Here is a 144,179-nt window from a genome sequence, read left to right as displayed (position 1 = left end):
CGTCACATACGTATAAATGGGCCCTATTGTAGCGCCTATCCTTCAGTCCTTTCAGTGCTCCGACTGTGTTATACTGGCAATAAATTTGCAAGGAAAAAAGATGATTCTCTAGAATGTGATTACTTTCTTTGCAAGGCAGAAGCGGATGGATAGGTCGGATCACTTGATGCTCGCTGGCAATTTTCAGAGCGCTTGTAGGCACGCGCTTCTCTCATTGGAGAAGAGGTTTTCAATTTAGTTGGGGTGATCTCGAGCTCCCAGGTGATTGTGCTGTCTTGAGAGACAACAGAAGCAAGGGACAGAAAAACACTATGTAGAAGGAGAACCTACCTAATCTATAAGTCATATGCTTCCGATATAACGGCAAATGCAAGTCTAGGAATAAGGAGCATATACATATGAAGAGGGGCAGGGTTCTAAGCTAAATGTGCCAGAATCCAGGATAGAGGGTTTTATTCATCCAATTTTGGGAGTGATTTTGTGTCTTCTTTATTCTTCACCTCACTTTCAGCTTTGCTGTGTAGACTAGATTGGGATCAGCAGAGTCATCCCATTATCAGTAGGGTGGGTAGGGAATGTAATGACTGTATGATGAGCTACTGGAGAGCAATGGGTCCATATATTGTACTCTTACAGGCACCCTCCTCGCTCTGGGCTGTCCCACACCTACAGGGGCAGCCCAGGAGGATGAGAGTGGTAGTTTTAAGCAAGCATGGTTGAACACACTGATCACAGTGGCAATCCTCACCCCGATACCCTTCTAAGTCCTGCACCGATAGAAGGGTGCGTCTTTTCTCCCCTTAGGGCGCACACTGGTGTTAAGGCTCCTGCCTGATGGTAGTTGGCGTGTCCTTGTTAAGTGTTTTGGCAGGCTGCAAGGCAGAATTGTAGATGCAGGTACGGTGTCCGGGGGATGTTGATGGAGGCAGTGACACGGTCAGTTGGTGCAAATAAATATGTCTCTCTTTACTAAAGTGCAGAATAGTAGGAGTAGTACATCCAACAGTATCAAGGCACAATTCCAACAGTTCACAGTGCAATTCTTTCCCGATAGCAATGTATGGATGGATAGCAGCAATGATGGGGGTTGTGGTACTCCTTCTTTCTGTCCTTCTAAAGTCTCTCTGTAGAACCTTAGGAATGCAAATGAGGTTCTTAGTAGATGTTTCTGTAGTTCCCAAGCTTAGGGGTTCAGATTTAAAATACGGCTGGCCAAACCGTCTCAAAGTATGGAAAGGCACATTATCAATGTCCCCCTTCACAGCAGCAAAGTTTGTCTCTGTCATAAACATGTACAATACGTTGCTATCTGACTCCAATGCAAAGCCTTGAAGATTCTGAACCTTCTAGTTTCTTTTCTCTCTGAAGCACTTTTGGTAGTAAAATAGCTTGCTTGAGTAGTTGTAGTCTCAGAGATAATGGTTCTCTGAAACTCCTGACTTGCTCTAAGAAGCTCACATAGCATAGGTCCTCTCTGTAGCATAGTCAGACTGGAACTCCCTCTAAGGGGTGGACTCAGGTCCATATCTTGGCAACCTAAAAGAATCTGAGTCATGGTTTTTAACCCTGACCCATCCATACAATACTACTGAGAAGGCAAATACAGCGCATAAAAACATTTCACTTAACCAGATAACAATATAACAATTAACCCTTTTGCGGTTTCCTGTTCTAAAGTACTGCGCATCTACATCTCTGATTTGCACCACTTTATTATGATATGAAGGGATTTCGTCTTGTTCGTCTCCTAATAAACTATTGTTGGCTGCTGTTTCTTTAAGATGCCATGCCCCTTTTTTTACTGACGGATCGGCACATCCTGCTCTACTTTTCTCCAAAATTTATTGTTTCAATTTTTTTCCTTTTATTCGTTAATGGAAACCCTGAACAAAAAAGAAGATAAAAGCCAATATTTACTACCCTGTGCCTTCTAATAAGACGGGCAGCATCTGGTTTCATAGTAAATTAGACACAAACAAGTGTGCAGAGAAGCGTGGCTGGTTTCCTTTTGTTAATTGTACTTTACTAGTCAATAACATCCACTCTCGCTGTCCGTGGTGCTGGACTGGAGACAGCACACTGCCCTGAGCTGCCGACTCTGGGGACTATGTTCCCCCCCCCCCCCTCCCTTCAGATGATTAAGGCTTTTTCCTTGTGTAGAGACGGACTTGTCTTCTCCATCAGACAGCCCTGTAGTTTGGGTAATTACTGAAAGGCATAGACCATCTGAAGGTAGAAATAGGAACATCTGGCTACGACGCTGCAGCAACAGACGGCTGAACAAAACTGCATCAACCCCCAACTTGTCTCCGGGTTCTGGATACAAAAATATTCACTGTTTACTCAAAATGAGCAGTGCAAATAAATTAACACTTGCATTCCTGATATTTAGTAGATCGCAATAAAAAAAAAAAAGGGTCAGTGGCTCTCTAATTATTCCAATAAACTACAGCTACCACCCACGATAGGCTGGGAGTTGCAGTTAGGCAATAGCTGGGGGCCATAAGTTGACCCACAATGTGTCCAGCTGATCAGGTCCATGTTCTCACATGCCTTATATATTTCATAAAATGCAATTTGGCACAACAGGAGAAAGATTGCAGATCATGGATGCAAAAGGTACAGGCACAGAGGTGAAACTCGAAGTTCCTGGGCCCCGATGCAAAAACCTGCGTCAGTGCACCCCACCTATCATGTGTCAATTATATTACCGGCGTCGTATCTCGGGGCCAGAAGGTATACATTTTTGGGCATTAAAAAAGAGCTTCAAGCTTATTTGAAACATCCGTAAGGAAAGATCTCAGAAGTGTCACAATGACTAGGTGTCGGTGATCGGTATGTGTACTGCTAGGATGGTCGACAAGAGTGTTGGCTATGAGATTGTGCCTGCCAGACAGCCGACAGGAGCCTAACCAGTGATCACAGGTTACAGTGATTGTTTTTTTTTTACTATGTATGTGTGTTGTCTGTCAATATACTTAATCACACTTAGTAAATATTTTATCACTTAGCCTGGTTAAGCCTATTGATTTTCAAATCTTTGAATTCACATTAAAACAACAGCCAATAGCTATGCCCCTGCACATGCACTCCGATTTCTGCTATCTTGACCTGGACTCACAATGAAAAACTGAAAATGTGCCAGACCAGTCCGTAGTGAAATACCTGGAAGTTGTACTGGTCTATAAGCGGATTTACACTGTGCCGATCACTTGTTAAGCATGAATATTCAAAAAGCTAATTTTTATCTTGAATATCGCCACTTTGAGAATTCACAAATATTTAGAATATAGTGCGATATATATGTTATATATCGAATATTCGTAATTTTTTCCATCTGAACACAGTATATTAAATATAGTGCTATATATTAATTTTTTTTAATATTCGTCATTTTTTTCCATCTGAAGTCATGATTCCTCCCTGCTTAAGTTGCTTGTGGGCCAATGACTCATTGGCCCACAAGCAAGAAGCAAGGAGGAATCATGTGTTCAGATGGAAAAAAGGCTGAATATTCTAAAAACGAATATATAGAACTATATTCTATAGTGCTATATATTCATTTTTGACCCACACCTGTATTGATCACGTAATAATTGCATATTACGCGATCATTACTTTGCCGATTTTCGAGTAAAAAAAAAAGAATTTAGAATATAACGAATATTCGAATTTACGAATATTCTACAAAATATTCGTGAAACATCACGAATTCGAATATGACCCCTGCCACTGATCACTACCAATCACCAACGCTCATTTACTGGGTAATCACATCTTTTATGCAGCCTTATACTGTAAATGTATGGGGATGAACAATCATATTAGCAATCATTCATCCCAATACTAAAGATACTTGCAGTGTAGAACAGTAACGAGCGCCAATCGACATGCTGTTAGAAATCTGCCCATGTTAAAGGACACTAACCATGGGTATACAATCTGCCAAGGATAGGAGGAGGGGGTTTTCTTCACAGTAATTGGATGGAGGAGGAATTAGGGGCATAACTGAAGGGTGCCCAATAACTTTGCTCCGACATAGGACAGGTCTTACAAATAGCATGCAATGTTTGGGGGGGGGGGGGGGGCACTGGTACATGCTTGGCATCAGGATCGAGAAGATTTGAGGCTGTGATCGATGTCATGGGGCTACTATGGTCAGTCTATGTGTGAACGTAAAACTTTTCCCATACAATATATATGATAGGAAGCAGCTTCCTCTTGGTCTAGAAACATCTTCCATCTCCTATGGGGACAGTGTTTCTGTGCCTGATGAGAAAACTCTAGTTCCTAGTGATTATAGCTCAAGTGCAATAATTATCATCAAAATATAATTGATGTTAATTGTGATAATTACTGTCTCAAGGTCAAACAGAGCCCATCATAGAATGTCTGCCAATGTAGCAGAGCCAAATGTGTCCTTTAAAGGGGTAATCCAATGATTAATGTAAAAAAGTTTAAATCAGACATCATATAGTACATGATAATCTCTTTCTAATAAAGCTAGAACCAGCCCTGTACCTCACATGGACCAAGAGATCTCCACATTCATTCCTCTGATAGATTCATTGCTCCAATTAATCTGCTAGACTTATTGCAAGCTGGCAGCTCACTGGGCACGTCTGTTCTCAGGGGGGCACGTCTGTTCTCAGGGGGGCACGTCTGTTCTCAGGGGGGCACCTCTGTTCTCAGGGGGGCACCTCTGTTCTCAGGGGGGCACGTCTGTTCTCAGGGGGGTACGTCTGTTCTCAGGGGGGCACGTCTATTCTCAGGGGGGCACGTCTGTTCTCAGGGGGGCACGTCTGTTCTCAGGGGGGCACGTCTGTTCTCAGGGGGGCACGTCTGTTCTCAGGGGGGCACCTCTGTTCTCAGGGGGGCACCTCTGTTCTCAGGGGGGTACGTCTGTTCTCAGGGGGGCACGTCTGTTCTCAGGGGGGCACGTCTGTTCTCAGGGGGACATGTCCTTTTTTTTGCTGCAGCTCGTGGCATGTGCGTCCATTTCTGTTAGGTGGACAGAAAAATAAGGAAAAGAACGAACAGCAGGAGGCGCTGTACAGATAGATTTCATTGAATAACTCGGTGGCTGTACAAAATGTTTTATTACATGGCGTTACAAAAGTATTCAGATCCAATATTTTTCATTGGACAACCCCTTTAACTGGAGACTAGGGCACTGGTTATTCGGGTAAGGCGGGGGGGACGGGACGCGGATGATGTTAACATGAAGGTAGTTGAACAGCACATCACAACAGCCAGAATGCCCCAAAAAATACTGCAATGCCCCCTGTGCCAACCACAATGCCGCTCATGCCAGCAACAAAGCCTTTCACTCCCCTTATATTAGTCACAGCGTGATTCATGTCTGCAACAATCCTACGCCGGCCACAATGCCTCCATGACATCCAAACCTCCCCCCCCCCCAATGGCAGCCATATTGCTCTGATGATTAACACAATATCCCTTATGCTCCAATGCCCTCCCGTCAGCCACGTTCTATCATTTCTCAAAACTCCTGAGATTATAAATACTGTACATAAATGATGCAAATAAATTAAATCTTGGAAGCTCTGATCACGTCACTAACAAAGAGCAAAAGTGACTACAGTAATATATACCGGAAACCGAATAGATAATCTTACCTAAACCCAGCTTGACATTAGAACGAGATGCCCCCTCCGGATATCGACACCCGATAACGTATGAAAACCACAAGGTCCGGCCGCAGCGAGAGAACATCTTGATAAGTAAGATAAGACCGAGACCTCTGTGCAATAACTTTTACAACCATATTCCTCCAAAGCAACAGTCTCTCCAGCTTTTGCATGACTACAACTCCCAGCATGCATTGACAAGCCTATGGCTGGGAGTTGCTGTTTTGTGACAGCTGGAGAGCTGCACAGGTTCAAGCTCACTGCTCTGTTGTATGATTCTAAGGACCTGTCTATTGACTCCTTCAAATGGGATTGTCTTCTGCTGGACCCATTGTTGAGTTCCTGAACCCATCGGAGGATCTGAGCGTGTGCGACCACCTCAGTGATGTTACCGAGGTGGACAGAGAAATAAGGAAAATAACAAACAGCAGGTGGCGCTTTACAGACAGATTTTACTAAATATTTAACTACATGCAGTTACAAAAGTGTTCAGATCCACCAGAGGACCCTCACATATTCTGGTGGGCCAACTGCCCAATGTAATATTGGTGGGCTAAGTATAGATTTCATCTAAGGAGCCATCAAGCGGTACGGCTGCTACACAGGGAGGAGGGAAAAGGCGCTCTCTATTATTGTACTAAATGGGGTGAAATCTATATTTTTTAGCATTGCGGCTGATGTCGTTGCTTTCCTCTTCTTCACATTTCTATTGGCGCCGTGCGTCTGCTCAGGCTTGTGATGTATAAGCTCCTGAGCGTCTTCTCATGTGCTCAGAAGAAAAATGACCTTTTTCACTTTTTGTTCTTGAACTACAGAAAATATGAGTCTTAATATAAAGATAGAATCCGCTCTGGTAAAAAGTTACCGAGCGCCCTTTAGAGATTCTGCTAACAAGACGGATGGCGACCCCCACATCTTCTAATATACTCTGGTCTCATCCTGCAATCAGTTTCCGGCAATGAATAAAGAAGAACCGCACTTGTGATCACAGATCCGCTTTTTAGCAATCCATTTCAAACAGTGGAGATAACGCTCTGCAGAGATGTGAGACATGCCTGGATTTTATATACAGTATATATATATATATATATATTTTAACCTGTCATCTTTTCATGGTCGTCAGAATAAGATTAAAGCATGAATTATCAAGAACTATAATACGGGCCCATAAACCGATTTCCAGTGTCAACCAATAGAAACCTATTGAACGGACATTTAATAGACTCAATATCAGAGTTCAGTTGTGGGGTAATAGTTCTGCTTAAAGGGGTTGTCCCAAGATTAATGTAAAACATGAAAATCAGGCATCATATAGTACATGACAAGCTCTTTCTAACAAAGCTAGAACCAGCCCTGCACCTCACATGGATCCAGAGATCTCCCCGTTCATTGCTCCGCTAGATTTATATCAAGATGGCAAATTAGGGGCGTGTCCTTTCTCAGGAGGTGTGTTCCTCCTGCCGCAGCTCTCTCTCCACCACAGCTCAGGGGCGTGTCCTTTCTCAGGAGGTGTGTTCCTCCTGCCGCAGCTCTCTCTCCACCACAGCTCAGGGGCGTGTCCTTTCTCAGGAGGTGTGTTCCTCCTGCCGCAGCTCTCTCCCCGCCACAGCTCAGGGGTGTGTCCTTTCTGCTGCAGCTCGCTCTCTATTAGAGATGAGCGACGCAAACTTCGGATGCTACATCTGAAGCCGTTTCGCTAAAAAAAATTGTTATAATACTGTACGCAGATTAGTCTCTGTACAGTATTAGAATGTATGGGCTCCGATGAGCCGCAGTAAGGCTACTTTCACACTAGCGTTTTTCTTTTCCGGCATAGAATTCCGTCACAGGGGCTCTATACCAAAAAAGAACTGATCAGGCATATCCCCATGCATTCTGAATGGAGAGTAATCCGTTCAGGATGCATCAGGATGTCTTCAGTTCAGTCATCTTGACTGATCAGGCAAAAGAGAAAACCGCAGCATGCTACGGTTTTATCTCCGGCGGAAAAAACTGAAGGCTTGCCTGAATGCCGGATCCGGAATTTTTTTACATAGGAATGTATTAGTGCCATTCAAAATACCGGAATGCCGGATCCGTCCTTCCGGTCTGCGCATGCGCAGACCTTTAAAAATGAGAAAAAAATAAATACCGGATCCGCTTTGCCTGATGACACTGGAAAAACGGATCCGGTATTGCAATGCATTTTTCTGACTGATCAGGCATTTTTCTGACTGATCAGGATCCTGATCAGTCAGAAAAAATGACATGCGTTTGCATACAGTTTGCCTGATCAGGCAGGCAGTTCAGGCAACGGAACTGCCTGCCGGAATCAAACAACGCAAGTGTGAAAGTACCCTAAGTTATTCACAAAGTCGCGTGCAACTTTGTTGAATAACTTCGGTAATTGATTATTACAGTGAAAAACCTTACAAAAAGGGGGGTATTAGACACAAGTATCCTTACCTCTAGAGCCCAGGTCCAACGCAGTCCCAGAGCCCATATTTGCCCTATTAACTAAAGTGGCCCATTATACCCTTAATATGTAATAGCGCCATGTCTGTGATCAGGGAAACTGCATTTCTTCATCAGTGCATGGGCGGGTTTGTGTTGTTTTCTTGCAATTACACAGAAAATTACTGTTCAAAATAATTAGATATGAAAGGCGGATATCAAAGAATAGATTTCTCAGCAGGTAACCTGCCAGGAGAGAAGGTGAGCGGAGGAAAGGGGGGGATGGGGGGTCTAATACGTAAGATTAATTTAAAAGAAGCCATCTTTTCACTCAGATAGATATCTGATCTAATTTTCTGTGACAGTCTTTCCACCCGCTACATACCTGGTACCTGGAAACACGCACTGTGTATGTATGGACTTATCATGGTCCTAAAGATGGGAACCATGATTTTTAACTGCTTTAGACTAGATATGGTGTGAGAAGGGTGGAATAGTGCCCAGAGCCCTTGTTTCCTAGAGGACGCTACCCCAGGAGCAAACTGAGGACTCATGCACACGACTGCATGTATTTTGCGGTCCGCAAAAAAATGGATGACATCCGTGTTACATCTGTATTGTATCCGGTTTTTTTTTGTGTGGATCCATTGTAATAATGCCTGTCCTTGTCCGCAGGATTTGCGGACATACGGATACGGTAAGCACACTGAGTCATTTCCGGTTTTTTTTCAGACCCATCGAAGTGAACAGTTCCGCATACGGGCTGCAAAAAAATTGAATGGACACGGAAAAAAATACGTTTGTGTGCATGAGCCCTGAAGGTGGAGATTAGAGATGAGCTAATCGAATCCCACGAAGTGGAATTCAATCCAAATTTCAGGATAAATTCGATTCGCCTAGAAGCCGAATTTGCTCGTGCTTCGGGTCAGCGAATTGATTTAACCGGAAATAGTATAAAAAACTAAAAAATTCAAACTTTTTTGCTGCAGCTCTCTCCCTATCACAGCTCAGGGGGTTGTTCTTTCTGCTGCAGCTCACTCTCTATCAGAGCTCAGGAGCATGTCCTTTCTCGTGGGGCGTGACCTTTCTGCTGTAAATCTCTCCCTATCACATTAGGATGATGAAGACTGCTCAGGGGATAAAACGTTGGTCTATGATAAATTTCCCCCCTTGTCTTCAAACAGCATTGATTCATCAATACCGAAGTGAAATATCCATTTCTGAAGAAATTCCTCAACCTTCAATCTATTTTATGTAAATCAAAATTAGCTCATGCCATGGAAAATAATTGACTATTGAGAACTTTGATGTGGCCGTTCTTTAGGGAAATGGGAAATAGATGACTTATATGCGACCTTAAGATTTTACATCGTTTCTGTTAAAACTCTATTTAGGCTTAAATTCCTCCCGGAGGACCAGACTGGTTTCGTATCCTATAATGTATTTTCCGTACCGACCCGATAATTATTCCAGAAAACCAGACTTTTAGCAAAAAATACATTTAGTACAGAGGAATTGAAAATCAGGAATGTTCATGATATGTGTATTTCCATCTTGGGAACATGTAATGGTGTGACGGGTTTTAAAGGGGTTGTCCAGAGATGAATTCTTTTAAAGCGTACCTAACCTTTAAAAAAAAAATCTTTATTAATCAGTACTACAGCGTGTGTACATGAGGAATAACACTATTTCTGGCCTGTCTCACGCATGCTGCTGCTCACTCCTCTCCCCACCCCTTTTCATAGACTAGTATTGACATGTGTAATATGATTCTCCTGTGGAGCTGTAGTACAGTGTGTGTACATGAGGAATAACACTATTTCTGGCCACTATATCACTTGACTTTTTTACCAGTTTTCCTCTGTACATGCTCAACATCTAGTTTGCAGATCTCTCAGACATGGTGGGTGGAGACTAGCTGTCATCCACTGCACACAGGAAGTAGAGGAGAATCTGCTTCTTAAGCTTCTCTTACTCAGAAGCAGCCCCAGGATCATGAAGGATTTTACAGAGCGGTTCTGACCTGTAACGGTTGTGAATGTAGCACTTGTGCTGAGATATAAATCTCCTGTGTAGCTGTGCAGTCTTTTTAGTATCTCTCTTTGAGTCCCGTCTCATGCATACTGCTGCTCACTCCTTCCCCCTACTCTCTCCATAGACTAGTATTGACATGTGTAATATGATCCTCCTGTGGAGCTGTAGTACAGTGTGTGTACATGAGGAATAACACTATTTCTGGCCACTATATCACTTGGCATTTTTTTTACCAGTTTTCCTCTGTACATGCTGAACATCTAGTTTGCAGATCTCTCCGACATGGTGGGTGGAGACTAGCTGCCATCCACTGCACACAGAATGTAGAGGAGAAGCTGCTTTCTAAGCTTCTGTTACTCACTCAGAAGCAGCCCCAGGATCACAAAGGATATTACAGAGCGGTTCTGACCTGTATCGGTTGTAAATTTAGTACTTGTGCTGAGATATAAATCTCCTTTGTAGCTGTGTAGTCTCTTTAATATCTCCCTTTGAGTCCCGTCTCACGCATGCTGCTGCTCACTCCTCTCCCCTCCTCTCTCCATAGACTAGTATTGACATTATGAGCCTCCTTTGGAGCTGCTCAAAGCATTTTTCTAAGTGAAAAGCAATAAGCAAGGGGGAAGGGTAAACAGTGATAAAATGAGAACTAGATATTTCTCACTGATAAAACATATTACAAAGTTTTTTGTGGTCGCTTATTGTAAAGGGAGAATATTAATTACCAATATTTATGCAAATATCAATAATTAATATTCATAAATAGGAGGAATCGTCTAGTGATGACTCCGCCTATTTATACCTTAAGTGAATAATAATACTTTCACCTTGCCTTACGCTAATTACTAAGCTAGCTGCATGCGCCTTACTGAACTAACTACCGCTAATAACCACACGTTACACAATAGATACAAATAACACACAATATTTATTAACACCTACAGTACACGACGCACGCAATGCACTAACAATACAGTACTAAACATACAGTACTAAACTACACTACACAATCCTGAATTCCACCCACAAACTCTAACTAATACACACACACATACACATTAGCAGCCCACCCAACCTGGCTCTAAATTATCCCTATGAATGAAGGGTAAACGGTGGCACTGCAAGGGTAAATGCAGGCCACAGACACAGGGTTACAGGGGTACAGTAGGGGTTTACACAGAATAGGGAGCAGGGATGCTCCTACATGGTTAGGGCAGGGGATTAGTAGTAGGAATTGTTGGGAATTGATGGGATAGGGTATAGGGGTAATAGGGCAAGTAGGGGTTCGTTGGTGGGGTAGGGGTATGGTTGGTGATACGATTGGTGGGGTGGCAGGGGAATGTGTAAGGGTTGGTATAGGGAGGGTTAATAGGAGTAGGTAGCGTTGGTGGGATAGGGCAAATAGGGGTTAATCAGAGGGGTACGTTGGTGGGATAGGGTAGGTAAGGGTTAATCTATATAATCGTTGGTGGGATAGCGGGGATGATACTCAGCCCTTCAGGGATGCTCGTTTCCAGGGGTCTTCTTTGGGGGGGCGGCTCGGCTCTTCTTCCCCTAGTTCAGGGGCCGCCGGATATTTATGTGCGGGTGCGCCACCATCAGGGACACGTGGGTCGGCGCAATGAGATGACATCACTGCGCCAGCCCGCGCGTCCCCTGCACGAGCGCGTCGGGGCCGCGCCACTTCCTGACAGGCGGGAGAAGCCTTTGATCTCCCGGCTGTAACACTTTGCATTCCGGGCAGCGTGATAGTAATCGCGCTGCCGGAATGCACATAATAGAAGGAGCGGAGGTTTCTCCCCTCTTCCTATTATGCATAATTATCTCCAGCGGCGCTGGAGATAATTAATACAAAGGACTCCGATTCTATTGAATTGGAGTTCTTTGAGGCATACAGGATGACCGGACACTTGTCCGGTCATTCTGATGCAATTAACCAGATGGCATCAGCGTGAATGCTTGGGGCACATTCACACTGATACCTCTGGTTTTAGGTGACATTTTCCCCATCAATGGGGCCTATGGATAAGGGGACATATATACTCTAAGGGGACACATATGGGGGCACATATATATAAAAGGGACATATAAGGAGGCACATATTCCCCTGTGGAATTCTAAGGACAGATGTGCGCAGATGTTGGGCATTTCTGCGCACATCATCCTATAATGTGCCTATTTATGTATGCATATATATTATACATGCACGCACGTGTTTGTGTGCATATATATATATATATATATATATATATGCATATATTTTAACCCTTCCTCAACACTTATACTATTTATTTACGATTTATGTAAAGTTGTGTGAAATTACGATGACTCTTTACGTAAAGGGGTCAGAGGGGGTTAAAAAATAAAAGTAGTGATACTCACCTTGAGACGCCTGCTCAGGTAATCAGGTGAGCAGGCGTCTCCTGGCGTTTTTTGTGTGTGCACATAAGGCTGGATAGCAGCAATAAGCAGAAACCCAAAATGTGAGGGGGATCGATAAGGTGAATATCAGTTTTATTTTTTCACCTGAGCTGATCCCTTACCAGAAAATGATTCCTTGCTGGACAAACCCTTTAACGGAATGCATCATGTATAACTCATGCGGTACATTGCATGATGCCTAATGTAGAGCCTAAGGTGGCGGAACATGACACAGGGATATAAAATACACCCAAGTGATTAGGGTTTGTTCACACTGTAATTAAAGGGTACGTTTATTGTATAAGCTGGAAAAGCTCCTGGCATATACGATAAACATATTCATATTCCGCCCTTCACCCGTCAAAAGTTCTCCATTGGGCCAGTACACAGTTACTTTTGTTGGATGAATAGCACAGTCAACGACACAAGTCTATCAAGAGTAATCCTGTAAATGAAGCATACCACATGGTAAGCCTTTGTAATATGGATGACGTATGCTACTGTATGCAGGGGCGGATTGGGAACTTAAAGCAGCCCTGGAAAAAAACACCTAAAAATGTTTCCATGTTGTAGGTGGGTCCAAATTGACAGAAGACGGGACAAAACAAGTAGGCAGAGACAAGAGACGTAGGCAGGGCCGGCAATACCATAGTGCAGTACAGAATATCCAGCAGAACCAAATACCACAGGGCAGTACAAAATACCGCCCAAGCAGAACCAAATACCACCCTAGCAGAACCAAATACCACAGGGCAGCACAGAATACCACCCTAGCAGAACCAAATACCACAGGGCAGCACAGAATACCACCCTAGCAGAACCAAATACCACAGGGTAGAACAAAATACCACCCTACCAGAACCAAATACCACAGAGTGGCACAGAATACCAGACCAGCAGAACCAAATACACCAGGGCACCACAAAATACTGCCCCAGCAGAACCAAATACCACAGTGCACCACAAAATACCGCCCTAGCAGAACCAAATACCACAGGGCAGTACAAAATACCACCCTAGCAGAACCAAATACCACAGAGTGGCACAGAATACCAGACCAGCAGAACCAAATACACCAGGGCACCACAAAATACTGCCCCAGCAGAACCATATACCACAGGGCGGCACAAAATACTACCCCAGCAGAACCAAATACCACAGGGCAGCACAGAATACCACCGCCCCAACCACAGTATTCAACTGACAACTGATAAAAATTAAGGTGGGCCCAGCATGCATGTGGAACCTACACTCCCTGAATTTTATGGTAGCCGTCATGGCACATAACAGGTAGAATTTAGTGTTAGGTTCCCGTCTTACAGAGATCGCCTTGACATGTGGCAGACGGGCCCAAATAATTTTGTACAAAATGTATTTGCCAAGAATCTCAAATTTACTTAATAAGCAGAGCATTAGCATTAAAATCCTTTTTTTTGTACTTTATTTGGTTTTCAGAGTGCTGTTGCATTGTGTTTTTTTTCTTTGTGTTTTCAGCCATAGCAACGTGCACCTGCGCATTGGGATGTGCTGAGTGACCCCTTTTTTTCTTTACAGTATTCAACTGTATCATCATCATGAGGATGGTAATAAAGTTGAGCTCAGGAGGGCACCTGCGGCCGTTGAGCATCAGATCATTATGTACCTGGCATACAGCCATCAAAAGGGCTCAAGTGGGCATCAGCCCACCGGGAAATTTCCCTGTAGGGTCAATGGCCAATGCTCCCCTGACCGTATGCCTATACACAGGCACTGTAAGAGGCGCCCACTGGAGTACATGGGAAAATCCATCCGAGTTCCAACCCATGCGTCTGGTGTCCACTACAAAATTATCCTTTTAAAATTTCTCCTACGAGGATCAGGGTTATCGCTTTGGTTGGAGACTGTGTTAATCACATAATAGGATTTTACATTACGTTCCCATCGTAGAAATGAGCGTTTCATTCCTATAATATCTCAGCAAACTACATCTCATATTGAATTATTGAGACGGGGGGGGATCTATGGGGTCAATGTTATTATAAAAATTCTGAATGGAAACGATACATAAGAGGATATCAATGGAGCAGACGTTACTGAAATGGCCTATAATGTAACAAATCACACAAATATATTGTATAAATAATGTAACGCAGCACATGACAGCATGGACCCCGGCATTTAACAGTATGGAGAATAAAAGGTTTCACGGACATGATGTGTAAGGCACTCCCTCTAATAAAAGGCACCCTGCATATAACGTAACAGGAGCGATGCACACATGACACAAAAGAGACTATTTTTTAAGACGCCTATTAACCTAAAACTGGTAATTCATACAGCAGAGCCTTGGCTTAAAATGCTCCAAATTTATTAAAGGGGTGTATGCCTCTTAATAAATTTGGCAGACCTCTGCCTTTCCCTGCAGCAGTAATTGCTATAAACAGACATAGATCTGAGCTATAATTTATGCCAAGTTATAATACATTTGTCAGACCGACATTTTGTAAAAAGTCGCAAATTTTTATGATGTTCACCAAAATTAGCAACTTTTATTTGAAAATTGTTTAATAAATTACCATCCATCATCAGTGCAGATTTCACCCATAGCAATGCAAATCTGTGTCTAAATCCGGAATTAACCCATGCAGATTTTGGTGCAGAAAAGCAGTTAAATCTGCAGAAAATCCCCATAAACCGCACTGCCGAGGGCATGTACCATTAGGGATGCTTTCTGGGATGTGTCAGGAGGATTCTGTGTCACCTAGGAAATTTGTCAACTGGGAGCCCACCAGACCTTCCAGGAGCATCGGGTAGAGACTCTAGATCAGGGATCAGCAACCTTCGGCACTCCAGCTGCTGTGAAACTACAACTCCCAGCATGCACACTTACTTGGCTGTACTTGTAACTCTCATCAAAGTGAAAAGAGGATTCTGGGAGTTGTAGTTTCAGAACAGCTAGAGTGCCGGAGGTTGCTGATCCCTGCTTTAGATATTGTATTGATACAATTCCCCTAAATTTCCTCAAAGGGGAACTTGCCCAACAATGCTGCTCCTACTGTGGTTCGTAATTACAAAAATGGCCGAATTACATTGCTTTTACTTTAAAATGCAGCCATAAAGGATTGACCGCGCCGCCTGTAAGTAATCGGCACCATTACTTAGGTCTATTAAATATTCATAGTTTCCTTTAAATAAATAGAGATAAGCAATAACCTTTGGCAATAAACGTCTCGCTGCCATTTACACACCTAACACAAATCATATGTTTTCTTTTATTAAAGCAAGTCTATTTTCTCTGATAATAGTTACTGGCATCGCACAGTTCATGCTGAAAACGGAACGCTGCCCGTCTTATGGGGGGGGGGGATGGGTCCTCCGGAGACGCATTTTTTAACCCTTTTACACTTTGATTGCAGAGGGTCTTGAATAGGGAAGGATTAGCCATAGACCTTACAGGGAGATTTCCCAGTGGGCTGATGCTCGAGGGGCCGCCTGAGCCCTCCTCACGGCCGGTCAGTGGAAGTTTTTGGGGGATGTACAGTATTTTGTGCTGCTGGCGGCAGTATTTTGTGATGGACTGTGGTATTTGGCTGTGTTGGGGTGGTATAATGTGCCACAATATGGTATTGCTTGCCCCAGCTACTTGTGTTGGCCCTGACTTTGGACTCAACCACAAAACGGGGCCACCTTTAGTATTTTTTCCAGTGCCACTTTAAGTTCCCAGTCCGCCCCTGGTTTTGAAAGGGAGACGCCTCTACTAAGTCAGAATTCTGTAGAATATTTGAAAATCGTTTTTCCTAACCAAACATACTATTAAAAAAATGTTTTTTTTTCAAGAATCTGATGTAGAGTAGAAGACGACAAGAAGAATGGTTTGATTAAAGGGGTTCTCCGGGTTGATGACCTATCCTGAGGACAGACAAAGGCTACTACGTAGCCGAAACGTTGCTGTTTTTGCACCTTTTGTACTGTCTCATGCACCACTTGTGAATAAACCGTGTTGGATTGGAGATGCTGCCATCATCTTTATTTTGAATATCCTCAGGACAGGTCATCAATATCAGATCGGCGAAGGACCGACACCCAGCACCCCCACCTATCAGCTGTACGGGGAGACGGCACGCACAGTGCGCACGTGCCGTCTCTCTTCCTGCTAATTGCTGATTTGCCATAGAGATAGCAGCAGCGAGCAGGAAGAGAGAAGGCAGACGGCACGTGCACACTACGTGCGCCTTCCCTTCATACAGCTGATCGGCGGGGGTGCCGGCTGTCAGACCGCCGCCAATCTGATATTGATGACCTATCCTGAGAATAGGTCATCAATATTAAAAGACAGGAGAACCCCTCTAAATTCATTCCTATCCTCTGCCTTCATCTATGCATCAATACTATTTTCAGATAAAGAACGGAGTAATTAGAGACAGACAGTCTGGGTTCTTAGGGCTGCAAGTTGCATGTAGACAGGCCATACACATTCAATAGCTGTTGGATGAACGATTGTTCTGCTAATAGCTCTCTCTCCCAACTGCCCTATATACATGCAGCGGACCGGACCGCATGGGGTGTAGTGAGTGCACGGTGAGAGTGGTGGTGTGCCGAATGGGTGAAGTAGTTGTACTCACTTTTCTGTAGCTCCCTGGGTTGGCGTGCAGTGGAAGGGAAGACAGCACTAAATCCTCCTAGGCACTCTCTATAGCAGGAAACACAAGCCAGATGGAAGTTGAGGTGCCCTTGATGGTAATGGGTATGCTTAGGGTGCTTTGGTGGCTGGGCCCCTGTGTTCGTGACGCCAGCACATTGAGGTGCAAATTACGAGATGAAGTAGAATGATGAGAGAGGCAATAGTTAAACCAAACAGGAACTTTACTTGTAAGTTGTAGTCTTGCAATAAGTAACATTCAATAGCAGTACTTTCTCTTACATGAAGTTGGTAAAAATGATAAAGCTGCAAATCCCAATTAGCAGTCTCTGTGAGGTGATGTGTGTAGGTTTCAATAACTTATGCAGGAGTGATGATGATGCTTTACTTGGTTCCTGATCTTGCTCTGGCTATTCAGTCTTGCAATAATATTGATCCTCTGGTACTAATAGTATACAACCCAAGGGAGGTCTCCCTCATGGCAGGCAAACTCTCTGCTCCATTCTTTGAAAAGGTTGTCTGAACTATAGTCCAAGTAGTGACTGGCCTTGACTCTACAATGTAGGATTACTAAATCCTGCTTCTAGATTCCAAAAGTTCAAGTAGCTTACCTCCTGTCTCCTCTCCTCCTAACTCCTCACTCCTAATCTTCATCCTAACTTCCTGTGGCTGACCTATATAAATGGTGTTATAGTGACCTCTAGTCTTGGTAGTGTGTAATGCATTTCACCAGCCTGTAATAGGAATTTAGCAGCATTGACAACGGAAAATACAGTGATTAGTGCAAGATGACATGAAAGGGCATATAGCAATTTGGAGTGGTCCATACACACATAAGTGGGACACTACATACATATGTGTTCAGTTCAGCGGGGGAGAGGGGAGAAAGCTGCTGCCAGACTCCTCTGAAGACCTCTTATCTCCTGGGGGAAGAAAAGGGTTGGGCAAAAATACTCACCAGATCTTTCTCACTCCTCCGTTCGTATGGGAATTGTGAAAATAGCCAAGCACTGGCCATTTCCAGCAGTCCCAGAGCGGTGAATGGAGAGGTGGCCTCGCTTGCATGGTGCTCTCTCCATTTACCTCTATGGAACTCCCATAGCAATGAATGGAGAGCATGCACAATGTCCCAGAGGTGGGACCCAAACTTATTTGACATTATTGGCATATCCTAGCAATATGCCATCAATGTCCCAGATGGGCCAACCCCTATTTTTTTCACTGAAGATGATGTGGTAAACACATTTCAACAGTAACAGTCTATAATGCTTGAACCTTATCTGCAACTTAGCGATCACTCTTCATTGAGCTGAGGATGACTTCAGATCAGTATTGTGCCTAGCCTCTGTATACACAGGTGCCCTTTTTTAAGATGTCTGTCCCTGGGATGTGATTTGCCTGCATTATCCAGCAGTGCTCTGGTTTGTAAACTCAAGGTGCACCGCGCCCTTTTCCCTGCTCACCAAGCACAGCGCCGTACATTGTATAGTGGCTGTGCTTGGTATTGCAGCTCAGCCCCATTCACTTCTATGGGGCTGAGCTGCGCCTAGGCCAAGTGACAGATTAATTTGTCATCACTGGCCTAGGAAAAGCAGGGTGTTGGACCCCCACCGATCAGATACTGATGACCTATCCAGAGGATAGGACATCACTTCAAAAATATCAGAAAACTCCTTTATCTTGTAAGATCTCCTGTGACTCCTAAGAGTTAATCATTAAACGACATCCCTTAGAAAGTCAATTACGAGTAGGAGGCGGCTGTTACCATGAATGCAGAGCGCCAGACATTTGTTGGAACTCACGATTAAGATAATTACTGTAAGTTAAAAGGTGATTCTAAAATATTTCTCGTGGATATAGAGGGATTATTTCCTGCTGATTTGCTTGAAAGAAGAGAATGGATTATGACATTCTTGCAGGGTTTACTCAAATACTTGGCTGGTACATTAACCGACCTATAAGTATCTGGATTTCTTTATTGCTGACTTATTGCTAGCTCTGACATGGACATCATGAACCTCTGTCCATGGTTAGTCTGGCCCACCAGAGTACCAGTGGACCCCATGGTGGGCCCACGCTCTGACACAAAGGCCATTTTCTGCTGCAGTTGGGCTAATCCGACCACATGCAATTGACTGCAACACCATTGGATCACCTTACCCTAATCTACCCCCATTTGGAGAGGACTTTGGAGACTTTTCACTGTTGGTTCACAAATTAGATTTTATTTAAGACTTGTCCCGGATATAATTGTATAGCAAGATATTTTTAGTGGTTCCTTCCCCTTTACTTCCTTGTAATGTAGTTGGTTAGTGGTGCTTGATGCCTGGCCGTGTTCCTGAAGTCTGAAGTAACTGTACATGAGTACTGCACACTGAAGACCTTTAAGTGGGGCGAGGATTGACCAGTAGACTAGAAAACATCTAGCTATGTAACAAAGAGCTTATCTCCACTAAAAACATCATCAGAGTAAGGCTAAGACTTACAGTATATATATATATATATATAGAATATATATTATATATATATATTAGAAGTGGACATTTTATACAGATGGAGGGAGAGCCTACAGAATCCTCCCCACTGCTGAGCCCAGGAAATGACAAGTTGACTGTCTACAGGACTTTATTGAAATGATGTACTATGGAATGTAGATGTTACTGCCGTATTGTGCCTTTCTGATACCCAACTAGTCTTCTTGAAGCTGGCAGAGACGTTCATGTTTGCATTAGTTGATCATATTACAGCAAAAGCATAAATTGCATATTCCCCATGTATACCTTACTTGGGTTCAAACTGCAGCTAGTCCACGTGTGGTTTCCAAATTTCCAAAGTGCCACTACTAATCTTTTGCTTGCTTGGCCTGGGAATCCTCTTATTAATTTGAGAGTGGATAATTATCTGACCCTTTTATCAGTGGAACTTATTAGGGTACGGCCACGCGGCAGGTTTCTGCATGCAGTTTTGGAAGCCAAAATCAGTAGTGGACTATAAAAAGGAGGGAAACAATAAAGGACCGACTCTTTTTTAAAATTCACTGCTGGATTTGACTTCCAAAACTTCATGCATAAACCTGGTCGTGTGGTCATACCCTTATAAATGTCAGAACCTGGAGGACTCCCGGGTGGGATAGTCCGACCATGGATACTCAGCTTGTTCAGGATGTGCAGCGTATCAGGGAAAAGGTCTTGGAGACAGCAGCATACAAAAAGGAGGTCTTCTGTACGTAGTGTAGAGTTATAGCTATGACAACTGGTGGAGCAAGTGGTGCCTGTTGTCAGCAGGAAGGGAGAATTGATTTAGAACTAGGGCAGGGAACTCAATCATTGCCTCATTCAAGGAAAGCCTAGCTGCAACTCTGCTTCGTGTCCATCATGGTAATCATAGAGCTAAGTACAGGAACATCCACCCCATTCACTGTAAACCCTACTAAGTTTTGTTGCATATACCCCTTTAGGGAATAAGTACTTGTAAAAATATTTTCAATTTAATTGAACTCAGGGGTAATCGGATCCAGTAGATTGGCTGATATTGTTCTTGTACTTTTATGGTTACTTGTGTTGCTGCTATTATTGATTTGGTAAATGTTGATTTGATTACATGCTCTCTTGTATTGTAATTATATTTTCTCAAGGGGAATCATTCTATGAGATGATAACTTTGTTTTCGCAATGTGGCAGTAATTTCACATCCAGCGCTATACTCCATCTCCTGGTATAGAGCACTTGGGACCCATAGTTTACATCCTCTTTTACAGATGAGGTACTTGATTGCATTTTTTTTACTTTTTTGGTTGCATGGACAGCTACTTTATCACAGGTGGAGGTCACTTGGCAGAATTGTTGCAATGGTAATAAGTTTGTGATCTAATCTGGAGTGTTACAATCGTCAGCGCCGAGGTTGCACTTTGGAACATGTGTCTGTCCAAAACATCTCCCTGCCCCATTTGCAAGGACCAGTACTCCACTTTGACAAATGGAGCTTCTGATTCTAATGGATAAATGCAGGTTCTTATTAAATGAATGTTCGGATGTATAATTACAGAGGATGGCAGAATACTTGCTAATAGTTCTGTATTTTATTATAGTATCCCATGAACTAGATCAGAAAAGTGCAGGAAGACTGTAACATGGTGTCACTATGAAGGGAAATAAGCAAAGTGATGTCACAGTACAGGGATAATAAACACAGTGATGTCCCAGTACAGGGATAATAAACACAGTGATGTCACAGTACAGGGATAATAATTACTGTGATGTCACAGTACAGAGATAATGGACACAGTGATGTCACAGTACAGAGATAATAAACACAGTGATGTCACAGAACAGAGATAATAAACACTGAGATGTCACAGTACAGGGATAATAAACACAGTGATGTCACAGTACAGGGATAATAAACACAGTGATGTCACAGTACAGGGATAATAAACACAGTGATGTCACACTACAGAGATAATAAACACAGTGATGTCACAGTACAGGGATAATAAACACAGTGATGTCACAGTACAGGGATAATAAACACTGTGATGTCACAGTACAGAGATAATACACACAGTGATGTCACAGAACAGGGATAATAAACACAGTGATGTCACAGTACAGGGATAATAAACAGAGTGATGTCACAGTACAGGGATAATAAACACAGTGATGTCACAGTACAGGGATAATAAACACAGTGATGTCACAGTACAGGGATAATAAACACAGTGATGTCACAGTACAGGGATAATAAACACTGATGTCACAGTACAGGGATAATAAACACTGATGTCACAGTACAGGGATAATAAACACAGATATCACAGTACAGGGATAATAAACACAGATATCACAGTACAGGGATAATAAACACAGATATCACAGTACAGGGATAATAAACACAGTGATGTCACAGTACAGGGATAATAAACACAGTGATGTCACAGTACAGGGATAATAAACACAGATGTCACAGTACAGAGATAATAAACACAGTGATGTCACAGTACAGAGATAATAAACACAGATGTCACAGTACAGAGATAATAAACACAGTGATGTCACAGTACAGGGATAATAAACACAGATGTCACAGTACAGGGATAATAAACACAGATGTCACAGTACAGGGATAATAAACACAGATGTCACAGTACAGGGATAATAAACACAGATGTCACAGTACAGGGATAATAAACACAGATATCACAGTACAGGGATAATAAACACAGTGATGTCACAGTACAGGGATAATAAACACAGTGATGTCACAGTACAGGGATAATAAACACAGATGTCACAGTACAGAGATAATAAACACAGTGATGTCACAGTACAGAGATAATAAACACAGATGTCACAGTACAGAGATAATAAACACAGTGATGTCACAGTACAGGGATAATAAACACAGATGTCACAGTACAGGGATAATAAACACAGATGTCACAGTACAGAGATAATAAACACAGTGATGTCACAGTACAGGGATAATAAACACAGATGTCACAGTACAGGGATAATAAACACAGTGATGTCACAGTACAGGGATAATAAGCACAGTGATGTCACAGTACAGGGATAATAAATACAGTGATGTCACAGTACAGGGATAATAAACACTGATGTCACAGTACAGGGATAATAAACACTGATGTCACAGTACAGGGATAATAAACACTGATGTCACAGAACAGAGATAATAAACACTGATGTCACAGTACAGAGATAATAAACACTGATGTCACAGAACAGAGATAATAAACACTGATGTCACAGTACAGGGATAATAAATACAGTGATGTCACAGTACAGGGATAATAAACACTGATGTCACAGTACAGAGATAATAAACACAGTGATGTCACAGTACAGAGATAATAAACACAGTGATGTCACAGTACAGGGATAATAAACACAGTGATGTCACATACAGGGATAATAAACACAGTGATGTCACAGTACAGGGATAATAAACACAGTGATGTCACAGTACAGGGATAATAAACACTGATGTCACAGTACAGAGATAATAAACACTGATGTCACAGAACAGAGATAATAAACACTGATGTCACAGTACAGAGATAATAAACACTGATGTCACAGTGCAGGGATAATAAACACTGATGTCACAGAGCAGAGATAATAAACACTGATGTCACAGTACAGAGATAATAAACACTGATGTCACAGAACAGGGATAATAAATACAGTGATGTCACAGTACAGGGATAATAAACACTGATGTCACAGTACAGAGATAATACACACAGTGATGTCACCGTACAGGGATAATAAACACAGTGATGTCACAGTACAGAGATAATAAACACAGTGATGTCACAGTACAGGGATAATAAACACAGTGATGTCACAGTACAGGGATAATAAACACTGATGTCACAGTACAGAGATAATAAACACTGATGTCACAGAACAGAGATAATAAACACTGATGTCACAGTACAGAGATAATAAACACTGATGTCACAGTGCAGGGATAATAAACACTGATGTCACAGAGCAGAGATAATAAACACTGATGTCACAGTGCAGGGATAATAAATACAGTGATGTCACAGTACAGAGATAATAAACAGTGATGTCACAGTACAGGGATAATACACAGTGATGTCACAGTACAGGGATAATAAACACTGATGTCACAGTACAGGGATAATAAATACAGTGATGTCACAGTACAGGGATAATAAACACTGATGTCACAGTACAGAGATAATAAACACAGTGATGTCACAGTACAGAGATAATAAACACAGTGATGTCACAGTACAGGGATAATAAACACAGTGATGTCACATACAGGGATAATAAACACAGTGATGTCACAGTACAGGGATAATAAACACAGTGATGTCACAGTACAGGGATAATAAACACTGATGTCACAGTACAGAGATAATAAACACTGATGTCACAGAACAGAGATAATAAACACTGATGTCACAGTACAGAGATAATAAACACTGATGTCACAGTGCAGGGATAATAAACACTGATGTCACAGAGCAGAGATAATAAACACTGATGTCACAGTACAGAGATAATAAACACTGATGTCACAGAACAGAGATAATGAACACTGATGTCACAGTACAGGGATAATAAATACAGTGATGTCACAGTACAGGGATAATAAACACTGATGTCACAGTACAGAGATAATACACACAGTGATGTCACCGTACAGGGATAATAAACACAGTGATGTCACAGTACAGAGATAATAAACACAGTGATGTCACAGTACAGGGATAATAAACGTAGTGATGTCACAGAACAGAGATAATACACACAGTGATGTCACAGTACAGGGATAATAAATACAGTGATGTCACAGTACAGAGATAATAAACACAGTGATGTCACAGTACAGAGATAATAAACACAGTGATGTCACAGTACAGGGATAATAAACACAGTGATGTCACAGTACAGGGATAATAAACACTGATGTCACAGTACAGAGATAATAAACACTGATGTCACAGAACAGAGATAATAAACACTGATGTCACAGTACAGAGATAATAAACACTGATGTCACAGTGCAGGGATAATAAACACTGATGTCACAGAGCAGAGATAATAAACACTGATGTCACAGTGCAGGGATAATAAATACAGTGATGTCACAGTACAGGGATAATAAACACAGTGATGTCACAGTACAGGGATAATAAATACAGTGATGTCACAGTACAGGGATAATAAACACTGATGTCACAGTACAGAGATAATAAACACTGATGTCACAGAACAGAGATAATAAACACAGTGATGTCACAGAACAGAGATAATAAACACTGATGTCACAGAACAGAGATAATAAACACAGTGATGTCACAGTACAGGGATAATGCCCACAGTGATGTCACAGTACAGGGATAATAAATACAGTGATGTCACAGTACAGGGATAATAAACACAGTGATGTCACAGTACAGGGATAATAAACACAGTGATGTCACAGTACAGGGATAATAAACACTGATGTCACAGTACAGGGATAATAAACACAGTGATGTCACAGTACAGGGATAATAAACACAGCGATGTCACAGTACAGGGATAATAAACACTGTGATGTCACAGTACAGAGATAATAAACACAGTGATGTCACAGTACAGAGATAATAAACACTGATGTCACAGAACAGAGATAATAAACACTGATGTCACAGTACAGAGATAATAAACACTGATGTCACAGTGCAGGGATAATAAACACTGATGTCACAGAGCAGAGATAATAAACACTGATGTCACAGTACAGAGATAATAAACACAGTGATGTCACAGTACAGGGATAATAAATACAGTGATGTCACAGTACAGGGATAATAAATACAGTGATGTCACAGTACAGGGATAATAAACACTGATGTCACAGTACAGAGATAATAAACACTGATGTCACAGAACAGAGATAATAAACACTGATGTCACAGTACAGAGATAATAAACACTGATGTCACAGTACAGAGATAATAAACACTGATGTCACAGTACAGCGATAATAAACACTGATGTCACAGAACAGAGATAATAAACACTGATGTCACAGTACAGGGATAATAAATACTGATATCACAGTACAGAGATAATAAACACAGTGATGTCACAGTACAGGGATAATAAACACAGTGATGTCACAGTACAGGGATAATAAACACAGTGATGTCACAGTACAGAGATAATAAACACAGTGATGTCACAGTACAGAGATAATGAACACAGTGATGTCACGGTACAGGGATAATAAACACAGTGATGTCACAGTACAGGGATAATGAACACAGTGATGTCACAGTACAAGGATTATAAAAAGCATGCATTATGGCAACCTTTGTCAATGCTTTTGTTAGGTTCCTGGTTGTACTCTGAAATATATATTACTGTATATTCAGCTATGTGAGAGCACAGGGCAGTAAACCTAGCAGTTGCAGTACGTACCACGGCTATGTGACATACCTATGATAACGATTCCTACATAAAATCATATTTCTTAGATATGAGTGTTCACAATATAGTGATAGCGATGTTGCTAATGTGTTTTTCTCTTATCAGGCATGGGAGGAAGCTGAGTGAGTATGGCAGAATATCTCCCTCCACAACCACGGATAAACTCCTGAAGCTGTTAGATGCACATGAACACCCATACAAATATAAAGTTTATCATTCTATAACAAAGGTATCTAGTCACTGAATAACAGTACGCTAAATAATACTTTTATACTACGAGCACACAATACAATACTGCCATTGAATGACCAATAAATCTGACATTCTATGTCCAAATCATACCCCCAATCCAATGGTTAAAGAACACAGGGGGTCATTTATTAGGAAATATACGGCACTTTGTGGCATATTAAAGTTGCAGATTTTGTCACAAAGTTTTTTTGCGGCAAAAAAAAAAGTGCAATGAGTGTTTGAAACGCGACAAATTGAGCTCTGCTACATTTGGATACTATGAACAAATTTAAGAGGGGCACTCTCTGCAGAAGGGAACACACATAGGTCGTAGAGTTAATTATTAATCAATATAATTAATATAATTTAATTTCTTCACTTCAAGAAAACATTCATGGGCTATCCTTAAAATAGTAAAATGTTATTACACACCATAAAATCACATCAATCAATATAAAATAAATTCATAAAATCAATATATGTGAAGAAAAAAGACGTAGGTAATTTGTCCACCCTATATATATCTCCTTTTCAGGGATAATAAGTCCTTGGTTATAATGTAGTAGAATATCTTCAAGGGGAAGTGTAAAGTGCACTAGTGCCGTCCCTTATTAGGTATATGCAATTTGTTCAATCCAATTCCGTTATCCTATTTGAATACTTTAGGTCAAATCGACCTCAATTGTCCCTTAGTCCGTAACTCTGGTGCGCTATGTATATCAGCCAGCCGGCTGTAAGGTGCGCTAATTGTATCCAGAGATGAACATGGATTTGCTTACCGGATTCTCCGGTGTCCTCCTCGCCCGCCTCCTAATGCTCGGCGTCTCTTACCGGCCTCCACGGCGTCCTCAGCTGTCCTGCTTCCCACACTTCACGTAGCGTCCCACGTGGTGACGAAGCTGGCGTCGGCACGGCGTCTCGCCTAGTGGAGCTCCCCCTGCTGGTCAGCTGGGTGTACTTGCCGGAGGTATTAGATCGGGCTTGATTTCTTTCTTAGACAGGCCTGTCTTGTTATCAGTCGAATGTCCTTATTGGATATTTGCGCTCACTTCCTGGGACCATACGCGTTTCGGGGACAACCCCTTCCTCAGTGGATCTCCACTGAGGAAGGGGTTTAAAGTCTCCTTAGGATAATTCATGAGTATCTGATCGGTGGGGGTCCGACACCCGGGACACCCACCAACCCACCAACAGGGCCGGTGCTATAATAAGGCAGACCAAGCGGCTGCCTTAGGGCGCAGAGATGGGGGAGCCGGAAAAAATTTAACTTTTTTTTTATTTTTTAAAATACCCTGTATTTTTGTCCCCTGGGTCATATAGGGCGAATACTAATGAAGCGCCTCCATTTAGGAAGCGCTTTATTAGTACCGCAGGAGGTACTTCCCGGTGAAGGATCTGTACTCACCGCTTCCTGGTCCTCCGCTCGGCTGTCTGCTGTAAAGGGCTGCGCATCATGTGACCTCACTGTGCGCAGCCTTCGCAGCTGACAGCCGAGAACCAGGAAAAAGAGAGAGCGCGCTGGTGGTGAGGAGCGGCGGCGTCCAGGAGCGGGAGTGGCGTCTCCATCAGCCTAAGTAATTATGCAGAGCGCACGGAGGGGCGGCAACTAGGCTGAAAGACATTGCGCTAAGCGACGCCCCTCCGGTCCGGTGACGTCACCGGGCATAGCGCTTTCTAATGAATGAAGGAGGCAGATCACTATGCTACTTAGTATAGAAAACTCCTCCCATGTAAAATACAGGCTAATGGGGCGGAAGGCTGGAGAAAGAAGGAATTACTTTCACCAAAGCACGTTTCATAGGATTACATGGCCATGCTAATTGCATGCAAACACAGAGCGCATGATATTTGGGAGAAACTGAGCTAGGAGGAGTTTATAGGCGTAAATATGGGGGAGGAATATGTGCGGCTGGAGGCGGGGTATGAATGAGGGGGCCGGACGATGTGCAGCGGGAGGCGGAATATGTATGAGGGGGGCGGGTGCAAGGACGAGTTGATAGACAGGAGACGCCGCGCTACGCTGGGACCCACAGTGCAGCGCGGCAGGAAGTCATCACACACATAAACATCAATGTCAACAATCAGTTGGGGACCGTAGGAGCCATGCAGAAGTGTAAATAATACCTAAAAACATCGGGGGGGGGGGGGGAAGGGGGATCCTTGACTCGGCTATTAATAGTGAGTAAACTATTTAAAAAAATATAATTTTGATCCCGAACAACACCTTTTAATGAGGATGACTTTCTTCAGCTATAAAACGCCTACATTTCAGTTCGGCTAAATATCATTGTGCGATATTTAACTGTTAGTCTCATCTGACATAAAACGGAATTTCTTTTCTTTTCTTTGCCTTTTATTCTTGCAATTAGATTTTTTTTCGGCACAGTTTTATTTAATGAAGTGTAGAAATGGATTACCATTCAAAACTCAGACCTCAAAGAGAATTTCTATTCCTGAGAATCCGCCACAGATAATGGACAATTACGGACATTTAATGGTGGCCTTTACGCTGCTCTGCCAATGCAGGGTCAGGTAACTAGACTGATATAATAGGACGCCGATGGTACCTGATATTAAAATTGACTGCAGATCATTCACTTGATTACCGATCATGTCCATAAATGACGTCATGAGATCTGCAGCATTATTCAAGTCTTATTGTTATCTTTAATTTACCTATAATTTAGCCCTGGGGCGTAACTACCATAGCGGCAGACCATGCGACTAGGGCAAGAGGGGGCCCAGTTGGCATCATCCCCTCTTCTACAAGGGGTTAAAAATTGGTCAGGACTCTACCTTCTAAAGGAACAACTTTTAGCAAATGAGGCAGTGGAAAAGATGGCCCAAGGGTCATTGAAAGGGGTTTAGGCAGAAACCCATCTGTCGTCTGTGGGGGGCCTGGTTTGATCCTTGCTATGGGGCCCTTACTTCTCTATGTATGCCACTGCCTTCACCGTTTGATTCCATTCTATAGAAAATTAATCAGATGTGTTGGAATATTTTTGCGTGTTTAGCTTTTTTTTTATTACATTATAGTGTTTCAGGTTATATAGCTGCTTGCAATAAGATTTTCGATTTTCCTACACTTGGTTCATTGCTCTAGCTCAGGGATCAGCAACCTTTGGCACTCCAGCTGCTGTGAAACTACAACTCCCATCATGCACACATACTCTGCTGTTCTTCTAACTCCCATAGAAGTGAAAAGAGGATTCTGGGAGTTGTAGTTTCAGAACAGCTGGAGCGCCGAAGGTTGCTGACCCCTGCTCTAGCATTTTCTCTAGGCCACTTTGACTTTTAGATAAGGAAGGGACAACAAAAGTAATGTGGTTTCTAGGATTGATAGATACAGGTCACACTTTTGGACCCCCTCTGATCAGCTGTTTGAAGGGGTCATAGAGCTCATACGAGCGCTTTGGGCTCTTCATTTTTTACATCATGCGAATGACTGCAAAACCCTGACTCAATAAGGTTCTGGTAGGTTATCACAGGTATCTGGAGTCATGCTGATTGCAGTGCGTCCTACAGCTGCTGGAGGGGACGTGGGCGAGGACCCATAGTGCGAACACAACGATCGAGGTGGTCCCACAGATGCTTAGTTGGGTTCAAGTCTTAGGAATTAGGGTGCCAGGGTAGTACTCGGAAGTCTGGGTCATGCTCTTCCAACCAATGTGAAACATTTATAGACTTGTGACGTCTCTCATTGTCTTGCTGGAAGATCTCATCCACCCCAGGAGAGACAATCAGCATGTATGGGTGTACGTGATCTGCAAGGATGGATTCATACCCAAATCGGCAGAGAGTGCCTTCCACATGGATGAGTAGGCCCAGAGAATGCCACAAAAACCTTTCCCTAGAGCATAATGCTGCCACCACTAGCTTGTGTTCTTCCAGGAATGGTTGCAGGGTGCTTGTTCTCTGATGTTTCTTGCATGACTCGCCAATGTCCATCCGTTCTAAGGAGCAGAAAATCTAACTCATTGGAGAAGGCAACCCTTTCCCAATCAGCGGAAGGTCCAATTCTGATACTGCTGTGAAAATGTAAGCCTTTTCTGCCGATGCAACTTCGTCAGCAGAGGTGCAGTGACCATCCATCTGCCTTGGAGCCCCATATGCAGTAGGGTTCTCTGAACTGTTGTTTGAGACACACTTCTGGTAGCCCGATGGTTCTCTTTGGCGGTGAGCTGCTTCACTGTGGCATGTTGGTCCACCCTCGCACACATTCGTAGCCGACATTCACTTCATCAGTGGCACACGGTTCTCCAGAGTTTCCACGTCAGTTATTGACAATGGGGCCATTTGTCCACTCACGATACACTTTTGCCACAGCAGCCCAAGAACAGTTCACAAACTGGGCAGTTTCAGAGACCTGCCACCCTTGGCCCAATAACCAATAATCATCCCTTTTTGCAACTCAACCCTTTTACCCATGACAGCAACGAGGGATGTGTGTGCAGACAGCCTATCCTTATTTACCCACTGAGCCAGCTCAGCATACGTGACTTCCTTCATGAGCTACTCACTGCCAAGGTCGAAAGTAGGAAGTCGTCAGAATAACGGGACTCGACTGTGCATAGGGTAACAATAATTATGATATGAAAACAAGGAAAGCAGTTGCTTGTGAGGGATGGAGGGAGTCACAATTAAAATTGATACACAGAGTAATTTATGCCTTTAACATCCCATCATCAGATACCAATAAGACCAGGCTGACCGAATGTCCTAAATGTGGTACATCAAAAGCTTGCTCAAAGGTTCGGATATATTGGGAGTGGATCTTATCCTGGATCAAAGACACTTGGCAAATAGTCCTGCCTTGTGAGCCTGGGGTGATGTTATTTCATGTTTTCCCAGAAAATGTTAAGGTTCCTAGGTTGGTGGATGGAGCGTTACTTGTGGCTTTGAGATGTTTATTACGCAACTGGCTAGTCTCACAGACACCTTCTGAGGGAGAATTCCAAAGTCAAATGAGACACTATTTACTGATGGACCAGCTGGAGGCAGAGGCGCATAAAAGTCAGAAGTCAACTCGATTTTTAGACAAATGGAATGCTTTTATATCTAGGCATCTATCTACAGAAGATATTAACTCTCTTATGACAAACTTTCAGCATACAGTGTGGTATTTGTTAAAAGATCTAAAAGGGACATTGGGGAAACTGAAGGTAGAATAGAGACATAAAGTGGCTGCAACATCCACACAGGTATATAAACTAAAGAGTCGTGGGTCGTATCCAGATGGAAAGGGTGTTGGGGGAGGGGGGAGAGAATGATGTTGAGGGATTATTATATTTGTATTTTTCGTATATACAGTACAGACCAAAAGTTTGGACACACCTTCTCATTCAAAGAGTTTTCTTTATTTTCATGACTATGAAAATTGTAGATTCACACTGAAGGCATCAAAACTATGAATTAACACATGTGGAATTATATACATAATAAACAAGTGTGAAACAACTGAAAATATGTCATATTCTAGGTTCTTCAAAGTAGCCACCTTTTGCTTTGATTACTGCTTTGCACACTCTTGGCATTCTCTTGATGAGCTTCAAGAGGTAGTCCCCTGAAATGGTTTTCACTTCACAGGTGTGCCCTGTCAGGTTTAATAAGTGAGATTTCTTGCCTTATAAATGGGGTTGGGACCATCAGTTGCGTTGAGGAGAAGTCAGGTGGATACACAGCTGATAGTCCTACTGAACAGACTGTTAGAATTTGTATTATGGCAAGAAAAAAGCAGCTAAGTAAAGAAAAACGAGTGGCCATCATTACTTTAAGAAATGAAGGTCAGACAGTCAGCTGAAAAATTGGGAAAACTTTGAAAGTAAGGGCTATTTGACCATGAAGGAGAGTGATGGGGTGCTGCGCCAGATGACCTGGCCTCCACAGTCACCGGACCTGAACCCAATCGAGATGGTTTGGGGTGAGCTGGACCGCAGAGTGAAGGCAAAAGGGCCAACAAGTGCTAAGCATCTCTGGGAACTCCTTCAAGACTGTTGGAAGACCATTTCAGGGGACTACCTCTTGAAGCTCATCAAGAGAATGCCAAGAGTGTGCAAAGCAGTAATCAAAGCAAAAGGTGGCTACTTTGAAGAACCTAGAATATGACATATTTTCAGTTGTTTCACACTTGTTTGTTATGTATATAATTCCACATGTGTTAATTCATAGTTTTGATGCCTTCATAGTCATGAAAATAAAGAAAACTCTTTGAATGAGGTGTGTCCAAACTTTTGGTCTGTACTGTATGTCAAATGGATATTATTTCAATACATGTGTATTGTTGACTGATGAGCTTGTCAATATTATCCATATGCATTTGGATATTCTCAACTGAAAATTTGAATGTTGAATAAAAAAAAAAAAATCATTATGATATAATAAACTAAGAGGCAATAATAGATTCCTTCCACCTCGCTTCCATTAAATCACGCTCTCCCACACCAAGTTGGATGTCTCATTCCGGCTCTTGCTTCTCCTCACCACATCCCCCTGTCCTACGGTTCCTCCCAAATACCATCGCGATCCCCTGAGCTCAAAAACAGACCTGGCATTTCCACCCACGCAGCGAACGCTGGGCCGTGTGATAACAAACTGGAAGAGACATAACTGACTGCATCAGATCGTTAACAAGAGACGATAATCCGAATTACGTCTGCGCTCCTGCAGCACTAATGTTACGTAATGACCAAATTAAATTTGCAAGAAATGGATTTTCGTGCTTGGCGTGTGTATGTTTTGTCATTACATCTGTTCTCCCAGTGCACTGCTCTTATAGACTCGTGGAAGATCAGAGGGTCTATATTCAGAGGGAGAGGGCCGCACTGCCAGCTTTCATGTGCCTTTAGGATATCTGCGTAAAGACTTGCACAAGTGGAGCCGATAACATAGAAAACAAATATTGTTTTGTGCTCCCAGCAAGCAGACAAAAAAAAAAGCCAAAAGGCGGCCATTTATTCACAGCTTACCTGCCTACATTATCAAGTAAGCGGGTATTGAAAGAAGAGATGCCGAGGCTTTGTTGTGCATTGGGGAATCCAAACACAGCTGCCGCTTGCTGCCAGTGCCTCTGCTAAATACATCTGTTCTTCGGGGACCCGCTCTGTCCTTATTTACCGACCTGTAATCCCCTTTTATACGTTTTTATCAGAGGCAACCTTCGCTGCTTTTTAAATAATTGCGACAGGGTTATTCCGGCATCTCATTCGAAGTCCGCCTTGAGATCCAGGGATGATATAAGGCATGAAACGCGTTAACACTTACTCGCTCATTCCCATCTGTGGGCTTCAAACCTAGGCTTGGGTTAATCTTCCTTTAACGATATGCATAACAGCTAGGACTTCACAGAATTTGACTGGCACAGCAATCGTGAAATAAAATTCCTTGGGGAGTCTTGATAATCTGCCTGGATGGTGCTTTGCCAGCAGTTTAAAAGCTAGGTATTGGCATCAGCAAATCTACTGCCTAAGACTGGACTATCCCGGTCTTGTTATAATTGCAGGTTGGCATGTTCTGTTTTCATTTGGTCTAAAGCTGGAGTTTGCCTGCTTTTATTTGTGTGACTGGCACCGACGAAGATTTCACTTGTCACAGTGCTGTTCGCGGGCCCGGCGCCCCCCCCCCAGCATTTGGCAGTGGACTTGCTGTTATGACTAGTAGTGCCAAAGCTTTCACCCAGCATTTAATGACTGGCACAGCCAGGGTACTTCTGCTTGGTGGAGCTGAAGACGTTTTGGCAGAGAAGAAGCCCGTTTACTGACGGTTTTGTCTATATTATAGCAGCTGCCAGCTCAGGTGAAGCATATTGAAAGGAAGGCATGATGCCCAGACTGCCACTTCCCGCAGCCTTCTAATGAAACTGGGGATTTCGTCCTGACCCACCTAACAGCACTCAGCGATGATGAGCGTGGTCATGCTGACAACCCAGAAGAACATCGTTATTGGTATGTGGCTGGTAGCTCAGACATTGCTGGAGCTAATAAAATGGATCTTATAATCTGCAAGAAGCAGCCCCATTAGTAATTAGAATAATATATTGTCAGTCATGTCTATGCATGATCCTTACACAGAGAGGTAGCAGAGCCCTGGGGCCTGAGGTGGTCCAAGCTTGACGTTACACCTCTGCCCAAACTCTATATTGGCTTCCAAGGAGTATCAAAACGCGTCCATTGGGGCATATCGTAAATGAAGGCTCAGCCCTAGTAGCTACATTGCTACGCATCTCCTTTCATCAATAAGGTCATATTAAAAATCGGGCAATTTTTAATAAACAATGAGGTCAGGTTGTCCACGTAGGGCACAGACCTGGAAACTGCCAAAACGATTGTCTCCAATGGTTTTCAGGTTTGTGCAGGGGTAGATTGGCCATAGACCTTACAGAGTATTTTCCTGGTGGGCCGATGCCCGGGGATGGGGGGCGGGGGATTGGGGGGGGGGGGGCACCTGAGCCCTCCTCATCACCGGCCAGTTGAAGTTTTTGGGGATGTATTTTGTGCTGCTGGGGCAGGATTTTGTGATTGACTGTGGTATTTGGGGTGGTATAATGTGCCGCAATATGATGTTGCTGTCCCCGCCTACTTGTGTTGGCCCTGCCTTCCATCAATTTGGACCCGACTACAAAATTGGGCTACTTTTAGTATTTTTTCCAGGGCCACTTTAAATTCCCAGTCCGTCCCTGGGTCTGTGTTCCATGAGACATGGACCCGAGTAGTGTAAGCCCAGATTGTAAATTGCACACAGGCAGGACACAGATGAATCCGTCTAAAATCAGGCTTAAAGGGGTTGTCCAATATTGATGAGGAGATCGCAAGGCTCGTGTTTACCTGCTCGCCGTCGACACTGCAGGAGATCGCAGGTGTAATTACAGTCCCTCCACCCCATTCCCTTCAGTGGGAAGGAGCAGATGTAGTTACACATCGAGTTGGAGGAGCTGTAATTACGCTGCTCGTCGGCTGCAATATCGACGGCGAGCAGCTGCAATCTCTTTAAACAGCTGATCAGCTGGGAAAGGGGGTCCCGGGAGTTGGACCTCTGCCAATATGATATTGATGGCGTATCCTAAGGACAGGTCGTCAATACTGGAAACAAGACAACTTCTTTAAATTTGAAGAAATGCTTGCACAGATCCAGTCCAGTTCACCCAGGCCATGAGGTGTGTGATGGGTTCCTATTGAAGGTGTGAGGGTGCTTTTAGCTTTTGAGAATGTACATACCAGCTAAGGCTACTTTCACACTAGTGTTTCTATTTTCCGGTATTGAGATCCTTCATAGGATCTCAATACTGGAGAAAAACTCTTCCGTTTTGTCCCCATTCATTGTCAATGTTGACAAAACGTAACTGAACAGAACGGGATGCATTTTGGATCGTTCCCATCCCGGAGAGATGCGGTTTTCTTTCCATCCTGAAATGCAGAGCAAAATGGATCTGTCATGACCCACAATGCAAGTCAATTGGGACAGATGCGTTTAACTCTGACACAATCGGACACAATAGAAAACGGATCCGTCCCCCGTTGACTTTCAGTGGAGTTCATGACGGATCTGTCCTGGCTATGTTAAAGATAATGCAACCGGATCCGTTCATAACGGATGCAGACGGTTGTATTATCAGTAACGGAAACATTTTTGCTGAACCCTGCCGGATTTAGCAAAAACGCTAGTGTGAAAGTAGCCTAAGACTAAACTGCTCCAGCAGTTTTACTTTAAAGTGGTTTTCCGAGATATTGATGGCCTGTGGTCAGGATAGGTCATCAATATCTGATCGGTGGGGGTCCAACACCTGCCAGCCCCCCTGATCGGCTCTTTGAAGAGGCTGCGGTGCCCCAGTGCGGGCTGCAGCCTTTTCACTGCGCCATATATTGTGTATGGCATGCTTGATATTGCAGGCCAGGCCCTTTCACTTGAATGGGACTGAGTTGCAAATAGACCATGTGACTGATGAACGTGACGTCACTGGCCTAGGAAGAGCCCTTTAAACATTACAGCCTTCTATTACTACACTGCGTGCAGAATTATTAGGCAAATGAGTATTTTGACCACATCATCCTCTTTATGCATGTTGTCTTACTCCAAGCTGTATAGGCTCGAAAGCCTACTACCAATTAAGCATATTAGGTGATGTGCATCTCTGTAATGAGAAGGGGTGTGGTCTAATGACATCAACACCCTATATTAGGTGTGCATAATTATCAGGCAACTTCCTTTCCTTTGGCAAAATGGGTCAAAAGAAGGACTTGACAGGCTCAGAAAAGTGAAAAATAGTGAGATATCTTGCAGAGGGATGCAGCACTCTTAAAATTGCAAAGCTTCTGAAGCGTGATCATCGAACAATCAAGCGTTTCATTCAAAATAGTCAACAGGGTCGCAAGAAGCGTGTGGAAAAACCAAGGCGCAAAATAACTGCCCATGAACTGAGAAAAGTCAAGCATGCAGCTGCCAAGATGCCACTTGCACCCAGTTTGGCCATATTTCAGAGCTGCAACATCACTGGAGTGCCCAAAAGCACAAGGTGTGCAATACTCAGAGACATGGCCAAGGTAAGAAAGGCTGAAAGACGACCACCACTGAACAAGACACACAAGCTGAAACGTCAAGACTGGGCCAAGAAATATCTCAAGACTGATTTTTCTAAGGTTTTATGGACTGATGAAATAAGAGTGAGTCTTGATGGGCCAGATGGATGGGCCCGTGGCTGGATTGGTAAAGGGCAGAGAGCTCCAGTCCGACTCAGACGCCAGCAAGGTGGAGGTGGAGTACTGGTTTGGGCTGGTATCATCAAAGATGAGCTTGTGGGGCCTTTTCGGGTTGAGGATGGAGTCAAGATCAACTCCCAGTCCTACTGCCAGTTTCTGGAAGACACCTTCTTCAAGCAGTGGTACAGGAAGAAGTCTGCATCCTTCAAGAAAAACATGATTTTCATGCAGGACAATGCTCCATCACACGCGTCCAAGTACTCCACAGCGTGGCTGGCAAGAAAGGGTATAAAAGAAGAAAATCTAATGACATGGCCTCCTTGTTCACCTGATCTGAACCCCATTGAGAACCTGTGGTCCATCATCAAATGTGAGATTTACAAGGAGGGAAAACAGTACACCTCTCTGAACAGTGTCTGGGAGGCTGTGGTTGCTGCTGCACGCAATGTTGATGGTGAACAGATCAAAACACTGACAGAATCCATGGATGGCAGGCTTTTGAGTGTCCTTGCAAAGAAAGGTGGCTATATTGGTCACTGATTTGTTTTTGTTTTGTTTTTGAGTGTCAGAAATGTATATTTGTGAATGTTGAGATGTTATATTGGTTTCACTGGTAAAAATAAATAATTGAAATGGGTATATATTTGTTTTTTGTTAAGTTGCCTAATAATTATGCACAGTAATAGTCACCTGCACACACAGATATCCCCCTAAAATAGCTAAAACTAAAAACAAACTAAAAACTACTTCCAAAAATATTCAGCTTTGATATTAATGAGTTTTTTGGGTTCATTGAGAACATGGTTGTTGTTCAATAATAAAATTAATCCTCAAAAATACAACTTGCCTAATAATTCTGCACTCCCTGTAGAACAGCCAAAGATATTGAATGTGCTCCATCTCCACCCTCATAGTGCCTCCTGCCAGAGCCCCCCTTATAGAAAGTCCCCCTCACCAGCCTTACAGAGAACCAATTGTATTTTCTCAGCCCCCATAGCCTTGTCTACAATATAAAGAAGCATAAAAAGTATATATAATTTATTGCTGAATTGGAGTAACACTTATTATTATTCATGACAAGCTTCAACTTTTTAGATGACTTGTTTTATTCTATCATGTACTTGAAAAAGATGTCGAAACGCGCCATACCAACAGCGTGATCTCTGTAGGTTTTAATTCTATGAATGTTCATCACATTTCTTCAGCCATATTACCCATTGAGAAATAAATTGAGAGAATCTAAACACCTAGGGGGACTTATATCAACCCCTTTATGGCAGAAAACTGGCATCACAAAATTTGATGCATGTCCCGCTTGTGCAGAATTCTGCAAGGCACCACAATTTCACCGTCAGTATTCTTTTTTTGTTCACCTTGGAAACCTACTGTGACATCACAAGGGGGGTGGGGTGTTCAGTCAAGTATGCTTCGGTGACATCACAACTGTGCTTGAATCATGAATTCTACTGTGACATCACAAGGGGGTGTTCAGTCAAGTATGCTTCGGTGACATCACAACTGTGCTTGAATCATGAATTCTACTGTGACATCACAAAGGTGGAAACCTACTGTAACATCACAAGAGGGTTTCAGTCAAGTATGCTTCGGTGACATCACAACTGTGCTTGAATCATGAATGCTACTGTGACATCACAAGGGGGGTGGGGTGTTCAGTCAAGTATGCTTCGGTGACATCACAACTGTGCTTGAATCATGAATGCTACTGTGACATCACAAAGGTGGAAACCTACTGTGACATCACAAGGGGGGGTGCAGTCAATTATGCTTCGGTGACATCACAACTGTGCTTGAATCATGAATGCTACTGTGACATCACAAAGGTGGAAACCTACTGTGACATCACAAGAGAGTTTCAGTCAAGTATGCTTCGGTGACATCACAACTGTGCTTGAATCATGAATTCTACTGTGACATCACAAAGGTGGAAACCTACTGTGACATCACAAGAGGGTTTCAGTCAAGTATGCTTCGGTGACCTCACAACTGTGCTTGAATCATGAATGCTACTGTGACATCACAAGGGGGGTGGGGTGTTCAGTCAAGTATGCTTCGGTGACATCACAACTGTGCTTGAATCATGAATGCTACTGTGACATCACAAAGGTGGAAACCTACTGTGACATCACAAGGGGGGGGTGCAGTCAATTATGCTTCGGTGACATCACAACTGTGCTTGAATCATGAATGCTACTGTGACATCACAAAGGTGGAAACCTACTGTGACATCACAAGAGAGTTTCAGTCAAGTATGCTTCGGTGACATCACAACTGTGCTTGAATCATGAATGCTACTGTGACATCACAAAGGTGGAAACCTACTGTGACATCACAAGAGGGTTTCAGTCAAGTATGCTTCGGTGACATCACAACTGTGCTTGAATCATGAATGCTACTGTGACATCACAAGGGGGGTGGGGTGTTTAGTCAAGTATGCTTCGGTGACATCACAACTGGGCTTGAATCATGAATGCTACTGTGACATCACAAAGGTGGAAACCTACTGTGACATCACAAGGGGGGGGCTCCAGTCAATTATGCTTCGGTGACATCACAACTCTGCTTGAATCATGAATGCTACTGTGACATCACAAAGGTGGAAACCTACTGTGACATCACAAGGGGGGGTGCAGTCAATTATGCTTTGGTGACATCACAACTGTGCTTGAATCATGAATGCTACTGTGACATCACAAAGGTGGAAACCTACTGTGACATCACAAGAGAGTTTCAGTCAAGTATGCTTCGGTGACATCACAACTGTGCTTGAATCATGAATGCTACTGTGACATCACAAAGGTGGAAACCTACTGTGACATCACAAGGGGGGGCTGCAGTCAATTATGCCTTGGTGACATCACAACTGTGCTTGAATCATGAATGCTACTGTGACATTACAAAGGTGGAAACCTACTGTGACATCACAAGGGGGGGGTGCAGTCAATTATGCTTCGGTGACATCACAACTGTGCTTGAATCATGAATGCTACTGTGACATCACAAAGGTGGAAACCTACTGTGACATCACAAGAGAGGTTCAGTCAAGTATGCTTCGGTGACATCACAACTGTGCTTGAATCATGAATGCTACTGTGACATCACAAGGGTGGGTAAGCTCACAGTTCCCCTAACAGGCAAGCCACTGTGATATCACAGAGGATCTGCCATTGTATTCCCTATGGAATGACAATTCTGGAGCATTTGTTCTTATCTATTCTAACCCTCTGTTATTCCTACTAGAGGGGGGGGGGGGGGGGGGTCCCTGCAGTCTGACACTAACCAATCAGTGCGGGGAAACTTCTTTAATAAGAGAAATGGTAACAACCATACATTTATAGTAGAAATAATAGAGGAATGGCACAACACACAGTTCTAAAAAAAAAAAAAAAAAAAGATGCCGCAGAATTTTTATTTTATGTGGAACAGAATTGTAAACTGAGGCCAGTTGTCTTTCAGTAGCGTGCTGTGGCATCTTCATTAGTAAGAGGTTACACTCATTTTCACCCGAGGTGGTCTATGGCTATCCTCCATATACCGTACGTCTACTGTTTTTGTACACAAACCCCCAACTAAATTCTTAGTTTTATTACACTTAGGGCAGTTCCTATAAGTGCATATATTGGAAGAGACGGCACAATAGACGCAATTGTAAACCTTGAGTGAAAGTGAATGGAGCCTGCAGAGCATTAGTGCACATTTCCCCGGAGGATCCATTACGGAGAGATCTCATTAATGCATACGTTACCTGCGATAATAGTTGTGTACATTTCCAAGTTGTCTGTTTTAATTTCCTCCTCCGTGGTGACATAATTTACAGCATTATTTAACACGTACAGCCCTCTGCATCGACGTTCCTTAACCTATTCCTTGCCAGTGCAATCAGCCTTTGCCTTAAAACTAGCTGTCGCGATGTCGCCTATCTCTTAATGTCGCATGACAGATTTTCATGTCTCTTGGATGTTTTTTTTTTTCACATTGTGAGAAAGGTAAAAGCTTCAAGTATCTATCGGGAAATAAAAAAGACAAGGAAAATATTTGTATTTGGCGATGCTTTTCTGAAAAATTCCCCTGCGTTTATCCTAGTGTTAAATGCTAATCTGTCTGCGATCAGGGAAGAATAGAAATAGGAGGGGAGAGCAGAGCTTGATGGAGAGAACAGAACTGAGCGGAGTAGAAGCAGAAGACAAGATGAAGGGAGTACACATTACAGAAGGTAGATGGGAGAACAGATTAACAAGAGAGGCCTGCATGGTGATTAATTAAAGTACAAAGAGCTGAATTCTAGCCCAGTATCAGCTTACAAATGTAATATATAATATAAAAACCGAATGTTAACTATTATAGCAGTAGGATGAAATCAGTGGTAGATTATTGAGAAGTGATAGTGTTGATCTGGCGCTCCTCAGGCCCACCAAAAAAAATAAAAAGAGGATTCCAAGGGCCCATCCTTACAATGAGGTCTAATAGGTTGTGTGTAAATCATCCCATGAACAGGCCCTAGTGACCAGTCATTGGCTCAAAATAGGGTTGCCTTCTACTGAGACCTTTTAATCTTCAGGACCCATTTTTGGGTCAAAGTCTACACCTACCAGAGGATGCTTTTGTACTCACTGGTGGACCAATCCCTCAAGACATCCTGAGATGGAATCAAATAAACAGCAAGAGGCATAACAAATACACGGGGGCATTTTCTAAAAATTGTTCTAAAAATGGTTCCAATTACAACATTGTTATGTTCCATTAATCTAACAGACGAGTATAATATTTGGCCCCTTTAAAAGGTGTTGCATATCAGGCTTATAGGAGTGTCAAGATGAGCAATCACTGGTGAGGAGACCAATGTAAAAACTTGCAGGATGTCTATTGAAATCAAGGAGCATCCACTTGAATTCTGAAGAAGGGTCGTTGATCCAGGGAGTTATTCCGATTGCCTTATTGGAGTCAGGAAATAATTTTTTTCTCCTAAAATGAAGAAAATTGGCTTCTACCTCGTGAGGGTTTTTTCTGTTCCTCCGGATCACAGGCTGAACTGGATGGACGGATGTCTTTTTTCAGCCTTATGAACTACAGTATGCTACTGAATGCAATAGCTCCCCATTAAAAACAAAGAACCCAACTAGATGTTGCTCTCATCTTCAGTGGGTTTTCTGAGTTGTTAAAAAAAGTGTCCCAAAGGAAGGAGATGTTCTAAAAGAAAAAAAGAATGTATACCCACCCCACTGTTCCAGGGCAGCCACTCTATGTTCACTTGGCTGCAGCAGTGCTCCAGAGGCCTACTACGAAGTAGGAGAGTCTTAGCAGAGCAGAGCTTTAGACAATACCTAAATGTGCAAGATCCAGGGTCCAGAGAACCTTTATCTCTGAGGCAACATCTGCCAGAGGAGATCCTTTATCATCAGAGTACCCCTGAGGAAAGAGACTGGCTATCTGAGAAGGTCCTGGACCAATAACGCTGTGCAAGATGGCGTCAGTAAGGTACCGTTTGTTTATGGCAAGAGACTTTACTGCTGTGGAAAGGTTTCATTGCCTCTGGCACCCACCACACTTTGAGATGGACTGGCCATCCGTATCCAAATTCTGTGCCCTCAGCACAGGAACTGCAGGAAGATTTAACAAGAATGAAATAGCCCGCCTGTGGTTATTTGGAGAGACTGCAAAGTGTACTTAGAAGGAGTTTCAGCATGCACTGCTATTGCCATCATTGTCGCTGCCCATAAACAGCCTTTGTAAGCTCTGTGATACAGCTCAGAAATATGCCGATCGCTGCTGTTAGTACTGCAACTTTTATAATCTACTTAGTAAAAGAGACTTTATTCTAATTAAAACGGGTCTGGTCGTGCCTCTATCATTTACCAGCCCCCTGCTCCTGTACTCCTGCCTTGCACCCTGTCAACCGTTCACCATCAAACGCACCCCAACTAAGACCCTGCAGGAGCCCCAAGGCCAGGGTGAAGATTGCCGCCATTAACTGTAAAAGCTAATGCCATCATAGCCACTACCACTCCTCCCATCCTTTTCTTCCTTCCAGGTCGCAGCACTGTGATATAGCCATATACTCCATGCGACTGCTGCAACCAATCACTGGCTTCAGCAGTCTTGTGCCCTACAGCATATTGCTGAGGCCAGTGATTGGCTGCATGAGTCAAATGGGTTGTACAGGTGCAGTACGTCACTGCTTCAGACAAGTAAATACAGACCGGAGGTGAGGACTGGAGCGGCAGCACTGGAAACAGCGGGGGATTAAGTGGTATGTTCTAACAACTTGGAAAACACCTTTAAGATAACAGAGGATTAAGTGGTCAAAATTTATTTTTGGCTCAGCTTTAGTTAATAGAGGGGACTCCCAAGGTTTCTAATTGGGGGGCTGCCCCTCTGAGCGCAACATGCCCTGGCATATTTAAAGTAGGTTTCCCTTTTAACTGACGGCCTATTGACATCAGCCTTACGACTTATCAGCAGCCACCACCTTTGCATTCAGACTGATGCTATGAAAATGAATTACAGTTAGAATTTTAATAGCTTTGGTGCTGGAAATCAGTGCCGGAACTACACAACGATGTCCACTGGAACTGGTTACTGCAGGGCTGTTCCCAGTGAAGTGAATGGTAACTAGCTCTGTCCTCTACACAATGGATGGAGCTGTGTAGTTCTGGTGCAGTCTTGCAGCGCTAAAGCTACTGCAGAATAGCCGATCGCTGGGGGCGGAAGTCGGACCCTGCTGATCAGACATTAATGACTTACCGTGAGGATAGGCCATCAATAGTAAAATCCGGGACAATCCCTTGCAACCCAGGAAAAAATTCCAATAAGGACCTGATGGAGCTGTAACAGCAGGTAGAGCTTATAAGCATGCTATAACAGAAATGGAAATCTTCTTGTCCATGACAATTTCCTGGAACAGATGGAACAGATAACTAAACAAACAGAAGAGGTCAAGCTACAATCAAAAGTATATTAAGGGCAGGTTCACATCTGCGGTAAAGGTACTCTATTCCGGTAGAGTAACAGACAACCGGAGTTACCGTATCCAGCATAGCTACACTACTGGATCTCCATTAATTATAATGGGCTCCAACGGCTTTCCACCTTGCTACTGTCTTTATTGGTCTAACCTCATGTCATCTTATGCATTTATATCAGGTCCTCCACACTGTGCATTTCTAATGTTATGTAACTGTTCATGTAATGTGCCTGGTTCACCAGAAGGTGGCAGCAAACACGGCAGAACTATTCCATTCCATTCTAACCCCCCCTCTGGAGAGAGGTGGGTAAGTCTTACTTCCTGAAGGAGGGGTGGGGCAGAAGTTCTAGTCACTCTAGCTTACCCCCAGCTAGGGGAAGGATGTGCAGGGGCATGTCTCTCTTGTACGTGCCCTCACCAGCCAGAGCACCCTAAGCTCTGCTGGCCATGGAGGCTAAAGCTTAAAGCCTCAGGAGCCAGGAGGAAAGTTCCCTGGCATAACCTAGAGACAGACTACAGAGAAGAAGTGCAGCATACAGAAAAAGCTGAGTTATACAGCCAGCCTGTCAGTACAGCAGATTCAGAGAGAAAAAGATATAGCAGAGAGGAGTTTGCCTGCCAATTTCATGCTAAAGCTTGCTGGAACCAAGACAAAGCCTGTAAACCGTTTTGGAGAACGTTTATTGAAAGTAAAGCTGCCATTGAACTTCATCTCAAGGTCTGGACTCAAGGTTTTCTTTTATCCCTCAAATATTCCCCCTATTTATTGCTTCGGAGCCAAAGCCTGGGGTTCAGCCGTATCCAGGTAGGAGCACCGTGACACACAAAAAGAGACATTTTTGTCTGCACTATACCACTCGGCAATTCCTACACCTGGGACGCGTTTTATAGAGGGCCCTAGGGGGGGCGCCCGTTGCAAGTGTAGAAGATCAACCAGGTTTTCGACCACAGGAGTAATCCAGGAGCACAGATTCTGCTGCAGCCAGTGTGTTGCACATAGGAACCAAGAACAAAAAATCCACCTCCACCAGAAAAGTAAAATCTCCTATTTTATTGAATAATAAAATAGTCACAATCACGGCAAAAAATCTTGACGTGTTCCTATCGTATACGTGATCTTAATCATAACATGCAATATTTTTTGTACTCACTGCTGTGATTGTTATTTTTTTATTCAATAAAGAAGAAGGAGATTTTACTTTCCGGTAATGTTGGATTGTTTGTTCTTGGTTTCTAAGAGAACAGTACAGACCTGACCTCCACCCACACCACTGTCTCTACCAGAGGCATAGCTACAGGCTCATGGGCCCTGGTGCAAGAGTTCAGCTTGGGCCCCCCTTTCCTCTGTGCTTTGTGGCCAGGGAAGCACATAGCCTTCCTGCTGCCTGTAGCAGAAATTAAAACAGCACCCCCCATATTGCAGCCCAGTTGCAGCATTTCAGAGGATGGGGAGACGAACCCAAATTGAATAGTGCGGGGCGCATTATCCAGCACTTATTGCACCGTTTGTGTTTATTGTCTGCCCTGGAGGATGGTTTCGTTTCATTCTCATGGTACTCAATATCCATTGCTACGCATGATGCATAAAATATGGTGGAAAGATAAAGAAAGGGCGAATGTTACCGGGTATAGTACCCACACACCTATATGGCCTAATCACTTATATTCTGAACTAGACAAAATTAGTGGAGTGCAACAATGGGAGCAATATGGGCTGGGTAAGATGGTTCAATTATTCTCGGACAAGGCATTGAAGAGTTTCGAAGTACTGAGACAGGAATTTAACATTCCGCATAGGTATTTTTATGTTTATCTGCAGTTGAGGCATGCTATTCAGACGCAAGAAAAAAAGGGAAAGATCCAGCAGGCAGCCAGATGTCCTATCATTGATTACACAGCGAGGTCAGGGTCCACTAGCGGGGTGATATCCCTCTATTACAACACACTCAGGGAGGAAGTTGGTAAGTCCAACCCGCTGAAATTGTATGAAAAATGGAAGGCAGATATCGAGGATCTAACGGAGGAGCAGTGGAGGGAAATCCTCAATGACGTACCAACGTTGTCATTAAGTGAGTCCTATAGACTATCTCAGATGTATCTCCTGCATAGGGTTTATAGAACACCTGTACTATTATTCAAAATGGGGTATAGGGTGGATGATGTATGCCCACGCTGTAATATTGCGGGTGCAGACTTGATTCACCTTATGTGGAACTGCCTGCGCTTGAGGAGGTATTGGGGTGAAATAGTGGAACTTATAAATAAGGTATTTCGCATTAGTTTGGCGGTTAGCTCACTGACGTGTTTACTAGGCTTTGTGAAAGTGCCTAGGCACATGATGAAAAAGAAGGTGGCGGTGATGAGAATACTATACCAAGCAAGGAAATGCATAGCGGCTCATTGGATCGATGAGTTAGTTCCTGCGGTTCAGGAAGTAGTGGATAGGGGGCATACACTGGTTAGGCTGGAGGAATATGTGTATTTAAGGAGGAACTCGGTTAAAAAATTTGAGGCGATTTGGTCCTCGTGGATTTCTCACTATAATTTGTCCTAATGTATGTTTGTGGAGGGGGACTGGTGGGTCAGAGATGGATGGGGTGTGCATATGTGAGTGTGGTAGTGTACGGATAGGGTATGTTTGGGGTATGTTTGCATTGGTACGCTAGGTGGAGTAATTTTGAATTGCGGAAGTTCTCAGATGTCCTATAACATGTTTCAGAAGACTGGACTATGATACTTTCGGATGGACTTATCAACTACAGTTATGGACTATAATTTGCGTCTTCTAAGTGGTCGTGCTTTGGGGTGGGGGGGGGGGGGTTATTGTTGTTCTTGTATAACAAATTTTCTTGAAAAAGCAATAAAAATTATCTGATTTAAAAAAAAAAAACAGCACCCCCCTCCCATGCCAAATCCTCAACCTAACCCCTTCCCTCCAGCCAGAGGTGTAACTTGACCAGCATGCACTTTCTATAATACTGGTGTCTTCTTAAGCACCGCAAGGGCCTTTGGGCCCCTCAGGCTCCTGGGCCTGGTAGCGACTTCTACCTCTGCACCCCCTTTAGCTAAGCTCCTGGTCCCTACCTACCTGGAAGATCAACCCTAAATGGTGGGCCCCAACTGGACGACAGTCCCTGACCTGGCTAAGTATGCAGGACCTACTTAGGGAAGACAAAAGGGGAGATGTCAGACAGGTTGAGTCAAAACCAGAGAATACCATCACAAGTTGAACCAAGGAAGAAACAAAACGAAGTGTAATATACTAAGAAGGGTGAAAACTAGGAGGTAGCATCGGCAACAGCATCAGCAGCCAGAGGCAAAGCCGCTAGAAGTCAGAATGTCAGAAGTCCAGAAATCCACATGAAGCACAAAATGCATGTTATGCAAAAAGACCATGTGGCCAGCAGTTGCCTGTTTAAATACCTCGCAGACAGAAAGCACATAACACCAGTGCTGAGCCTTGTGTCCCTGCTCCTCGATCAGTCCCGGTGTCAGCTGGGCTGGTGGCCATGGTAATGGAGTGACGCCAGTGTTGCCGCATTTGAGAGGCTGGAATTGCAGTTGGAGGGCAGACAGGTAAGTATCGGAGAGCAGTTTTTGTCCAGCGGAAAGTTGCCATTTATGCCGGAAAGCTGCCAGAACCCTGTAGGATTCCATTACTGTTAATGGGGACCCTGCGGTGTGCGGTGGTATCTGGCTATGCCGGATAAAGTAACTCAGGTAGTCTGTTCCTCTGCTGGAACAGATTACCAGATTACCTTTACTGCAGATATGAGAATAGCCTTAATGCCCTGAACAGATTCTCCCTATTCTTTAACTAAAGAAACTTTTTTAAAATAAATCTGAGTACACATAATTTTCCATAAATTTATAAATCGACAGAACAATATTGGAATAGTGAATTTTCCAAATATTTGACGGAAAATTAAAAACGTAGATTTGAGAGTTAATATCTTTCAGGGACACGTTTAGCCCTGGGATTAGAGCGCTGATTTTTAAACTATGATATGAATATGATAAAATAAATATGATAATATCATACTGTATGCTGCACTCGACTGCGTTGTTTTACTGTACGGAAATGTAATATTTATATAATTAGTCTGACACAAGTTACAATTATTGTTTGTGCCAGTGAAGATAATGACAGTAACTTGCCACACGTGTAATTAGAAAGCCAGTAAACCGAAGTAATTGCAGAAAATGCACTACAGTGTAGCAAAAGCACAAAACAAAAAGATTCCCATAAACAAATGGGAACTTCAGTTTGGGGGAAGAAGTAAAGTCACTGGAACCTAACAATAATTTCTCACCCTGGGCTCCAGGATATTAGAGGACGGCTTGCTATACATAAAGATCCTATGAGACTCCAGGGCCAATATTAGAGCAACAAATAACCAGATGAATCTTCTGATCTTCAGCCAGATGTGTTATCATCTCTTCAGTTTATTTTGAGGGAGACTGATGAAATTTGTAAGGTGCTGGGGATGATGGTGGATGTATAAGATTTGCATCTGAAGGAGCACTACGGGGAGGGAGGTTGGTAGGATGTTAAGTAGTTATTTAACATTATTTTTGTAGCGTCCTGTATCATTATAATATAAAGTTTCTGTCTATGTAACTTATATTACGCTGATTCAATGTTACTATAGTGATGGATCCATTATGTTGTGGGGAATTTGATGGATAGACTGACAGGATCTTTGTTGTTGTATACAAATCTTTATTTTATTAATAACTTTATTAATAATCAATAAAAATGATTCAGATTTTTTTTTAAATGAAGGAGCACTACGGGAAGTCATTACTGGCTGGAGCACTACAGGGGAGATGGGGGGGGGGCAGTGGTTACAGGTTGGAGCACTACAGGGGAGGTGGAGGGGGGGAAGTGGTTACAGGCTGGAGCACTACAGGGGAGGTGGAGGGGGGGAAGTGGTTACAGGCTGGAGCACTACAGGGGAGGTGGAGGGGGGGGAGTGGTTACCGGCTGGAGCACCACAGGGGAGGTGGAGAGGGGAAGTGGTTACAGGCTGGAACACTACAGGGGAGGTGGAGGGAGTGGAAGTGGTTACAGGCTGGAGCACTACAGGGGAGGTGGAGGGGGGGGGTGGATACAGGCTGGAGCACCACACAGGGGAGGTGGAGGGGGGAAGTGGTTACAGGCTGGAACACTACAGGGGAGGTGGAGGGGGGGAAGTGGTTACAGGCTGGAGCACTACAGGGGAGGTGGAGGGGGAGGAGTGGTTACCGGCTGGAGCACTACAGGGGAGGTGGAGAGGGGAAGTGGTTACAGGCTGGAACACTACAGGGGAGGTGGAGGGAGTGGAAGTGGTTACAGGCTGGAGCACTACAGAGGAGGTGGAGGGGGGGGGGTGGATACAGGCTGGAGCACCACAGGGGAGGTGGAGAGGGGAAGTGGTTACAGGCTGGAGCACTACAGGGGAGGTGGAGGGGGGGAAGTGGTTACAGGCTGGAGCACTACAGGGGAGGTGAAGGGGGTAAGTGGATACAGGCTGGAGCACTACAGGGGAGGTGGAGGGGGGAAGTGGATACAGGCTGGAGCACTACAGGGGAGGTGGAGGGGGGAAGTAGATACAGGCTGGAGCACCACAGGGGAGGTGGAGGGGGGGAGTGGATACAGGCTGGAGCACTACAGGGGAGGTGGAGGGGGAAGTGGATACAGCCTGGAGCACTACAGGGGAGGTGGAGGGGGGAAGTGGTTACAGGCTGGAGCACTACAGGGGAGGTGGAGGGGGGAAGTGGTTACAGGCTGGAGCACTACAGGGGAGGTGGAGGGGGGGAAGTGGTTACAGGCTGGAGCACTACAGGGGAGGTGGAGGGGGGAAGTGGATACAGGCTGGAGCACCACAGGGGAGGTGGAGGGGGGGAGTGGATACAGGCTGGAGCACTACAGGGGAGGTGGAGGGGGGCAGTGGTTAAAGGCTGGAGCACTACAGGGGAGGTGGAGGGGGGGGGGAGTGGTTACAGGCTGGAGCACTACAGGGGAGGTGGAGGGGGGGGGGGGGGATACAGGCTGGAGCACCACAGGGGAGGTGGAGGGGGGAAGTGGTTACATGCTAGAACACTACAGGGGAGGTGGAGGGGGGAAGTGGATACAGGCTGGAGCACTACAGGGGAGGTGGAGGGGGGAAGTGGATACAGGCTGGAGCACTACAGGGGAGGTGGAGGGGGGAAGTGGATACAGGCTGGAGCACTACAGGGGAGGTGGAGGGGGGAAGTGGATATAGGCTGGAGCACTAGAGGGGAGGTGGAGGGGGGAAGTGGATACAGGCTGGAGCACTATAGGGGAGGTGGAGGGGGGAAGTGGTTACAGGCTGGAGCACTACAGGGGAGGTGGAGGGGGGAAGTGGATACAGGCTGGAGCACTACAGGGGAGGTGGAGGGGGGAAGTGGTTAAAGGCTGGAGCACTACAGGGGAGGTGGAGGGGGGAAGTGGATACAGGCTGGAGCACTAAAAGGGAGGTGGAGGGGGGAAGTGGTTAAAGGCTGGAGCACTGCAGGGGAGGTGGAGGGGGGAAGTGGATACAGGCTGGAGCACCACAGGGGAGGTGGAGGGGGGAAGTGGATACAGGCTGGAGCACTACAGGGGAGGTGGTTACAGGCTGGAGCACTACAGGGGAGGTGGAGGGGGAAAGTGGATACAGGCTGGAGCACTACAGGGGAGGTGGAGGGGGGAAGTGGATACAGTCTGGAGCACTACAGGGGAGGTGGAGGGGGGAAGTGGATACAGGCTGGAGCACTACAGGGGAGGTGGAGGGGGGAAGTAGATACAGGCTGGAGCACCACAGGGGAGGTGGAGGGGGGAAGTGGTTACAGGCTGGAGCACTGCAGGGGAGGTGGAGGGGGGCAGTGGTTAAAGGCTGGAGTACTACGGAGGGGCATTACAGGCTGGAGCACTACAGAAGAGGTGGGGGGGGCAATACAGGCTGGACCACATGGGGGGCATTACAGCCTGGAGCACTACGGGGGTGGGGGGTGGAGAGGGATTACAAACTCAAGCCCTCCGTGTGGGGAGAGGGGCACTACAGTCTGGAGCACTACAGGGGTTTATTACAGATTGGAACAGTATAGGGGGCATTATAGGCTGGAGCACTCACTACAAGGGGGCACTATGGGGAGGAGCACTACATGGGGGGGCATTACAGGTTGGAGCACTACAGGGGGGAGTCATTACAGGTTGGAGCACTACAGGCGGAGCACTATGGGTGGGGCATTACAGGGTGCAGCAATACAGGGGGGAAATTACAGGCTGAAGCACTAGGAGGTGGGCATTACAGGGTAGGCATTACATGCTGCTGAACTACACGGGGGGCATTACAGGCTGGACGGCTGCACGAGGCCGGAGAGCAAAGCAGTCGGGACCCAGCAGCAGGGAGCAGGAAAATGTGCTTCCATTTTGTAGACAAGGCCATGGTGAAGGTTAGTCAAAACCGCCCAAAAGGTACCCAATCCCATCATCTATTTTGCTTACCCACTTCAATGGGTCCTTAGCGCAAATGTATAATTCCCCTCTAAATAACTTGTTGTGTAGTTGGAAAAAGATATATCAATTTATACGGGGAAAAAATACAACTTCTGTGTTCAATAAGCTTTAGTAGGAGTATAAGCACCAGTGTTTTAGTATAACCCATATCATCCTATATAGCACAGTATAGCATTTACTATACATTCAGTTCTCAGATGTCACTTTATATATGTTTACCTGCTGGTGTTAAAGATTACAGTATGTTTTAGAGCCTCCTTATAATCTCCATATTTTATTTTTATGAATTCCACTTGGCTCCCCCTAGTGTACCTTAGGCCCCGGGCGGCATTTTATCACTGTTCTGGTTTTATTCTGCCCTGATTTATAAGCACAATTTAAAATATATACAGCTTTTAACGGAACGGAGAGATAAGGCCAGTGAATTGGCGCACAGTCGGCATGAGATGCTCGCAGATTCCAGGATTTACAAGCTCCTGGGAGACAATCAGATCCAAGACAACAGAAGTAAAGCAGATTTATTCATTCAACCTCCTCTGTCTGGGGATCAGGGAGAAGTAGTATTTAGTACCTGGTTAAAGAGATTATTGATTAGCCCGACATGAACTTTACCTAAACCCAGAATAAACCGATGGGATTTATATTGACCTGTATGAATTTTACATAAAATGCTTGGCTTTATTTTTATTTTTGCCTAGATTGACACTGTGTCCGAAAAAAAAATTCACTGCCTTGATAAAACCTGGGGCTGGTTAATTGACGTTCTTCATTAACGCTTCATCTTGATGGACAGTTCATATTTTATCCTTCCCAGACGGAGGCAACTGATTACCAAGTCTAAGTGTCAAGGTTAAATGCTCACTGCAATTGGGAAATGTAGATTTAGAAGCAGAGGCGTCTTTAGAATGAGGACGGAGGTTACATTTGCTCCTTGGCACTTGTTCTCAGGGAGGCTCAAGCTCCATCTATCACCAGTACCAGCGGCAGACCAAGAGTCCTTTGGGCTCTAAAAGTCATGAACCCCTTTCACACCATTTATATCGGACTGTTTTTCTTTGAAGGCCCTGTTTTTCTTTGAGTGTTGTCACCCCAATCACCACTGGCCCTGTGCTAATCCCAAATGGTCTGCTGCCAAACAGGACTATAAATGGTACCAGGTAGATGGGGAAACCTGGTACAAGTTACGCCATGTTTGCCAACTTTCTCAGAAGATCCTGGAGGCTCTGGACAATTGTTAGCTCAAAGTTAATTGCAATATATAAATTACATTATAAATTGTTTGGGGGGCATTTTTGGGGTCAGTGGTGTCTTTTTTTTTTTTTTTTTCTTCAAAAAAAGCCTAAACAAAAACTTAAGAAAAAAAAAGTGATGAAAGTCTCTGAAAAGTCACCAAAGACAACGACATGTCCAAGTACAACTCATCAATAAAGGAGTTGTCCAAGATCGTGATATGGATGGCCTACCCTTAGGATAGGTCATCAATATATAATCGATGGGAGTCCGACTCTGGGCACCCCGGCTGTTTGAAGAGGCTGCAGGTCTACAGTGGGCGCTGTGGCCTCTTCCTAGGCCAGTGACGTCTCTTCCATCCGTCTCTTGGCCTAGGCACAGCTTCGAGCTGCAATACCAAACACAGCTGCTATCAAATGGACGGAGCTGTGCTTGGTAAACTGTGAGGAGGCCACGGTGTTCACAGGAGCACCATGGCCTCCTCAAACAGCTGACTGTCAGGGGTGCCAGGAGTCAGACTTCCGCTGATTTGATATTGATGACCTATCCTGAGGACAGGTCATGAATATTAAACACCCAGAAAACTATGGGGTGCCATTTGTGCACGGTGCAGGGTGACACAAGATGCATTCTGTATAGACAAAATTCATTTTGTAGAATTCTATGTCACAAAAATGACATTTTGCGTGACAAATTGAATTCTGTAATTCTATGTCGCAAAATGACATTCTGTCACAAAATACTGTTTTGTGAGACAAAATGAATGTTGCCACACAAAATAAATTCTGTCCCACAAAATACAATTCTGTTCATTTTGTCACACAGAACGTCATTTTGTGACATAGAATTCTACAAAATGAATTTTGTCTATACAAAAAACATTTTGGGGGAGATTTATCAAATCTAGTGTAAAGGAAGACTGGCTTAGTTACCCACAGCAACCAATCAGATTCCACCTTTCCTTTTTCAGAGCTCCTTTGGAAAATGAAAGGTGCCGTTTGATTGGTTGCTATGGGCAACTAAGCCAGTTTTCCTTTACACCAGATTTGATAAATCTCCCCCTTTGTGTCACAAAATGCAGTGTGAACAAGTGGCACCCCATAGAAAACTCCTTTTATTTAGGAGGGTGGGGGCATTCAAAATTTTACTATGGGATTTCTATATACACGGCAAAGGGCGGGTTCGCACTTCTGTTAGGGTATTCCGTCGTATGTTCCATTTATAACGGAATATAATGGAATTCCTGGACGGAATGCAAAATGGAAGAGGTATTCCGTTTTGATCTGTCATAATAGATGTCTATGCGCAAGCATAACGGATCCGCCTGGTTTCTGTTATGCAGGACGGAAAACAAAAATCCTGTCAACAATGCACAGATTCAACTAGTCACTTACATTTACCTCATGTTCATCTTTTGGTTTTTGCTTTTTTCTTTTGTTGTTGATTACGGATCTTTGTCGCGGCCACGGAGTCCTCCAAAAGGCCTGCTGGGGTTGTGGGCGGTCGTGTTGGTTCCATTCTCCAGCCTTTTTCCCTTATTTCAATATGACTTTCTGTGCTTTTCTAGTGATGGAAATTGGTTGGGTTTGGGAACAAGCAACCAAAGCGGAAAGTGATCATCTAAAACGACGACGCATTAGTATTCCTCCCAGTGTATATTTCCAGTCAAAGTTTGCCGTGTGAACCCATTCGTTTTGCCAAACGGAGCTGTAGACTTGAAGAAAGTGGCAGATCTGTCAGTCAACCCGCTGTTTGTTGAAGTCGCTCATGTAGGGAATAAGTGATTATCATATAACAGGATTTATATTTCCTGCACCCTCTGGAAATATGTCAACCCCATTTCTACATTGCATTATTGATATGCAAAAATCTTCAGATTTTTTTCTATCTTTTTTCTCGCCATATCCCTTGGCAAGAAAAGTAAAAGATAATTGACTTTATGCCACTGAGAATTAAAAAAGAACCAGGTGGCCAGGATGGTGGTGGGGGGTCCTCGGTACATTTAAGCCTTACATCTTTTACCACCCAATGAGTTTTTCTTTGTAGCCCCCCAGAATGCAAAAAAAACGTGATAGCAGGGTATTTAGTGTGAAGATTAAAGAGATCCTGGACTTCCTTCTGCTCAGAGCTGCTTTAACGACCCATCATTAGAAGCATGAGAAGTGTCAGCAAATTAAAAAGGAAAATAAGGCAGGATCTAGGGGAAGACTGAAATCCCATGGCATATTTCGCTGACCCCATTAGTCAAAAAATCACAAGATTTTTCAATGTAAGATTGGTTTCCCTAGAGAAGGCATGTGATATTCATAGGTTTGATGCCGCCGAACCCCCCCCCCCCTTTCCTCCACCTTTGACATGAGAATGTGGATTTTGACAAGCAAAAAACCCATTTTCTCCCAAAACACGGGCCAGGCTGTTTGCATATAGAGCGACGGCTCAGGAGACTTTCTGCGCCGTCACAGGGGCCAGACAATACGGTCTAACAACCTCCTCATAGAGCAGACTTTACGTGCAAGTCATTGACCTGAATACCCAGCAAGATGTCTGCTGCTGCCGCTGCACTGATTTTACACACACCATGTCCTGGGCGTCAAATTTGCTGCATATAAAAAAATAATAATAATAAATCAACATTCATCCAAGAAATGTAATGAGATTGGTTTTCCTGACCCACTTCTGGAAGGTTTTCCTAGGAGGCTCACACTATTTTGATTCCCGATAATAACAATAAGGCCAAGCCGTTCGGCATTGCATGTTTTCTTGTCCTACTTACACTGCGAACAATAAGAATAATTACACACAATGCTCATTTAAAATCTGGGGGAAGATGTGATAAATAATGGATGAGGAGGATAAATTTGTACTTTTACTTTTTTGGGGGTTTTTCTTTTTTAGTCTGTTGCTTTGTGGGCGAAACGATCGGGGGGGATTGCAGAGGTTGCAATCTCAGCAGGACCTTGGTGCTTGAAGGGGTGTAAAAAGTCCCTCTTCCATTTTTGAGGACAACAGTACTAAAATCAACAAACAGTCGGTAGATTTTGCATTGGCGCCAAGAAGCGTACGCCTCTGTAGAGCTGGTCAGAGAGGGGATTTAAAGGGGTTCTGTCACAACACAACTGTCTCACGTCTACAGTTGAAGATCATGGCTTTAGTCCCATCTTTATAGGTGCCTGCATTCTTGAGAAAATTTATGTTTTATAATATGCAAATGAGCCCCTAGGAGTAATAAGGGTGGTGTCATTGCACCTAGTTGCTCCTAGAGGCTCCATTCACTGCCCTTCTTGCCGCGCCCCCACCACTGACCGTCAGGCGTGAGAGGCGTGAGAATGTCTTCTCTGCCTGGCCCTGTCTGGGGCGTGGCATGAAGGGCAGTCTCGCGGGAGCTCGTTCAGCGCATGCACTGTGTACAGGGATGGTTTTATTGAGATGTATCTGATGACAGAACCCCTTTAACTAGAGCCCTTAAAGGGGACTTCTGGGACTAGCTGTCAGCGATCGTCCTTGATCTCCCCCCAAAAAATGCATGCTTGGCTTGGAGAGAGGGGAATAAGACCATGGCAGGCGCTTCTGGTGGCAACCCGTGAGAACAAAGGATCATACATGCTGAAATCTAACATGCCGATCTCTTTTTCTACACCCATACACATGCTGTTCGTGCATGCTGGGAGTTGTAGTTTTGCAACAACTGGAGGGCCGCAGTTTGAGGATGCCTGCCTTAGGCACTAAGGGACCCCTGAGCTCTGGGATACCGCCGACTAGTGTCTGTGTTGAGTATTACAGCTCAGTCCAATTCAGTCCCATTCACACGAATGAAGAAGCTGCAATACAAGGCACAGCGAGAAGCCACTGCATAAACAATGATGGAAACCCTTCATTGTTCTGATCCGTGGTGGGGTCCAGAGGTTGTACCCTCACAGATCAAGCACCAGTGACCTGTCCTAAACATGGATTCCTACCCCTTAGGGGAGACCACTATACCAGGAACTGCCTCGGGATAATCTTCTAAAGTGATTTTACTATAGTATTATTGACTTTTGAGGATTTTTTAAATTGTTTAAAATTACTTTTTCAGTTGAAAAGTAATTTCTTTCAATATATAATTAATGTTTCAGTTTTGTACAGTCATTTACAATTTAATTAAATCAACCAGGCGCACACAAAACATTTAGGTGAAGCAGAGCTGGTTTGTTATTGGCCACAATTTATTGGGATATCACGATTTGATTTAGGATTTTAAAGTAATCTGTAATGTGGCCCAATTAAATTTCGGAGTAACCTCTTGAATTCTAGATACGGGTGAAACACTGTAAAAATGGCACAAAGACTGTCCAGATCAACTTTACTAAACCTGACGACATGTTAACAAGGCATCCAGATCTGGGATGGTAGTCCCAATTATTGGGATACACAAAAATAGATAACTGATTAGATAGATGAAATAGAGAAAATAAGAGAAAGAATGACCAAAGTGAGATAGATAGATAGATAGATGATAGGGAGAAATAGATAGATGATAGGAGATAGATAGATGATAGGAGATAGATAAAAATGCAGCGACCCGGTGGTTCACTGCTGAAGTATCAAATGGTTCACTGTTAAAAAGGGTTAATGTATGTTAACTATGCACTTTCAGAGATAGAAGTGGTTAAGGTAGCTGTATAATGTACTATGTATTCCAAAAGGCTGTATATGGGAAAGAAATAGTTAACTTGCAGTTCTTGGTACTAGTTGTTGGGTGGTGGGCTGGCCCCACTTTCCCTGTCTACAGCTAAACACTGAGTGGGAGCAGAAGAGACTACTACAGATGGTTGAGGACCATTATAAAGGGACAATGTGTGGACAAAGACAGTTTAGGTAACGCACGCTTACGGCTGTAGACTTTACTGCACACTGTTTGGGTTATATTGCTTCTGGTGCCTGCCACATTACCAAGATGGACTGGCTATCTGATATAGGACTGCATCCCGCAGTTGAGCACTGCAGATATACTGGGAAAGGACTAGTACACCTTTTGGTCAATTGGCATGCTTGGCATGTCTAGAGAGACTTAGAGGGAATCATCCTACTACCTACCCCCTATACACAACCTTTGGGAGAAACCTCCCTGTGATATACCTCAGAATTGTGCCTACCAATTGTGTTTGCACTGCACCACCATTATCAGTTCAGTAAAGGAGAAACTCAATTTTACTGTAATCAAACTGGCCTGGTCATTGGTCTCATATCCGACCCGGCCCCTGCTCTCCTTCCCTGCACCCTGCTAACAATACATCTTACATCAAGGGCACCCAAGCCGCCATCAGGCAGGAGACCCCAAAGTCCAGGGTGTGCCTCAAGGGGAAGAAGGGTTGTGCCCCTCCATTCACTGTACCCAAGGAGCTCTGGAGCAGGTTTGGACACGTTGAGGACTGCAACCACCCTAGTTTCCGCCGCCACCACTCCTATACTCCTCTCCAGCCCTGTGCCCCTCCCTCTGTGGGACAGCACCCTGCAGATAGGAGATACAAAGATATAGAAAGATAGATAGATAGATAGATAGATAGATAGATAGATAGATAGATAGATCTGCTTGCTATGATGTCTGCTATCTTGGATTTTCGCCAAGTCTTGTTAAAATGTCAGAAGAAGCTATCATGGGAACCCTTTACGTAAATGTTGAATTCAGATGCATTGAAAAACCTAATTTGCTTGTCTACAATATTAGATTCCTATAGCATTTAAGAAACATATTATAATACTCACCAGGAGGTCTGTAAATGTCACAGAGAACATGTGGCCTGAAACAATACTCTATAGGAGGCAGACAGAAGCGCTGCAGATACATCATGATCCCTGCTAATTATGGAATAGAAAACAGACCCCCTGCAACGACAGCAGCCAATTATTGCCCAGTCCTGAGCTGCAATACAAAGCACAGCCACTATCCAATGGATGGCGCTGTGCTTGGTAAGCTGTGAGGGGGCTACGGTGCCCACCACATCCTCGAACGGCTGATCATCAGGGGTCCCTGGTGTTGGACTGCCGCCGATCTGGTATTGATGGCCTATCCTGAGGATGGGTCATCAATATAGGATTCTCGGAAAACCCCTTTATGAAGTCATAAATGAAGTTTTTGGCCCTGTTTCAGGGTTGTAAAAAAATGTCAGCTAGACAGACACGAAAAATACGAGAGAGAAAGAGAGATATGAGAAAGATACGAGAGAGAGAGAAAGACAAAAGAGGGAGAGACGAGAGATACGAGAGAGAGATGCGAGAGAGAAATGAGAGAAATACGAGAGAAATACGAGAGAAATACGAGAGACAGATACGAGAGAGAGATACAAGAGAGAGATACCAGAGAGACATATTTTTAGAGTGTAATAATATTACAGGCTATAGCTACTAGAGAGGGGTCGTTGATCCAGGGAGTTATTCTGATGCCTGATTAGAGTCGGGAAGGAATTTTTTTCCCCTTAAGTGGAGAAAATTGGCTTCTACCTCACAGGGTATTTTTTTGCCTTCCTCTGGATCAACTTGCAGGATAACAGCTCGAAATGGATGGACTGAGGGCTTTTTTCGGGCTTATATACTATGTTTCTGTTACTATGTTAGATACGAGAGAGAAATATGAGATGGAGATACCAGAGAGAGAGAGAGAGAGAGAGATAGATACCAACTGTCTCCAATTGCCGAGACTTACCCTGATTTTCAAAGATAGTTCCGGCAAATTTTGGCTGTCTCGGGCCAAAAATGGGTGGTTAACATAAACCCTGCCCATAAGTGGGCGTTCCAGGGCGGGTCAGTTGGCCAAGGGCGGGGCTTAGATACCCAGTTTTACCAACTAAAACTATATAGATATAAGTTAGATATTAATAGAGGATAGACAAATAGATATGAGAAAGATAGAGGATATAGATAAATATGATATAACACAGACAGGCAGACACAGATAACGATAGATACATAGACAGGCAGAGCTAGAGAGACAGAGAGAGATATATATAGATAGAATATACAGCTAAGTTCTACAGAACAAAGGGGGGTCATTTATGATCAGATATACGCCACTTTAGTGGTGTATATCTGGCACAGATTCTGTTGCGCGCCATATTGCGGCAGAATCTGCAACTTCTTCCTCGCTCACGCCAGGTCTAAAAAAGGGAGCGTGGAAGGGGAAGGGCCGGCCGAACTGTCTTATTTATCATTTTCTATGCCTGTTTTAGGCGTAGAAAATGGTCTAAATATAAGACAGCTAGGAAGCCGTCTTACATTTAGAATTGGCGTTGGATGCGTCAAAGTTATGTAGAGGCCGACGCCAGTGCAGGGGCTTATTAAGGGGGCTTATCTAAAATGCCGGCCTTAATAAATGTGCCCCAAAGTCTCTGTGCAAGGATGCCAATGTTTAAAGGCCCTTTACACTGATAGATTTAGCAGACGATTGTCAGTAAGGAAGCGTTCCTTCCCGGGAATGACCTGCTCGTCAGTGGAGGTGACCCCTTCATTTCCATGCTGCAATTTCCTCCACAGTATGGGGAGGAGTGATCGTTAATGCCATTGCTCGTCCCCATACAGAACTCGTTCATCTGGTAATCGGTGGCACCTTTACACCGGCAGATTATTGCTAAGGAGCGTTTCTATGAACACTTGTTAGTGATTATACAAGGCACTTACTAATGTATTGTGATTCTCCATATTGCCTCCTTTGCTGTCTGGATTCATTTTTCCATCACATTATGCCCTGATTGTTTCCATGGTTACGACCACCCTGCAATCCAGTAACAGTGGTCGGGCTTGCACACTAAAGTAAAAAGTGCCGACCCGAGACCGCGGGAGCGCACATAGGCCGACGCTTTTTCCCATAGTGTGCAAGCACGACCACCTCTGCTGGATTGCAGGGTGGTCATAACTATGGAAACGAGCAGTGTACAATGTGATGTGAAAAATGAATCCAGCCAACACAGGAGGCAATATAGACAATCACAATACATTGGTAAGGGCCTTGTATTAACTTTCTCTACATAACAAATACCGTTTGATCAAGTGACGCAACCCCTTTAAGCCTGGCCTTTCTGGAAGATATAGGAGATATCTGCCGCTCTAGGGCGGGTCATTTATCAAACTGGTGTAGCATAGCAACCAATCAGATTCCACCTTTCATTTTATACATGCTCCTTTGGAAAATGAAAGGTGGAATCTGATTGGTTGCTATGGGCAACTCAGACAGTTCTACTTTACACCAGTCTGATAAATGACCCCCTAGGTGTTTATGTGATGCTGAAATATTTAAAACAAAAAGACACAACAATTATTATTTAAATGTAGTTATTTGGGAAGGCAGATTATATTGTATGATCTATTAATTATATTTAAACATAACCTCTGTTATTGCCTCCCCTCTAAATAACAATTAGGGTCTATTACCCACAGTTACTTGCACAGAATTTCAGTCTGTACCGAGTATGTGTGTGGAGGAACTGGTATGTTACATCTGGGACAAGCGAGCCCCCGCCGCTCCCTCCTGTTGTCACACTGAGGGATAGCCTTGTGTCATAATTAGACAAATTATCCAATATTAAAGCCTTGCGATGTGCAGGGGTCTGGCCCAGGGGACTGTACGTTACAAGATGATTAGGGCAGACAGAAACCATATTAGAACCTGAGATGCTTCTTCTCCCCAGGGGTAGAGGGACAGAGGCAGGACACATCTATTTGTTAGGGGCTAAAATATGGTGTTAATTCATTGCCGAGCGGCGTGGAGGAGGGCGCCGCCATGATGAGGCCGCCGCTCTTTACTACCTGTGATTTTAAACAAAACAAGAACGTTCCATAAATCCGCATTAAAAATAAAAGTAGCAGAGAGATGAGCTTATGACGTTCATAAGAACACATTACCGCCGGTTGTTTATTGTCATCGTCACTCACTCCTGTGGTTGGTCTCCCATTTTTAAAATTAAAAAGTGAGTTATAGGGAAAAAAAAAGACAAAATGGAGGCAATAGCTGAAATGCAATTAGTCCCGTAAGACTGAGAGAACCATAAAAGCCCGTCTAGGGAGAGCTCTAGTTTTCTTTTCTCCTGTTTTATTGTTCTGTATAATTATACTTGCTATAAATGCTAATCTACATACAGCATATACTGCATATCTGTGTCTAGTCTCTCTGTCTAGTCTCTGTCTAGTCTCTATATCTCTAGTCTTTCCCTCTCTAGTCTCTCTTGTCTCTCTTTGGTATTTCTCTCTCTCTGGTCTCTCTTTCTACAGTCGTGGCCAAAAGTTTTGAGAATGACACAAATATTAGTTTTCACAAAGTTTGCTGCTAAACTGCTTTTAGATCTTTGTTTCAGTTGTTTCTGTGATGTAGTGAAATATAATTACACGCACTTCATACGTTTCAAAGGCTTTTATCGACAATTACATGACATTTATGCAAAGAGTCAGTATTTGCAGTGTTGGCCCTTCTTTTTCAGGACCTCTGCAATCCGACTGGGCATGCTCTCAATCAACTTCTGGGCCAATTCCTGACTGATAGCAACCCATTCTTTCATCATCACTTCTTGGAGTTTGTCAGAATTTGGGGGTTTTTGTTTGTCCACCCGCCTCTTGAGGATTGACCACAAGTTCTCAATGGGATTAAGATCTGGGGAGTTTCCAGGCCATGGACCCAAAATGTCAACGTTTTGGTCCCCGAGCCACTTCGTTATCACTTTTGCCTTATGGCACGGTGCTCCATCGTGCTGGAAAATGCGTTGTTCTTCACCAAACTGTTGTTGGATTGTTGGAAGAAGTTGCTGTTGGAGGGTGTTTTGGTGCCATTCTTTATTCATGGCTGTGTTTTTGGGCAAAATTGTGAGTGAGCCCACTCCCTTGGATGAGAAGCAAGCCCACACATGAATGGTCTCAGGATGCTTTACTGTTGGCATGACACAAGACTGATGGTAGCGCTCACCTTTTCTTCTCCGGACAAGCCTTTATACAGATGCCCAAAACAATCGGAAAGAGGCTTCATCGGAGAATATGACTTTGCCCCAGTCCTCAGCAGTCCATTCACCAAACTTTCTGCAGAAGATCAATCTGTCCCTGATGGTTTTTTTTGGAGAGAAGTGGCTTCTTTGCTGCCCTTCTTGACACCAGGCCATCTTCCAAAAGTCTTCGCCTCACTGTGCATGCAGATGCGCTCACACCTGCCTGCTGCCATTCCTGAGCAAGCTCTGCACTGGTGGCAGTCCGATCCCGCAGCTGAATCCTCTTTAGGAGACGATCCTGGCGCTTGCTGGACTTTCTTGGATGCCCTGAAGCCTTCTTAACAAGAATTGAACCTCTTTCCTTGAAGTTCTTGATGATCCTATAAATTGTCGATTGAGGTGCAATCTTAGTAGCCACAATATCCTTGCCTGTGAAGCCATTTTTATGCAACGCAATGATGGCTGCACGCATTTCTTTGCAGGTCACCATGGTTAACAATGGAAGAACAATGATTTCAAGCATCACCCTCCTTTTAACATGTCAAGTCTGCCATTTTAACCCAATCAGCCTGACATAATGATCTCCAGCCTTGTGCTCGTCAACATTCTCACCTGAGTTAACAAGACGATTACTGAAATAATCTCAGCAGGTCCTTTAATGACAGCAATGAAATGCAGTGGAAAGTTTTTTTTTGAGATTAAGTTAATTTTCATGGCAAAGAAGGACTATGCAATTCAGGGCCATCTTTAATATTGATTGGACCCTGGGCAAAAATTTACTTGGGCCCCATGGATTCCACCTTCCCACACCTTAGCAGGCAATCACGCCCTCCACCACAACACACACACAAAAAATCCAGACATCTGGTAGAGTCCAGTGAATGACTGTAAATACTTCCAGTTCTGAAGACTCCAGCGGCTCAGGATCAGAGCTCTGGGCGGCTGGGCTCAGGCTGGAAGTGGGCACCGCTCTGTAAGAAGGAGACCAGACCTCGGCTCACCCTAGTGTTACAGTGCACCCCAGCACCCCACAGTATGCAGTATAGCACCCTATAGTATACAGCAACCCACAGTATGCAGTATAGCACCCTATAGTATACAGCACCACACAGTATGCAGTATAGCATCCCACAATATACAGTACCCCACAGTATATAGTAGAGCAGTATAGCAGCCCACAGTATACAGCACCCCACAGTATACAACACCTCACAGTATACAGTAGAGCAGCATAGGACCTCACCGTATACAGCACCCCAAACTATACACGATACAGCACCCCACACTATACAGCCCCCCACACTATACAGTACAGCAGTAAAGCACTCCACAATATACAGCACCCACAGTATACAGTATACAGCCCCCCACACTATACAGTACAGCAGTATAGCACTCCACAATATACAGCACCCACAGTATACAGTATACAGCCCCCCACACTATACAGCCCCCCACAGTATACAGGTCCCCACAATATACAGGCCCCCACAGTATACAGCCCCCCCACAGTATACAGCCCGCCACACTATACAGCCCCCCACAGTATACAGGTCCCCACAGTATACAGCCCCCCACAGTATACAGCCCCCCACAGTATACAGGCCCCCACACAGTATACAGCACCCCACTATACAGTAGTTTACAGTATATTAGCATAACAGCCCCTGTCACCTTTTTCTGATGTAATCTTCACAAAAAAAGCTCCACAGTTAAGGAAAACTTCTAAAGCAACACTCCTGGTAGGACCTTGATGACCTTATAGCCATGTGACCAGTAATATTGCTAGGTTACTGGTCACATGGTGATGATGTCATCTAAGGTCCTAGAGAATCACAGCTCCCACAGTACGCTGCCTGGAGTGCCGGCAGGCATGGCATGGCAGCACCCCCTGTGTAGCTGACAGCCTAACAGCTGGGGCAGTGGCTAGCAGGGCTCAAGAGGCAGCTGCCTTGGGCCCCCCAGGAGCAACTGGGCCCGGGCCAGCTGTGCCTTTTACCCCTTGTTAAAGACGGCCCTGATGCAATTCATCTGATCACTCTTCATAACATTCTGGAGTATATGCAAATTGCTATTATAAAAACTTAAGCAGCAACTTTTCCAATTTCCAATATTTATGTAATTCTCAAAACTTTTGGCCACGACTGTAGACTCTCTCTCTAGACTCTCTCTCTAGACTCTCTCTCTCTCTCTCTCTCTCTAGTCTCTCTCTGGTATTTCTCTCTGGTCTCTCTCTTTCTCTCTAGTCTCTCTTTCTAGTCTCTCTCTCTAGTCTCTCTCTCTAGTCTCTCTCTCTCTCTCTCTCTCTCTAGTCTCTCTCTCATTATCTAGTCTCTTTCTCTAGGCTCTCTCTCTAGTCTCTCTCTCTAGTCTCTCTCTCTGTAGTCTATTTATCTAGTCTCTCTCTCTAGTGTCTCTCTAGTCTCTCTATCTATCTCTAGTCTCTCTCTCTCTAGTTTTTCCCTTTCTTGTCTCTGTCTCTAGTTTGTCCACTGGCGGATCCAGGGGGGGGGCAACGGGGCAATTGCCCCCCCTTCCCCGAGCTGCTCAGAAGTTTGGGCGGCGGCGGGGCACAGGGAGATGAATGCTTCCATTGTGGAAGCGTTCATCTCCATAGTCATCTGTATCGCCGTCCCCAGGACAGCGATACAGATGATTGTGCTTAGGCAGGGGAAGGAGAGGCGTGTCCCTTTCCCTTCCTCTGATAGGCTGCCGGCCTAGTGCCTGCAGCCTATCAGAGGCCGGGGGCTGTCATTACTGGCACATAATGGGGGGGCTATCATTACTGGCACATAATGGGGGGGCTATCATTACTGGCACATGATGGGGGGGCTGTTATTACTGGCACATGATGGGGGGACTGTTATTACTGGCACATGATGGGGGGCTGTTATTACTGGTACATGATGGGGGGGCTGTTTTTACTGGCACATGATGGGGGGTATTATTACTGGCACATTATTGGGGCCACTATAGAGGCGTCTACTGAGGCCACAAAGAAGGGGTGTTTTATATGGGGGCTCTGTACAGTAGAATTTTATACTGGGACACATTATGGTGGGTACTATGAGGAAGGGGGGAGAGGAGTACTATGGGGTCATCTACGGGGGGCACTAAGAAGGGGTATTTTATACTTGCAAATTATGGGGGACACTGAGGGCATCTACTGAGGCATTTTATACTGGTACATTATAGGGGCACTAGGAGGAAGGGGGGGAGAGGAGCACTATGGGGGCATTTACTGGGGGCACTATATAGGGGTATTTTATACTGGCACATTATGGGGGCACTATGGGGACATTAGCTCAACTGGGGGCATTACAAGGGGGTATTTTTTGCACTGTCACATTATAAGGAGAATTATTTCTACTGGGGGGCATTATGGTGGGCTTTATTACTCCCCTATGGTATGAGCCCCCTAGTAGCAGCACCAGCCTCTCCCTGCTCTGCTATCCCTCTGCCCCTTCCCAAAATCCTTATTATGAAACCTTTCTCATTAGGATAAAACACAACATCAGCTCCGCCGAGCCCCCGGCCAAAGTGTTGAAGTGGTGTCCGAGATCCCCAAGGGCCAAGCCAAGTAATTGTAAGTTTTCATGTGAAATATGTTTATGTTATACACATATAGCCTACACTGTGCCCCACAATATACCGCTACACTGTGCCACACAATATACAGTATACCGCTACACTGTGCCCCACAATATACAGTATACCTCTACACTGTGGAGTCTGTTCTATAAGCACCATTGTTTTGTGGCGGTGGACAGAAAATAATCTGGAAGTGCCCCTCCCGAGACCAGGCTCTGGATCCACCACTGAGTCTGTCTCTCTCTTGTCTTTCTATCTATCTAGTATCTCTCTAGTATCTCTCTAGGCTTTCTCTCTAGTCCCTCTCTCTCTCTCTAGTCTCTCTCTTTCTAGTCTCTCTTTCTCTAGTCTCTCTCTCTAGTCTATCTCTTTCTACTCTCTCTCTCTCTCTCTGTAGTCTCTCTCTCTAGTCTCTCTCTCTCTAATCTATCGCTTTCTACTCTCTCTCTCTGTAGTCTCTCTCTCTAGTCTCTCTCTCTAGTCCCTCTCTCTCTAGTTTCTCTCTCATTATACAGAGATCAGTACTGCTACCGGCAAACATGGTTGTTTCATAAAGTCTTCTCCTGTGTCAACCCATGACTGATGGAAATGTATGGCTCCACCTGTCTTTAGAAGGAGGTTTCAGCAGATGCAGTCTGTATTATACAACCAGGGCTGTTTTAAAGTAAATAGGTCTGTGGGCAACAACGGCAGCTGTAATGTTTTAGGCAATCGTCAGAATTTCAGTCCACATGATACCATTATATAGCGTTAAGCTAAACCTGCCATATGCAGTCTTCATAATAACACTATATACAGTAGTGCCAATGTAAGACTGCCATATGCAGCTTTCATAATACCACTAGATTGTGCCAAGATAATACTGATATACGCAGTCTTCAAAACACCACTATAAAACTTCCAAGATAATTTTGCTCCAAAAAAGTTGGAGGTTCGTCGGCACATCCCAATTCCCAGGTGCATGTCGCCATGGCTAGAAGCACCAAAGCAAAAAACAAACACAAGGCAGCAGCACTGTGCAAACACAAATAATGAAGTAAATATAACAGTGCCAAAATTATTTGTACCTGTCTGCCAGCGTCAAGGCGATCTCTTTAGGGTAGGAACCTACACAAAATACTACCTCCTCTGGTGCCATACCGGCCTCCATTAAATTCAGGGAATGCAGGTTCATTTTTTGGTGCCACACTGATAATACTGACATATTAGGACTTCATGATACCACTTTATAGTTCTAAGATAATATTGCCAAATGAAACCTTTATAAAACAACTATATAATGCCAAGATAATAATATATGCAGCCTCCATAATGCAGTTATATAGTGGCAAGATAATACTGACATACTGTATGCAGCCTCCATAATACCACTAGATAGCGGGAAGGTAAACTGACATACTAAAGCCTCATTCACCTGTCCGTGCTTAAATCCATGAAAAGGTGGTCAGTGATGCCTCCGTGTTGGGTCCATGTGTCCGTTTTTTGCTGTCCGTGTGTCATCTGTTTTTCATTGACAATGCACAGCTAAAAAAATATTTTTCAAAGCATCTCTTCCTAATCATCCGTGCAACGTGGATGAAACGCGGATGGCATCCGTGGTTTTCACAAACCCATAGACTATAATGTGCGTGATGGATCTGTGAACACAGAAAAAATAGAGCATGCATCCGCGCTAAACACACGGACCCACGGACTGTGGTAAAGAAAAAAAACATGGACAGCACACATATGTGAAACACTGACGTGTGAATGTAGCCTAAGAGCTCATGTACACAAACATATTTTCCTGCCGTGTCCGTTCCGTTTTTTTTTTGCAGACCGTATGTGGAACCATTCATTTCAATTGGTCCGCAAAAAAACAGAAGTGCATTCCGTTTCCGTATGACCGTTCTGCAAAAAAAATAGAACATGTCGTATTATTGTCCGTATTACGGACAAGGATAGGAATATTCTATTAGGGCCTGCTTCTATTAGGGCCGGCTGTTCCGTTCCACAAAATACGAAATGCACACGGACGTCATCCGTATTTTTTGCGGATGCTTTTTGCGGACCGCAAACTGCATACGGTCGTGTACATGAGCCCTTATATTGATAAAAACTGACATATGCATCCTTCACAATATATAGTGCCGAGCTAATACGGTCATACGCAGCTCTCTTAACGCCAACATGTAGTCCCAAATAATATGCAGTACTCAAACAATACTCCTACATAATACTGCTATATAGTTCCTAGATAGTGTCACAATTCAACTCCCAAATAATACAAACCATGCACAGTTAGGCTAGGTCTACACGACGACATTTGTTACGCGACATTTTGTTGCACCAATGTCACGCGACAATTTTCATAATGGCAGTCTATGGTGTCGCACTGCAACATGCAACATGCTGCGACTGTGACGCAACAGTCGCAGAAAATCCATTTGATTTCCAGTCGCATCGCAGTCACAGCATGTTGCATGTTGCAGTGCGACACCATAGAATGCCATTATTAAAATTGTCGCGCGACATTGGTGAAAAAAAATGTTGCACGACAAACGATGCAGTGTAGTTGTGCCCTATCTGTTGCGCGACTTATTGTCGCGCGACAAATGTCGTTGTGTAGACCTAGCCTTAAGGCTCCGTTCACATCTGCATTGTTAATTCTATTAGGCCTCCTGCACACGACCGTTTTTTTCCCCGTTTACTGGCCCTTTTTTGCGTTCCGTATACGGAACCATTCATTTCAATGGTTCCGCAAAAAAAAAACGGAATGTACTCCGCATGCATTCCGTTTACGTATTTCCGTTTTTCCGTTCCGTTTAAAGATAGAACATGTCCTACTATTGCCCGCAAATCACGTTCCGTGGCTCCATTCAAGTCAATGGGTCCGCAAAAAAACTGAACACATACGGAAATGCATCCGTATGTCTTCCGTTTCCTTTACGTTTTTTGCGGAACCATCTATTGAAAATGTTATGCCCAGCCCAATTTTATCTATGTAATTACTGTATACTGTATAGGCCATACAGAAAAACAGAACGGAAAAATGGAACCACAACGGAAACAAAAAACGGAACAACGGTTCCGTGAAAAACGGACCGCAAAACACTGAAAAAGCCATACGGTCGTGTGCAGGAGGCCTTAGAACCGCAACACAAGTGGCGGAGTCCAACGGCACCGTCGACTATAATGGGGTCCATTGGGTTTCCATTACAGTGTCCGTCATTTTACCGAACAAAATATCGCAGCGCGTCTGGCAATTCTTACAGCATCTGCCCCAGAGCCTCTAACCCAGGACTACTACTTCCAATATGTGTGCTGGAAGGATACTTGTCTAGAAGGAAAATCTTGGACTTTAAGGAATGACTGAATTGGAACGGCTGTACACATTGTCACGGAAAGTCAGAGCACCTGATTAAACCCTATATATAAAAAAAAGCGGCGATGATTCATCTCATGTGATCCTCCAGCAGTCGCCCCATCTATCCATCTTCTGCACTGATGAAAGTGCTGCCATTTAAAGGAGCCCCTCAGCCGTCTGTGTAAATAAGCTTATCTGGATACGTGGGCCTTGGGAGTGAGGAGAAGGGAAGGATATTCATAGAATCTCTCAGCAGATGCTTAGGAGCTCGTTTTCCTACAGAGATTTGGGGGAAGGGGGGTTGAGGCAGTGACGATGGTGGTCACAGCTTCTGAGATTACATCTGGCGAACCAAAAAATAAAAAAATTATAATTTTGTCTTTTTTTTTATTTTCTAGAGGAATGTTGTATTTCTCACGTGCGCCTGTGTAATCCTCGGAAGGCTGAGCATGCTGGAACTGCGTTTAACTCTTTACGTCACGCTCCATGATCAGAGATCCCAGAAGTAGCTTAAGAAAATTAATTACCAGGAGGACGCTGCAGGCATTAATATTCTTGCTACACATGCGGTAGTTTACCTGGTAAAAAAAAAAATATATATAAAAATAACTAGGATGAGTTGTGGGGGTGTCAACAAATGGCAAATACAGCTCTACTGCACCTGAGACACTCAGCTCTGCTGTAAACAGCTATGGGACCCTGCAACAGGTGTGAATAAATAAAATGTATTCATTCTGCATCTTTCAACTATGCTTTGTGCATTAATGCCTTAATATTTTCAAGATCTCTGCTTTTTCTCAGTGAATGGAATCATCTCCTTTCCTCACTCACACAGGCAGAGGTCTCATTAAAGGAATAGTACCCTGTAGGTAAGCCTCTCTCTCTAAAGGAGCTGCAATTTGCAAGCATGACATGTGGTATTATACAGGTATGTGCACTATGTAATTCAGGCCTCCTGAGTGAGAGCCCCTTTTTTCAGTGGCTCTTTGCCCGGGTTAATAAAGGGGAGGTACCGTGCAGGAGTCGTCCTTCTTTGATCAGGGAAGGTTCACAGGCTTTCCGTTCATTGACATCAGGCAGAGATCTTAGAAATGATGAGAAATTGTAACATACATTTGCAATAAGAATGTTGAAAACGTTTTTAAAAAAACATTAATTACAGAAAAGCCCTTTAATTTTTTTACCTGCTGATCTCTTGCTATGTGTTTGTATTGTGACATTTATAGTACCTGTTCTGTCCTAGCTGCTGCAGAACCTCCTAACACACGCCTCAGCTGCTGCGGAACCTCCTAATACGCACCTCAGCTGCTGCAGAACCTCTTAATACACACTTCAGCTGCAGCAGAACCTCCTAAAACACACCTCAGCTGCTGCAGAACCTCCTAATACACACCTCAGCTGTTGCAGAACATCATAAAGTACACCTCGGCTGCTGCAGAACATCATAATTGTCACTTCAGCTGCTGCAGAATCTACTAAAACACCCCTCAGCTGCTGCAGAACATTCTAACACATACCTCAGCTGCTGCAGAACATCATAATACACTCCACAGCTGCTGCAGAACATCATGATACACACCTCAGCTGCTGCAGAACATCATAATACACACCTCAGCTGCTGCAGAACATCATAATACACACTTCAGCTGCTGCAGAACATCATGATACACACCTCAGCTGCTGCAGAACATCAGAATACACACCTCAGCTGCTGCAGAACATCATGATACACACCTCAGCTGCTGCAGAACATCATGAAACACATCTCAGCTGCTGCAGAACATCATGATACACGCCTCAGCTGCCGCAGAACATCATGATACATGCCTCAGCTGCTGCAGAACATCATGATACACGCCTCAGCTGCTGCAGAACATCATGATACATGCCTCAGCTACTGCAGAACTTCTTCAAAAGGATATTATTCATATCAATGAATCAGTATTGGGCAGGAGAAACCACTACTCTTCAAAAAGGGGTTCTGCAGCAGCTTAGGTGTGTACTATAAGTAATAATGTGCCCTCTATTATTATAAGCCTATTAGAATCCACCTCGGCATTCCATGACTGCTAAAAAGCTATTCAGGTTTTTACAAGTTATCTCCTATCCACTGAATAGGGGATAGCTAAACAATCGGTGAGGGTCTGAATGGGGGAATGGGACCTCCATTCTTGGGATCAGTGGAGGTCCCAGAGGTATGACCCTTACAATCAGTTAGTTACCCCCTTATCCAGTGGACAGGGGATAACTTGTAGTAACCGGAGTACCCCTTTAAATGCTCTGGTCTACATCACACAACCTGCGGCCTTCTTGAGTTCTCGTCTCTGGAGTACTGAAGGAAAGAGGGAGTCGAAGTCTCAAAAGTGGAACCACCACCCCCATCAGACGCTTAGGGGATATATGGAATGCATATATCATATACTATATACATACAGCTTTCTGTTCTGCGTTTAGGGGTTACACCCGTCTCAGATATTGATGGTATGTTGATAGGAAATGCAATCAAGGTCAGGTAGGTAGGACCCGCTCCTATCTCCAGAATGGGACCCCAAAATAAAGGGGGGGCACACTGTGCATGCGCGGCCACCATCCATTCTTCGCTATGTGACTGCCAGAAATAGCATTGCCAGAGCTCATTGGAACTCCCATAGCGCTGGAGGGTGGCTGGGCATGCACAGTGTGTGCTCCCCCTTTATTTTGGGGTCTTATTCTGGAGATAGGGGCGGATCCCACCTACCTGACCTTGGCCATCAATGTCTGAGATGGGAATACCCCTTTAATAGAGGAGAGGTATGGTGCAGGGTTCCTTGCAGTCCAGTTGGATATAATCAGGTTCTCAGCCCCTCTGTTCATTGACATCAAGCAGAGCCCTTGAAAATAGTGAGAAATTGGAAATATCCCCTGAAGGCCTTTACACAGTATCTGTTAGCTTTTTACTTGTAAAGTGTTTTTTTTGGGTAGCTTTACTATTACATTTTTAGCATGTGGGCATTTCATGTGCTCTCCCGGTCCGATATATAGAAAACTTATGGGAAAATGCGTGACAACAAATGCAACACACAGAGCATGCCGCACAAAATACACGTGGACCCCCCCTCAAAAAAAATAAAATAAAAAATCTAGCTAAAAGTGAAGAAAAACAGCATAAATACAGTAAATGCACTGCTTGTAGAGTGTCTTATAGCTTAAGTTTTCAGCAAACATCAGGCCACAGAGGTTTTTTGCAAAAAAAAAAAAAGAAAAAGAAAAAAAAGAAAGAAAACGACAAAAAGGTGAAGTTTTTCTAAAAGTAGTAGTAGGGTTTTTGGCGCTGATTATGAAGCGTTTCTGCCTCAAAATCAGCCCCCAAAACAGCCTCCCATTCATTTAAATGGAAAGCTGCACTTTTTATTTGTTTCAACATTGAATAAAAGTAACGGTGTGCCCCTATATTGGGGTGGAATCCGTGCTAAATCTCCTATTGGGCAGCATAAAAAAAACAAAAAAACAACGTGTCCGTACGTGTCTATTCACTTTTGCACGTTTTCTAAAAATGCAGTTTTGCATTATACACCCAAAATTAATTTAAAAAAGCATTGAAAAAGTGCATAAAAACACACACAGAAAACGCGTTGAAAAAAAAAAACTTCACAGATCCCGAACTGAATTTTGATATTTTGGGAATTTTTTAGGCGGATTTTCAAAATCTGTCCTGTAAATATACCCTAGGTTTAGACTACGTTCACACAGCGGTGGGGACCTCCGTTAAATACAATATAACTGTTAAATGTGAAAACGGACAAAATAAGACCCTTTCTATTATTTGACGCCATTATTCACAAACAAAAAAAAAACAAAAAAACCGACGTCAATACACCCATAAACCGTAGACTGTCAGGGCTCTGAAGATGCGGCCGTGTGACGGGCGTAAAAAAAAGTCATGCAGCCATTTTCTCACTGCAGTGTGAACTCAGCCTAAGGCCTCATGCACACGACCGTATTTTGTTTCCGTGTCTGATCCGTTTTTTTTGCGGATAGGATGCAGACCCATTCATTTCACCGTGTGCTGTCCGCGTCAGTATGTCCGTTCCGTTGCTCCGCAAAAAAAATAGTGCATGTCCTATTTTTTTCTAGTTAGGCATTATTACAATGGATCCGCAAAAAAAAAACGGATGCCATACAGAACGTCATCCGTTTTTTTTTGCGGATCCGCAAAACACATACGGTCGTGTGCATGTAGCCTTACTGTGGCCCCTGGGGGGAGGTACAGTCTGCCCATAATGCCCTCAGACCAACAAGGGTCGTGCATCCTTCCTCTACAGCAGGCGTAGGCAACCTCCGGCACTCCAGCAGCTGTTTTGGAACTACTACTCCCAGCAAGCATATTTGCTCTGGAACATGCTGGGAATTGTAGTTGGAGGGCAGAAAGTTGCTGACCCCTGCTCTACAGCCTCTTTTGTCAGGTGAGGGGGACTTATAATAGTGTTGGGGTCATTATATACCATGGTGAGGTATAGGGTGCACCTACAGTGAGGCAGGTCCTGTGTCACCTCTGTGCCACTATAACTTTCCACAGCAGCCATTGCTTCCCTCCTGTGGCGCATACATTCCTTCACAGCCGCAGTTCGGTGCCAGCCCCTTCACCCCCTCTCCAGGGCACACCCAGCCCTATGTATGTTCACCAGCATGGCACCCGTCTCCTCCGGCGGCGAAAGGGTGTCACACCCCGCTGCCAGAGGCAGCCAGGTGGATGCTGAGCCGGGGACCGCGCTGTGATTGGTGGGCTGGGCGGTGACGTCACGGATGCTTAGCCCCCGACCGGCCGCGGGAGGGAGGGGGTGCAGTCGGTGCGCGGAGCTCGGGGGGAACGGGTGGGAACCAGGAGTTCTCCGAACCTTAACGCGGGATGTCCGGACTGAGGAAGTGTGAGGAGGGGGCCACACTGGGAGCCCGCTGACATTACTGAGGCACCATGAGCTCTGAGGGAGGGGCCGTCCCCTGGGAGGACGCAGGTAAGTGTGCGAGTAGCGTTATCTGTGCGGTAACCACAGGTATAAGGTGGGGGGAGGGGGGGTAGAGCCAAAATACTTTACTGGGGTCTAAATAATATTTCCAATGTTAAATTATTAATATTGTCACTAAGTAGTCAGGACCATGGAGCATTTGCATGACCCAATAGGGCGTCCTGGACCAATGGCGGTTTGAGGTTTAGCGGTTGCAAAAAAAAATAAAAAATCTTCGCCAAAGGTTCAGATAAATTTTCCGTACAGAGCAGATATTGGTACCGAAGCCAATTATCGGCTGCTGCAAAATAATCTTAAAAATAAAAAATAAAAATTAAAAATTTGTTTTTGTTTGTGTGCATAGAAAATGTGCCGCCGGGTCATCCGTATGACAAGGGTTAAAAAAAGCAACCCAAAAATGTAACACCGTGGCCATGCTAGGCGATAGCGGTGCAGCCTGTACCCGGATATTTGGGGTCCCAATTTTATCAACAACTGCATAGGGGTGATATCAGGTGACCCTACGGGGTGCTAGGCATTCAATGGTTAATAGTACCCCCCCCCCCCCCCCCCCAATTCGGAGACATATAAGAAAGTCGTCGCCTCTGCTACGTCGGTGGCATAAGCCTGCGCCTAGACGGGGTCCCTATGCACAGGGGAGCCGCGTGCTGTAATTAGACATACCCCAGGGCGAAGCAGAACAACTGAATTGAATAGACCTTCTCTGTGTGTGGCATTCCTAAATATTACACCCTCGGGGGGGGGGGGGGGTGTGGGGGGTGCTGGGTGCCAGGAGGGGCGCCAACAAGCTAAGGTATTTAGATAAAGGGCTTGGGCAGCAAACTGACTCTTTGACTCAGGTGAAGGAAAGCCCAGCAACGACTCGGGTGGGGCAGGTGAACGGTGCAGCAGAGCTGAGTTTGTGGTGATAGCAGTATGGTCTGGACTTTGGGTAACGCTACTGCCTTTTTCAAGTCATCGAGAGGCACCGTGACCTAAAGTGTTAGATGACAAAGTCAACTTTGCTGCTTCAGGTAAGATACTGCATTGCATAAGTTCTGCAATTTAAAAGAAAGCAGTAGGGAAGCGCCAAAGAATGTTCTAACCCCTTGATCCATAGCCACAGACTGCATTATAGAAGGAGAACTCAACCAAATGTCAAGTATCAGTAGGGTCCATGACACTTTCATCTTCGACGCAGTATGGCGCCAATATGGAAGCCAAGGCGGCGGAAAGGTGCAACAAAAAAGTGGACATTGCTTTAGTCGGAAGACTGATAGAAAAGCTCATACAGGTGATGGCGAAGGATGGAAATATGCAAGCAATAAGTAGACCCTGGCAAATCATGGGTATATCAGATGTAGCAGAGCTGAGCTTGGTTAGAAGTGCTGGGTATGTCACTTGACACATAGTCACAGTTATCTCAGTTACAAATAGTGCCACCCTAAAAAGCGTAAAGTACAAATAGCTCTGCTATATCTGTTGGCTAGAGATGGAGACTTATAAGGTGCAGAATAATGGGCTATGTAGATGCACCCCTAAAATAGAGCAATGTCTGTACTAGATCGGAGCAGGTGAAGCGATTCAGAAGAATTAAATATGCACCAACCATTGTGGGATGAGGATGAATGAAAACAGGATGAGTGAAAACAGCTTCTTAATATGAGATCACAGCCAGGAAAAGTGCGAAGGAAGACAGTGCTGAAGAATGATATGATGTAGAAGATGCTGAAGAATTGTACCATGTATAGTGTAGTCTTAGAAGATGCTGGAGAATTGTGTTATGTATAGTGTAGTCTTAGAAGATGCTGGAGAATTGTGTTATGTATAGTCTTAGAAGATGCTGGATGATTGTGTTATGTATAGTATATTCTTAGAAGATGCTGGAGAATTGTGCTATGTATAGTGTAGTCTTAGAAGATGCTGGAGAATCGTGTTATGTATAGTGTCGTCTTAGAAGATGCTGGATGATTGTGTTATGTATAGTATATTCATAGAAGATGCTGGAGAATTGTGTTATGTATAGTGTAGTCTTAGAAGATGCTGGAGAATTGTGTTATGTATAGTCTTAGAAGATGCTGGATGATTGTGTTATGTATAGTATATTCTTAGAAGATGCTGGAGAATTGTGTTATGTATAGTATATTCTTAGAAGATGCTGGAGGATTGTGCTATGTATAGTGTAGTCTTAGAAGATGCTGGATGATTGTGTTATGTATAGTATATTCTTAGAAGATGCTGGAGAATTGTGTTATGTATAGTATAGTCTTAGAAGATGCTGGAGAATCGTGCTATGTATAGTGTAGTCTTAGAAGATGCTGGATGATTGTGTTAAGTATAGTGTAGTCTTAGAAGATGCTGGAGAATTGTGCTATGTATAGTGTAGTCTTAGAAGATGCTGGATGATTGTGTTATGTATAGTCTTAGAAGATGCTGGAGAATTGTTATGTATAGTCTTAGAAGATGTTGGAGAATTGTGTTATGTATAGCGTAGTCTTAGAAGATGCTGGAGAATTGTGTTATGTATAGTGTAGTCTTAGAAGATGCTGGAGAATTGTGTTATGTATAGTATACTCTTAGAAGATGCTGGAGAATTGTATTATGTATAGTATATTCTTGGAAGTTGCTGGAGAATTGTGTTATGTATAGTATAGTCTTAGAAGATGCTGGAGAATTGTGTAATGTATAGTCTTAGAAGATGCTGGAGAATTGTGCTATGTATAGTGTAGTCTTAGAAGATGCTGGAGAATTGTGTTATGTATAGTATAGTCTTAGAAGATGCTGGAGAATTGTGTAATGTATAGTGTAGTCTTAGAAGATGCTGGAGGATTGTGCAATGTATAGTATAGTCTTAGAAGATGCTGGAGAATTGTGTTATGTATAGTGTAGTCTTAGAAGATGCTGGAGAATTGTGTTATGTATAGTGTAGTCTTAGAAGATGTTGGAGAATTGTGTTATGTATAGTATACTCTTAGAAGATGCTGGAGAATTGTGTTATGTATAGTATACTCTTAGAAGATGCTGGAGAATTGTATTATGTATAGTATATTCTTGGAAGTTGCTGGAGAATTGTGCTATGTATAGTGTAGTCTTAGAAGATGCTGGAGAATTGTATTATGTATAGTATATTCTTGGAAGATGCTGGAGAATTGTGTTATGTATAGTGTAGTCTTAGAAGATGCTGGATAATTGTGTTATGTATAGTATAGTCTTAGAAGATGCTGGAGAATTGTGTAATGTATAGTGTAGTCTTAGAAGATGCTGGAGGATTGTGCAATGTATAGTATAGTCTTAGAAGATGCTGGAGAATTGTGTTATGTATAGTATATTCTTAGAAGATTCTGGACAATTGTGTTATGTATAGTCTTAGCAAATGTTGGAGAATTGTGTTATGTATAGTCTTAGAAGATGCTGGAGGAATGTGTTATGTATAGTATAGTCTTAGAAGATGCTGGAGGCTTGTTCCATGTATAGTATAGTCTTTAGAAGATGCTGGAGAATTTGTGTAAGCAGATGTAGCAGAGTTGCATAGCTCATAGACAGGTTAAAGAAGATGCAGCAAAGCTGATTTTGGACAGGTCCGAGAAGATATATTAATATTGCAGTGCGCGTATTGACATAACTCTAATAAAGACCTAATATAAAAAGGTATTTGTGGCAAATATGAGACAGTGCAATATAGCTGCCTTATACTTTGCCAGGAGTCAGGACTTCATATGGGCAGATCTAAGACAATGTGGCATATTGTTTTAACATATGTTAAGTAGTTAGGGAATTGCATTATATGTGAACACATTGGAGATGGTGCAAGAGAATTGCATTATATGTGGGCTGACTGAGTACAGAATAATTGCATTACACGTGGACAGACCTCACATGAAGTGCAGGGGAATTGCATTACATGTCTCCTGACAGAACCGCATGTATGGCAATTGCATTATTTGTGCCAATCTGCAAGTGAAGATGGATTATATCACTATGTGATCGGTCTGGGAGGGGGTACACAAAAAAGGCTAAAAGGAACAAGGGGCATCTTTGTAATACACAGAGGACTTGCTAATTAAGTGTCAATTATTATTAATGGGAAGGTTTCATCTACTCTTAGGCCAATTGCATTTGGTCGAGACAAGTCAGCAAAACCTTAATCAGGCTTTCAGGCTCCTTTCTCAAAGCAAGGAACCCAACTTTTTCCAGCAGAAAACCGCCATCTTTTACACAACAGGGCCCATTTACTAAGAATTTTATTACAGTATGGCATGCACCATTGAGGAATTTGGACTGTCCTACACCAGGTTGTGACCACCATAGTTCACCACAACTATATGGAAAAGAGGTTAAAAAACACAAAAGTTACCTTTTTTCAATAAATGCTAAAAATATATGCTGGCTCTAGAAATGTAGCATTTACTGTGAATTCCATTCCTAGGTCAGGGTAAAATACATAGGTTGCATTGATTAAATATATCCCAATGTCTTATCTGCCTGTTCCTGGAAGTGCTGCAGATTCACCAAATACCCTTGAAAGGGACAAGTATGGAATGGGTTAAGTGGTCCAGTCTGTAACTGGTGTGGGTAAGCAGACGCAGTACAGAGGCAAAAGACAAGTTACATAGTTAATACGGTTGAAAAAAGACAAACGTCCATCAAGTTCAACGGGATAGGTGGCGACGCAAAACTTCAGTGGCGACGCAAAACTTTAGTGTTTATTCACACTTGAGGCAAATGCACAAAACAATGCCTTACTTTGCAGTCTTGGTGTTTACTTCACACACAATGGAAAGTACATCTTGGTGTTACTTCACACAAATTTGAAAGTTCATATAAGACAAGTCACCTTGATGTCAGTTCTGCCTCCAGCAGTCCACGGCAGGCTTTAGGTGGCCTGTTTCCTCGGCCCGTGGGTCTCAGCCCTCCAACCTGGCACCAAGCCTCAGATCCCAACAGATCCTGCAGCTGAGCCCAGCTGCCTATTTAAGGACAGCCAGGTGCTGCCAAAAACCCGGACCGGCAATTAAAATCCAATCCGGTATTTAACCCCACCTGGCTGCAAATCAGCCCGGCAGCACACGCTGGGAGGAAAATACCTATTTTCCCAGACCATTCCCCTCACTGTGTCACATACCCCCCCCCCCCCCCCCCTCCCCTTTGTTCAACCCTGAGGTAGTGAACACTCACCAGACAATGTACTCGGGACAGGGCATCCGCGTTTCCCTGCAACCGGCCTGCCCTGTGTTCCACTGTAATTTCTGCCTCTTCCGCCTGATCATTCCAGCGAACCATCACTGACTTGCGTCCCTTCAAGAGCCCTGTCAATGGCGCGGCCACCGTAGCAAAGTGGGGGACAAATCTCATGTAATAGCCCACCATTCCCAGGAACGACCTTACTTGCCTAGTGATAACAGGTCGGGGCCAGTTCCGTATAGCCTCTATTTTTTTCACTTGAGGACTGATGACTCCGTGCCCAATGACATACCCCAGGTACTTAGTCTCCTCTAACCCTATCGCACATTTTTTTGGGTTGGCGGTTAGTCCAGCCTTCCGAAGGGAGTCCACTACGGCCTGCACTTTGGTTAGGTGACTTTCCCAGTCGGTACTGTGGATGACAATATCGTCTAGGTAAGCCGAAGTGTACCAACGATGTGGACAAAGCACAATGTCCATAAGTCGTTGAAAAGTGGCAGGAGCGCCATGCAAACCAAAGGGTAACACCTTATATTGGTACAGCCCCTCTGGTGTGATGAAGGCAGTTTTCTCTTTGGCAGCCTCCGTCAAGGGTACCTACCAGTACCCTTTTGTGAGGTTCAAAGCAGAGAAATATCGGGCTTGTCCTAACCTCTCGATAAGCTCATCCACCCGGGGCATGGGATACGCATCAAATTTGGAAATCTCATTTAGTTTACGAAAATCGTTACAGAACCGTAACGTCCCATCCGGTTTGGGTATTAAAACTATAGGGCTGGCCCACTCACTTTTAGACTCCTCAATAACGTCTAGTTGCAGCATTAGCTGCACTTCCTCCGAGATGGCTTGTCGCCGAGCCTCGGGTACACGGTATGGTTTTAACTGGACTTTTGCCTGAGGCTTAGTGACAATGTCATGCTGAATTGTGGAAGTGGGTCCGGGGAAGTCTGAGAACACATCCGTGTTCCTGCTGACGAACTCCCCGGCCTCCTGAGTCTGTTTAGAGGAGAAGCTGTCAGCAATCTTCACTGTTGCAACCACTTCCCTTGCATCAGACCGAGGGGCTGGAACCTCTTTCCCTGGAAAACTCGGCCGTGGGCTGTCGTCAGTACCGGTCCCCCTATCTTTCCAAGGTTTGAATAAATTCACATGGTACACCTGCTCCGGCTTTCGCCGCCCTGGCTGGTGTACCTTGTAGTTTACCTCTCCAACCTTTTTGATTACTTCGTAGGGTCCCTGCCACCAGGCCAGGAACTTACTGTCCACGGTCGGTACCAGAACTAAAACCCGATCTTCCAGGTTAAAGATCCGGACCTGAGTCTGCCGATTTATAGACCCGACTTTGAGCTCGCTCAGCTGTCTCCATATGCTCTCTTACCAGAGGCAACACTGTTTCCATACGTTCCTGTATCTGGGTGACATATTCAATAATACTTTTATATGGAGTGGGTTGTTGTTCCCACGCCTCTTTCGCTATGTCCAACAGACCAAGAGGATGTCTGCCATATAGCAGTTTGAAGGGCGAGAACCGAGTAGAGGCCTGGGGCACCTCGCGCACTGCGAACATAAGATAGGGCAGAAGGAGCTCCCAGTCCGTCCCATCCTTACACACCACTCTTTGTAACATGTTTTTTAATGTTTGGTTAAACCTTTCTACCAGGCCGTCAGTTTGCGGATGATAAACGGACGTCTGTAGCTGTTTGATGTGCAACTTCCCTCATGACCTTGGACATAAAAGGGGTCCCCTGGTCAGTCAGAACCTCTTTAGGTAGCGCCACTCTGGAGAACATCTCCATTAACTCTTTAGCTATAAGTTTGGCCGATGTATGTCGCAGTTGCACCGCCTCCGGATACCGAGTGGCGTAATCTAGGACGACCAAGATGTGTTGGTGTCCTCTAGAGGACTTCGGTACTGGGCCTATGAGGTCCATAGCGATTCACTCAAACGGTACCTCGATGATCAGGAGAGGTACTAAGGTACTGCGGAAAAGGTGCTTGGGGCTAGTTGTTTGGCAGGTCGGGCAAGACTTGCAAAATTCGTCCACCTCTCTAAACACACTGGGCCAGTAAAACCATTGTAATATCCGGTCCTGTGTTTTCTGCATTCCCAGATGACCCCCGAGAACATGTTGGTGGGCTAACTCTAACACGAGTTTGCGATAAGCCTGGGGCACCACCAACCGTTCAATATGTTTACCCCGCAGCTGGTTTACCCGATACAGCATATTCTGATGAACCACAAAACGGGGAAACATCGACTCGGCCCCAGGTTGTTGTGGTTCACTATCAATTATTACCACATTCTCCCAGGCTCAGGATAGGGTTGGGTCCCGGTGTAGTGCTGTACTGAAATTTTCCCCGGAGACGTTGAGGTCTGCCAACTCAGGACCCAGTGGCAAGTCCTCCACTTCTCCCACAATTACACTCAGGGGGGTTGTCTCCCCCTCTTCCACTGAAGTGGCGGTCACCCCTACTGCTGGCCCTTCGTCTTCAGGTTCCCAGGGTTCTGGCCTTCCTCCTGAACAAGACCAATCACCTGGGTTTACCCCTGACTCACGGGTATCAGGAACTCTCACAACCGGCCATAGGGCCAGGAAGCCGGAAAGTCTCTCCCTATTATGAGTTCGTAGTGTAGATTTGTGGCTACTGCCACCTCGTGGGACCACCTGCCGGCTACCGTGGTTAAAGACACCAGTGCGGTGGGGTAGTCTTTTAAGTCTCCATGGATGCACATCACCCTGACTTTTCGGCCGGTATACTCAGTGGACCGCACTAGGGTAGCCCTTATGCAACTACCGGACACCCTAGGGGTAATGTGCGTGAGCATACTAGTGATAAGGTGCTGAGGATAGTAGCACTCACGGTTAAGTTGTCCCTTGGGGCTGGCGTGCAGTGGATGGGAAGACAGAACAAAATCCTCCGGGTCACTCTCTGTGCAGGGAACACCAGCCAGATGTTGATTGAGGTGCCCTTGATGGTAATTGGTGTTTAAGGTGCTTTGGTGGCTGGGCCCCTGGTTCGTGATGCCAGCACCGTTAGGTGCAAATGTTGGGAGTGCTAGTAGTAAGAATGAGGAGTCGGTTGTTGTAAACCAGTGGAACATTTACTGAAAATCAATAGTCTCTGGACAGTTGGTACAGTTTATCAATGGAAAGCCTTTTGTATAGCATAAGTAATAATAAGTTCAATTGTAATCCTATTATCAGGTAGTGGCAGTGGTCAATGGAGGGATTCTTCTACTGCTGATACTCTATAGGAAAACTGAAGATTTACTTTAAATTCCAACTCTAGTACTGGATATGATATTTGCTTACTTCATATTTTGAGTGATCCAATAAGAGCATTTTCCTGGCGGGGACCACTATATCCCGGAAGGCTTTGTAGTGGTAAAGACAGCTTCCCATCATGTTCTTGGGTTTCTGCTCAGGGTGTCCTGAATTGATAGGACATCATTACTGGATTGGTGAGGGTCCAACTCTCAGCACCCTCACTGATCAGCTGACTGAAGGGACCATGGTGCACCAACAAGTGAAACATCCCATCATGTCCATGGCTCTCAGCTTAGAATGCTAGGGGTGTCCTGAATAGATAGGCCATCATTTATTGGATTTGGGGGGGGGGGGGGTCCAACTCTTAGCACCCACATTGATCATCTGACTAAAGGGACCCTGACACTCCATCAAGTAGTTGGGGAGCCCGGAGTCAGACCCCCACTGATCTGATATTGATGGCCTATACTTTTAAGAGCTCCTATTACAGTTCAAATAAACCATTTGAATTCTTTGTAGGCAGGTTCAGATATCATGGTTGCATCCTGAAAGTGAAAATTGCATCATAATCACTGTGTTGACCTGGTAAAGTAGGTCATCAATATCAAAATCCTAGAAACCCACTTTATTAGCATTTGAAGAACACTTATAGATGTCTGGGAACATATAGAACTGAGTAAGATAGGTCCACCTACAGAACAGAGGTCTCCTGACCCGGTCCTGGTCTCCTAGTCACTGCCTAAATGAATTGAGAGGTGGTCGAGATTACGGAAAGAACCAAACTCGCCTTTCTACTCTTTTTTTGTAACTTGCATAGACATTAATGGAAGTTATGTACGAAATGTATCATGGTGTAGGTCCTAAATCCAGTGTGTCCCAACATCTGCCTCCATAAGGGGGTGTTTGTGTCACGGCTGTGTCACGGTCTCGTTGTTGTTCGCCGTGACACGTTAGCCGTGCATGCTGGTTTCCTGGGGCAACGTGTTGTTTATGCAGCATGTGTGTGCTTTGCTCTTTTCTCCTGGTTCCTTCTCTGTCGGATGTGTGTGGGGTTAACTACCTGGCCGGGTGCGATCACTAGGTGCTTATATTGCCTGTGTCTGGTAGCCTGGAGTTTAGTTGTCCTCCAGCCTCTGTTGATCCCTGGAATAGTGACAGGACTGAGACGACCTGTTCTTCCAAGACACGGATGAACAGGAGTATCCACCTAGCCTAGATGCAATGAAAGGGGAACACAAAACAAACTGTCATGTTCCAGAGCGGATTCACCTAACCCCTAGAACATTCCACAACGAAAGGAATCCCCATAACATGCACATATAAAGAGAAGACAGTGAGAAGCAAAACTTGATCGGCAGGTAAGAAACCAGTGGCAAGAAAAACCAGTGGAACAAGAGCACAGGTATACTTGGTCACTTACCTGCCCCGGCTGCTGGAAGGAACACCATCAGTCCACACCACAACAACTGGAACCCATGAATATGTACTGAAACCCAAACACCATACAGGACACAGTACAAACAACAAACACAGAATTCAGCCCACCAGTAAGTGCCTGGACCCCCATGCGGACAGGATGCATGCCGGCCTCAGGCAGAGCTGCACACTGGCTTGTTGTCACCCCTCTGGGGAACCCAGGAGCCCTCTCGCCGAAGGCGCACACCAAAACAGACCAGACATGGAACAACAACTAGACATACAACACAAACCCCGAACATAACCCAAACCATACATAGAAATGGAAAAGGTAGGAAGACATGGTAACTACGGGATGACATTGATGTCTCACTAGGTGGCCCTCAATAACTGGGCAGATGGAATACCCAGGACAGGAGCATAGCTCCAGCACCAACAGAGGCTGGAGAACAACTAAACTCCAGGTTACCAGCCACTGGCATTATAAGAACCTAGTGACCACACCCAGCCAGGTACTTAACCCCACACGCACCCGACAGAGAAGGAACCAGGAGAAAAGAGCAAAGCACACACATGCTGCATAAACAACACATTGCCCCAGGCAACCAGCATGCACGGCCAACGTGTCACGGCGAACAAAAACGAGACCGTGACACGGCCATGACAGCTTGGTAGTTTCCATGAATCCAACAGAAGTGATTGGAGGGAGTCATGGACATTCATTCTTCGCCTGCAAATGTTGAGGACCCCATTCCAGAGGTCAACATATTTAAGACATTTGTGCAATATCCTGTGAATATGCCACACATATCTAAAATGAGAATACCCCTTTAAAGGGATCATGCCATAATTTATGTAAAAACTGAAAGAAAATCTATTTAAAAATACAAAAATTGTGTTCTGGCATCAATGTCTTCCGCCTACTTTTGATCCTAGGCAGCCACGTCTCTTCTGCCTATTTGGACAAGAGTCACTTAGACGGAGTATATTGCTCTCATCAGCAAGAATAAAACCTTGTAGGAGTCATGTTTCTTTCCGTTTTCCACACAATACTTAAAGGGGGTGATCAGACGGGTGCCCTTTAAGGCCAGCCTGCTCATCATAACCTGTTGTTCGACATGAGTGAATTAATCCCAGATTACTGCAATGAGAAAATAACTGGTAAATTGGCCTCAGAATGATGCACGCTGGTGAAAGCGGGTAATTTTGGGAGCTATGGTTCATGTCGTTTGCAGCAGTATAAAATATAATTACACATAATGATTAGTTATCAGGCAGCCCTCATTTTATACATTATGTCAGCGCTATAAATACAAACAAACCACAGAAACAAATTGAATTTCTCCGAGCATGCCCTGATTAGCATCATATTGTTCGGCGTCTGCTTCTTAAAGGAAGATTACACCTAAATTGTAAAGGCACCTGACCATCTAGCCAAAGAAAGGAGCTAAAGAAATTCCTTGAAGGAGCTAAAGAAAGAGGGACGCAGACTAGAACGACAATGGAGCAAACACCAGCGCTCAAAGGATAAACATTCCCTAATTCGTCACCAAAAGAATTATCAGGCAATGATCAACAAGAAAAAGTCCTCTTTTCTATCACAGGAAATTGCAAAAGCAGCCAACAAACCAGCCGAGCTTTTCCGCACAGTTGACAGTCTATGCAATCCATTGTGCCGGAATCCCAACATCACATCCTCTAAGGACCTATGTGAGAAATTTGCCCTCTTCTTCACAAACAAAGTCTCATCTATTCGGTCTGCTATCAAATCTACAACACTGAAAACCTATGCAGAGCCTCATAACGGATGCCACAACAACCTACTGCCATGATCTGACTTTAAGGTAATTACCGAAGAAGCCATCTCAAACATCCTTCTAAACCTTCGCCAGACTACCTGCGACCTGGCCCCTGGCCCCACACAGTTCATGTTGAAATGCCCTGATTTGTTCATGCCAGCATTCCATAAGATAGTCAACTGCTCCTTGCAAGCGGGGAAGTTTCCTACCTGTCTGAAAGAAGCAATCAGGCCACTACTCAAGAAACCATCCCTAGATCCGGATATTCTGAGCAACTACATACCGGTCTCCAACCTTCCCTTTTTGGGAAAAGTTATTGAGAAGGCTGCATGTCTCCAACTTGAAGCCAGGCTCTCAATGAACAACATCTTTGTCCCCCTACAATCTGGCTTCAAGAAGCACCACAGCTGTGAAACAGCTCTTGTCCGGATTTGCAATGACCTGCTCATGGCCAGAGACAGAGGCGAGTGTTCCATCCTGGTACTGCTTGATCTCTCACCGGCTTTTGATACAATTGATCATGAAATCTTGCTCAACAGACTGCAAGAGTACTGTGGCATTGATGGTTTAGTCCTCCAATGGTTCTCCTCCTTCCTGGCTGGCAGAACTCAAAGAGTAGCCTTGGGGCCTTTCCAGTCCAACCCTGTACCACAAAAATATGGTGTGCCCCAGGGCTCAATCCTATCCCCTTTGTTGTTTACCATATACATGCTGCCACTCAGCAAAATTGTCCAAAAACACGGTCTAATATACCACTGCTATGCTGATGACACCCAGCTATACAGGGCCGTCTTTAATATTGATTGGACCCTGGGCAAAAATTTACTTGGGCCCCCTGGATCCCGCCTTCCCACACCTTAGGCAATCACGCCCTCCACCACAACACACACAAAAAAAAATCCACACATCTGGTAGAGTACAGTGAATGACTGTAAATACTTCTAGTTCTGAAGACTCCAGCGGCTCAGGATCAGTGCTCTGGGCAGCTGGGCTCAGGCTGGAAGTGGGCACCGCTCTGCAGGAAGGAGACCAGGGCTCGGCTCACCCTAGTGTTACAGTGCACCCCAGCACCCCACAGTATGCAGTATAGCGCCCTATAGTATACAGCACCACACAGTATGCAGTTTAGCACCCCACACTATACAGTACCCCACAGTATATAGTAGAGCCGTATAGCACCCCACACTATACAGTACCTCACAGTATATAGTAGAGCAGTATAGCAGCCCACAGTATACAGCACCTCACAGTATACAACACCTCACTGTATACAGCACTCCAAACTATACACGATACAGCCCCCCACACTATACAGTACAGCAGTATAGCACTCCACACTATACCGCACCCACAGTATACAGTATACAGACCCCCACAGTATACAGTACAGCAGTATAGTCCCCCACTCTATACAGGCCCCACACACACTATACAGCCCCCCCCCCCACACACACTATACAGGCCCCCACACAGTATACAGCCCCCCCTACAGTATACAGGCCCCCACACAGTATACAGCCCACCACACAGTATACAGCCCCCCCCCCGACAGTATACAGGCCCCCACAGTATACAGGCCCCCACAGTATACAGGCCCCCACAGTATACAGCCCACCACACAGTATACAGCCCACCACACAGTATACAGCCCCCCCCCACAGTATACAGCCCCCCCCCACAGTATACAGCCCCCCCCCACAGTATACAGCCCCCCCCCCACAGTATACAGCCCCCACAGTATACAGACCCCCACACAGTATACAGACCCCCCACAGTATACAGCCCCCCCCCCCAGTATACAGGCCCCCACACAGTATACAGCCCACCACACAGTATACAGGCCCCCACAGTATACAGGCCCCCACACAGTATACAGCCCACCACACAGTATACAGCCCACCACACAGTATACAGCCACCCCAACAGTATACAGGCCCCCCCCCCCACAGTATACAGGCCCCCACACACTATACAGTCCCCCCCCCCACAGTATACAGGCCCCCACACAGTATACAGTCACACACAGTATACAGACCCCCCACAGTATACAGCCCCCCCCCCACAGTATACAGGCCCCCACACAGTATACAGCCCACCACACAGTATACAGCCCACCACACAGTATACAGCCCCCCCCCACACAGTATACAGGCCCCCACACACAGTATACAGGCCCCCACACAGTATACAGCCCACCACACAGTATACAGCCCACCACACAGTATACAGGCCCCCCCACAATATACAGGCCCCCCACACAGTAGTTTACAGTATATTAACATAACAGCCCCTGTCACCTTTTTCTGATGTAATGTTGACACAAAAAAGCTCCACAGAACACTCCTGGTAGGATCTGTGATGACCTCATAGCCATGTGACCAGTAATTGCTAGGTTACTGGTCACATGGTGATGATGTCATTAAGGTCCTGATCACAACTTTAACACAGTACGATCATGATGCCTGGACTCAGTGCAGGCAGGCACGGCAGCACCCCTGTGTAGCTGACAGCTTGACACCCGGGGCAGTAGCTAGCAGAGCTCAAGAGGCAGCTGCCTTGGGCCCCCCAGGAGCAGCTGGGCCCGGGGCAGCTGCCCCTTTTGCCCCTTGGTAAAGACGGCCCTGCAGCTATATATGTCATTCAAACCCGATATGACAGACCCAATCCCAAAAATAAACACATGCCAAGCTTCAGGAGTGGATGAATGGAAACTGGCTTAAACTAAATGCTGGCAAAACAGAGGTTCTTGTCATCGGAGGTTCTTGTCATCGCCTAACAGCAAAACAGCTCCAGACACAGTCAACACAGGGCCGGCGCCACCCATAAGCAAAGTACGCCACCGCGTAGAGCGCACTCTTCCTGGGGGCGCCGGCGCAGCTCTGGCCAGGCTTAGCATTAGGACCTTTTTATCCGGCCCGCAGCGCCGCCTTCTAGCTAATTTATTCACTTCACTTGCCGCTGAAGTAAATGCAGAGAAACGCCGTAATCTCGCACAGGGGCACTGGATACAGTAGTCTGCACCCGGGCCGTGCAGACTACTGGCAGAGGCATCGTCGAGCGAAGTGCGCATGCGCCGTCTTCCAGCACACCTCGCTCGACGATGCCTCTGCCAGTAGTCAACACGGGCGCAGACTACTGTATCCAGTGCGCCTGTGCAAGATTACGGCGCTTCTCTGCATTTACCTCAGCGGCAAGGGAAGTGAATAAATTAGCTAGGAGGCGGCGCTGGGCGGGAGGGGATCTGTGGATGACACTTGTGGGGATCTGTGTATGTGACACTTGTGAGGATCTGTGTATGTGACACTTGTGAGGATCTGTGTATGACAGTTGTGGGGATCTGTGTATGTGACACTTGTGGGGATCTGTGTATGTGACACTTGTGGGGATCTGTGTATGTGACACTTGTGGGGATCTGTGTATGTGACACTTGTGGGGATCTGTGTATGTGACACTTGTGGGGATCTGTGTATGTGACACTTGTGGGGATCTGTGTATGTGACACTTGTGAGGATCTGTGTATGTGACACTTGTGGGGATCTGTGTATGTGACACTTGTGGGGATCTGTGTATGTGACACTTGTGGGGATCTGTGTATGTGACACTTGTGGGGATCTGTGTATGACAGTTGTGGGGATCTGTGGATGACACTTATGGGGATCTGTGGATGACACTTTTATTATTATTATTATTATTATTATTATTATTAATATGACACTTGTGGGGATCTGTGTATGACACTTGTGGGGATCTGTGTATGACACTTATGGGGATCTGTGGATGACAGTTGTGGGGATCTGTGTATGACACTTGTGGGGATCTGTGTATGACACTTATGGGGATCTGTGGATGACACTTGTGGGGATCTGTGGATGACACTTGTGGGGATCTGTGGATGACACTTGTGGGGATCTGTGGATGACACTTGTGGGGATCTGTGGATGACACTTGTGGGGATCTGTGGATGACACTTGTGGGGATCTGTGGATGACACTTATGGGGATCTGTGGATGACACTTATGGGGATCTGTGAATGACATGGTATGTAGCTGGAGGGAGAAAACGTGGCCTTACCACAATGAAGGGTACAGTCTGTATAAATAGGTGGGTGACAAAAAGGGGTGGTCAATGGGCGTGGTCAATAGGCGGAGTCAAAATTAGCTTTTGCCTAGGGTGGCAAAAATCCTTGCACCAGTCCTGAGTCAACACCACTGAGGGTAGGGAACTCAGACATTACTAGCTCCAACACTGTGCGCAGCTTGGGTTTACTGATGGATAAGGAGTTAAACCTCAGGAACCAATTTTTTGCTGTGGTGAAACACTTCTTTTTTCACCTAAGGAATATTGCAAAAATGAAGCACCTCATTCCTTCAGAAGATCTTCCAACCCTAGTTCACACCTTCATCACATCACGGCTGGACAATGCCCTCTATGGAGGCCTTCCTAATAAAGACCTACACCGCCTGCAGCTAGTACAGAATGTTGCCGCAAGACTGCTAACAAGCCAACCCCGCCACTGTCACATAACACTAATCCTCTGCTCACTACACTGGTTACCTATAAAATGGAGAATCCTTTTCAAAATTGTCATGCTAACATTCAAATCCCTACACGACCTAGGCCCTGGATACCTGAAGGTTTTGTTGCACCTACGTCACACCTCACACAACCTCAGATCAAAAGGATCCAATAACTTGACCACCCCCAGAATTCAACCAAAAACCTTTGGAGCCAGAGCTTTCTGTCATGCTGCCCCTACCTTGTGGAATGCCCTGCCAAACACAATCAAGACAGCTCCAACCCTGGACACATTTAAATCAAAACTGAAAAGCCACCTGTTTAGCCTGGCATTTACAATCACATAACTTTCCCCCCCTGTACATATCATTAAGTGCCGATCTGAGACAAGCTTATGAGCTTTGAGTCCTATGGGAGCAAAATAGCTTTACAAATGTTTTGTTGTTAAAGGGGAGGTTCACTTTTAACAACCAGGGTGCAGTAGTGAGTGGAAAGGCTTTGAGCAACACAGCAAAATGAGGACCATGTTGGTGTCGATTCATCCGCAGCATGTGAATGGATGTTTCCGATTTCACCCTTTGCAAAACCCAATTTGCCACATGAGACGTGACCGCTGCAGCCAATGACTGGCCACAGCAGTGACGGGTCATGTGCCACACGAGCCACTCTCAGCATTTCTAGGACATTATTATGGGCTATCAGAAGACATTACAGGAACAGAGGTATAAGAGGAGCAAACTACAGCTCCCAGTATGTCCAGACTGTTATTATAGGGCATCAGTAGACATTATAGGGAGAAGGGTATAAGAGGACATAATTATAAATCCAGGCTATTATGGGCATCAAACGGAAAATACAAATGTGATAGCACTCTGCATCCAGCATTCTGCCCTGCCTCCATGCTGGATGAGGCATTGGTGTACATTTTGGCCAGAGCGTAATAAGCCACTCACCACGTCAAGGTCGCCTCTATTGAGTGGTCCCTAACACTAGTTCCTACCTGTTTATGGGCCATGACCCAATCCCCCACATTTTTTCTTTGTATTATGGGCATCAGTTGACATTACATAGACAGGGATATGACAGGAGAGAGCTACAGCTCCCAGCATGACCAGACTTATTATGGGCCATCAGAGAACCAGAAAGAGTGATTATAAGGAAATAACTACAACGCCTAGTATTTGACAACTTATAGAGGAAGAGGAACCACTAACCTCTCCCCTCCACAAGCCCCGTACCCTCACATTGTGACATCCTAGAGGTCCTTTACCACTTCTCTGCACTGCAGAACTCTGTCTCGTCTTGCACTGGTCACAAATTGATGACATCACTCAGGTCCTTCACCACTTATCCTCTGTCTCTTCTTGCACTGGTCACATAATGATGACATCACTCAGGTCCTTTACCACCACTTAACTCTCTCCAGTGCTGAGCTATTTTTCCAATTGAATTTGCACCCCCCCCCCCCCATAGTGCCCCCAGCACAGGACACAGGATCGTCTGTCTACTGTGCCAGTGCCACGTAGTGTATTTGTGCCAGATCCCCTGCTACCACATGTGTTAGGCTCTGAATATAGATGTTTTGTCCTCCTCCTGCTGCCTAGGCCACGTAGCAGCTACTATGGCTTCTAATGCGGTAGTTACTCCACCGGGTACATGCTTTACACCACATTTATCTGTTTTTGGCACATGCCAAAAATGGCCAACGTTTTTGACAAAATTCTGGCACAAAGTAAGCCATCCAGTAGGTAGCGGTCAGGCAAAAGTATCTCAAGATGCAGGAAATTTATGATCAATCATGAGCCACACTGTCTGTGTAAAACCATGTTCACACTGAATTTTCTTTACTGATTTTGGTGCATATTCTGCAGATTTCATGCGATTTTATGGAAAAGTCTGCATTTGCTACTTGCAGATTTGTTGTCAGTTTTGCTGTGAGTTTGTTGCGCATTTCACCCTGTGCCTTGCAAAAGATCTATGGTGGAAATCCGCAGCATAGCTTGACATGCTTTCAAATTTTTCAGCGTGTGGATGAGAATTTTTTATTTTTTTTTGATGCGATACACTTATGAATATATATATATATATATATACACACACCACTTTCACACTGTTTCTCTGAACATGGTGATTGATCCATTCACATATCCATTTTCAGAGTCCGTGTGGCGGCCATCAAACACATGGTCAGGCTGAATATGTCATAGCAAGAGCTGCAGCCCTCTGCTCTGGCTAAAAGAGGGGCTTACAACAAGGGGCCACCTCTATAATATCCATATCCTCTAATAGGAGAATAATAAAGGCTTTTTGCAGATTTTTTTTACAGTACCTGCTTCAGCGAATACTGCCCTCTTCTTTGATTTTGGATCCATTTGTGGAATAGTTCGGACCCGGTCCCCACAGGGCGTGCACCGCACCACTACTGAACTTTGATGTTGGTGTGCTTTTTCCTTTTTTAAAAAATATTTTTCAAGATTTTTAAACGTCCATCATAACAGAGCACATAGGGGTTGTCAACCACCATCCCTCAGAACCCGATTGCTATATAAAATATATGGCACATACCTTTTTCTCCTGTTGATTCTGGTAGAATTGTATGTACCGTAGCTCACACGGCTGCAAATGGACCCTTGGAGATAGGTGACCAACGCTTGTTGGCTTCATCCCCCTACACAAAATTGCAAGCAGAGTCGAGGGGGTGCAACACGAGGAGCTCCTGTTGGAGGTAGTTTTAGGAACAGTTGTGTCACCCAGAGCGAGAAAAGGAGGGGGTCACATGTGACAGCAAATGTCATTTATCATGTAGACAAAGTGAATACAAGGCACTTACTAATGTATTGTGATTGTACATATTGCCTCCTTTGCTCGCTTCATTCATTTTTCCATCACATTATACACTGCTCGTTTCCAAGGGTTCTGACCACCCTGCTATCCAGCAGCAGTGGCCGTGCTTGCACACTATAGGAAAAAGGGCTACTCTCTCTGGTGGCCAGGACCCTCAGAGCAGCATCTCCCATCCTGGCTGTCTTGTATCTGTGCTGCAGCGGTGGTCGCAGCCCCTGGAAACGAGCAGTGCATAATGTGATGGAAAAATGAATCAATCCAGCAAAGAAGGCAATATGGACAATCACAATACATTAGTAAGTGCCTTGTATTAACTTTCTCTACATGATAAATGCCATTTGCTGAAGTGAGACGACCCCTTTAAGACTCATGGACCTAGCAACTGGCTCTTTTACTTATTTTGGGGGGTAATGACAAATGAGAAGCTGCATAATTTGCATCTATGGGGGGGGGGATATGCTGTCAAAGTGATTCAGTTCAATATTAAAATAGAGAAGAACTGATATTGATTGACAAGTCGCTCATTGGCAGATGAGTGGGAGTCGTGTGTGGGATTTCAGATTTTTTTTATGAAGGCCCAGTTAATCAGCGCACAACAAAACGTAGGAATAAAAAGAGCTGTTAAAAAGTAGAAAAAAATTCTAAAGAAAATGAGTGTCTGTTCAAACTTTTTTTTCTTATAAGGTCAGTTTGGCACAATAAAAAAAAAGGTACCAACCTCCACCGATTCCCCGGACAGCCACTCCCATTCCAGCGCCTCTTGACACGCAGGAAAATGCCTGCTCATCCAGTCAGTGGCTGATATAGATCACCCGCCACCATGAGTCTAAAAAAGCAGCTCCCGCTCTGGAGGACTCAGAGTGGCCTTGAATAGCGGCCATTTATCTGAACTCCTGCCATGTAATACTCCATTCCCTTGGCATTGAGGTTGGCACCATGTACAGGAGCCTTTAATGTGCATTTCCGTAGAATTCAACAAAAGAAAGTTGTATCATAAGATTTAGGATAAAACTGCTGTATTTCCTTTGACAGAAATCTGACATATTATCTCCTTTTTATTTATTATGTGTCTCGTGGCCCATAGGAAAAGCTAGCTACTTCCTCCCTCATGATGTCACTAATGAACTACAACTCCCAGTATTCATTGCATTTCGTCATGGTCGTAAAACAAACAAAACCAGTCAACTGGTACGACTTTAAAGTGGCTGTCCAGGATTTTATTATTAATGGTCTAGCCACAGGACAGGCCATTAATATCGACGTGGGACCGAAACCCTGCACCCTTGTTGATCAGTTCTGGAGTAGCTCCAGAACTTAACAGCTCCATCCATTGTGTAGTGGTCAGAGGTGGTTACTGCAGTGCTGCCTCCATTCAAGTGAATGGTAATCATCTCCACCCACAGCACAATGGATGGCTTGTTTCGTTCCGGTGCTGGAGCTACTGCAGAACAGTCCATTGAGAGTGTTGTGGAGTGTTAAAGCAATATATATATATATATATATATATATATATATATATATATATATATACACTGTATGTGTATATATATATATATATCTCAACTTTTGCTATACGATTTGCAACTACAAATACATTGGACACAAATGTCATCGGAGTGAAAATATTAACTCCTACTCGGTGCATAGTCACACATTTACCATATGCATGCTTTTTTGCTGCAGACTTCTCCTCCTCGATGAATATATCAATATTTTGCAGTATTTCTCCTGCTCGCTCTAATGCACTAATGTCTGTTCTATCACTTGATGTTAATAATATGCTTATTCACTGGACTTAGGCTACTTTCACACTTGCGGCAGAGGATTCCGGCAGGCAGTTCCAGCAATCTGGGCGCAAACTAATGGCATTTGTCAGACGGATCCGGATGCGGATCGGTCTGACAAATGCATTAAAATACCAGATCTGTCTCTCCGGTTGTCATCCAGAAAAACGGATCCGGTATTAAATTTATTTATTATTTTTTTGCATTTTTAAAGGTCTGTGCATGCGCAGACCGGAAAGCCGGATCCGTTTTGCCAGAACACTTAATGGCGGATCCGCCACTAATACACTTCAATGTAAATTAATGCCGGCATTCCGGCAAGTGTTCGGTATTTTTGGCCAGAGAGAAAACTGCAGCATGCTGCGGTATTTTCTCTGTCCAAAAAAACGTAAGAGGGACTGAACTGATGCATCCTGAATGGATTGCTCTCCATTCAGAATGCATTAGGATAAAATTGATCAGTTTTTTTTTCCGGTATTGAGCTCCTAGGACGGAACTCAGTGCCGAAAAACAAAAACGCTAGTGTGAAAGTACCCTTAATAGAAGACAGAAAGCAGAAGGGGAGATGCAGCTGCAGTTTTCATCTGTGTCTGTGAAACTGCATTCTTTGAGAGTGCAGTAGAAGTGAGAAGACCCTGGGTAAGAATTCTAGGAAAAATACCCCCCCCAAAAAAAAGACCCTCAAAACATACAGCAGACATCTTGTATTATACATTTATGGTAATATATTGAATAGAAGCCAAGAGGGGGAGATGCAGCTGCAGTTTCTCTCTGTGTCTGTGAGACTGCATTCTTTGAGAGTGCAGGACAAGTAAGAAGATAAAACAAGTGAGAAGACCCTGAGTTCTAGTTAAACAAATACCCCAAAAAACACCAAAGGAAAATGTTGTTATTTCTTGCTGTGCTACATCCATAGCTGGATTGCATTGTGTGGAGTGATACCTAGAACACAGCCCAAGGCCCTGAGTAGAATTCTTTCATTTCCAAAATTATATCTCTCATGAAATGTGTAATTTGAATGTTAATCTGCACATGTATGTAGTCTGTCTGTGAAGTACAGGTGAAACTCGAAAAATTAGAATATCGTGCAAAGTTCATTTATTTCAGTAATGCAACTTAAAAGGTGAAACTAACACATGAGACTCATTACAGGCAAAGAGAGATATTTCAAGCCTTTATTTGGTATAATTTGGATGATTATGGCTTACAGCTTATGAAACCCCAAAGTCACAATCTCAGGTCCCCTTTGCTCAGGGGGTTAGGGTTAGGGTGTGGCATTTGACAGAAAGGGTGAACTGTCAAGCACAAAACCAAAGTTGGCCTCAGGATAAAGGTAGGATTCCTTGACAAAATTCTGCCTGAGGTTAGATGACCCATATCTGGACCGGCGTGGAAGTCCAACCTCGGGGCTACAGCAACAAGAATAGTGTGAATGTGACACAAAGTTACTATTATATATGGCGCATTGATTTTCTTTTCTGCTGTGGACATGCCTACAATTCACATTTTTTTATTTCTTTCAATTGTTTCGGAAGCAGATGGTCACAGATTTCTGTCCCCATTGCATCCTAGGACACGCTTTCTCAGATAAATTTTTGCACGGGTTAATTGCCTCACAGTGCCTGCCGTCCAGCCCTGAGCCTAACCATAGCCTAAGCTTGCCCTTCTTCTATTTAGCAATATTATTGGAACACTACTATTGTGTTTGCACGATATGGCAGTATTATCTAAGCATTGTTGAATGGCACTAGATGGCGGTATTATTTAGCCACTATTGGTGAAATATTATGACAGGTTTAGGGCATGACCACGCGGCAAAATCTCCATATCGACGGATCTTAGGTGTTGCATGCCAATTTTATTGTGGATTTGCTGCCTTTGCATTGCAGAGAGTGGAATCTGCTGTGAAAATGCACAGGGTTAGCCGACATGAGGAGGATCGGAAATCTGCACCACAGGTCAATTTTTTTCTGCAGCAAGTGAATGAAATATCCGCACTTGTATTCAGCATCTCATTGACTTAAATGAGTTTGAAGCCGAGTAGGCACATGCAAATTAGCCCCTTTGAAACTAGGCTAATTTATCTGCAGTGTGACTAATTGCAAATCCGCATCTGAAATCCGATGGCGGATTTCCACCATGAATTTTGCTGCAAATTCCAATTTTTCTTAGACCCTTGTGAACATGACCAAGATCCCCTCCCCTAATAAGTTTATTTTTGGTCCTCCACAAGTCTTCATCTCAGATCAACTATGAAAGACCGCGTACATTTTTATTAATATAATATAATGTAATTTAATTTAAAGGGGTTATGCATGTCACAGCTTCTAGCATGTGGGTCAGCAACCTCCAGCACTCCAGGTGTTGTGAAACTACATCTCCCATCATGCCTACTTGCTTTCGCTGTTCTCTGAACTCCCACAGAAGTGAACAGAGCATGCTGGGAGTTGTAGTTTCACAACAGCTCGAGTGCCGAAGGTTGCTGTTCCCTGTTCTAACAGAACATGTCTGATGATAGTTGAAGATTTAAAGTGAGCACGTTCAACCAGTTCAGTGAGATGGACAAAAAGTAAGGAAAACAACAAGCAGCAGGTGGCGCTATACAGATAGATTTTATTGAATAACTCAGCGGCTATACAAAATTTTTAATTACATGCAATTACAAAAGTATTCAAATCCAGGTGCTGGTGTGAAAAATATAGAACATGTTTCGTAACACAACCCCTTCAAGGTTCAGACATGGAGCGATTGCGTTCTAGAATATTGAACTCGTTTCACACTTTCTATGCAAATGACCTATCTGTCAACCAAGGACCTGGGAAAATACTGGCGCTTCCCAGGACGCTTTGCAATCAGTTCACATCTTTTATTTTCTACCTTCTCCATAGCAATGATACACCTTCACCTTGACAAGACGCGGTGTAGCCATGACCTACCTTCAGAAATGAGGCCGAGGAAACTGCACTCGTCATTGCTGGAGGCGAATCTACATTCTAAGCGTCTTATTGTCAGGTTATAGAGGAAGAAGTTCTGGCACGTGCGCGATATAGGGCCATTCAGTAATATTCTGCTGGGATTGCATCCATATCCTCGTATTTCCACACAACCATCCTGAAACAATAGCGTCTACACATAGCTGGAGCTGTCAAATGCCAGGTCTGAATTCTGTGCCTTTTAGGGAAGGTTCAGATTTGATGCCATTTACAGTATATTTTTATGGTTCAATCTTTGTTTATTGAAACAATTGCATAATAAAGTTTTGCAACATAGCTTGAAAAGTTTCACGTTTTATCATTAAGATTCAGTGAGATGAATGATTTATGATATATTATCCTAACAATCAATAAGCTGGTGGCTTGTAAGAGAGGATGAGGGAGTGTAAGAATAGGGAAGGCATGGGGAGCCCATCTGTGGACCAAAAGACGTGACCGGTAAATTATAAAATCACCTGACCACTCCATTGGATAACCAATCTGAGAAATTAGAGGATGTGCGGAACCGCCGCCTAGTCCTGTACCGTGGTCCTCCGCGCCTAGTTCTTCCATGCGAACCAGCTGATCTAGAGCTGTCACCCAGGTAATTCTCTGAAGACTCTCAGTTGAACTCCAGTTGCGTGAAATTATTTGTCTCATGGCTAGTATGAAAAATCTGAGAGTACCTTTCTTAATCTGCTGAATCCTTCCAGGGAAGACAGACAAAAGTGCTACCATTTATATTTTTAGGGTTTATGCATACATATCAGTGTTTAGTAGTATTATTAGTAGGTGAAACTGACATTTTCTATCAGACTGTAGCTTCCCTTTTCTTGCCAGCAGTCTCATTATAAATAAGAAATCTAAGGTAATACAGTAATACGGTAAATAGAAGATAAGAAGCAGAAGGGGAGATGCAGCTGCAGTTTCTCTCTGTGTCTGTGGGACTGCATTCTTTGACAGTGCAGCACAGGTGAGAAGACCCTGGTTCAGAATGCTAGGAAAAATACCAAAAAAAGACCCTCAAAACATACAGCAGACATCTTGCATTATAAATTTATGGTAATATAGTAAATAGAAGTCAAGAAAAAGAGAGAAGATGCAGCTGCAGTTTCTCTCTGTGTCTGTGAGACTGCATTCTTTGAGAGTGCAGGACAAGTAAGAAGATAAAACAAGTCAGAAGACCCTGAGTTCTAGTTAAAAAAAAATACCCAAAAAAGACCAGCTGTTTCAGGACGCTTGCCACTCTTCAGTACGGAGTTTGATTCTGGCTAGCTGGGTTCGATGCCTTGAACGCAGCTTAGTGGGGCGATGACCCTTAAAGATACCGGCTGTTGATGGAGACTTTTTTGTAGTGCTCCATGGTATAGAGATTAATTAGACTTAGACTCCTAGCAGGGGCATAGTAAAGGCTCATGGGCCCTGGTCCAGGAGTTCAGCTTGGGCCCCCTTCCCTCAGTGCTTTGTGGCCAGGGGCAGGGGCGCACGTAGCCTTCATGCTGCCTAAGGCAAAAATTTAAACGACACCCCACCCCCCATGGCAAACTCTTGACCTAACCCCTTCCCTCCAGCCAGAGGTGTAACTTGTCCAGCATGAACTTTCTGTAATACCAGTGTCTTCTTATGCGGCACAAGGGTCTGCTACCTCTGCACCCCCTAGAGCTATGCCCCTGACTTCTAGGGAGCCACTTCCAGAAAGTTATGCTAGCAAGATTGTTCTTTTTCCCTGGGAGATACCTCTTAGCATATCTTCTAGAAGGAAACAATGAAGGACCCCATTCACTGAGAACAAACAGAAATCTTGAAAGGCGAGAGGAACCAATTAGGAAAGTAGATTGGAAAATTGCATTACTGTAGAATGACTAAACTTCATTTGCAGAAAACGGTACCTGGCATCTGACAGAAAGGACTTAAAATGTACTGGTTCCAGTCAGTGGCGGATCCAGAGCCTGGTCTCGGGATGGGCACTTCCCCGGGCAATAGGAGATTATGGGTCCCCAAGGGCCCCGCCCACCCTCAAGCCACACCCACACACAGCCCCACCCATATATCGCGCCCATACCTCTTACATCCAGTGACATCTCCTTTGATGTAGATGTTCTCTTTCTTCATCTTCTCCATTCAGACCAGACCACCATGATGATTTCTTTCAGCCATCTTATCTCTGCAGAGTTTGACAGACATCTTAGTTTCCTACTTTTCCTTCCACCTTCTCAACATCCCATTATGCACCCCCAATACTGAGACGCTGTGCCCCCTGAAACAGATAAACCCCCTGAAAATACTAGTTACACACAGATAGCGCCCCCCTCAATAATTATTGAAACACAATGCCCTAATAAATAACTGTGCCAAGCAAATAGTGCCCCTGACACTAATAGTGTAACCATAATGTCCCTCAAAAATTATTGGGCTAAGCTGATACTGTGCCAGGGCGCCCCCACAGTAATAGTGCTCCCCAAAATCGCAACAATAGTAATAATTCTGTGTGCACTTAGTAGTAATAGTGCTCCTACAGTGCCCCCAACAGTAATTGTGTCCCAGAAGTAATAATGCTCCCATAATCCCCCAGTTGTAATAAAGCCCCCTTATAATGTGCACCAGTACAAAAAAAGCTCTGTTGTGTGGCAGTAAAAAAAAAAAAAAAACTCCTCTTAGTGCCTCCAGTAGAGTCAATGTCCCCAGAGTGCCCTCTTGTGATTCAATGACCCGTAATGTGTGCCACTACAAAAAACACTTAGTGCCCCCAGTTGAGCTAAGCTGCCCATAGTGCCCCTATAATTTGTGCCAGTATAAAATACTCCTATATAGTGCCCCCAGAAAATGCCCCCATAGTGCTCCTCCCCATTCTATATAGTGCCCCCAGAAGATGCCCCCATAGTTCTCCCCGTCCCCATAGTGCCCTTCATAATGTGGCAGTATAAAATGCCCCTATAGACTGCCCCACATAGATGCCCCCATAATGATTCTCTCCCCCCTTCCCCATAGTGGCACCAAAATAGGTGCCAGTATTAAATGCCCCTATATAATGCCCCCATAGTGCTCTTTTCCCCCCTTCTCCATAGTGCCCCCCATAATGTGGCAGTATATAGGGCCCCCATTAGATGCCCCCATAGTGCTCCTGCCCCCCTCTCCATAGTGCTCCCCCCCATAATGTGCCAGTATATAGGGACCCCATTAGATGCCCCCATAGTGCTTTTTCCCCCCCCCCCCTCCATAGTGCTCCCCCCATAATGTGCCCCACCCCCCTTTTTCCCATACTGTACTAAAAATAATTAAAACAATAAACACGTATACTTACCTCCATGACACTGCGATGTGAGGCAGGCCTCTTCCGGCCTGTGTCCCGCTCTGTACGGCTCAGGCGGCGCTATTATGTCACCTGCAGCCTATCAGAGGAACGGCAAGGGAGACGCCTCTCCCCTGCTCCTCCGCACCGTTCTTCTGTATCGCTGTCCTGAGGACGGCGGTACAGATGAATATGGAGATGAGCGCTTCCACAATGGAAGCGCTCATCTCTTCCTGCCGCTACTACCGACGCCGGGCCCAGAATGTTTCACTACATTCTCGGCGGGGGAAGGGGGGGCAATTTCCCTGTTGCCCCCTGGATCCGCCAATGGTTCCAGTTCGAGTAGAGGTAGCCATATTCTAGCTGTTGCCCCACACCCCCTATATGAGTGCATACTGTTGTCAGTTGGGAGAGGCATCTCTGATATCTCCTGTTAAAATCCCAAATGCTGATCCTTCTCTCTCGCCCCTAACATCTGCCATTGGGTTTAGGCTACTCCCATACACATTAGAGGGTTAATCAGTCCTGCCAAGCTCATCTAATGTGTATGGCCACCCTACACAAGGTTGTAGCACGGAAAATATTCTACATTTTTCAAACCAGCACCTGGATCTGAATACTTTTGTAACTGCATGTAACAAAAAACCTGAGCTATTCAATAATATCTATCTGTACAGCACAAACTACTGTTTGCCCTTTTATTTTTTTCTCCATCCACCTTGCGGAGCTGGATGTGGATGCACATGCTCATTTCCATCCTTTAACTGCCACCAGCCATATCCACTCTTAGAAGCTGTGACAAGCAGAAAGGACACATAACCTGAGCTGTGATAGCGAGAGAGCTGTAGCAGAAAGAACATGCCCCCTGAGCTGTGATAGGGAGAGAGCTGTAGCAGAAAGAACACGCCCCCTGAGCTGTGATAGGGAGAGAGCTGTAGCAGAAAGAACACGCCCCCTGAGCTGTGATAGGGAGAGAGCTGTAGCAAAAAGAACACGCCCTCTGAGCTGTGATAGGGAGAGAGCTGTAGCAGAAAGGGCACATCCCCTGAGCTGTGATAGGGAGAGAGCTGTAGCAGAAAGAACACGCCCCCTGAGCTGTGATAGGGAGAGAGCTGTAGCAAAAAGAACACGCCCTCTGAGCTGTGATAGGGAGAGAGCTGTAGCAGAAAGGGCACATCACCTGAGCTGTGATAGGGAGAGAGCTGTAGCAGAAAGAACACGCCCCCTGAGCTGTGATAGGGAGAGAGCTGCAGCAGAAAGAACACGCACCAAACTGTTAATGGCCAGGAATGAATCCAGCCCATTGGGTTATGCTTATATTCCTTACACTTAATAATGTGAGCATTAGCTTACATGATCTGATACATTGTATATTTTATGATTACAGGATATATTAATATTATACTGTGGGATAACTTGCTTTTAGTAAATAAACTGAAATAATAACTTTCATCGGATCCTTATTATCCTTATTATGCTACGTCTTGGAGAAACGTGATTTTAACCTTACGTAGGCAGTAAGGAAAACAATAGGTGATTAGACGTAGCCCAGATCTCTTATAGGTTATGTTTCTTTTCTGGTTCTGGTTTAAAACCTTTGTTTAAGTATCCATATGGAAACTCTCAGTTAATGGGAAGGAAACTGCAAGACCCCTTATGGAGTACTAATAGGGCAATGGGTCACATACAACTGAAAATTGTAAACCCAATAGATCGTAAATTTTATTATAATATGTATGAAAATGCCCCATGAGACAATCAAATAGCACTATGACTATGGACAACCAGAGACAGCGGTTGCAGTCCTGTTAATAGAGCCGTGCCATTGTCTATAGAACACGTGAGTGTATAGTGAGAGATTAAAAGACTCTCCCTATTAAACTCTATTGCCGTGTCCTAAAATATAGTTAGAGTTATCACTACCTAACCAAGATGCCATCAATGGGGAATTTGTGGCTCTCCCTGTCTTCCTCTTCATGGGTGACGTCCTGCCCCTTTCTCTGTATAACTAAATAGTCCTATACAGCAGAGCAAGTATGCCATTAAAGAGGACCTCTCGCCTCTCCTGACATGTCTGTTTTAGTGACTACTTGTATTCCCCATGTAATAAAAATCCTTGAGCATCTATTCTTATGTCTCTATTTTGTACCATTCTTCTATTATTCCTGCTAGAAGTGTAATGACCCGGTGTTTCACTGCTAAAATTGACAAATGGTGCACTGATCCAGCTGTGTATGGGAGAAATAATGAATTTCCCTTACACGGGACTGAGTTGTTAGGAGTAGGCTGGTCCCACCCCTCTGAGCTAGGAGCAGTACTGTAGAGAATATGCACCCGGAGAAGCGAGCAGCTACTTTTAGCTGGTGCCAGATGTAAGCAGCAAACAGGGTCACACCGGCCCTGCAAGCTAAGAGTGTCAGCCTCTGATGGAGAGAAGAACAGACTTTTTACAGACAGTTGAGGACTATTAAAGAGACAGTGCATGGACAAGAAAGTCACTGAAAGGTAATGCAGGCTTACGGCTGAAGACTTCACTGCACATGGTCCGGGTATATTGCTTCGGACACTCGCCAAACTACTGAGATGTAATAGCCTTCTGTTCTAGGACTGCACCCCGCAGTTGGGCATTGCAGAGTAATAGGAGAGATTGCACACCTTTGGTCATTGGGGAAGATTACTTGTATCTATAAAGAGACTTGGAGGGGACTGTTACAATTTTCACCTCCTATATTAAGACTTTAGGAAAAGCCTGCTTTGTGATACACCTAAGAACTGTGCCTACTGCTTGTACTTGCACTGTAACGCCCATCATATACTCTATTTTACTATTATCAAGTCGGCCTGGTCATTTGTCTCCATATCCCAATCGCTTGGTTCCTGTTCTCCTGCCTTGCACCCTGCCGCTCAGCTAATATCAATGGTAAATCAGCCACCACCAGGCAAGATACCCCAAAATCCAGGGAGTGACCCAAGGGTTAGAAGAATTGCACCCGTCCACACGCTGCACGCCCGGCCTGGCAAAGCACTGGAGCAGGGTAAGCCATCATTAGGAGATGGGTCCTCCTTAAAAGGGGTTGTCTTAGTAAAAAAAAAATGGTCAAAGGTTATAGTCACCTGTACAAACCCCCTCTGCTCCAGCATCACTGCTCCAATCCTCCCAGCTGGTCTGTTTACATGATTGCAGCAACGAGGTCCCCATATATACAGTACAAGTGACCACTGCAGCCAGTCACTGGCCCCAGCGGTCTCCTGCCCTATGCCGCTGAGGCCAGTGTATCTCCGCAGTGGTCACGTGCAGCATACTGGATGACATCACTACAGCCAAGAACATATCTTCATGGCTGCAGCGGCAAGGAGGATTGGAGCGGTGGTGCTGGAGTAGAGGTGATTTGAACCAGTTTTTATATTTTATTATTTTAACTCCTTCCCAACCTTTTACCATTTGTGTTTTAACATGGAAACCCCCTTGAAGCATTGATCGGGCTGCGGGAGATAGGAAGACACCTGGAGACCTCCCGAGGCCACGTCAAGTTTTGAGCAGTGGGAGAACCATCCGTTTTCTAGGCGAAAATGCAATATCCAGTTTTGTCCCGAAATTTCCTTCGCACTTGATATTATCTTTTAAGGATCTTGTTTGCCAAACTTTTGTCGTAAGAAGCCGTATCACTTCCACTGATCTGCCCCATGCTGAAAAATGTCTGCGAGATGCTGACAGGGATCCAAAAATAGCAGATTCCGCTCTCGCTGCCCCCTTTTTTGGTCATTTCAGTAAGTGGTCGCTGTCTCCTTCCATCACTGTCACCATTCCAACCTGAGCGTTTTCTCATGTCAGAATGAGGGAGCATATTACCGGCATCTTCATAAATCAAGACTTTTTTTTTTCTTTTTCGTCTCACATGAAAAGACGTGTCTATTTATCCTTCTCGTCCCTCCTCCCGCCTCCCCTACCCCAGGAGACAAGCATCTGGGTTTAATTTGGCATTTGCCTAATAGAAGGATATGTCACGGCAGTGTCAGGCTGTATACTGATATGGATTATGGTATGATTTCTGTCTGCTCCCCGCGTTCCCTGTCTCTGGTATTGACATACTTGTCTTTTTAAGGGGCCACCACAGATAAGGCGGCTTTATGAGTAAGATGCTTTCCTTCCCATGCTATGTGTGCCGCACAGCACCGGGGGAAGTCTAGCAGCGTTAATTAGCAGAACAGAGTCATTAGATCGGCATAAAACGTCTGCAATGGAAGAGTCGTCTACTAAAACCCGCTCTCCTCCGAGGACTCGCAGGAATTAATGCTTGCAGTCAGGGGCTACCTGTGCAATCTTTCAAATGTCCATATTGTCTGTCATCATCAGTCCCCCTCCTCTCTATTCCCTCTCTCTTAACATACGGTAAATGACCGTAAATCTAATTAGATCGTCACATTTTGCACCGTATTATCGGCTTTGAGAAATCACACAGGTGCACACAGCTCCCCTGCTTAATATTATGTGACACTTATCGATAGCATACCAAATTAGGGAGAGGGATTATATAAATTAAAGGGCATCTCCGTGAGGATTCATATATTGCTTCCACAGATACAGCGTTCCTCACGGACTATATTCAGGTTTTACTTTTCTTAGAGAGGCCATCTGATGAAGACAACTCCTGTCCGTACGTCTACACGACCCCCCTCTAGGAGCCAAAAGGGAGAGTTGCTCCATAGAAGTCTCTCCTGTTCTGCCGGACTCCAGCCATATGTGTATTAGACGGGTGGTCATTCACCTGAAGGACCCTATATTTCCCCTGTAGCAGATACTGTAGGGGGAATGCCCGGCTGGCGTGGCTTCCTCCAGTAAAATCAGCCGTTTGTGGCTGGAGTCAAAAATGAATGATACAAGTGAAACTGGATAAACTTGTCCCTACTGTTAGGTGTAGGAACATCTACAAAATCCTGTAGACCAGTGTTCCTCAACTCCTGTATTCAGGGCCCATCTTTTGATCCTGGACCCTGAGGATTGGAGTTGAGGTAGACTTCTGTAGACTGACAAAAGTCCTATAAAAAGCCTACAGACAACATAGGGGTTAATATCACGCTGATCCGATCCATATTTTTGCTGGTGCCCTGTGGAGGGTAAGGCTTGAACAAGTCGGTGGGTTTAAGAAACTTTGTCCCCTGCTGCAGATAGGGAGGAGAGGGGACACGGCTGAGCCCCTGGGACACAGATTTCTTCATTTTAGCTGTCGTTTGACAAAATAAAAGCAAAGAAAAGGGAGAATAAGGAAGGAAATAAAGTGAATTTTGAAGGTCTTACATTAAATTTTAAAGTTCCTAAGCTTCTTCTAGTGGTGGCAGCAAGCAGCCGGATTATTTTCAGTCGTTAGCTCTGACCTGATTAGATTAATAAACACAGAATATTTGATAACTATTCGATTAAAGAAACAAAAATGGTGTTCATTGGGTGCACAGGCTATTTATTCATTTACTTTACATCTATCTATATGTATATTATATTCTTCCATATACAGTATGTTCTCTCATATATGTACATAACCTTTGACATGGAAGTGGTTACCTTAAGTAAAAGTTGCATTAAGTTTCAGTCTGCCATCTTAATTCTTTCATTCATTTTCAGGGCCCCTGTTGACTCAGTTTACGACCTGCTCCCAGGTTCAGACTTTTCTCATGTAGATATATCCCTCTCAGTAATACATGCCGGATGTGATGCCTGTGTGTCCAGGATGCTGCTGCCTTCACTAGTTCTCATGTATCAGCATTACTTAATTCCTGGACTGATTTCCCCTTCTAAAGCCCATGAGGAATCTCCTCATGTGTTCTGACCCAGAGAAATGTGTGATTTGCCTCATCCTACAAAGTTTAATTTGGGTGTTCTGCTTTCTTTCTACAACTATAGAAAGCCTATGGGATTCTCCCCCCACAGACTGCCTTGTGTGTGCTTTATTCCTTGGATGCTTTCCCCCCTCTCCACACCCTAATCTGCATTCTACAACCTTCTCACCCGCCATGCTGTTATCTCTAACACTAAGAGAAGGGAGGGGGAGAGCAGAGAGAGTTGTCAGAAACATGAGCATAGCCCTGATGGATTTATGTCAGATCCAGCAGCTAGGTCAAGGACTCACACATGCTCTGTAGAAGCAAAATTGTAGGTAATTTTTAATGAAGTTGCCTAATTTTGTGTGTGGAAAGCAAAGGAACAGCAAACATATTGCTGCAAAGGTATCCATAACACTTTCAATGTTTTCTAGCAGAAGACATCTATGCTATCAAGGTGCCACGAGGAGCAGGTGGTCAAGTGCGGACATGAGGGCTTGTGGATGCACAGAGTAAAATTGAGGCTGAACATACTTTGGTTTCTATTTCACAATTTGGGGCCACATAAAAATTTGCAAAGGGTCATCTCCAGTTAACCCAGCTCATGCCAGCCCTATCCGTGAAGTGCCAGTGTTTTGTGTATTATCAGCCCCTTTTATTTTTCTTGCATCTTGTACGGTGGATCTCCTAATTGCCCAGGCTAATTTACATCATAAAACAAACAATCTCCTATTTAATATGACATTAGTGTTCATTGTCTTCTGTGGGTTGGTGCAATAATACAACCGCCAGCTGTCCCTTATGCCCTAGGAAACGTGTATATTTGGAAATGCAATTACATGATATGACTCTACTGCACAAGAGGCTGAAATAACAAGGCAGCTTCAAGCACAATGGTGTATTTATCATTTATATGAACTGGACAGACTGGTTATGGATGGTATGGTATATGCTCATGGAAGTAAAAAAGTAAGGTTCTTGCAGCCGTGCCAAGATGTCCCATCTGCCGATCATGTGATCTCCTTTCCAGTTTGGCCCGCCATCTTGGATGGAACGCATTTGTCACTTGGACAAACTACCAACTTCCTAGGTACTACCAACTTACACAACTATGCTGTAGAAATGGGGGGGGGGGGGGGTTCACAGCCCTTGTATAATGCATATATATATATGGTGCTGACTGAAAAAACCCTTTAAGAAATGAAATAAGGAAACAAACTTGCCCTATTTCTTTCTTCCTAGAGCCAGGGAATTGGGGGCGAGCAAGTCACTTCATCTTGGTCAGCGGAATAATCCGACGTCCGAACAGTGCTTAATTAGTGAAGGGGTTAATGACAAAAGCCACCAATACCCATAGAGCTACACCCCTTCCCAGATAGTCTCTGGCAGAGACGGGGTTACTAGTAAATTCACTGGTGGTCTAGAGCAGAGAAGAGTTTAATGGCAACATCCCTGGTGATCTAAAGCAGAGAAATGGTAGCCTAAAGCAAAGAACAGTTACTGGTAATGTCCTTGGTGGTCTAAAATAGAGAAGGGGTTACTGGTAAAGTCGCTGGTGGCCTAAAGCAGATAAATAGTAGTCTAAAGCAGAGAAGAGGGTTACTGGTAAAGTTCCTGGTGGTCTAAAGCATGGAAGAGGTTACAGGTAAAGCCCCTGGTGGTCTGAATGAGAAGATAGAGAAGATAAAAAATGTGTGGGGGGGGGGGGGGTGGGGGGGGGGGTGAACCACCTAAATATTGCCAGTGTAAAATATACATAGACTCTTATATATATGGACCATAAATATAAAAATGATGGGTCATTCGGGTTCCAGGGGTAGATTTGACATTAATACATATAAAACATCATTGGGAGTACAAGGTCGTCTGGTTATCAAAAAAAAAGGAGGAATACTCGTAAAACATCCTAGGGTTACCCGGTCGTAACAAATGGGTGAAATGAATTAAGAAACTCCAATATAAAACCTGAAAGCATTAAAAATGGATCAAAGTAAGGAGGGCCGCTAGAATAATACATATAAAATATAGAAATATATAGAAATAAATAAATAACAATGCTGAGATCTCATGAGATCCATCTCTCGGGTGTGGTGCATCTAAAAAACTAAAATTGGGTACATATAGGGGGTCATAAAATTTCTGAATCAAGGTTTTTTCGGTAAAATACCATAAAATGCATCACCTCATGAATGTGTTTACTTGTATAGTGTTAAAGTATATTATTGGAGACGGATAAGGATGATTAATGGATTGGAAGACGGATCAAATTGTAATACAAAAATAGATATCCTTAGGAGATTAGGGCTGGCCATGGCGGGGCAAATAAACATAAAGGGGGTGAATATGGCTACGGTGTATACATATATAACAGAAGATGGAGCTAACTACGGTGGGGTGTTTGGTGATCAGTAATTGGTATACTCTAAAGATTCATTTAGCCCGAATGGAGATAAGGTGTTAAGACGGAAGATCCAATACATCTCTTTCCTGCACAGTGACTGATAGGATTGGGGGATCCATTCTAAGGGAGTCACTTGGAGAAAGAAGGGATCATTATTGTGGTGGGTGGAGAAATGTCTCGAGACACTGTGGGTAAGGATTCTCCTTTTGATGTTGGAGCGGTGCTCGTTCATTCTCTCGCGTAGGGTCTGAATCGTTCTACCTACAGATAGCAGATTACAAGGGCACTGCAAGAGGTAGATAACGTTACTGGTCCCACAGCTCATATCGTGTTTGAGATGGAATATTTCATCGGAAGTGGGAATTTGGATCTCTTTTCTGTTATGTGTAATTATAGCGCAGCATTTACATTTCTTGTTATTGCATTTGTATGCCCCTTTTTTTGTAGGAATATCTTTTTCCTGCAAGATTCCCCTTTTTATTTTGTTTTTAGGAAGGGAGGGTGCAATAATATTTTTTAGAGTCTGTGCTCTACGGTAGGTGATGATGGGAAATGGTGGTAACAGTTTTTTTCAGGATAGGATCTTTACGGAGCAGAGATAACTGGCAAAGTCTCTGGTGGTCTAAAGCAGAGAAGGTTACTGGTTGCTGCTCTAAGTGGGCTTGTGAATAAGTGGAGTTTAAAGAACCGGAGTGCTGGTGCTGAGTGTGATTTTGTGAGAGTGATTGCAAGTAGCTGCATATAGTTTATAGCAAAGGTCCTTGTGAGTTAAGTGCTTGCATTTTGGTACTGACATTTAGGCTGGGTTCAGACCTGAGCGTATTCGATGTGCGCTTTTTTCTGGCGTTTTTATTGGGCGTTTGTATCGGGCGTTTTTAATGGGCGGAAACAAGCAAACGCCCATTTAGGCGCGTTCCCAGTGAAGTCTATGGGCGGGAACGCGCGACAATACGCCCCAAAGAAGCTCCTGTACTTCTTAAGGCGTAGGGCATTTTACAGCGCGTTTGTACGTGCTGTAAAACACTCAGGTGAGAACCATGCCCATAGGGAAACATTGTTTTTTTCCTGTTGAGCGTTTTACAGCGCGTAGGAACGCGCTGTAAAACGCTCAGGTCTGAACCCAGCCTTAAACCCATTTTTTTTCTCTGCTGTGTACCTGGTTAAGGGGAGTGGTTTGTGCTTCCAGGTGCTATTAATTGCACCACTGAACTCATCCTGAGCTTCCTCTACCTGGGCTTACTATCTCGCTTTACCTGGGCTTGCTGTACTAAGCGGGCTTGCGAATAAGTGGAGTTTAAAGAACCGGAGTGCTGGTCAAGGAGCAAGAAACTAAGGTTTGATAGATTTTCCTTGTGTGTTGTTGGCTTGATTCTAGCTAGTCCTTCAATTACAGCAGACAGGGTCTAATTCTAACTCATATTTACTGTTTTCCTACTTTACTGTTCATCCCCATTTAAACATGTGCTCCATGGACAATGCTACTAAGTGTGTGTCCTGTGCAATGTATGCATGCCTTGAAAAGCCATTCGAGGGTGAATTAATTTGCACTAGATGCAATCATGTTACATATTTGGAAGCCCAGATCTTGGATCTAAATAAGAAGCTTGAAATACTTAGGGACATTGCAAAACTGGAGAGAGGCTTAGACCTAACTGTACAGTGAAAACTGTTCCATGTCAAATTCCCTCCAAAGACAAGGGGACACTGCCTCCGACTGGAGAAGAAAAGCTTCTTTACTGTAAGAACTGTGAATCTGTGGAATAGACTTCTTTAGGACGTTGTCACAGCAGGAACAGTGGATGGTTTTAAAAAGGGTTTAGATGAATTCTTAAAAGTAAACAATATTAATGCTTATGAAAATGTGTAGAAATCTGAGTCTCACTTCCTTCTGGGATTCGCGTCCCCTCCTATCCCTTGGTTGAACTTGATGGACGTTTGTCTTTTTTCAACCGTATCAACTATCTAACTATGTAAAGTCCCTGGTTGTCTGAAGGAGAGAAGGGGTAACTGGCAAAGTCCCTGGTGGTCTAAAGCAGAGAAGGGGTAACTGGCAAAGTCCCTGGTGGTCTAAAGCAGAGAAGGGGTAACTGGCAAAGTCCCTGGTTCTCTGAAGGAGTGAAGGGGTAACTGGCAAAGTCCCTGGTGGTCTAAAGCAGAGAAGGGGTAACTGGCAAAGTCCCTGGTTCTCTGAAGGAGTGAAGGGGTAACTGGCAAAGTCTCTGGTGGTCTAAAGCAGAGAAGGGGTTACTGGTATAGACCCTGGTGGTCTGAAGGAGAGCAGGAATAACTAGCAAAGTCCCTGGTGGTCTAAAGCAGAGAAGGGGTAACTGGCAAAGTCTCTGGTGGTCTAAAGCAGAGAAGGGGTAACTGGCAAAATCCCTGGTGGTTTAAAGGAGAGAAGGGGTTGAACTTGATGGACTTATGTCTTTTTTCAACCGTATCAACTATGTAACTATGTAAAGTCCCTGGTGGTCTAAAGCAGAGAAGGGGTTGCTGGTATAGTCCCTGGTGTGAAGGAGAGCAGGGATAACTGGTAAAGTTCCTGGTGGTCTGAAGGAGATCAGGTGTAACTGGCAAAGTCTCTGGTGGTCTAAAGCAGAGAAGGGGTTGCTGGTATAGTCCCTGGTGTGAAGGAGATCAGGGGTAACTGGCAAAGTCCCTGGTGGTCTAAAGCAGAGAAGGGGTAACTGGCAAAGTCCCTGGTGGTTCAGGGCAGTGCATGTTTACATTTTCCACTCTCAGGTGATTGTCCATTGCCCATTTTTCCACTCCTAAAACTGGCCCATAGTAACCAACAGAAATTAGATTTTAGGTTTTGCAGTCCAGGGTTGCTGTCGGCAACAAAAAAACAACAACACTGCCCCTCATAAAAGAGGCCCGATGTGTCCTAATTTGCTTACCACATCTGCAACACATGCAAATCTAAGTCTGACTTTCCTCTTCCCTTTCTCCCCAGACACCAAAAATAGATTTTAAGCTTGACTGGGCAGAGTGCCTCGCCGGCCCTGTGAACGTTGCCGCTTTATATGAGTATAATGACAATAATAACACCTCACCCTTATCCAAAAACCATTTATGCCAAATCCCATGAGAAGAAAAAAAAAATAAGCGCAACCGTGTCGCTCGCAAAGAAGTACAATCGACAAAATATAATTCATTCTAATAAGGATATAACCATTTAAAAATAGTGCTCGGCGTCGGCCAACCCTCATGGTAATTGCCGGTTTTATCGTATCTCTCCGTCCTCCTCTGCTGTTTAATTGTGCATTAAAATGCCATCACTGCCTGATATCGCCTTTAAACTAACTCTTTGCCTCCTCCATTCATCAGGCTCTTCACAGAACTCCTACACAACGCGTTTTGCACTCTGACTCCTCTACTCCCTCACGACAGGACGTTGCGGTTTCACCAATCTATTTCCCCTGCTGTTACCCACTAGATATGGCATTAATCATTGCTTTACCTCCCGCATTCTCCCCGTACTACCCGCAGGCAGGTTGCGTTTGTTACTTATGGCATAAAACTAATTAGGCAGGTTTGTGTTATCTCTTCTTTTTGTAATTTCAATGCTTCCATGGCAACGGCAAGGTTTGATGTTTTGTTCAATCTGTGATCCTTTTTTTTTCATGAGAACGCTGTCTTCTCGGAATTGACAGGTGTGTTTTTGTATCTGCTTCCATGAAGGAGGAGAACACATATTCACTTGGTTATGCTGGCAATGAGCCAGGAAAGGAATGGCGAGGCCGCCACGGGTCTTGCTGTCCTACTATAAGATACATGGGTATCCCATTCATCCCATTCCCTAATTGTTTGCTAGGTATGTTGCTGAAAGTTTGTTTTTCTTTACAAGAAAGTAAATCTAACCATGCATTCAGGTATACCCAGGTCTTTAGCAATGCTATTGTAGCTTTTTTTCCCCTGCTTCATGCTTCTTCTCAAAGTTGTGAAGAACAGATATGTCAGTAACCAGGCCTTCTGTGCCTTTAACTAATGGGCAGTGCACAATGTGATACTCACACTTCCAAACGTATCTCTTTGATTGAAAGACCTTTTACCAGTCACCTTTAGGCTGGGTTCAGACCTGAGCGTCTTTGATATGCGCGTTTAACGCGCGTTTGTGTGATTGACTGCAATGTCCTATGGCCACAAACGCGCGTCAAAACGCCCCAAAGAAGCTCAAGTACTTGTTTGAGCGTAGGGCGTTTTACAGCGCGTTTTTCAGCGCTGTAAAACGCTCAAGTGAGAACCAGGGCCATAGGGAAGCATTGGTTTTCATGTGTTGAGCGTTTTACAGCGCGTTTGAACGCGCTGTAAAACGCTCAAGTGTGAACCCAGCCTTAGGCTACATTCACACGTCAGTATTTTTCTATAATCCGATTTTCTGTCCGTTTTTTGCGGATCCGTTGTTCCTGAAAATGTTTCCGTATGTCATCCGTATGTCATCCGTTTTTTGCGGATCCGCAAAAAACGGAAACATGTATAAATTTCAATAAGCAAATAAAGTTGTTTGGATTTCTTTAAAAAAAAAAAAAAAAAATTTTAATGTCATTTCCAGGAACGGATTCCGTATAAAACGGATGACATACGGAATGACATCCGTATGTCATCCGTTTTTTGCGGATCCATTGACTTTGTATTGTACCAGGATCCGATTTTTCAGGAAAAGAATAGGACATGTTTTATATTTAAACGGACATGCGGAACGGAACAACGGAAACGGACAGCACACATTGTGCTGTCCGTTTTTTTCCAGGACCCATTGAAAATGAATGGGTCCAGATCTGTTCCAGAAAAAAACGGAACAGATCAGGAAAGAAAAAACGGATGTGTGAATGGACCCTTAAGAATAGTCATTGACAGTTGCCAGAAACCGTGGATCGAGGTAAACTTTGGTAAACTTTCATCAGAAACAATCTTCCAGCTTTATTTTGGTCCCAGCAGGCTTTAGCATTAAAACTCTGGCAGGCAAACTCTTCTCTGCTATATCTGTTGCTCTCTGGCTCTGCTGTACTCACAGGCTAGCTGTATGACTTTGCTTCTTCTTTATGCTGCACAACACTTGGTAGTCTGACTCTAAGTTTGGCCAGGGGACACTCCTCCTGGCTCCTGAGGCTTCAAGCTTTGGCCTCCATGTCCAGCAGAGCTGAGGGTGCTCTGGCTAGCTTGGCTTGGGCAAGTCAAGCGGAGATGTGCCCAGCACACCCTCCCTTGTCAAGGGGGTAAGCTCGACCTCTTCCCATAGCCGGGGGTAAGCTAGATTAATTAGAAACTGGTCCCCACCGTTACTGCAGGAAGTGGGACTAGCCCACTTCTCCACAGAGGGGGTTTAGAATGGAATGGAAGGTTCCACTCTATCTAGGATAGCTCTGCCATGTTTGCTGCCACCTGCTAATGAACCAGGCACATTACATTTAAACATAACAGTTACAAACATTAGAAATGCACAGTGTGTAGGACCTGAACAAAATACATAAGATGACGTTTTGTTAGACCAATAAAAACAGTAGCAGGGTGCAGAAGTGGTAATGCCACTCTGGGGCGTTACATAATTATACCTTTTTCAGCTGTATGTTAAAGTGCAGCTGACTACACTTTTCTTTGCAGAGGAATCTTAAAAAAAAACAACATGTATCTGGGGGTATAATTCTTTGTTTACATGGCAACCCATGGATGACATATGCACTGTATGTCTTGGAGCCTTCCATCAGAGGTATAAGTCGGGCAGTGCTCATGTCAATTACATGTAACGAAAGGCTCAGAATTTTTGTGAAGAAGGGGGTTTAGGGCAGCTGGAGGCTTGGGCACAGAAATGGCAAATAGAGCTTCTCCTCTAGTACCTACTCCTATCTTCAGAATGGGGATCTCAAAGTGCAGGAGAGCATGCTGTGCATGTGCTCAGCTTTTTTTTTTTTTAAAGACCCATGAGGGTTAATGGGGAGCAGACAGTGCATGCATGGTAGCCACTCCATTCACCGCCATGGGACTGATGGAAATGGAGAGCTGGCGCTATTTTCGGAAGTCCTATAGAGGGGAACGGAGACTGGCCGCACATGCACGGCTGTTCTTTGCTCACTTTGGCAGCCCCGTTCTGGAGATAGCAGCGGCTCCCAGAGGTGCAACCTGCACCTGACATTGATGGCATATTCTAGGGATATGCCATGTGTGTTTCTGATGAGCCAATCCCTTTAATGTGAAGTATTCAAATAATACATGATCCCACATAAGGCTATACACCTAGTACTACAGTGCAATTTCCAAATAATACTACTACCGTACATTGCTAAATAATGGTATTACACGTGAATGCAGAAGTTGCGAAGTGATTTAACATTTTATGCAGATTTCCCTGGCATTTTGCAAACTTCTGACATACCATAAAGACTGGTGGAAGTCTGGGTGCTGAGACCGTGTGAATCTCAGAGTGGAGGTGCTCCGAATTCCCCTTGAGCCCAGAGAACCAGAGTACCGACCTGAGTACTGTAGCCTGTACTCTAAAGAAATTTCAGGAATCATTATGGGAGCACCTGAGCACCCTTCGTCCTCATCATCATTCATTGGGTCTCAGCGATCAGGTCCCCAACCATCAAACCTCATCAGTGGTCGGAAGGTCGTAAAATGAGAGTGACCCTTTAACCGTGCAAGATTGTAAGTAAAGTTTCATTTTGATTCCTCATTTTCCGTCAATCCTAAATTTTCCATTAAGCAGATACTTTAAAATTATAATAGGAGCCGTGAAAGGTTCAAAACACTACAGCAGTGCTGTAAACATTAATAAATCATATCAGTCATCTGGAAACTCCATTAAAATGATGTTTTATTCATGGTTCTGGTAGTGACATGTATTCCACATGTTATATGGATAGACAGATGAACGGACACTTTTATAGACCTTTCTGGTGGCAGCCTATCTACCTTGAGAACATAGGATCCGGTATATTTGAAAGCCAGCATGCCGGTCCTTCTTTCCCTTCATATCTGGACACCCCTATACACACTAGATGGGCAGCCTGTCCTGTTGAAATCGGCGGGTTAAGCCAAGGTTCATATAATATATGCAGGCACCTATATGCTCCCTAGATAGTTTAGCAAAGGAAGGGGACCATTAGGACCTCCAGTGGATTACTGCTCTTTCGGCCATCAGAAAAGGTCACCAGGACTCCTTCTGAACGTGTAATACGTTCTGATTATTTCTGGCAGCTGCCTTACCACTAAGCTCCCTTATGCCCCATTCCCACCTCTTCTTCATTTCTACTTCTTTTCAAATAATCCCTTGTATTCTGTGAATTCTGAGATCTGGGGAATAAATATGCTAAACACAGTTTAGGTGCGTAAAAATTTTAAACTACAATACAAAAGATTTACACAAAAGATAACACGTAGAGAAAAGCCGTTATCAGCCGCCAAAGCCCATATGATACAAAGAGGTGGTAGTTGCAAGATGGAGCTAACTTCTTTTTTACATGCTAGATGTTTTCTAGATTCCTGGCCTCCTAAAGGTTTTCAGTGTGCAGTATGTATGGACAGTTACTTCAGACCTAAGGAGCATAGCCACGTACCACTAACCAACTACATTACAAGGAATTAAAGGGAAAAGAACCACTAAAAATACCTTTCTAAATATCTCTCCTAGTTTATGTTGCATGTGAGTGCAAGCCACTAAAATGTGCTTAGTATTATGTAAGGAGGGTGGGAAAAGCAGGAAGTGAGGTGCAGCTTCAGCCAATAACTGCAAAGCAGGAAGTGATGTCAATGAATGGGCGGTGTTATGAGAACTTCTCTTGTACCGCCCAGTTTTCATCAAGTGGCGGCAGGTTTGGCAGAAAGTCTAATGCTTGTAGGGAGCTCCCAACTCTACTGACAGATGACGTAGAGGGAGAGAAAGATTAGACAAAGTGAATTATTTCCTCCCAATCTTTTTGTTCTCCTGGGATTTAAACCTCCGCCAGAAACGTCTGGTAGTAGTGTTCTCTCTCTCCCCAATGAGTACACAGATATTTTTGGCCGTACTGAAAGTAGATGTGTATGGGGAAGTTGGGAGGAATAGCTGTTGGGATCCCGGACGAGCCCCCAAAATATTGTGGTAGCATTTTTTTTTATATATATATATGATCCTTGAACAAAGAATCCAACCAATTGTCTGATCCTCCAAATTATTATATTTTCTCCAGGAGTAAAAGCATATGATGACCAGCCATGAAAAGAATCACACAGACAGAGCATGAGGGATATCTCTTCTGCTATTTCTCCAGAAGGTCCTTTAATTTATAAGAAAAAGTCCTGGGTGTTACCTTTACGGGAGGGCTTTCCAATTAGAATATGTCAACTGTTATGACAAGAACCTATATGTCTCCACGTTATAATATCTAGAATCAATCATGGTAGCTCTTAGGCAGGAAACCTGGAAATGTATTTTGTCTAGATACATGCATGTGTAGACTATATTCAGCTTATTCCAGATATAGCAGACTACTAACATGTGCTTACAAAGAGTATGTGATTCAGAAATTTACAGAACAGGGAGATAATCAATATATGAAATTCTGATTTAACTCTTCATTTTTCCTATATTATCAGCAAAAAATAAAGCCATATAATTTACCAGTTAATAATATTATTTATACTTGGAAAAATTATGTCTAACCTAAATCAAAATTGAAAGTTTATATTTAGGATATATTATCACAGTAAGACATTGCTGCTGAGGAATCTTTGAGATGTACTAATAATTTACGAGCCGTGTTAATTTTTTTTTTTCTTTAAAATGTCCCTGGAACATGTTTCCGGAGTTCTTTCTGAGTTTTTAGTGTGTGATTACAGGCTGTTCTGTCGGCGGTGCTGATACAACCTCTACGGTTGATGTCTGATGTCCCTAGAGCCAGTCACCAGCTAGAATACCCTTAATGTCCCTGACTACGACTTGGTTTTGGGGCATCGGAGTGGCTGCTTAAAAGCTTTATGCAATCAGCAGATTAAAGTTTTATTTCACTTACAGAGACAAAATACTTAAGCGAATCTGCATGCGTTCTCATCCTCGTCGTATCATTACCACTTTAACGTCGAAGCGCTCCCTGAATCAGAGCAGCCCTCTTTTTTTAAGAGTTTATTTATAACACAGCGACGGGATCCTGACGTGTCAAGGTTATATCGCAGATCAAGGCAACGGATTCCATAGCTTCAAATAGCAATGCAGATCAAGAGCTCATAGAAAAAAACCAAAAAACAAACATGGCATAAATGCAGCTTTTTATTTTACTTGAGGTCATAGAGGGACAACACATTTTATACTGCCATACAGTGAACAGATAGTGTATATAAGATTAGGTGATAAATAGATAGCATACATTAGATTAGGTGTTAGATCTCATGTCAACCATTCTCTCTCCAACCAAGCCAGTATGAGAGGGATGATTAAGAGGTTAAAGGGGTTATCCCACTTAGCAGTTTCATACTTACCTGCTGCCACCGCGCGTTCACTTCCTGGATTCTGGCTGGGGGCGGGCTTCATCTTGATTGAAGTCTTCTCCCGGCCGGGCCGCGCGCTGGACTGAACGCGCACGCTGCCGCGCATGCGCAATGTGACTTATTTCTGGCCAGTATAGTACAGAGCCGGCGTGCGCGTTCGCAGCTCTGTACTATTCTGGCCGGGAAGAAGTCACCGTCGCGCATGCGCGGCAGCGTGCGCGTTCAGGACAGCGAGTGGCCCGGCCGGGAGAAAAGAAGAAGTCTTCTGGGCAAGCGCGACCATCGGGATTTTGCGGAAGAGCGGTGGTCGTAACCAGGGGAGACCGAGTCACAACAATAAGGTAAGTGGGGATGAATTTTCTCCTAATCGGTGGGAATTTGTTAATAAAGTATATTTACAAAAATGATCACTGTCAAATCATTAACAGATTTAACAGTGATCATTATGATGGGATAACCCCTTTAAGGGTCATGTCACTGGGGGGGGGGGGGGGTCTGGATCAATGAAAGGGTTCTTGGGCATGTCTCTGGTGGTCAAGGGAAATGAAGGTTATAATGAACACATCAATGGTGGTCAAAGGCAGGGAAGGGGTTAATGAGCACACCAAAACCATGAGGGTCCACAACGATCAGTAGACAACCTGTGATTTCGATGCAGGGGTGGGGACATAATCTAGTAAGATAAGGATTTGTGTAGGTTATTTTATCAAACTCATGTACGCCTTCTGCATCTTCCTTATGTTCTGTTCCTGTTATTCCTCCAGGCAATGTATGAATACATTTGAAACTCTGTTTTACCGTACCCGATGCCAGTAGAGTTCTGCCAGCACCGACTGGACAAGTTCCACTGACAAGCCGCATGGTGGCACCTGTCGATTTATTCATACATTTCCAAGAGTGATAACAGAGTGACTACACAGTGCATAGTTCTTCAGCATGATTTCATGGACAGCCTTCTTTAAAGGATAACTGTCACATTTAGACCCGAATTTCAATTTTCATATATGTAGTTACTAATAACATGATATTCCAGAATCAGTTACTATTAGACTGACTTACCCCATATTTAATAAGATTCAGCCCTTAGCAACCAGTCTGCAGAAAACTGCAATTTCACTATTCAGTTAAGATGGCCGCCACTGCTCTCCCCTCCCCCTGAGGCTAATCCCGCCTGCCCTCACTAGCCAGTAACAATAGCCCCCAAAAGTGTCAGTAACCAGAGCCCTCCCCCCTAAAGGGTTAATCTCCTGCAGCACAAAGGGGTTCTCTTACCACATGTTGCTTTCATTTATACACTGAGCAGACGGCAGATCTCCCTTCCCTGGTGTGCGCTGCTCCAACTCTGCATTCTCCAGCTCTGCTGAGTGAGGGAGCGTCTGCCAAGCGCAGGGACAGGGAGAAGTGCACACAGCGCAGGCACTGTTATCAGCTGCTGGGGAGGACCTGGCTTTAATCCTTTACTTACAGTCCCTGGCTGTCAGTAATCTGACCCTGCACGCTGCGTGCTCCGTCTATCTGGACCATGCCTAGCTACCCTATTTTAAGCCCAGGTAAAAGTAGGCAGTACAGGGAACAAAAATGTGAAATTAAGGGGTAATTGAATACACAGTGAAAAGTTGAAATAGGGCCACCAAGGAGATATTAATCCCCACAATCCAATACTCTAAAAAAAATTATAATACGACAGTTATACTTTAATATACAGAGGTAGAAGGAGTGTTTGGTTGAAGTCATCAGCTGCGGCTGACATAATCCGGCTGCCCATGAGTGGGATGAATGCTATATCAGCGCCTGAAAGCCATATAACTGCTACTTGCCACAATTATCTTTTGATGCTTCCAAACCATATAATCTTTCTTAAAGTTCATCGGCCGTCAAGTATCACCAGGGACGGGCAGGCTGCAGTTACTGGCGTGCGTGGGGTATTAACTCGTTACATCACCCAAACGTCAACAACTCGATTATGGATTGCATGGAAAACAGCAGAAAATATTATAAAAACTGTCTAAGGGCTCTTTCACACTTGCGTTGTCCGGATCCGGCATGTACTCCACTTGCCGGAATTACACTCCGGATCCGGAAAAACGCAAGTGTACTGAAAGCATTTGAAGACGGAACCGTCTTCCAAATGCGTTCAGTGTTACTATGGCACCCAGGACGCTATTTAAGTCCTGGTTGCCATAGTAGGAGCGGGGAGCGGGGGAGCGGTATACTTACAGTCCGTGCGGCTCCTGGGGCGCTCCAGAGTGACGTCAGACCGCCCCATGCGCTTGGATGACGTGTCCAATGCGATCACATGATCCATGCGCTTGGGGCGCCCTGACGTCACTGGAGCGCCCGGGGAGCCGCACGGACGGTAAGTATGCTGCTCCCCCGCTCCCCGCTACACTTTACCATGGCTGCCAGGACTTTAGCGTCCCGGCAGCCATGGTAACCATTCAGAAAAAGCTAAATGTCGGCTCCGGCAATGCGCCGAAACGACGTTTAGCTTAAGGCCGGATCCGGATCAATGCCTTTCAATGGGCATTAATTCCGGATCCGGCATTGCGGCAAGTGTTCTGGATTTTTGGCCGGAGCAAAAAGCGCAGCATGCTGCGGTATTTTCTCCGGCCAAAAAACGTTCCGGTCCGGAACTGAAGACATCCTGATGCATCCTGAACGGATTACTCTCCATTCAGAATGCATTAGGATAATCCTGATCAGGATTCTTCCGGCATAGAGCCCCGACGACGGAACTCTATGCCGGAAGACAAGAACGCAGGTGTGAAAGAGCCCTAAAAATGCAAAGGTATCATTCTTGACTGCCTCCTATAAATGTCACTTAAAGAGAACCTTTCACCGCTCCTGACATGTCTGTTTTAATAGCTTAATGCATTCCCTATGTATTTCTGGAGCCTCTATTCTTATGTCTGTATGGTGTACCATTCATTTATTATTTGCACTACAAGTTATGAATGAATTGCTACTAGCCTTCAGTAAGGGTACAGAGGGGTGTAACCAGTTGGGGGTGTGTACCTGCACAGACTGACTCTATCCAATCAGTGCTGCCATTTTCAGTCTGTGCAGGTACACCCCCCCCCCCCAAACTGGTTACACCCCTCTGTACCCTTGCTGAAGGCTAATAGCAATTCATTCATAACTTGTAGTGCAAATAATAAAGAAATGGCACAACATACAGACATAAGAATAGAGGCTCCAGAATTGTTATTACATGGGGAATGCTTGAAGCTATTAAAATAGACAGGTCAGGAGCGGTGAAAGGTTCTCTTTAAAGGGGTATCCCATCTTAGATATTCATGGCTGCAAGATATGCTGTAGGTGCTGGTCCCGCCACCTGTTTTAGAAGTAGAGGTTCCCTGACCCATCCAGGTGGCTGCTATAAGGGTGGCCTGGATTAAGGGAACAGCCGGGCGGGCTATGCTACTCTGTTTTTCTAACCCTCCTCACCACTGCATTTAATAGCGGCCTAAACTTGGAAGCCAGCGGCTGTCTGGATGGGTCAGGGGACATCCCTTTTCGAGGTGGGACCCGCACCTGTCTTCAGAACAAAGGAGAGTTCACCGCGCAGACGCGGCGTGCTGTCCATTCACTTCTATGGGAGCATGCTCAGCCATTTTTGGAACATAGCGGTGAATGGAGAATGCACTGCGCATGCACAGCCGCCTCTCCATTCACTGCCATAGAAGTGAATGGAGAGCATGCAGCACATGCGCAGTGCACTCTTCCTTGTGGTGGAGATAGTAGTGGGTAATAGAGGTGGGCTCTGCACCTATCTGACATCGGTGGTGTATGCCACCAGTGTCTGAGATGTGACATCCCTTTTAGGATGGGAAAGGGATTGTTCCAATTTTTTAACTTGCCCCCTATCCTGTCTGATCACTGGGGGTCCAAATGCTGGGATGAAGACCGATCAGGAGAACAGGGGTCCTGTGTCCCCCACATATGAATGGAGCATCAGTGTTCTCGGCTTCTCAGCAGTCTCCAGGATAAATGGAGGAGACACTGAACCCCATTCTCTTGATCGGTGGGGGTCCCAACGATCAACACCCACCAATCAGACTCATATCCCCTACCCTGTGGCTATGGGACAACCCCTTTAAATCTAAACTCCCCCCTTATTGCAACTCATTTCCCTAAGATGATGACCTGCAAATGCCTGATAAATGTTTCATCACTGGTTAGAGTTTTTAATTATTGTTGTCTGTATATCGTGATGGAATCTGCACAGTAAAGAACATGCGCTTATACACAGCAGCCAATATAAACAGGCAAGGCTGCAGTGTAAAGTATGGTGAAGGGATAGAGAAGCTGGCTGAGCCTCTGATGAGAAAAGATCATGCACAAAAGGATTTTAAAAAAATTGTAGAGCGTCTCAAACCCTGCAACCCAAGATGATGAGAATTATTCACTTCTACAAGGGGAGTGTGTGGTGTTACTTCCCTCTGATCCAGGTCGGTTAGTCTCAGAGCATCTGGGGTGCTCCAAATTACAAGCAAAATGTAGTTCCTACAATAAGTGGGTAGGTATACAGCCTCAGTGCATCCTCCATTTCTGTAATACAGACTGCCATAAACAGCACATCTAGTCTGCTGACTGGAGACAAGCAGAAGGAGATTTAATCCCCGGGCTACTACCATGATTATAGTAGCAATTGTTCATCCCCATACAGACAGGATGGTTGCTGCATGTAAATGCAAGCTTGAACGAGCTGGTTATGATCGGATCCTTTACTTAGAGTACATTTTGCTGATTGACCCCCTTAGGAAAAAAAATAAACACATGCAATACCACTTTTGACCACTCCTATTAGCAACTACTTTTCATAGACAATAATGCAACAGCGCCCCCCAGACTGTTTTAGCTCAAGACTGAATCAGTCAGCAATGATGTATGAAATGTCCGACCTGTGTTTTAATTGATCAAGGAGTTTACTATTCTGTATTTGCTTTCGGAAGATAAACAGTTCTACCATATTTCACACGTTTTTGGCAAGTTATTTTTTATTAAATGTTATAGACTGGTTTATTAAATGTTTTTACTATTGCTTTTAGCAGTAATTTAAATTTAAATTCAATCATTTGCCCCCATTACGTAAAGCCCTGTGTAATGTGCACTGTGCTCCATTAATTAAAGCTTGTCGGACGGGGTGAGAACATGATGGTGTTCGAGCAGCCTGCATCGTAGTGCATTAACGATAGAATGTTTTTTAATTAGAAAAAAAAAAAAACACAAAACAATTCAATATCTCTTTCATTTAAAAAAAGGTTCCCATAGCCTTTCAAGAGGATCTGGCGGCTCTCCAGCCTCTCAGTAAATACTTGTATTCCCCATTAAATAATGTGTACTGTCTGCATCCGTATGTCCTTTCCGCCATCCTACAAAAAAAAAAAAAGAAAATCCTATACTTGTCCATTTTGCGGACAAAAATAGGCATATTTAAAACAGGGCGGGACGTGAGGTATAGGAAAATGTGGAATACACCCAGCGGTTATCCGTTTTTTGTGGATGCGAGATTTAAAGACCGCAAAACGGATACGGTCATGTGCATGGGGACTTATGCTCAGGGCTTCCTTCATAGTTTAAACCAACCGGAGGTTCAGATTGTGCAGTACGACCTTATACATTTGGCGGGTTGTCACTTTAAATGAAGTCTAGGGAATGTGATATCCTATTGAATGGGCAGGAGTCGCCACGCGGCGTGCGTTCCTTGAATCCCTGGAAATAAAAATGTTACGGTTTAGTCTAGCAAGTCTAGCGAGCATATAGAAGGGACGTAATTTGGAAAGATCAGCGATAAATCCATCGAAAAAGGTTCATTAAAAAAATATATACTATATTAATGGTATCATGCTGCCATCTCCTGGCAAGTTAGTAAACTGCACTTTGCTGTACTTGACTTACCTATAGAACTGTTGGTGCTAAGGCCCATGACCCACAAGGACTGCAACAACAGATCTCATAAATGGTTTCAGGCATACGGTGCAAATACACAGAGCCCCAGCTAAGTTAGTGCTTTTACACAGCTTTTTGTTTAGAAAAATACTGCCGGTTTTTAAGCCAAAGCCAAAAGCAAAGCTAAAAGGAATGAGAAGTATAAAGTAAGGACTTATGCTTCTCTCTTCTGGATCCACTGCCGACACAGAATATAGAACGCAGCACGTTCCATATTCTGCGTTTTTCACACAGGTCTGGTTCCATTGAAGTGAATAGGGCTTGTGTGAAAAACGGAAGGCATCTGGATGCAAAGGTTTTTCACTGATGGTTGCTAGGAGATGTAGATTGTTATTCTTCACGTGTAAAAAACGCACCAAAAACTGAGGAAAAAACTGAAACACTGAACTCAATCGCAGACAAAACTGACTAAAACTTGCATGTAAAACCATCAGTTTTTTCCTGAACAGATCCTGACATAAACTGAATCGCTCATGTGAAAGAGGCCGTATTCAGCTGAGCATCCATGTTTGTTCCAAGCAGCTGAAAGGAATGAACAACTCCGGCAGTAACTTTTCTCCCATGGGAAGAAAGGGTAAGGGCTCATGCACACGACCGTATGTAACTTGCGGTCCGCAGAAAACATATCCGCAAAAAGTACGGATGACGTCCGCGTGCATTCCGTATTTTGCAGAACAGAACAGCTGGCCCATAATAGAACAGTCCTATCCTTGTCCGTAATGCAGACAATAATAGGACATGTTCTATTTTTTTGCGGAACGGACATGCGGTCATACGGAAACAGAATGCACACGGAGTAACTTCCGTTTTTTTTTTGCGGATTCATTGAAATGAATGGTTCCGCATACAGTCCACAAAAAAACGGAACGGACACGAAAAGAAAATACGTTTGTGTGCATGAGCCCTTAATATGTTAAAATCCAACCTCTGCCATCCAGGGAAAGTTTGGAGATTGCTCCATTACAGTGGATAGACCAGTCACAGTATACATTTGAATGGCGTTTTCAGGCAGGCCCCATGGGAAAAACCAGCAAATAGGTAAAATGCAGTGTGAACCCAGCCTAAGGCCGCTTTTACACAGTCAGTGTTTGGTCAGTGATTTCTGAGCTGAAGCCAAGCATGGGTCAAAACACAGAACGTGTGCAATTCTTTCCATTATACCTTATCTTTTTGGAGGCTCCATTCCCGGGTTAGGTTCACAATCACTGATCTAACACTGACTAAATACTGACTGTGAAAACGGCCTCAGTCACTCTATAAGACGGCATTGTTGGACGTCTCCTGTGTACCTCTAAGCGTAAATTGCTCTAAAGAACGAATGGACAGAAGTGTGAAACCACCGGAGAGTTTCAAAAAGTCCATGAATTTAACGCCAGCTTAGATGGAAGCGTTCCCAGCATTCACAACTTGCAGCCGCTTTGTACAGAAATAGCTCGGCTTCTGCGGTTTGGGACTAAAGTAACTGTGGCGCTCATTAAAATGACACACTAATTAACTAATAACAATGACCCAAGGAGCTCGTTGTCATCATCTTTGAAAGCCATTATCCAAGGACCATGAAACATGTCGGGCCTTCTCCTAATTGAGTCTGCTGACAGTACGCTCCATGTCTTTGAGTAGAATTCTCTTGGTAGCGATATTTCTGACAATTTATTTCAACTTTTCTCTCTTTTTTTTCCCCACTTCTTCCCATAGAGCTTTTCTACAACTTATCTGCTCCTCGTTGGCCAGTCAGAATGGAGAACGACACCTGGGACAATTCAACAAATCTTCCCGCCCAACCCCCCAATAACACTGGAGAGGTTACAAGCAAGTATCAGACAATGGAGATGATCTTCATTGCCACAGTGACGGGTTCTCTCAGCTTGGTCACCGTCGTGGGCAACATCTTGGTGATGCTCTCCATCAAGGTGAACCGCCAGTTACAGACAGTCAACAATTATTTTCTCTTTAGCCTGGCCTGCGCCGACCTCATCATTGGTGCATTCTCCATGAATCTATACTCAGTCTACATTATAAAGGGCTACTGGCCACTCGGACCCATTGTGTGCGACCTGTGGTTGGCTTTGGACTATGTGGTCAGTAATGCCTCAGTCATGAACCTTCTTATCATCAGCTTTGATCGATATTTCTGCGTTACCAAACCCTTGACCTATCCAGCTCGAAGAACCACCAAGATGGCAGGGTTGATGATTGCGGCAGCCTGGCTTCTTTCCTTTGCACTCTGGGCACCAGCCATCCTGTTTTGGCAGTTCATTGTGGGTGAGAGGACAGTGGAAGACGGGGCATGCTACATTCAGTTTCTCTCCAACCCTGCAGTTACTTTTGGGACAGCCATCGCTGCCTTCTATCTTCCTGTGATTATCATGACCATTCTCTATATTCACATTTCGCTGGCCAGCAGAAGCAGAGTCCGCAGGCATTGCCCGGAGACCAAGCCAGAGAAGAAGAGCAAACCGATAAGCTCTATGAAGAGCCCTCTAATCAAGCAGACAAAGAACCTTCCAAAATCCGAGTCGCTGGAAGGAAAGATGGAAGGGGAAAATGGGGTGAAAAATGGCAAACTTGAGAAGTCATTGACCAACCTTCAATCGGTGGAAGACAAAGAGACCTCAAATGAATCAAGTTCGGCTAGCATGATCAACAACCCTCAGGAGAAGCAAGTGAATGATCCATCTTCTGGTGTCGTCTTGGCTCCCACTCAAAGCTTGCAACAATTGCATCCAAGGGTTGGTGCAGCTTCGAAGTGGTCCAAAATAAAAATTGTGACCAAGCAGACGGGCAATGAATGTGTGACAGCTATTGAGATTGTCCCCGAATGTTCAATACCTCTACACAAAGACTCAACCCTGCCCAACACTCGTCCAGCCAATGTAGCAAGGAAATTTGCCAGTATAGCTCGCAATCAAGTGAGGAAAAAAAGACAGATGGCTGCTAGGGAGAAGAAAGTCACCAGGACCATCTTTGCTATACTGCTGGCTTTCATTCTCACCTGGACGCCTTACAACGTCATGGTTCTCATAAACACTTTCTGCGAAACGTGTATCCCTGAAACTGTGTGGTATATAGGCTACTGGCTCTGCTATGTGAACAGTACAATAAACCCAGCATGTTATGCGTTGTGTAACGCCACCTTTAAAAAGACATTCAAACATCTGCTCATGTGTCAGTACAAGAAAATCGGCATGGCCAGATAGGCTTCAAAAATGAACCATGGCTGGGGGATAGAAGAAATGTGACAATATTGAAAGACTTAAGAGCATGCCCTGGGCTACAAAAACATCCTCAGACATTCTTGGAAGCCCTGATTTGGCCAGGAAGATTGCAAGTACATAAGTCAAATGTAGTCAACATGGTTTTAAGAAACAAGTCCTGTTTTGAAGGATTAGTAAAAAGTGGAGCAGCAGTCTTCTCAAGTCCATCTATGATGGACACCTTTGAGTCAATGGAATTCATATCATAAAGAACCACACTCAACCTTGGGTCCTGCTGCCTGGGTATCTATTCAAATTTATTATACAGCTGCTCAAAACGTTTCTTCTTGTTTTGTTTTTTTGCAAAGATTCCACGTGTATATGCTGCCTCAATCCTGCGGAGCACTAATCTGCCGGGGTGGCTTCTTAATGTTCTCCTAGATATAGACAGAATATTGATTACTGGTTTCTCACAAACTGTTTTACAGCTGTAGCCTTACCAAGAATCTCCCTTCGGACCATTTTATCTGCTCATTTTTGAAGGCCACTATTACTCAAACCCTTGGTGTAACATCTGGTAGCTTCAATCTTCAATGATCCTTGCCCTGTTCTAGAGATATAATGTTACTGTCCATGAGTCGCCACTACTTGTAGATAAGTCTTTGGGTTGGCCTGATCTGTTTGTACGAAAACTGTGTCCAGAGCTTGTTGCATGTTCACACCTATGTTCTGTTCACTGCTATGGGAGTTCCGAAAACAGCCAAGAGCTGGGTTGGCTATTCACGTCAGTCCCATGGCGGTGAATGGACGAGTGGTGATGCATGCACTTTCCATTCAATGCTATGGGAACTATTTTTGGAACTCCTATAATGATGAATGGAGAGCACGCTGCGCATGCGCTGTACTTTACTTCGGGGCCCCGTTCTGGAGATACGAGTGGTTTCCAGAGGTGGGACCTACACCTATGTGATATCATCAATGTCCCAGATGGGCCAACCCCTTTAATACAGGCATGCTCAACCTGCGGCCCTCCAGCTGTTGCAAAACTACAACTCCCAGCATGCCCTAACAGCCTACAGCAGGGCATTGTGGGAGTTGTAGTTTTACAACAGCTGGAGGGCCGCAGGTTGAGCATGGCTGCTTAAATGCATATATTACGATTCCATATTTATGCCACCCAACCTAGACTAGGGTACCTTGATGATACACCAAGACAAGAAGACATTGCCATTACTAGATGTCAATGCCACTTCAAGTGACATTTCAAATGGCACCAGTAAAATTTGTGAGCACAAAGATGAACTTTCAGTAATTATTTTACAGATTGTTACTTATATGATATTTCTATTTCTGCATGATCCCAACAAATGGCAGTAAACCCTTCTGTGCCATGGGGCCTTCTAGGAAGACTAAGGATGGTCAGTTGGCAGTGGAAAAGCTATGCGACCTGTCCTGTGTTCTAAAGGAGTTTTGCCTGTGCCATGTGACCGATGAAGGTGATGTCACATGGTCTAGGGGCGCTATTGCAAGCTCCGATGTCTTAAACAGCTGATCAGGGGAGGTCCCAGGTGTCAGACCCCCTCCGATCAGATACTGATGGCCTATCCAGGGGATAGCTCATCAGTAAAAAAGTCTTGGAAAACCCCTTTAAAGGGGGTTTTCCAGGATTATGGCTAGCCCCCAGAATGTGTGTTACCTACGGTAATTAAAAAAAAACATTTGTACCTGTTCCACAACAGCCCTTTTGACAATCTTCTTGCCCCCAGCCTGTGAACTTCCACCTTGGGTATATACAGGGTCACGTGCATTGATGCAGCCAATGACTGGCCACAGCAGTGATGTCTTCTTGAATGGCACGTGGCCCAGCAGCAAGGTGCCACTTGGGGACACATCATCGCTGTAGGCAGTCATTGGCTACAGCTATGCACGTGACCTTGTCCATAGTCAAGCTGGAAGTTAACATGGCAGGGACCAGAAGATTGCTGAATGCAGCCAGGGCGCCGGATCGGAGTAGCGGGAAGAATGATTTTTCCATTAGGTACCACACGCTCCGGAGCTAGTTAAAAAGGACCATAATCCTGGAAAACCTCACCATTATCATACAGTATACTCCAGGGATGCCCAACCTGCGGTGGCCCTGCAGCTGTTTGAAAACTACAACTCCCAGAATGCCCGGACAGCCTACAGCAGGGCATGATGGGCGTTGTAGTTTTACAACAGCTGGAGGGGCACAGGTTGAGCATCCCTGGTCTACCCTATCCAGTTACACAGGGTGAGCAGTTAGTGTACCACCTTGTGGCAGGTCATAGTCACTACAAGCTGCCAAGGGCAGGTGAGGTGGAATCTGTTTTATAAAACTGTCCATGAGGGTCTTAAAGGGACACTAAAGTTAAAGTCCGTCTTATCTCCAGGTGCTGTGCAGTTGACACCAATCTATTGCTCAACATAAAGAGACATTTTGGGCTGAGCAAAGGATGTCATGGAGCTGACTGACAGGAAGTCCAGAAAAATGTCTGCCCCCAGGATCAGTACTTTATCTCCCATATCTCCAGGTCTAAGAACATGAGGAGACATCTACATACATAACTCTACATACTTCATGCAGCTTTAATGATAAGCTATATTTTTATAAGCTTTGTACTTTAGATTTAGTGTCCCTTTAAGCAGCGTGCCTGTCACTTGCACATAGTAGTGGGGTCAATAGGCAGTCACAGTCTCCATGAGGTTGCCTACTAAGTGGGTTGGCACCATCCAGGGCATGCCTGGCGTCCGCTATGTCGCCGCCAGGACAGATGATTTTGAGTGATGATATATTTGTGTGCACTTTAAGCGACGTCCGGTACTTTTCCATTCATTTTCTATCAGGTCGTTGAAGATATTATTTTTCTGTATCCATGGGTAATCTTTGTATAACTTCTGACAGAGTTTATATTGCTATGTATAGTTCTAAACTGAACAGTATCCATTACATGCATGAGACTGACGCTGAAAAACAAGACAACGTTATCGCAACGAGACGCCAAAGCGTGGACTTGGAGCCTGGACGGCTGGACTGTAGACTTCAAATGTCCCATCAACAGGGAAAGTGTGCAATGTAATGCAATGCAAAGTGTATGTGACGCTTACTGGACGGGATGGCGGCGCGGATATAGAGAGCTGTCAGAACGTTCTCTTTAAATTATTTTTTGTTACCCCTTAAAAAATAAATAAAGATATGTGTTATATCAGCTAAATGCCGCATCGGACCATCATTTTTTCTTAAACGGGTTATCCCGCGATTAATGTAAAAATATCAAAATCATATAGTCTAGTACATGACAGTCTCTTCCTAACAAAGCTAGAACCGGCCCTGGACCTCACATGGATCCAAAGATCTGCCCATTCATTTGCTCCAATTGTTCTGCTAGATTTATTTCAAGCTGGCACCTTAGGGGTGTGTCCTTTCTCAGAGGGCGTGACCTGTCTGCTGCAGCTTGTGACAGTTGCAGGACAGAACTGAGCATGTGCTTCTGTGAGCAGGACAAAGAAATTGGAAACAGCGCAGACAGCAGGTGGCGCTATACAGATAGACTTCATAGAAGCTATAATACATTTTTTATTACGTGCAATTACAAAAGTATTCAGATGCAGATGCTGGTTTGAGAACTATTATTCGTGGGACAACCCCTTTAAGTTTAGCTATTGTAATTAAAATTGCAATGTATACTGGGTATAAAACATAAAGTACACCTGTATTCTTTAAAGGGACACCATCATAAAGCCCCCCATCAGCCTGCAGTACCTCTGAAGTCATCTGGTCTCCAATCGTGTCCTTCGCTATTTTACCAGATGGCCAAGTTCAACAAAAAACAACTTTTTCCCCCCCTCGCTCGGTGTATGCAAATGTGCAGCTTGAAGTCAAGTGGGCAGCGGCCTTGAGGCTTTAATTCAACCTTGCCGCGCCCCCTTCCTGCCTCTTTACCATTGATGGATACCTTTTGTTTTCTCCAGATGTGAAGTCCCTGAGATCCCGCGCATGCGCCGTCCTTTTCGGCTCCTGCGTAATGATGTGCAGGCGTGGACTCCAGTGAGTGAGCCAGAGAACATTCTCACTCATCAACATCATTCACAGGACCAGGAGGGCGAGAATGTTCCCTGGGGTGCAGGGCTGGGACAAGGCCATTTGGTGCCCAGGGCGAAGATGGCAAACTGCGCCCCCCCCCCCCGTTTTTAAGAAAAAAATTAGTTTGTTATTTGTATTACATTATTTTCTTACTTTTTACAGTCTGTGTGTGAGTAGCAGCTAGTGAAGGCAGGCTCCTCGTGGCTTGTTCTTCACGCGCCGACACAGCTCCCTGTAGGCTGCGCGAGTCCTCCCTCTCTCACCTCACACCTCGCCTCCGGCGTGAGCCGCGTGACGTCACACGGCGCACGCCGGTGGTATCAACCAAATGAATCCTCCATGGGGGGGGGGGGGGGGGGCGAGGAAACGCAGAGGAGGAAAGGGAGCCCGAGCCAGGAGCGCAGTCGGCACAAAATTCATAGGGGGAGAGAAGGAGCAGCGCTGACATGGCTGGTGTGGACGGTGTAGGCGGGTGCAGGAGCGCACTCAGCACAGCAAGCACAGCAAGTGGCGCTTGGCTAATGTGGTACAGTGAAGCTGTACACTGCTGGCACTTCACCTGCGCCCCCCTCCTGTCCGCAAATGGTAGCGCCCAGGGCACCCGCTCCTTCGGCCCCTGCCTTGTACCGGCCCTGCTGGGGTGCCCCGTGGTTGCCTGCGCATTGAGCCTCTGAAGCCAAGTACACTGCAGCTGGACTTACTGTGTAGGGGCCAAAAAGCATAGAGGACGTTGCATGCGCAGGATCTCAGGCACATGGAATCTGAAGAATAAAAGACATCCATCGTCAGAGGCAGGAAGGGGGTGCGGCAAGCATGAATTGAAGCATCAAGGCCTTTGACCCCTTGACTTTAAGGCTGGGTTCACACCTGAGCGTTTTACAGCGCGTTCCTACGCGCTGTAAAACGCTCAACAGGCAAGAACCAATGATTCACTATGGGAATGGTTCTCATCTGAGCGTTTTACAGCGCGTACGAACGCGCTGTAAAACGCCCTACGCACCAAGAAGTACAGGAGCTTCTTCGGGGCGTAGTGTCGCGCGTTCCCGTACATAGACTTCCGGGAACGCACGACAATGGGCGTTCGCTTGCACAGGAGCCGCATATGTGAGACGCCCATAGAATCGCGCATACAGAGCGCTCCATCCAGTACGCTCATGTGTGAACCCAGCGTAAGCTGCACATTTGCACACCCCAGCAAGGGGAGAGTAAAATTGTTTTCTGGAAACTTGGGCATCTGGTGAAATGGCAAAACACATCTTTGGAGACAATATGACTTCAGCTGTGAGGCACTGCAAGTGTGACAGGTCCCCTTTAAATGAGTATTATATTTTATATTTGAGGTATATATAATCCACCAAGGTGCAGACCCCCAAAACCTTTTCCCTTCCCAAAATAAACTTTGAAATAAAAATCTGCAGTACTACTTATGACCACCAGGTGGAGATATTACAATTCTAGTTTATTTGCATACTAGCATCATATTGTGCTCCAATGGACACAGATTACATTACTTTTACTGGTCCCTGTCTCACAATCGTATTGTCTAAAATGCTGGCGAACCTGGAGGAAACCAGCACAAGCACATAGAGAACAAGCAGATTTAATCCAATGGACCCGATCAGATGCAACTGAGGACCCCATGGTAGCAAGGTTGAGGTGCTAACCACTGAGACACTGTGCTATTTATACAGCTACATTACACTAGAAAAAAAGCACCAAGGTTCAAGGGGTGGCAGCAACAAAATAGGGTGAGCTGGGTATCACTCAGTGGCTCCTGCCCTCCGAGTACTCACCGTCTCCTCCAGCACTATAACCCGATTGTCTGGTGCTGAACTAAAAAGCTGCTCAAGCAGGGTCCACATGGCACCGGTCTGCAATGTACCACTGTATCGCATTTGAAGACTGGGGTTGCTCAACCAAGCTTTATAGTCTACGTAAGGTGTAGAAGGTACCAGGCTTGGGGTGACCCCAACACTACACTGGGTCCCCCGGACACCGTTGGGGTCTAACCACATATTGCTGCTCTCTGAAAGGGATGGTAAGGCATAGTGCACCCCAATGGGAAATAATTCCAGAGAGTCAGTGCAGTAAAACAGTGTGCTTCTTTACTGGAGGAACTCAAGTGCAAAGCAATACAGGCAGTGCACCGAGCTGGCTTCCCCAGTCTCCTCCCTGGCAGAAGAAGGTTCTGTGCTGACGAAAGGCCTGAGCTAGCTGTCCTGCCCAAAGGCCTGGTGACCCAGGGTCTGTGGCTCAGTATCCCCGTATCGGCATCTTCTTATGGTCACTCGTGCAGTCTGGCAGAGTCTCTTGTACTAAACTGTAGTCCCTATCTGTAGACAACTAGGGGTTCTGACTGCTCTCCTTATATACAGTTTCCAAATGAACTAGAACCTTCTAATGGGGTGGGGTGGAGAAGCACAGCCTAACAGCAACATTGTTGCAATTTCAGTCTGCCATAGACTTGTACTGAGCCTTAATACAAGTCAATGAGCATGACTAAGCAGTTTTCAGACATAAACAACAGTCTAGACCAGGGATGGGCAAACTGGGGCTCTCCAGCTGTTGTAAAACTACAAATCCCATCATGCCCAGCTGTAGGCAGACTGGGTATACTGGGAGTTGTAGTTTTACAACAGCTGGAGAGCCGCAGTTTGCCCATCCCTGGTCTAGACAAATGGTCACTGTGTGTGTTTTTTTTCCCTCCAAAACTTTGCTCTGCATATTCTCTTATAGTAACTGTGGAAGATTACTAGCTTTTTAGTGCATAGGAAGAAAGCCCCACAGTATTAGCTGACTGTGTGTGAACCCGTTCCACTGTGCAGTGCAACAACATATATTACAATAATTTATAAACATAAAATGCAGTTCAGCAATATAAAGCAGTATAAATGCACATAATAATGCACATAGCTGCATAAATCACCATGCAAGTTAACCCTTTAAAGTGCAATACAATAGGAATTTGATGGCTTTGCATAGTAGCAATACAGGCAAATGTCAATAAACATCCATACAGTAGTTCAAAGTACCTTTTCTCTAGGGCACTAACACATGTACAGTACACAAATTAACCATGGAGGGCACCTAAGGCCTGCATGTGGTAACTGGGCTGCTGGTTGTTCTCCTATGGCATTTAATTTACTTAACCCTAGAGGCTTAGACAGTGGCGTGCCAAGAGGGGGGTGGGGGGAGCCGAGCCAGGGCAGGCTCCAGGTTCATGTGGGTCCTTGGGCGATAAAGTCTCAGTGGGCCCCCTTGTGGCATTTTGCACGGCGCTTGCAGCAATGAAACTGCATGTATTATAGATGAAATACCTTACACAGAGCATGCTACAGAGCGGATATATGGGAATCAGTCCTTATGTGCCTACTTTTATTTTCTACCCAGTGTTTCAGTCCCTCAGGTCTACTCACAGATATGTGCCCCCTCACAGTAGATATGCCAAGATATGCCCCCTCACAGTAGATATGCCAAGATATGCCCCCTTCATAGTAGATATGCCAAGATATGTGCCTCCTTCATAGTAAATATGCCAAGATATGTGCCCCCTTCATAGTAGATATGCCAAGATATGTGCCCCCTCACAGTAGATATTCCAAGATATGTGCCCCCTCACAGTACATATGCCAAGATATGTGCCCCCTTCACAGTAGATATTCCAAGATATGTGCCCCCTCACAGTACATATGCCAAGATATGTGCCCCCTTCACAGTAGATATCCCCAAATATGTGCCCCCTCACAGTTGATATGCCAAGATGTGTGCCCCCTCACAGTAGATATGCCAAGATATGTGCTCTCTTACGGTGGATACGCCAAGATGTGTGCCCCCTTCACAGGAAGTGAAAAAAACAAACAATAAATCCTCCTCGCCTCAATCACCTGGCTCCTCCCATGATCTGTGCTCCCCAGCAGCAGCAGCAGGATACTGTGACACATGGCGCTGCTGTGTAGGAGGAGCAGAGGTGATTCCCCAGCCTGCCCCGCTCCTACACAGATCAGCAGGACCATGTGTGAGGACATCGTGCTGCTGCTGTGGAGCGCTGGCGGCTCAATGGTGGAGCAGGGAGCAAATAGTAATCTGCTTCAGTGGCGTGCCTACGTTGTTTGGCACCCGGGGCGGGTCCTTTCTCTGGCACTGCCCCCCCCCCCAATACTTAAAAAAAAAAATTGTACCCTCTCACAGTAGTATTGCCCTCAACAACCTTCACAGTAGTTTTGTACAGAGGTGCCCTCTCACAGTAGTTATGCCCACATTGTGCCCCTTTCACAGTTGTAATGCCCTATCTGTGTCCCCTTCACAGTAATAATCCCCATTGTGCCCCCTTCATAGTAATAATCCCCATTGTGCCCCCTTCACAGTAATAATCCCCATTGTGCCTCCTTCACAGTAATAATCCCCATTGTGCCTCCTTCACAGTAATAATCCCCATTGTGCCTCCTTCACAGTAATCTTCCCCATTGTGCCCCTTCATAGTAATAATCCCCATTGTGCCCCCTTCATAGTAATAAGACCCATTGTGCCCCCTTCATAGAAGAAATCCCCATTTTGCCCCCTTCACAGTAATAATGCCCACTGTGTCCCCTTCACAGTAATAATGCCCACTGTGTCCCCTTCACAGTAATAATGCCCACTGTGTCCCCTTCACAGTAATAATTCCCACTATGCCCCCTTCATTGTAGTAATGCCCTCTGGCTCTGTGCCCTCTCCATAGTAGAAATGCCCATTGTGCCCCCTTCACATTAGTAATGCCCTATGTGCCCCCTCCATGGTAATAAAGACCTCTGTGCCCCCTCCATAGTGATAAAGTCCTCTGTGCCCCTCCATACTAATAAAGACTTCTGTGCCACCTCCATAGTAATAAAGTCCTTTGTGCCCCCTCCATAGTAATAAAGTCCTTTGTGCCCCCTCCATAGTAATAAAGTCCTCTATGCCCCCTCCATAGTAATAAAGACCTCTGTGCCCCCTTCATAGTAATAAAGTCCTCTGTGCCCCTCCATAGTAATAAAGACCTCTGTGCCCCCTCCATAATGATAAAGTCCTCTGTGCCCCCTCCATAGTAATAAAGTCCTCTGTGACCCCTCTGTATTAAAAAAACAAAAACAAAACACAGTAACTACTCACCTTGTTCCGTTCCTGAAGCTCATAGTCCACTCTTCCCTGCAGGCACAGATCGCTCTGCAGCACTGTGTGGGTGGAGTCTATGCAGATTCTCGGGCTGCAGGCTCCACTTACACAGGCCAGCAGCACGACTGAATGGTGGAGCAGGGAGAAGTCTTCATGCTTCACCATTCAGAGCGCCGCCGGCCTGAAGGAGGGGAGGAGCAGAGCTGTGAGTGACAGGACCCAGCTCCCTGCGCGCCAGTAATGAGCGCCTCCATCTGTATTGAAGGGGATACAGAGGGCATTAATATTGTGAAGGGGCACAGAGGGCATTACTCCTGTTAAAGGGCATAACTGTTATGGGGCACAGAGTGGACATTACTACTTTGAAGGGGCATAGTGGGCTTTACTACTATGAAGGGGGCACAATTGGCATTGCTATTGTAAAGGAGGTACAGAGGGCATTATTACTGTGAAGGGGCACAGAGGGCATTACTACTGTGAAGGGGCACAGAGGGCATTACTACTGTGAAGGGGGCACAGAGGGCATTACTACTGTGAAGGGGGCACAGAGGGCATTATTACTGTGAAGGGTGCACAGAGGGCATTACTACTGTGAAAGGGGCACAGAGGGAATTACTACTGTGAAGCAGGCACAATGAAGGGATAAGTACTTTAAGGGGGGCACAATGTGGGCATAACTACCATGAGGGGGCACAATGTGGATATTATTAGGTGGCACATATCTGGACATAACCATAACTACTCTGAAGTATTGGGGAAAGGGTGCCAGAGAAAGGACCCGCCCCAGGTGCCAAACATCTTAGGCATGCCACCGGGCTTAGAGGGTGCAGAGATAGCAGCCACAGTGAGGTCTTGTGCCACATGTAGTCAGTGGAAGATCTCATGGACCATTATCTTAATAGTAGAGATCTCCCTTCATATTTCAGACAATGACGTTTTTGATGTGTTATTTTACATTTTTTCATAATCTGTGGCCGTACACTTAAAGAGCATTTATCAGCAGTATAAACCTTATTAAACCAGCCATACTTCCTAATAGGGTTGGTCCTGCTGATTACATTTTTTAGGCACATGAAGGATTCAGTGCACTGGTGGAAGTATACAGGGTGGTTGCGGTCACACCCAGGCACTGGAGCCACTCTGCTTCAATAGATGGGGTTCATGAGCTGGGGATGTCCAAATGCCCTACTACTGGACAACCCCTCAAATAGTAGTCTTCCTTGCAGAGTGCAAGTGGGTTTTCCTTATTTCCATGTCATCCTCTTGAAGTCAAAGATGGCACCAAAGAAGGATGAAGGAGAAAGTGAGAAAAGACTTCAAAATGGCTGAGAATGCTCGTATCCTCCTGTACAAGACCACAGCAGGAATAGCGGCTCTGGAGCACAAACTGCTGCTTAGATGACAAGAGGAATCCTGTAAAAGGAACGTTTACATAGAAGCCTATTATCTGACAGATGCAGTTTCCTCAACAATTTTTTCATTTTGTCTACTGAGATTATATACGGCCTGTTCTCTGACCACAAAATATTTGCGGTTTTGACATAATTCTGGTGCTTTCGTCTGAAGCTCCTACAGTATCTCAACCAGACATGTGTCCGCAGGGGGATAAATTACTAGTATTCTAGGAATATGGTTGTTCCCAACCTAGTCAGAGATGAGTCAAAACAAAAAATGTCTGCCAAGTCCGACTGATGAAAGGAAATTGTTGGATCCGGTCACTGTGTCCATGTGGGAGTCTGCCACTAAATCTTTCTCTATGTTGATTAGTAGAGGATCTTCAGAGAACAGGGGACCAGGGTAAAGTCTACTTCATACACAGCAACAGTGTCTGCTCAGAATACATAACTGATCATGGCAGAACATGTGGCAAGGACTGGTGACGCCCCCTAATAAGCTGTGGCAGTGAGAGGGGGAGCAGGGAGGTGACCCTCCGCTCTGGGGGGGACTTATGTTGTGAGAGGGGAGGAGAGAAGGGATGGAGAGGGAGAAATCTGATTGGTCAGAGCAGCATGTGAAAGAGCCCACCCACTCAGCACCGTTATAGAGAGGAAATGTACATTTACAGAAATGACCCAAAATATGCAGTTTCTACACAACTTTTCTGTCTGCACTATATCTAAGGTACATTTTACACAGTGGTTCTTGAAAGTTTGTGAACCCTTTCGAATTTTCTAGATTTCTGCATCACATTTTCACACAATTCCTAAAAGTAGATAAAGATGAGCAAATCTAACAAATTTGTCAAAAATATTAGATTTGGTCACTAATTTATTGAGGAAAATGATCCAATATTACATGTCTCTGAGTGGCAAAAGTATGTGAACCTTTAGGATTAGTAGATATATCTTAAAGCTGAAGTTGTTTTCAATCAATGGGATGACAATTGGGAGGGTGCAGGGACGTAACGATCGCGGTCGCAGAGGGTGCGACTGGGCACGGCAAGGGGAGGGTGCCCGCTGCACTCACATGTAATGGGAGCGCTCTGACGCGGCCCGGCATGAAGTACAGTGACAATGCTGGGCCCCGTTAGAGCGCTCTTCAAACATGTATAGGGGGGGGGGCAAGGTTCTTGTCACTGCCGGTCTGTCTCCAGAGTGAAGCAGGGAGCCCTCTCCGCTCCCTGCTTCACTTTTCTTCTGAGCTCCAGCGCTCCCCCTGCAGGCCGCACATGGCGCTGCTGGCTGTGGGAGGAGCGCTGACAGCCCAGGAATCGGACTCCAGCACAGCCAGCAGCGCGATGTGAGTGTGGGAGGGCGTCATCAGGGAAGAAGGTAAGTATGTTTTTTGTTTGTTTGTTTTTTCATAAAGCTGCAGACTGGAGGCATAACTAGAGTGAGGGGGCACAAAAGTGGGCATCTTTACTGAGGGTCACCAAATCTGGAATAACTACTGTGAGGGGGCACCTAATCTGCCATAACTACTTTGAGGGGGCACCTAATCTGGCATAACTACTGTGATGGGGCACATATCTGGGCATAACCACTGTGAGGGGGCACATATCTGGGCATAACTACTGTGAGGGGGCATATATGTGGGCATAACTACTGTTAGGGGGCACATATCTGGGCATAACTACTATGAGGGGGCACATATGTGGGCATAACTACTGTGAGGGGGCTCATATGTGGGCATAACTATTATGAGGGGGAACATATGTGGGCATAACTACAATGAGGGGGCACATATAAAGGCATAACTACTGTGATGGGCACATATAAAGGAATAACTACTGTGAGGGGGCATATAATTTGACATAACTACTGTGAGGGGGCACATAATCTGGCATAACTACTGTGAGGGGGGCACATATCTGGCCATAACCACTGTGAAGGGGCACATATCTGGCATAACTACTGTGAGGGGGCACATATCTGGGCATAACTAGTTTGAGGGGGCACATATCTGGCATAACTTCTGTGAGGAGGCACATATCTGGGCATAACAACTGTGACGGGGCACGTATCTGGCCATAACTACTGTGAGGGGGCACATATCTGGCATAACTACTGTGAGGGGGCACATATCTGGCCATAATTACTGTGAGGGGGCACATATCTGGCCATAACTGCTATGAGGGGGCACATATGAAGGCATAACTACTGTGATGGGGCACATAATCTGGCATAACTACTGTGAGGGGGGAAAAATATGAAGGCATAACTACTGTGAGGGGGGCACATAATCTGGGATAACTACTGTGAGGGGGCACATAACCTGGAATAACTACTGTGAGGGGGCATATAATTTGACATAACTACTGTGAGGGGGCACATAATCTGGCATAACTACTGTGAGGGGGGCACATATCTGGCCATAACCACTGTGAAGGGGCACATATCTGGCATAACTACTGTGAGGGGGCACATATCCGGGCATAACTAGTTTGAGGGGGCACATATCTGGCATAACTTCTGTGAGGAGGCACATATCTGGGCATAACAACTGTGACGGGGCACGTATCTGGCCATAACTACTGTGAGGGGGCACATATCTGGCATAACTACTGTGAGGGGGCACATATCTGGCCATAATTACTGTGAGGGGGCACATATCTGGCCATAACTGCTATGAGGGGGCACATATGAAGGCATAACTACTGTGATGGGGCACATAATCTGGCATAACTACTGTGAGGGGGGGGAAAATATGAAGGCATAACTACTGTGAGGGGGGCACATAATCTGGGATAACTACTGTGAGGGGGCACATAACCTGGAATAACTACTGTGAGGGGGGCACATATCTGGCCATAACCACTGTGAAGGGGAACATATCTGGCATAACTACTGTGAGGGGGAACATATCTTGGCATAACTAGTTTGAGGGGGCACATATCTGGCATAACTACTGTGAGGAGGCACATATCTGGGCATAACTACTGTGAGGGGGCACATATCTGGGCATTACTACTGTGAGGGGGCACTTATCTAGGCATAACTACTGAGAGGGGGGAACATATCTTGTATAACTGCTGTGAGGGGAGACAAGGAAGACATAACTTTTGTGAAGGGGCCACAAGGTGGGCTTTATTACTGTAAGGGGCCACAATGTGGGCATTAGTACTGTGTGGTAGCACTTAGGGGAAATGTCCTAGATTAACCTGCTATACATTGGCAGTCTTACAGGACCAACACAGCGCCCCCTGCTGGTGATATCACAGGGGCAGTCACCATCCCTTCCTTATGTGATTATTCTTTTCTTCTCTATCACTTACAGGGACCTTGTTCACGCCAACGCCAGCGACACCCTGGATGAGGAAGGACCATATTTTATTAGTTAGGACTGGGTGAGTGTAGCCATGCATTGGGCTTAGTGTAAAAAAAAATTGCCGCCTCTTTGTATGAATTGGGGGGGGGCATCCAAAGTTTGCACTGGGGCCCATAACACTCTAGTTATGCCACTGGGATGGTGGCCTGTTTTATTTGAAGAACAGGTATCTATCAGTCTGCTCTTTACAACACGTTTGTGGAAGTGTATCATGGCATGAACAAAGGAGATTTCTGAGGATCTCAGAAGAAGAATTGTTGATGCTCATCAGGCTAGAAGAGATGTTACAAAACCATCTCTAAAGAGTTTGGAAACCACCAATCCACAGTCAAAAGTGCATGGTAGTATAGTAAGGAGAAAGCCACTGCTCTCCAAAAAGAACATCTGCATTTTTCTAAAGATCACTTGGACAAGCCAGAAGGCTATTGGAACAATGTGTTGTGGATGAATGAGACCAAAATAGAACGTTTTTGGTTTAAATTAGAAAAGTTATGTTTGGAGAAAGAAATACACTTCATTTCAGCATAAAAACCAAATCCTATCGGTGAAATACTGTGGTGGTAGTATCATTGTTTGAGCCTGTTTTGCTGCTTCTGGGCCTGGACAGCTTGCCATCATTGATGGAACAATGAACTCCGAATTCTACCAAAGGAAAATGTCAATGTAGTACCCCAGAGCGGGCACTATCATTCCTATACACTACTGTCTCTAATGGCTAACCAATAATGCCATCTGTGTATTTGATTCCAAGTACTTTTGTGCCTAAATAACATGGCTATGTAACTTATGTATTGTATTACATGTACTGTGGCCTTGTTCACCAGCAGGTAGCAGTGTATTTGGCAGAGAGAGAGATCTTTAGACAGAATGGAACTTACCATTCCATTCTTCCCCTTTTTTGGCAGAAGTGGGCTAGTCCTGCTTCCTCCCAAGGGAAGAGTTGCAGAAGGCTATAGTTAGTTGAGAGTGAAGTTGAGAACTGGAAGAAGAGCTGACATGTTGGAGTGAGGGGAGCGCTCCCCCCTCCTGAAGCAGGAGTCTCCCAAAGGCAGCAGGTCATAGAGCACCATGACGTCTTACAGTTTATAGACAGAGTATTACAAGGGGGTCAACAGCCAAAGGCACCATGCTCAAAGATACCATCTTTCTCTAGCATGGCAGAGAAAGATAAAGCAAAGTAACTAGGTTTGCCTGCCAGTTTACCCCAAAACCTGCTGGAGCCAAGAGAAAGACCAAATATTGTCTGGATACAAGTTTATTCAAGTAAGGCCTCATGCACACGGCTCTTGTTTGGGTCCGCATCCGAGCCATCGTTTTGGCGGCTTGGATGCGGACCGATTCACTTCAATGGGTCCGCATCCGTTGCTCCGTTCCGTGGCCCCCCCCCAAAAAATTTAACATGTCCTATTCTTGTCCGCTTGGCGGACAAGAATAGGCATTTCTACAATGGGCCGCCCGTTCCGTTCCGCAAATTGCGGAAGGCAAACATGAGGCTTCCGTTTTTTTGCGGATCTGTGGTTTGCGGAGCGCAAAAAAACGGCACGGTTGTGTGCATGAGGCCTAAAGCTGGTGAACTTTTGCCAAGTCTGGACTCTTACTCCACCAACAATAACGCTCCACTTTATTGCTGGGGAGCCTAACCCTGGGGAGTGTTTCGGTATCCAGGT

At 44.7% G+C, this 144,179-nt stretch overlaps 1 protein-coding gene across 2 annotated transcripts; it reads left to right on the top strand.

Moving 5' to 3' along the window:
* The first annotated feature begins 74,476 nt into the window (after positions 1 to 74,476).
* CHRM4 (cholinergic receptor muscarinic 4) lies at positions 74,477 to 129,489 on the top strand. Of its 2 annotated transcripts, none has more exons than XM_040409158.1 (2): positions 74,477 to 74,630; positions 127,015 to 129,489. In XM_040409158.1, exons 1-2 carry the CDS (start codon positions 74,591 to 74,593, stop codon positions 128,514 to 128,516), a joined length of 1,542 nt encoding a protein of 513 aa, XP_040265092.1. In that variant the 5' UTR covers positions 74,477 to 74,590; the 3' UTR covers positions 128,517 to 129,489. The 2 variants fall into 2 exon arrangements, with proteins under 2 accessions (XP_040265092.1, XP_040265093.1); XM_040409159.1 differs by lacking the exon at positions 74,477 to 74,630 and adding an exon at positions 75,553 to 75,655.
* Positions 129,490 to 144,179: the final 14,690 nt, after the last annotated feature.

Source organism: Bufo bufo, chromosome 10 (genome assembly GCF_905171765.1).
Source record: "Bufo bufo chromosome 10, aBufBuf1.1, whole genome shotgun sequence".
Taxonomy (NCBI): Eukaryota; Metazoa; Chordata; class Amphibia; order Anura; family Bufonidae; genus Bufo; species Bufo bufo.
Note: the sequence above shows the minus strand (reverse complement) of the source record. Positions and strands in the feature narration are given on the sequence as shown.

What these genes read in the sequence shown, in the direction of transcription:
- CHRM4 (XM_040409158.1), top strand. Translation starts at nt 74,591, where the DNA reads ATGAGCTCTGAGGGAGGGGCCGTCCCCTGGGAGGACGCAG. An exon ending in CGTCCCCTGGGAGGACGCAG is followed by an intron (nt 74,631 to 127,014) that starts GTAAGTGTGCGA and finishes TTCTTCCCATAG; the next exon opens with AGCTTTTCTACAACTTATCT.